The 139,877-nt window shown below is 39.5% G+C and overlaps 17 protein-coding genes, 1 long non-coding RNA gene and 7 other non-coding genes across 36 annotated transcripts; 10 read left to right on the forward strand and 15 right to left on the reverse strand.

Moving 5' to 3' along the window:
• Window positions 1-5,922: 5,922 nt before the first annotated feature.
• LOC115564743 (neutral amino acid uniporter 4) lies at window positions 5,923-22,484 on the forward strand. Of its 2 annotated transcripts, none has more exons than XM_089263181.1 (5): window positions 5,923-6,122; window positions 20,456-20,983; window positions 21,154-21,611; window positions 21,682-21,857; window positions 21,943-22,484. In XM_089263181.1, exons 1-5 carry the CDS (start codon window positions 6,111-6,113, stop codon window positions 22,182-22,184), a joined length of 1,416 nt encoding a protein of 471 aa, XP_089119307.1. In that variant the 5' UTR covers window positions 5,923-6,110; the 3' UTR covers window positions 22,185-22,484. The 2 variants fall into 2 exon arrangements, with proteins under 2 accessions (XP_089119307.1, XP_030245259.1); XM_030389399.2 differs by lacking the exon at window positions 5,923-6,122 and adding an exon at window positions 19,003-19,193.
• LOC115564744 (proton-coupled amino acid transporter 1) lies at window positions 5,948-15,993 on the forward strand. The gene is made up of 6 exons (XM_089263180.1): window positions 5,948-6,122; window positions 12,102-12,307; window positions 13,223-13,583; window positions 13,655-14,106; window positions 15,077-15,249; window positions 15,318-15,993. Exons 1-6 carry the CDS (start codon window positions 6,111-6,113, stop codon window positions 15,572-15,574), a joined length of 1,461 nt encoding a protein of 486 aa, XP_089119306.1. The 5' UTR covers window positions 5,948-6,110; the 3' UTR covers window positions 15,575-15,993.
• On the forward strand, window positions 7,054-9,844 carry LOC149090625 (uncharacterized). The gene is made up of 2 exons (XR_016197501.1): window positions 7,054-7,999; window positions 8,119-9,844. It is a non-coding gene; the product is annotated as an uncharacterized LOC149090625 (long non-coding RNA).
• Arpc3B (Actin-related protein 2/3 complex, subunit 3B) lies at window positions 21,949-23,742 on the reverse strand. The gene is made up of 3 exons (XM_030389398.2): window positions 23,589-23,742; window positions 23,293-23,466; window positions 21,949-23,207 (listed from the first exon to the last, which is right to left on the reverse strand). Exons 1-3 carry the CDS (start codon window positions 23,592-23,594, stop codon window positions 22,866-22,868), a joined length of 522 nt encoding a protein of 173 aa, XP_030245258.1. The 5' UTR covers window positions 23,595-23,742; the 3' UTR covers window positions 21,949-22,865.
• Window positions 23,743-23,825: 83 nt separating this feature from the next.
• LOC115564741 (uncharacterized) lies at window positions 23,826-24,905 on the forward strand. The gene is made up of 2 exons (XM_030389397.2): window positions 23,826-24,238; window positions 24,295-24,905. The coding sequence occupies exons 1-2, from the start codon at window positions 23,890-23,892 to the stop codon at window positions 24,666-24,668; spliced, it is 723 nt and encodes a 240-aa protein (XP_030245257.1). The 5' UTR covers window positions 23,826-23,889; the 3' UTR covers window positions 24,669-24,905.
• Window positions 24,906-25,258: 353 nt separating this feature from the next.
• LOC115564050 (pleckstrin homology-like domain family B member 1) lies at window positions 25,259-52,209 on the forward strand. Of its 4 annotated transcripts, XM_089264870.1 has the most exons (10): window positions 25,259-25,962; window positions 37,790-37,904; window positions 39,224-40,992; window positions 41,056-41,276; window positions 42,656-43,392; window positions 43,458-43,617; window positions 46,513-46,717; window positions 51,134-51,582; window positions 51,651-51,783; window positions 51,853-52,209. In XM_089264870.1, exons 2-10 carry the CDS (start codon window positions 37,790-37,792, stop codon window positions 52,027-52,029), a joined length of 3,966 nt encoding a protein of 1,321 aa, XP_089120996.1. In that variant the 5' UTR covers window positions 25,259-25,962; the 3' UTR covers window positions 52,030-52,209. The 4 variants fall into 4 exon arrangements, with proteins under 4 accessions (XP_089120996.1, XP_089120997.1, XP_030243769.1 ...); XM_089264871.1 differs by lacking the exon at window positions 37,790-37,904 and having other exon boundaries at window positions 25,260-25,962; XM_030387909.2 differs by lacking the exons at window positions 25,259-25,962; window positions 37,790-37,904; window positions 39,224-40,992; ... (1 more) ...; window positions 42,656-43,392; window positions 43,458-43,617 and adding an exon at window positions 46,212-46,432.
• A 765-nt stretch (window positions 52,210-52,974) lies between these two features.
• Window positions 52,975-56,891, reverse strand: mei-218 (meiotic 218). The gene is made up of 7 exons (XM_089264872.1): window positions 56,620-56,891; window positions 56,345-56,548; window positions 55,212-56,253; window positions 54,815-55,144; window positions 53,880-54,733; window positions 53,588-53,820; window positions 52,975-53,516 (listed from the first exon to the last, which is right to left on the reverse strand). The coding sequence occupies exons 2-7, from the start codon at window positions 56,455-56,457 to the stop codon at window positions 53,194-53,196; spliced, it is 2,895 nt and encodes a 964-aa protein (XP_089120998.1). The 5' UTR covers window positions 56,458-56,548; window positions 56,620-56,891; the 3' UTR covers window positions 52,975-53,193.
• A 1,249-nt stretch (window positions 56,892-58,140) lies between these two features.
• Window positions 58,141-62,069, reverse strand: RpS5a (ribosomal protein S5a). The gene is made up of 5 exons (XM_030387917.2): window positions 61,893-62,069; window positions 61,016-61,415; window positions 59,599-59,715; window positions 59,279-59,377; window positions 58,141-58,421 (listed from the first exon to the last, which is right to left on the reverse strand). Exons 2-5 carry the CDS (start codon window positions 61,412-61,414, stop codon window positions 58,353-58,355), a joined length of 684 nt encoding a protein of 227 aa, XP_030243777.1. The 5' UTR covers window position 61,415; window positions 61,893-62,069; the 3' UTR covers window positions 58,141-58,352.
• Window positions 58,499-58,643, reverse strand: LOC115564062 (small nucleolar RNA psi28S-1192). The gene has a single exon (XR_003980524.2). It is a non-coding gene; the product is annotated as a small nucleolar RNA psi28S-1192 (small nucleolar RNA).
• Window positions 58,686-58,831, reverse strand: LOC149090626 (small nucleolar RNA psi28S-1192). The gene has a single exon (XR_016197586.1). It is a non-coding gene; the product is annotated as a small nucleolar RNA psi28S-1192 (small nucleolar RNA).
• Window positions 58,874-59,019, reverse strand: LOC115564066 (small nucleolar RNA psi28S-1192). The gene has a single exon (XR_003980528.1). It is a non-coding gene; the product is annotated as a small nucleolar RNA psi28S-1192 (small nucleolar RNA).
• Window positions 59,435-59,576, reverse strand: LOC115564065 (small nucleolar RNA psi28S-2876). The gene has a single exon (XR_003980527.1). It is a non-coding gene; the product is annotated as a small nucleolar RNA psi28S-2876 (small nucleolar RNA).
• LOC115564061 (small nucleolar RNA psi18S-1854) lies at window positions 59,974-60,128 on the reverse strand. The gene has a single exon (XR_003980523.1). It is a non-coding gene; the product is annotated as a small nucleolar RNA psi18S-1854 (small nucleolar RNA).
• Window positions 60,554-60,708, reverse strand: LOC115564063 (small nucleolar RNA psi18S-1854). The gene has a single exon (XR_003980525.1). It is a non-coding gene; the product is annotated as a small nucleolar RNA psi18S-1854 (small nucleolar RNA).
• LOC115564064 (small nucleolar RNA psi18S-1854) lies at window positions 61,466-61,621 on the reverse strand. Its single transcript, XR_003980526.1, has one exon. It is a non-coding gene; the product is annotated as a small nucleolar RNA psi18S-1854 (small nucleolar RNA).
• A 269-nt stretch (window positions 62,070-62,338) lies between the features above and the next one.
• On the forward strand, window positions 62,339-65,141 carry Gga (ADP-ribosylation factor-binding protein Gga). The gene is made up of 5 exons (XM_030387907.2): window positions 62,339-62,524; window positions 62,607-62,767; window positions 62,914-63,508; window positions 63,584-64,602; window positions 64,667-65,141. Exons 1-5 carry the CDS (start codon window positions 62,488-62,490, stop codon window positions 64,877-64,879), a joined length of 2,025 nt encoding a protein of 674 aa, XP_030243767.1. The 5' UTR covers window positions 62,339-62,487; the 3' UTR covers window positions 64,880-65,141.
• Lst8 (MTOR associated protein, LST8) lies at window positions 65,047-66,622 on the reverse strand. The gene is made up of 2 exons (XM_030387915.2): window positions 66,382-66,622; window positions 65,047-66,307 (listed from the first exon to the last, which is right to left on the reverse strand). Exons 1-2 carry the CDS (start codon window positions 66,496-66,498, stop codon window positions 65,477-65,479), a joined length of 948 nt encoding a protein of 315 aa, XP_030243775.1. The 5' UTR covers window positions 66,499-66,622; the 3' UTR covers window positions 65,047-65,476.
• A 688-nt stretch (window positions 66,623-67,310) lies between these two features.
• Window positions 67,311-77,309, reverse strand: spdi (sperm antigen with calponin homology and coiled-coil domains split discs). 5 transcript variants are annotated; one of them, XM_089263905.1, is made up of 10 exons: window positions 77,138-77,309; window positions 72,284-73,317; window positions 72,077-72,217; window positions 70,299-70,475; window positions 68,950-70,225; window positions 68,741-68,898; window positions 68,550-68,669; window positions 68,124-68,484; window positions 67,633-67,907; window positions 67,311-67,566 (listed from the first exon to the last, which is right to left on the reverse strand). In XM_089263905.1, exons 2-10 carry the CDS (start codon window positions 73,133-73,135, stop codon window positions 67,477-67,479), a joined length of 3,450 nt encoding a protein of 1,149 aa, XP_089120031.1. In that variant the 5' UTR covers window positions 73,136-73,317; window positions 77,138-77,309; the 3' UTR covers window positions 67,311-67,476. The 5 variants fall into 5 exon arrangements, with proteins under 5 accessions (XP_089120031.1, XP_089120032.1, XP_030243764.2 ...); XM_089263906.1 differs by lacking the exon at window positions 77,138-77,309 and having other exon boundaries at window positions 68,550-68,666; window positions 72,284-73,854; XM_030387904.2 differs by lacking the exon at window positions 77,138-77,309 and having other exon boundaries at window positions 68,550-68,666; window positions 68,741-68,886; window positions 72,284-73,853.
• Window positions 72,948-83,066, reverse strand: LOC115564057 (uncharacterized). The gene is made up of 3 exons (XM_030387921.2): window positions 82,210-83,066; window positions 81,411-81,633; window positions 72,948-73,106 (listed from the first exon to the last, which is right to left on the reverse strand). Exon 1 carries the CDS (start codon window positions 82,924-82,926, stop codon window positions 82,582-82,584), a length of 345 nt encoding a protein of 114 aa, XP_030243781.1. The 5' UTR covers window positions 82,927-83,066; the 3' UTR covers window positions 72,948-73,106; window positions 81,411-81,633; window positions 82,210-82,581.
• A 339-nt stretch (window positions 83,067-83,405) lies between these two features.
• Vsp37A (Vacuolar protein sorting 37A) lies at window positions 83,406-84,828 on the forward strand. Of its 3 annotated transcripts, none has more exons than XM_030387920.2 (4): window positions 83,406-83,559; window positions 83,628-83,919; window positions 83,987-84,138; window positions 84,210-84,828. In XM_030387920.2, the coding sequence occupies exons 2-4, from the start codon at window positions 83,667-83,669 to the stop codon at window positions 84,402-84,404; spliced, it is 600 nt and encodes a 199-aa protein (XP_030243780.1). In that variant the 5' UTR covers window positions 83,406-83,559; window positions 83,628-83,666; the 3' UTR covers window positions 84,405-84,828. The 3 variants fall into 3 exon arrangements, with proteins under 3 accessions (XP_030243780.1, XP_089120043.1, XP_089120041.1); XM_089263917.1 differs by having other exon boundaries at window positions 83,437-83,559; window positions 83,645-83,919; XM_089263915.1 differs by having other exon boundaries at window positions 83,461-83,587; window positions 83,645-83,919.
• A 79-nt stretch (window positions 84,829-84,907) lies between these two features.
• On the forward strand, window positions 84,908-87,761 carry Phf7 (PHD finger protein 7). Its single transcript, XM_089264228.1, has 4 exons — window positions 84,908-85,260; window positions 85,326-85,427; window positions 85,744-86,138; window positions 86,200-87,761. The coding sequence occupies exons 1-4, from the start codon at window positions 85,162-85,164 to the stop codon at window positions 87,236-87,238; spliced, it is 1,635 nt and encodes a 544-aa protein (XP_089120354.1). The 5' UTR covers window positions 84,908-85,161; the 3' UTR covers window positions 87,239-87,761.
• Window positions 87,762-88,068: 307 nt separating this feature from the next.
• On the forward strand, window positions 88,069-92,513 carry Rab35 (RAS oncogene family member Rab35). Its single transcript, XM_030387918.2, has 3 exons — window positions 88,069-89,159; window positions 90,086-90,385; window positions 90,440-92,513. Exons 1-3 carry the CDS (start codon window positions 89,108-89,110, stop codon window positions 90,691-90,693), a joined length of 606 nt encoding a protein of 201 aa, XP_030243778.1. The 5' UTR covers window positions 88,069-89,107; the 3' UTR covers window positions 90,694-92,513.
• Window positions 92,397-103,262, reverse strand: aspr (asperous). Of its 2 annotated transcripts, none has more exons than XM_030387914.2 (6): window positions 103,101-103,262; window positions 98,686-98,794; window positions 97,903-98,138; window positions 97,711-97,792; window positions 92,901-93,514; window positions 92,397-92,808 (listed from the first exon to the last, which is right to left on the reverse strand). In XM_030387914.2, exons 1-6 carry the CDS (start codon window positions 103,101-103,103, stop codon window positions 92,599-92,601), a joined length of 1,254 nt encoding a protein of 417 aa, XP_030243774.1. In that variant the 5' UTR covers window positions 103,104-103,262; the 3' UTR covers window positions 92,397-92,598. The 2 variants fall into 2 exon arrangements, with proteins under 2 accessions (XP_030243774.1, XP_030243772.1); XM_030387912.2 differs by having other exon boundaries at window positions 98,614-98,794.
• Window positions 103,263-109,488: 6,226 nt separating this feature from the next.
• Window positions 109,489-111,550, forward strand: LOC115564058 (Odorant receptor 19a). The gene is made up of 3 exons (XM_089264748.1): window positions 109,489-110,228; window positions 110,301-110,661; window positions 111,435-111,550. Exons 1-3 carry the CDS (start codon window positions 109,498-109,500, stop codon window positions 111,492-111,494), a joined length of 1,152 nt encoding a protein of 383 aa, XP_089120874.1. The 5' UTR covers window positions 109,489-109,497; the 3' UTR covers window positions 111,495-111,550.
• A 2,766-nt stretch (window positions 111,551-114,316) lies between these two features.
• LOC115564048 (uncharacterized) lies at window positions 114,317-121,635 on the reverse strand. Its single transcript, XM_030387906.2, has 5 exons — window positions 121,322-121,635; window positions 118,691-118,859; window positions 117,948-118,090; window positions 116,963-117,884; window positions 114,317-115,580 (listed from the first exon to the last, which is right to left on the reverse strand). Exons 1-5 carry the CDS (start codon window positions 121,334-121,336, stop codon window positions 114,745-114,747), a joined length of 2,085 nt encoding a protein of 694 aa, XP_030243766.1. The 5' UTR covers window positions 121,337-121,635; the 3' UTR covers window positions 114,317-114,744.
• Between the last annotated feature and the right edge of the window lie 18,242 nt (window positions 121,636-139,877).

The following is a 139,877-nucleotide window of genomic DNA, read 5'->3' on the forward strand; positions in this document are numbered from 1 at the left end:
GACAGAGACTTGACATGTCATAGAATATATATAATCAGCCTAGCACTTGAGCCATTAGAGCTGTCAAATATCTTATAATATATCTAATCCATTGTCAATTTATTGCCTATTCATCTAATCGGAGTGTTTTCAACCTAGCTAGTCATGCATGAATTGGGGCGTTAACCCATTTGACTACAAAATTTGGGAGTCATCTTAGGTAATTCCTGTTATCAAATTGTTTTTGGTTTTCTCAACTCTAAATACAGCGCAGTAAAATCTCGGAGAATGTTTATACATCGATACGTATAATCAATTACGATGCCATAACATGAAGTGAATGCAAATACACTCAGTCAAAAGTGAATGAGTCGAGCGCAGCCAACTTAATGCTGTTACAGACGCAGCCAACTTCACTTGTCGCTATCAAGCAATGGAAGTGCGCAAAGCTGATTAATATACATATGTATATAGTATATATATGATATTGAAACTGAACAATGTGATGAAGCAAAAATATTTAACATGTGAATAAACTCAAGTACCTGAGACCTCAGACTTTTTCATTGAAATGGAAATTGAAATATGCGAACACGTAACACTGTGAGTCAAGAAACTAATCCCTAGGCCCACTGTTTAATCACTTCTTTTATGTACTAGCTGCGCCAGTGGCATGGCTTGCACTTTCCGCACGGTGCTTGATGCGAGCTCTACTTCTTTTTATTTATTTTGTTCTCTCGCATCACAAGATTTTATACGCATCCCAGAAACTTGACTCACGCAATGAACACTGTCAGGCATTCAGAATGACAGTTTGGGGCTTCAGGATGCCTGACCTCCCATGACCAGAGACAGGTTGGACTTGTCCGTGTCCAGTGTCGGTCGTCGCATCGGCCCCAATCTCTAGCATCTGGAATCTGTCTAACTGTTATTGTTTTTACTTGTTGCTGTTGTTGCTGCTGCTTGTTTTTGTGTTGGTTTTGTTTTTATTTGTGTTTTCTTCAAGAAGCTCTTTCACTTTCTACACAGTCATTCTACTGTTGAAATTGCCGCCCTCGGTGTTGGCGGCCTTTGACTTTCGCTCACAGACCCGGGGCAGAAGGTATGGCACAGGCGTGCCTCAATTTAGAAAATGCCGTTCAAGAAGTTGCTGTCACCACACTACAGCAACAGCAACTACAACAACAACAACAACAACAACAATAATAATAATAACTAAAAACAACAGTAAATAAATAAATAGTACAACAACTATAGCAATAAGCAGCAACAAGTTTTATGCACAGCAACAACTCGAGCGTCACTAAAAAAGCGTTTAAGACAACGGCAATATGTCGCTCAAACTCTTAGAGATGGGCGCGTGCGCACTCCATAAGGCTAGCAACGACTTCATAATACCACTACCTCAGATCAACTACAAAATGCTTTATATAAAAGGTTGTTGATTCTAGTTTAACAGTTCTTCAGCTAGAAATCGTAAGACTATACCTAATAGTATATAGATCGTAATATATAGATCGATATATATAAATCAGTATGAATAGATCGGTATGTATGGGTAGATGGTATATATATAGATCATTATGTATAGATCATTATGTATAGATCGCTATGTATAGATCAATATGTATAGACCAGTATGTATACATAGGTCAGTATGTATAGATCGTATGTATGGATATATAGATCAGGATGTATAAATCATAATGTATACGTAGATATGCATAGATCGATAAAGATAGACCTGTATGTATAGATCAGTATGTATAGATCGTTGTGGATAGATCAATACGTATAGAGCAAAATATATAGCGGTGTATATAGAGCGATATGTATAGATCGTTATGTATAAATCGATATGCATAGATGTGTATGTATATATATATAGATTAGGATGTATAGATCGTATAGTTAGATATATGTATATAAAACGATTTGTATAAATTGTTATGAATGGATCAATATCAATAGATCATAATGTATAGATCAGTGTGTATAAATGTGTACTTATCAATGTGTATAATTCGGTATGTATAAATCAGTATGTATAGATGGATATGTATAGATCAATTGATCGGAGTGCATAGATCTGTATGCCGAGTTGATGAAAATGTATTTAAAGCTAAATATACAGCTAGACATACAGACTCTAATGCTCTAAAGCGCGACATCGTCTCCAGTTCCAGCGCATCAGCGCCTCGTGAGTGACACGTGAGTCACGCTGACATCACCTGCAGAGAACGAAAGCCGCAGCAGTGTGAAATGGATAGTAAGTAGATAGATAGTAAGTATATAGTTAGCATAGCGTACATATATATTTACGGCTGAGCAACAGTTAATAACAATATTATACATAGCAAGCCATATAGAAATACCAATGGCAAAAAGCAAAACATTTTAATTGCAGGTTTTCTTTTCTCTTCTTTTCTTTTAGACCAGCATGCAGAAGGAGGCCAACTAAGCAACTGTTTCTTAATATATATAAGCATATACATATGTATATACTATATATATATACATATATGTGCATTGTAATAAGTAAGAGCAGTCATGATCAAGCTTATCAAACTCAGAACAATTGTGTAAACTCAATTTAAGCAAATTCATAATTATATATACTTAAATACATATATATATGTATATCATTCACATATATACATATGTAAATTGCAAGTGAAACTGGCACTAAATCAGTTCGTATACCCTATACCCAAAATACTCGCTCAAAAGGCACTCTCCAGTTGCCTAAAAGTTTGTCCCACTTACAACAGAATTAAATATACCACTTCATAAAACTTATTACTGTCGAAATTTACTCAAATATCCCCTAGATTTTACGGTATTTGACTGACTTCAAGATCTGAGCTCGAAGACTAAGGAAGGTATAATCCATATAAAATTTGCCAATTCTCCCAGATGATAAATGTTTTGATCTGTCTTTGCAAGAGCCTTTAATAGAATTTAACTTCCAGTTCTTGAACTCTGCTGCATAACTGGCCACGCCTACTTCTTTATACGTATAGCATGGGCATGTAAGTTATATATTATTTACCTCTTTTCCAGAGTTGTTCTTCAAAGAGTTGCACTTACGTCAATTTCACTTTTCACTATAAACACGGTGTCACATGAGCTTATCGTGCCACTTAATACCCTACACCTGTTTGGAGCCCAACTCAACGATTATTTATTTAAGACGAATGAATGGAGAATTAGCGCTAAACAAATTGTTTAATTAGGTGAAACTAAAGACAGAGCAGTGCAGTAGTATTCATTTCATACTTTTCCTTCTCATATTGATGCAAGTATTATAAATCATAATTAGAAATCGTTATAGAAACAAATGTTCTTTATTTGTTTTACGTTAATAGCTTATCATTTTCTCAAACTCGCTCTCCTTCTTCCTCTCTCTTTCTGTCTACCTCCCGTAATGCATATTCGCTTCCTCTACCAGCTCCCACTCAGCCAATCTACATCTCCTTGATTAATTATGTCTCTTTTGTCCTTTGTCTCTTCGTGTCTTTGTCGGCCTCTATATCTCAGTCTCGCTCTCTCTCGCTCTCTCTCTCTCTCTCGCTCTCTCTCTCTCTCTCTCTCTCTCTCTCTCTCTGAATGTCTGTAAGTCTCATTCACTCTGTCTGGCTCTGTTTCCCTCTCTCTCATTGATTGCCTTTCTCTTTTTCTCTCTCTGTCTGTTTCTGCTTCTCTCTCTTATTTATTCCCTTTCTCTTTTTCTCGCTCCCTCTTTCTTAGTTTCTCACTCTATCTCTCTATCTCTCTCTCACTCTCTCTCTCTCTCTCTGAATGTCTGTATGTCTCATTAATTCGCTTTCTCCTTTTCTCCCTCTCTCTTTCTTAGTTTCTCACTCTTTCTCTCTCTCGCTCTCTCTTTCTCTCCCTCTCTCTCTTTATCCGTCTCTCTTACGTACATCTTTAGTTGTGTCATTTCATGTCTCTCCTTCTTTCTCTCTCTCTCTCTCTCTCTTGCACACCTATAATTCTCTCAAGCTCTCTCGCTGTCATTCTCGCTCACATTCTCCCATCTCCCTCATTTTGGTGGTCTCACAGTCCTTGACCCTCGTCTCCATCTCTCTCCCATGGGATCTCACTTTGCCATTTCCTCTCCCTCTCACCTTTTCTCTTCCCCTCTCCTTTCTCTGACTTTTGGACTCAAAGAAACCCCGATATAATAATTGTCGCTAAGACAATCCAGAAATAGATCTCTATCACTTCTCCTTGTTAGCCTTGGCCTCTTCTATGGACAACTCAAGGTCAAGTACAGTGTTACCTCCGGCAATACGGATTGCGCTCAAAGAAGTGCGCCAATTTGTCTCTTTCTCTCCTCACTCTCAATTAAAATATGAACTGTGCTCATGAACGTCGACAGTCTTAAATGCCATTGTCACAAACAACAACAACAACACACGTATATAGTAATATTTATATAGATACATACGTATGTATGTGTGTGTTTGTGCATCGCCAAATAGCCGGGATCTTAATTCTTCAAAAGACAGACGGCCTTTCCATTAAAAATAAAATAAAATAAATTATAAACGAATTGCTTCATTAAAAAGGGTCCACACATCGATTGCCACAACGACTCACGAATACCCTACCACCCAGCCACCCACTGAATAATCGTTTCCCTGTCTCTCTCTCTCTCTCTCTCTGTCGCCTGTCAAACAGCCCAACAACAGCAATCGACAAACTTTTCAGATCATTTGCCGACAGCGTGAATACTTGAGCATGTGTGCTTGAGCTGCTGCCAATTGCTGTTTGCTTAGCACTTTGCGCTATCTGCCAGATACCCTGTAATTCGATTAAATTAATTAAAACGATTGCAAATTTAGGGCTAACAACAAGAGGCAAAACACTTGGAGACACTAAGAGTATTTCATATTCCATAGTTCCATATTCCATAAAAAAAGTCGTTCTTTACATTTAGAGATCAGAGAGAGAGAGAGAGAGAGAGAGAGAGAGAGAGAGAGAGAGAGAGAGAGAGAGGGAGAGGGAGAGGGAGAGAGATGTGTATGCATGTGTGTGTACCTTGCACGCTTTTGTAGGGCAATTGCGACAACATCAACGATCCAACCGCCCCGCCCCGCTCCCTCCTCCTCTCCCACTGCCCCTGTCTCGCCAGTTGCCCTGGCCATGTCGTCTGGCTGAGTGACAACCTGTTGGACAGGCGCTCAATTGGTCGCCCGACTGCGCAGCTGCCTGAGGCGGGGGTGCGCGATGAAATGAAATGAAAAGAAAAAGAAAAGAACGAGCCGAAGAAGAAGAATACTAATAAAAATGATATATATATGAATATAAATAAACCGGTTGGACATTAGAACCGATTCCAATTCCGATTCCGATTCCATTGAGGACGTCACAAAATACTTTCGTAATGAGCCACGGAAGCGCCAGATGCTGGACAAGAATGGAGGAGCGAAAGAGAGCAAGAGAGGGAGAGAGAGAGAGAGAGAGTGTGTGTGTGTGTGTGTGTGTGTGAATAGAGGGGAGCTTGGAAAGCGAGCGGAACGAAAGGGAGTGAAACAATTGAGGAGGAGGGGCAGCAGATCGGCAGAGGCGGCAGTCGCTCAACACAAAGTGTCCGAATGCCGAAAGGCAGCGACGCCAACGCCGACGCCGACGCCGACGAAGGCAGAAAGCGACGGCGGCAGCAACAGCGCGCCTATGTGAGGCGGGCCGGGCCGTCAGTCTTGATGATTTCGTGAAGCGATTAACACACGCCACGTTCTGAGCCATTAGTCAGGATCCGCAAAAGTGTAAAGGAGCAATAACAACAACAACAACAACAAGAGCACATGACACACATAAACACAAGGAAGCAGCAGCAGCAGCTAATAACAACAAGTGCAACTGCAGCAGCAGCAGCAGCAGTCGCCGCCGCCGCAGCACAATAAGTGGAAAGAAGAGGAAGAAGCAGCAGCAACAACAGCAACAGCAAACGGCAATAAAAATAAATCATTTAAAAAACGCCGCGCCAAAAGAATTTGCCAAATTACGCGTTCATTTCTTTGCCAGCGCTGCTCGTGCATTGACCGAATTTTAACAGCAGCCGCAGCAGCAGCAGCAGCAGCAACAGCCACAAACAACAGCAACAAACAACAGCAGTTGCCAAAATGGATGCAGAGGTGTGTAAAGTGTGTGTCTGTGTGCGTGCGTGTGCGTGAGAGTGTGTGCGTGTGCGTGTGTGTTAAAAGACTTTAAAAACGAGTGTCAAACATATATTTATACATACATAAATACATACACACACATATACATGCATACTATATAGAATCAGTAAAAATCTGTGTGCCCATTCATTATGATTTTTTTTTTTGTTTATTTATTTTTGCTTTTGTGCTTTGAGCAGCGGAAAAAAAAAACCAGTTCCATTTGCTTCTCACGCCTAACAAATGCATATTCAAGTGCAAAGTCAGCTAAAGCAACAACAATAACAGCTATAGCAGCAGCCGCAGCAGCAATAACAGCTGTAACAACAACAACAGTTAGCATTGCTCTCTAGGACAGCTGTTGCATAGCAGCAGCAGCAACAGCAGCAGCAGAGGCGTCCTTTTAGAGGGGCTGCCCGTAAAATAACTCCAAATGACAAATTTCATATTCAGCTATAAATAGCTAACAGCGCGACACTGAAAGAAAAAGTATATACAATATATGTACATATACTGCGTACAAACAGCATATATTATATAATGTATATTATATATACATATATGGCTATTATATAAAGTAAAACTAAAAAAAAAATATATATATATATATATAATAAAAATAAAAATAATAAAAAATAAAAAAAAAAATAAATAATAATAATAATAATAATAATAGTAATAATAATAATAATAATAATAACAATAATAATAATAACAATAATAATTATAATAATAATAATAATAATAATGATAATAATAATAATAATAAAAATAAAAATAATAATAATAATAATAATAATAATTATAATAATAATAATAATAATAATAATAATAATAATAATAATAATAATAATAATAAATAAAATAATAAAAAATAAAATAATAATAATAATAATAATAATAACAATAATAATAATAAAATAGCTTCACACTCCGATTTACTATTTGGCACTGTCTTCAGCATATAAAACGGAAATTCCAATATATAAGTTAAAAATACTTGAAACACTCAAAATGATGTGCGTAAGCAATAAATTGCTCAACAGCATATACATATTTTATTTTTAAAATATATTTCTATATATTTAGTCAAATTACTTCAACTTAGCATTAGCCCAAAATTAACTGCATGCTCTTGAGCTCTTAAATAGATAATAGAGAAGCTAAAATTATAGTCTAAAATTCGAAAAAATCAAAAATTATGTGTATCTATATGCTCCAATACTTGAAATAGTGCCAAAAATTACTGCTACTAATGAAGCGCATAAGAATTTGTATAAGATCAATCCAAATCACATTATATAGTCAATATGATTCCAGCTAATATGAGCATAGACAATGATTGAACGAAACTTCAATTTGAAGATACTGAATTCAACCAGACTTGGATGAATGTAAGATTATTGAAAAAAAAAGAATACAAAAAAAATGCAACTATGAATCTCTATTATTCCTATGGAAAATTCATCCATTTGTATCGAGAGTCTGTGATTAATTCATGACAATATAGACTACATAAGCTTCAATACTCCCCCAACATTTCATATCTCTTTCTCAAAGTAAACTCTATATAAAGATTTGCCTGTATATATTTTCTATATTAGACTCGTATTACTTTCATTCTATAAGCACTGACATATTATAATTAAAGCTCAAACATTCTTTTGGTTTTTTTTTTATATTTTAAAAAATCCTACCGAAATTTCTATTATTTTCAGGCGTTAACCGCGAAAATAATGCAACTTTACTTCATTTAACTATCTTATCAGTTGAAGAAAGCGAGTCAACTTATCAGTGAATGGCCACGAAATTGCACTGACTTCACATAAATTTAACATGCAGCTTGACAGCCTGTCAAAGTTCTTGTCAATTAAAGCAATTGGCTGATAAATATACACATATGTATATTATTTTCACTTTAGATAAGTGGAAGAAACTTTCTTTTTTTTTCTCCTTTCAAGTATTTGATAAGGCCTTCAATTAGTGAGCATCGTTCTTCGCCTCACTTCCGTGTCTTTAACAGTTGATTTATCAAATATAAAGCCCAAGTCCCAGCCCCTGTTTAACTCCATGTCCATGAGCATTGTAATTGCCAATGCAGAGGCAAACGCTGTGGAAAACTTGTCGTGCATGGAAAATTTCCACTGAAAGACCATTGAATTGACTTGAATCAGACTACCATTGCCTCTCAAATGAATAGCAACCAGAATAAATGGCAATAGTGGGCATGACTAACTCCGATGACTGTTTAAAAAGTATGAAATATACTGATATTACAAATATTATTAGAAAAATGTTAAACAATTGCAATTATTGATGCAAATATTTGGAAATTTTCAAAGACTTATAACGTAAAAACACCTAGTCAAAAAAAAAAAAATAAAATAAATAACAAATAAAATAAAATAAAAAAAAAAACTTAAGATCTTTTTGATCGAGGTTTTGACCAGAGAGCATTTTAAAAAAAATCCTGTTATTCAAAAGGTTCTTAAAATAGAAATGCAAAAATTGGTGAAAATTATTTAAAGACTTCAAAAAAATTAGGCAAATATTTCGGAGTTATTGAAAAGGCTTAACAAAAATATTTAAGTTTTACAGCAGATATCTGAAATTTGTTGAACAACTCATTCGAGATTTTCAAGATAATAAAATATATTAGTTAAACTTAGAAAAACATAAAGTCGCTCCCCCGCTTGAGAGCAGAGTCTAAGCATTTTAGATGCTAAACTGCTGAACATTTTCAAGAACTCTGCTTCAGAATATCTTAAAAATTTTGGACATAATGTATACTAAAAATTCTACAATTTTAAGCGAAATTTATATTAGAAATTTTGCACTTTTTGCCCATAAAAATATCTGCTAATTACTATCGATGCTATGGGATATAAAGATAGTATTGCAATAGAGTTATAAATGCTCTGCGTGTTAATATCTATATAACCTTGTAGAGTCACTTTTATAGAGAGTTACTACGTAGTTTCAGACGCTAAAACTTATCGTAGTGCATATATGTGCAATCATATACCCCATCAAATCAAGGGCAATCAATAGCTTTGCCCTGTAGAGAATGGCACATAATGTAAATTCTGCCTGAACCACTCGATATAACTCGCACAATTACAGGGTGTACAGAATGCGTGGGTGAGCTGAGCTCAAAGTGCAATATCTGGTTCCTTCACTTGATAAGTCTTGTTGTTCTTCCTGTTGGTGTGCCACGCAGCTCACGTTAACAATTGTGAAGTAACGTCTACAACGTCTACAACAACAACAACAACAACAACAATAACAAATAATACTAAAATTAACACTAATAAAATAATACAACAGCAATTTATGCCGTTTGTTTTGAAGTGTTTTGTTGCGTAGCTGCCGATAAGAGTCACGAAAAATTTTACCGTCTAGATTTCCATAGCGAAGTTGTCCCCCGCACGGGCCAGAGACCCAGTTTCGTCTGATTATCTGGCACATGTAGTATCTGTATCACCTGCATATCACACACACACACACATAATCAACTGAAGGCAATCGCTGAACCCACTCACGATTACGTATTATCACATATTATCGGCGCCCAGATTCAGTGCCTTCCACACGCTCAGCTTATCTCTTATAGAGAGCGACACTAATTTATAATAATTCACTTATAATTTTTTGCACCAATTATCAATAAATTAAGTTCCCAGGCAAAGGCAAAGAAACCATTGAAAATTTCCGTTGATAACATCTGATAGCATTTCCTACTGGAAACCTACGAAGAATATTTCTTTAATCTGGAAAGTAGAGAGTTTCTTAATAATATAATAAATATGCCACGCAATCAGTTGCACTTTGAGGTCCATTAAGATATATATTATTCCATTTAAACAATATCAAAATACCAACTAATTTATAGGTTTGCATGGGAGCCAAATGCAAAGAAAGCTCTCACATTTTGTTAGCAATAATAAAGTGTGCTTAGATTTGATTATTTTCTTTCAATTGAAATTGAACATACCCATTGAGCATTGCGCCCTGAGGGTATATAGTTTCACAAGTGGTTAGTCTATATCTCATATATCTGGCATAAATATTTATTGTTGCTCAAGTTCAAGTTCAAGTTCAAGTTCAGTGGATTCAACTGACTCTCCCTCCCCTCATATCTCGTAAACAAGTAAAGCGAAAGATATGATATTTGTAATATATATACATACATGTCGTAGGCAGTGAATATCGATTATGTTTTCTCGATAGCTCATCTAATTTCTTTTAGATCCATAAATATTCTCAATTTTTCTTGAATGTCTAAGTCTAGGACTTTATTTATAGATTCTTATGATACTCCATATCTCTAGAATCTCACGTTTCTCCACTTTAAAGTAATATCCACCATCTCTTTGATTCTATTGACTAATATTTGATATACTTTTTGTTCGGCTTTCCCACGCCCACTTATATATCCTCTTTTGATTAAAGTTCTAATTCCATTGAGATCATTTTAATCAGTGGAATTTAAGCGTGGATGAGGGTATTTTCTAGTCGCGCACAGCCACCTGCTCTATTAACTCATTAATTCTTAAATATTTCCTCAATAATCATGTCCCTCATTAGAATATATGAAAAGTGGTTTTTCAAACCGGTTGAGTTTGTATTGAAAGCGATTCTCAAGACTCTTTCTTGATAGCTAACGTACATAGGTAATACACGTGATGTGGCTGTTGTTGTTGTAGTAGTAGTAGTTGTTGTTGTATCTCATGTACAACATTATGTTATACGACTCCAATAATTTGCTTTGGTTTTTTTCCGAATCTCTGCTCTCGCAGCATGTTAATGGAAACTTTATGAGCCAATGCGAAAACCTCAATGAAATCGAACAAATTAATTTACGACACTTCGAATCATAAATTATAGCCAATTCCAATTGCGTTGAGCACATACGTACATGCATATCTCTTATCATTTACGATCCCATTCATGGGAATATAAATACTGGTCTGCATTGTTTGCATGACAAGGGAGAATGTTCGCCATTGGCATGCTTCACTGTAATGCTGTTTTATTCCATTGATATCGCTGCATCAGACAATCAGGTAATTCCCCCCCTTGGGCTGTACTGTGATTTACAATTCTTTTAATTGGCCACGTTCGCACGTACTCCAAACCAAAACAAACTGGAATTAATAATGATTCACGATCGTTATCCAAATGGATAACGGCTTTTTGTTGTTGCTCGACTAGGCCTAGTATAGTCAGGTATGGCCTAGACGTAATCTATTATATATATGTAAATGCTAAATTAGCATTAACAAATGCTTTTATTAATTTTAGACAGGTATACGTCAATATTTATCTATATACTATATATAGACAATTTGTGAATATCTATCCCTAAACGAGAATTTAGTAGATTGTACCTTAGCACTTATAATGATTTAAGATAGAAAGAGGAAGCACAGTAGTATTCTGTGTATACGTATGTATATGTGTGTATATGAATAGATATAAGCTAGAATATTTGCATTCACGCGGGAATTACATTGGATTCCCTAAATACATGGAATAGTCGGTACTAGCTGACTATATTAATTGTTTAACCAACTCGTATAACATTTTGAACATATAATTAATTATAATAATGATTTATAATAATAATAATAATAATGATAATAATAATAATAAATAAATAAAATAAAATAATAATTTAATAAATATTCATAGATTATCAAACTTTCAGCTCAACCTAGTCTAAGCTCTTTATACCTCCACACAATAACCTTTACCCTACCTTAGCTATTGAACTAAAGAAATCCTCAAGCTCCGCCCAAAATTCTACTAAGCAAAAATCCTCAAATTTGGTTGCTTCAAAGAAATAAATCCCAAAAATTGTTCCTGCTCCTACTTCACCAATTGAAGAATGCATTTTAAAGCACAGATTTTATCTTTTCAAACTTTGTGCCGTACATCGAACACAAAACAAAGGAACCAAGCGTCCCACAGAACACAGCAACGGCAACGGCAACGGGAACGGCAACAACAACAACAACAGCAATAACCTCCAACAATGGCAACCAAAGCACTATGAGCTCCAATAGCTCTAAGCTTACGGCGCCAGAGAATGAGGGTCAGACAGCAGCCGCTGCAAAGCCAGCGGCTGGCAGCCATGAGGATTACCACCCACCCACAAGGTATGGATAAGGAAGAAGAAGAAGAAGCATACTAACGAATTACCCAAGAAAACCCACACTAGTGGTATATGCCCTATCCTAACCTAAATGAGCTCAACAAATTGGACGCATGTGAACTAACACAGAAAACCAAAATTCAAAAACCAAAAAACGAAAACCCTTTCTATCAACCCAGAACACCATAATACCAATCTCAAATCCAGACTAACCTAACCTAAGAATAATTTTAAGGATCTGCTTATTTTATTTGAAGCCGAAAATTCTTTGTTTTATCTTTTATCGACTTTGAATCGATAATCTCGTCTGTTATCGTTTATCGCTTTTGCATGCTGAATGGCTTTTAGGTCTATACTCTCACCTTCTGCAATCATGAGCTTTACGTGTTAACTAGAAATACCAACTTGCCGCTTTCCCATCATAGCTGAAGCGATAATTGTGCTTGTGTTATCGCTTATCGATTTTCGATGTAAGAATCGTAGCTTTCACTAACCTCCTAGCTTTAACTAACCATAATTTTAAGTGTACATTTAGTGTTAATTCCAACTAATCCAATACCGATTTACTGTGCCGATAACAAATTGTGTGATAACAAGAAACGATAGCTTATCGATTTGGCGCTGATAACACCCCAGCTAACTGAAATTTTAAGTGTGAAGTTCAGTGACCGCCTTAACCCAAGTCCGGCTAATCCTATTCCCAGTGACTATACCAATAATTCCGTGTGTTATCGTTTATCGATATTGCAAGCTGAAACCCCGTAAGCTTACGTGTTCAGTGTAAATTCCGGATAAACCCAATCCTGGCTAATGCCGTACTAAATCCTAATAACCGATAATAGATAATCGATCTTCGATAATCGATAACCATCTGTGGTGATATCGTTGATCGATTTTGCATGACTTCATTCAAATGCAGCTACCTGGAGACAATTGTGCACCTGTTCAAGGGCAACATCGGACCCGGACTCTTTGCCATGGGCGATGCGTTCAAGAACGGCGGCCTGATCGTCGGCCCCCTGCTCACCGTTGTGATCGCCGTGATCTGCATCCACTGCCAGCACGTGCTGATCGCCTGCTCGAAGAAGATGCGCGATCTGCGCGGCGACCCCGTCTGCGCCGACTATGCGGCGACCGTGGAGCAGTGCTTCGAGAACGGGCCGATCAAGCTGCGCGGCTGGTCGCGCACCATGGGCCGCCTGGTCGATGTGTTCATCTGTGTGACCCAGCTGGGCTTCTGCTGCATCTACTTCGTGTTCATCAGCACCAATGTGAAGCAGGTGAGTGCCGCAGTCGCTGCCGCAGCCTCAGTTGGTGTTGCTGATGGTTTCCTGCCTTCTCGCCACACAAGATCCTGCAAGCGTACGGCATCGATCTGGACGTGCATCTGGTGATGCTGCTGGCCCTCGCACCGGTGCTGCTCAGCTCCCTGATAACGAACCTGAAGTGGCTGACACCGGTCTCGCTGTTCGCCAACGTCTGCATGATCCTGGGCCTGGCCATCACCCTCTACTATGCGCTCAAGGACGGCCTGCCGGAGGTGACGGAACGCGCCTACTGGACGAACGGCTCCCAGCTGGCGCTCTTCTTTGGCACCGCCATCTTTGCCTTCGAGGGCATTGCCCTGGTGATGCCCCTGAAGAATGCCATGCGCAAGCCGCGCCAGTTTGAGAGCACGCTGGGCGTCCTCAATGTGGGCATGTTTCTCGTCTCCGTCATGTTCATGTTCGCCGGATCTGTGGGCTATATGAAGTGGGGCGAGCAGGTCGGCGGCAGTCTGACCCTAAATCTCGGCGATACCATGTGAGCAAGCACCGTCCAAACCGATTGCAGATGGGCGCGTGACTCACGAGCGTTGCGGATACAATCGGCAACATAATTGAAGCTAGAGTGAAGCTTGAGCAAGAGTAAAAGAAAATATATTATTATACTCGATATATGCTTGATCTATTTGATCTGTAGGGGAAAAAGCATTCACACTTGATCTATTCGATCTGTAGGGAATTTATAAATTATCACGACAGCCATTCGATACTTCAAAATGTCAATTCAATGCAGAAAATCAGTGCATCTATTCAATATCTATTTGCCTTAGTATACTCTATGCATAATTTCTATACCTGCCTAGGTATCTATTAGATTGCCATCAATTTCAAAAGCTCTAATTCAGAAAATATAACTCAATTACTGTGCACACTCGATATATATTTGCGATATGATTCCAATTCAATATATTTTATTAAATATAAATGGAAAATCTTATTTCAGTTCTTTCCGATAGACTCCATATTATACACTCAATATCTAAATGAGAGGATATCGACTTATATCTCATATACTCATTAGATATCAAGTATATATAATCGATTTATATGGAAAAAATAAATCCAAAATATGATTATATTCCTACATTTTTTCAATATCAGGCCCATTCGATATATTTGATGTTCGAACCTATATCCGTATTCAATTCAAAATTTGTATGCAGAATAATCTTCAAGTATCATACATATATCTATATTCCACCCTCGATTATACAAGAGTATGTCATATATATTGTATACATACGATATTAAATATCTAAAACGATATTCAACTAGCACTCCAACAATTCGAACCTGCTCAAGCTTTACACGTTTGCCTCATGGGGCGCTTATCTAAAAATTCCACAAAAATTCCATTCGTGTCACGCGCCCATCTGCTGCTGCTTGGATTCCCTAGACAGCAGGCCTAAACATCGCCTACGATATTCTGTTCTTTCGCACGCCGATAGCCTGGCCCAGTCGGTCAAATTGATGGTTTCGATGGGCGTACTCCTCGGCTATCCGCTGCAGTTCTTTGTCGCCGTGCAGATCATGTGGCCGAGTGCCAAGCAGGTGTGCGGCATGGAGGGTCGTTCGCTGGCCGGGGAGCTAATCTTCCGGAGTCTGCTGGTGCTCGTGACGTGTAAGTAGAGGCAAGACAATAGAGAGCGGAGCGTGTGCTCATGCCCAGCTTCTCCCATCCATATGCAGTGGCCATAGCAGAACTGGTGCCGGCCTTGGGTCTATTCATCTCCCTGATTGGCGCCCTCTGCTCGACGGCCCTGGCGCTGGTCTTTCCGCCGGTCATCGAGCTGATCGCGTGCAGTGAACCGAACAAGGGGCCCGGCATTTGGATTTGCCTCAAGAATCTAATCATCCTGGTGCTGGCCCTGTTGGGCTTCTTCACCGGCTCCTACGAGAGCCTCAAGCAGATTGTCAAACACTTTGGCGAGGAGGATTTCCACTAGCGATGCCACGCCCACTCAACAAGTGCCACAAATGAACAGGCTCGAATAGCCTTAACATAAATTATTCTATAACTTATACACACACACATATATATATATATGTATCCTATATATGATAACCCCATATGCTATTGTAGGCAGAGTACTACGACTACTGTTTACCATATATCTGATATATGATATATGGTAAATGGTATATGAGACCATGTTGATATATGACAATTACTCATGAATCATGTGCCGCGAAATAGTTTTTAATTTCTGTTTGTCTCTCGAGCAACAATTTTTTTTGTTTTTTTTTTTTTTAATTTAGTTTTTTTTTTTTTCTATTTATATATAAACATATATGTTTGATATATAAATATAGAATTCATAAGTGTAAATAAATGATGGGTTTAGAGCCCATAAAAATCAACATATATTTTATTTTATTTGGGCGAAGAGCTTGGAAAAATTCGAGCTTAAGACTTGCTCAGAGATCTTTAAATCGATCTATAACGTATACCTGATCAGCTTTTCATTACTGTAGATCATCTTCCCCTTTGAGGTAGAGAGAAAGCGAGAGCTATGCTTTCTATTGTTGATGACATTCCTGGACTAAATAAATCCAGAACTGTATGGGTATTATGCAGCCAGTAGTGCCCCATTGCAAACGTTTTGCTATTATTTTCGACTATCTGAAAAGTGTTTATGGATTAAAATTGGCTAGACATAGACTAGTCTGATTGTACACGTACACCTAATAGAACTCTATTAGTAGTATGAGTACCTAACTTTAGGGGAGGATACTATCGAACCGCATCAAAATACATTTAAATATCAAATTGTAAACTTAGCCAACTCCAAGATATGGCTAGAGATGTAGATCTATAGTGGCATATTTTACAAATATATCATTATATAGTGAGCCATCTAGGCAATCGTAAAATCGTTGCAATAATCTTTCATTGTCGTTGATAAACAAACGTGTGACGAATTCAAAGAATTTCTTATTAATCTAATCCGAAACTAAATCAATCTAATCGAAACCGTTCCAACATTGCCCAGCGCACGCCCAGCGGCCTTCGAATTGGCCCAAAGCCATGTGAAGCCAGATGAATCGACAATAGAGCCAAGCGCATATCGTGTTGATATTTATTGCCCGGAACATGTGCACGAGAGATATCGTAAATCTATTGTATATACATATGTATATATGAATGGAAGAGTTTCATAGATTGGGTGATTGACGGATGTATGGATATGATTGACTACATAATTGAATAGTTGATGGATGGATTGAATGAAGAAGTGAGCCGCTTGACTGACTGCTTAATGGAGTAATAGCTGGATGGACTGACTATTCAATTGTGTACTTGATTGATTAGCTAATTTACTGATTGATTGAAGTTGATTGATTGACTGAACCTACGGATTGAATCACTGGTTAACTACTTTGATATATTGTCTTTTTTATAAGATTAATGGACTGATGGAATAGTTGATTGTTGGGCCAATTGATTGATTGAATTATTCATAAAGTATTTGATTGAACGATCAATTTCTGGACTGATCAAAAGCCTATACAAATTGAAGAGTTTGCTGGATTATTATATTGGCGGATATATAAGGAGACTGACTGTTTGACTAATTGATTGAATGTATGCCCATTGATTGATGGATTGACTGCTTGGATGTATTGATTGACCGATCGACTGATGGATGGCATGATTGGAAACCTGATAAAATAAGCGATTGGTAGAGCACTCCATAAAAACTCTAAATATATACCAAATAAATACTAAATATATACCAAATGCATTTCAATTCAGTTTCAACTTTGGTAAGTCGTGAAATTATAGTCGAATTTTTACTACCGATACTTTGTAAGATCTTTGCCCATCTCGAAATGGGTGACGACTACACATGCTTCCGTTGAGCAAGCATTTGGGCTCTCGGGGGGTTCACTGCCTGGCTTATATAATCCAATTGTGCAATTCCGTGAACATTGATAGATCGATCGTTCGATTGGTTCGTTTCCCATGTTGCATTGATTGTTCATATCAATATGCGCCATGCATATATGTACATATGTACACATATGTCTGTGCATGGACGACGAAATTGTTGTCAGAAAAGCCAACTCGTGAATTCCGTGCAATTCATTTAACTGTGGCGCTACACAAGAGCAGCAAACAACTACAACAGCAACAACAAAATCACAACTAACAACAATAACAACAACAAGTCAATCAATCAATTAAATGTTGTAAATTTCCATGCGTTGCAAGTGCGCGAGTCAGTTGGGCAGGTGCATCAATCGCCGATAGCTCAATCCCAAGCTCGATGCGCCTTTCCAGCTGGCATGCAGTCGCCACACGGCCAGGAATTCGGTCTATTGTCATGCACATACATGCCATATCATGTGAGCTTTTAGCGGCAGCGGCATTGCCCGAACGGCACGTGCATAAATTGCTCATACGCCGCATTGTGCGGCACATCCTTGAACCAGAGACGTGTAATTGGCATCAGTTCCACATTAATTGACATTTAACACAACTTGTATGGAATCACTTCCTTTGCGCACAGACAACGGCTTGGGATGCCTGCTCAAAGACGGGTATATTAGTTACCGTATATGCTCAATAGAGCTCAACTGCAGCTTACATAATTACATACATACAACTTCAATTGATGGGATTTCCGAGACAGCTTGCCACGCCCCCTAACGAATGAATCGAAGATATACACAACACAGTGAGTGCTCTAAATTTTCAGGTCTCTAGCTTCAAGACGGACATTGCCAAAAGCCAATATACTCATTTCAATTTTAAGAATGAATACCAAAAATACAAAATACGTGATTTGTGTTCATATTTAATTTGAATTTATTTTGAATTTCACTAAATGAAAAAAAAAAGGTTACTGAAGTTCAATTTTAAAACACGTTCCATCAAAGCCTTGAAATTCGTTGTTTCTAGAAATTATTTGTACATATAAATCACCAAAAATTATTTTAATAAATTGAAAAACTTGTGCATTATATTTTTACCCACATTATTTTATGTTAATGTAAGTGCGAAAAATTCATTTAATAGTTTTAGAAATCATTATGACGAGACTCGCGGTAGGAGCACGTGCAGATGATGTGGCAAGCAAACTATAAAACCTAATTAAAACTGAATTTCTGTTGTTTTAGTTTAATTAATGCTGAAAGCAAAGAGTCAGCGATAAAGGTTTACAAATCTCTGGCTAAAACCGATTTTAACAGCTTTCAATTCAAAAGAAAGAAAAGGCAAAAGGAAAAAAAAAAGTTCTTCAAGCCAAAACCAGAACAATCAAAACAATTCAAAATTTCAATTTGCGAATTGCATTCACATATCAAAAAAAAAAAAATAACAAAAGAAAAACAAAAGCAACAAAAATAAAGTATGTAAAAAAAAAAAAGTAAAAAGCACCGCACAGATGAGCAAGCAATAACAACAACAAAGATAACAGGGCTGCCGCTTGTGCTGAGAGAGCTTGCGCGCAGGAGAGCGCAAGCGAACAAGAGAGGCGAAGCAGAAGAGGAAGGCGCAGGCAGAGGCAGAGGCAGAGACAGAGACAGAGGCCGATGCAGGCGCTTGCCCTTAAGTGCAAGGTATGAAAGCAAAAATGCCGTTAACCATTAGAAGCACACTCATGCGCGCGCACATACACACTCATAGAAATACTGTTACATATGCAAAAGCAGCTGACGCAGTCGCAGTCGCAGTCACAATCACCGCCGCCGTCGTCGTCGTCGTCGTCGTCGCTTTGCCTGACTATTTCATACGCTGCTCTTAGCCAATTCGAATAATATTATGAATTGAGTCTGGTTTGAGTTCTTGGCGCGTCAACACGCTTCTAAAAAAAAAGCACGAACAAAACAAAAATCGAAAATTAGGAAAATCGGTTAACGCGCGCGCACTATTAAAAGTAAAATATAACAATAATATTAATTATTATTATACATTTTTTTCGTTCATTTGAAGCACTTATAGGATTTGTGATTTATTATTATGATTTCCAATCGATTGGCTGGTAGCTTATCATTGTTGCCAATATTTATTTAATAAAATCCAGAGATATTACGTATCGAATGCCCATAGAGCACTCTCATTGAATTATAGTGTTTGCGTTGCTTACAATAATTGCATAAATATGCTATACTATATATGATATACTGAAGTTCAGCAATAATTAACACCTCGATTAGAAGTTCTATGAAATGTTTAGCACTTAAGCACAATAGGTCAATGTTTTGTTATATATGTATGTGTATGTGTATTGATAAAACAAAGTATTTAGTCTGGTTTTTTTTTGTAATTTAGATTTGTATCTGCTGTAATTTGTAGCTCAAGTGCTTTTCCCCACAAACTATTAATTATATATAAATTTGTACTTGTGTTCAAAAATGAAAAAAAAAAAAAATAAAATAAAATAATAACGTGAATTTAAGACACGTGCGAACCACTAATTAAAAGTATCTGTTCGCCCTTGAGTGCCCATTTAAAATTGAAAGTTGTATCAAATCGGCCGGCTTTCTAGGGTTAACAGCAGTCGATGCACAATTAGAGCAGCGCCTGTCCCACTTACGCTCTCTAACTAACGTGCTCTCGCACCCGTTCTCTCTCTCCCAATGACACTTTTACTCTCTCGCATACACACTCGATCGCTTATCCTCCAATCCAAAGACACCGTTAACTTTGTTTTTGCTCTGCTGGAAGCTTTCGCATTTTTTCGCCTTCCTTTTTTTTTGCATTTGCCTTTGACTTTTAAATTGCGCCGCTGGTGCCGAAACGCAGCAACTGAAAATAATTGAATATTAATCGCAATTATTAAAAGTACATTTGTTAAATTAAATTTAATTAAATTTTGCAGAAGAAAGTGTATAACACCGAAAAGGTGATCGAAGCTGGCAATATGGGCAAAACATTAGAAATAACCAAGCCGGAACAACAACAGCAGCAGCAGCAGCATCAAAATTCCACTAAGGGTGGAGAAAAGGATCTGGAGAGCACAATTGTTAAGCGTCGCCATGCCACAAGCAATCTGGAGGCGGCCACACATCTCTTCAAGGGCAGCGTCGGCGCCGGCCTCTTCGCCATGGGCGACTGCTTTAAAAATGGCGGTCTCATTGGCTCCACTTTGATGCTGCCCATAATTGCGATCATGTGCGTCCACTGCGAACGACTGCTTATACGCGGCTCCCTCCTGGCCGTCGCCCAAACGCCGGGCGCCACCTTCTATGATTATCCAGAGACGGTGGAGAAGTGCTTCGAGTACGGACCGCGACCGTTGCGCCGCATGTCGCGCGCCATGAAGCTGATTGTCGAAATGTTTCTCTGTGTGACGCAATTCGGTTTCTGTGCCATCTACTTTGTGTTCATCACGGAGAATCTCTACCAGGTGAGGACGCACTGCTCCACATATCACTTGATTTATAAATTCATTATTTGTCAGTTTAATTTGTGCTCCCAATAGCTCATTTTTTTCGAGCAGTTTACCAATACTGCAACGCTAACAGAAGCACTTGATCGCTTTTCAGCACTAATTGTGATTTTTAAATTAATCTCCAGGTGATGCAACAGAATGGCATAGACATCAGCATGAGTTTGGTCATGCTAATCACTCTGCTGCCCGCAATGATTCCATCGCTGATGACAAATCTGAAATATATCTCACCAGTGTCGCTGCTGGCCAATTGCGCGCTGCTCTTTGGCTTGATTGCCACGCTATCGATCGCCTTCACCAGCGGCCCGATGCCCCCCGTAAGGGAGCGCAACTATTTCACTGGCGGCAGCCAGCTGGCTCTATTCTTTGGCACCGCCCTCTTCTCGTACGAGGGCATCGCCCTGATCCTGCCGTTGCGCAATTCGATGCGCGAACCGGAAAAGTTCGACAGTCGCTTCGGTGTGCTCAATGTGACGATGCTGCTGATCACATCGATCTTCATCTTCACGGGCTTCGTTAGCTATGTGCGCTGGGGCGAAGATGTTGCGGGCAGCATCACGCTCAATCTGGATGTGGAGGATGTGTACGTATATAGGGTGAACAATCGCTATAATTCCCATATCTAACAATTACGATTGTATTATATTTGACAGCATGTCACAGGTGGTCAAAATGGTGGCCGCCTTGGGCGTCTTCTTCGGCTATCCCATACAATTCTTCGTCATGATGAAGATCCTGTGGCCCCCTGTCAAGCGCAACAATAGCTGCGCCCAAAAGTATCCAATCACCATGCAGGTGGCGCTACGTTTCATCATGATCATGATGACCTGTAAGTGGAGGATGAAATCCAAATAGAATTCATTATTTCTTTATAATTTGTTTGCATAAACTTATTCTCTCTTTTCACTCTCCAGTCTGTGTCGCCCTGGTTGTACCCCAATTGAATCTATTTATATCTCTAATCGGTGCTTTATGCTCAACATCGTTGGCATTTGTCATACCCATCATCATAGACTTTGTCACCCGCACCCAGGTGCCAAAGGGACTGGGCACCTGGATCTACTTCAAGAATATCGCCATCCTGACCATTGCCATATTGGGCATTGTCACTGGCACCTATCAGAGCGTCGTTGAGATTATTAGAGAGTTTCAATAGGTCAACTCGATGGTTGGCTAATTGCTTGCCAAGTATTTTGTAAATATGCAGTAATCGTGTGTTAATATCTTATAATGTTTAAATGTCCTCGTTACTTTTAAGTTCAATATCTGTAATATTTTTTTCACCTTCATGTTTTTTTTTTTTTTTGTTATTAATTTTAAGTGATGCCGGCCGTACTTATTGCGTGTGTGCCAGTTTATTATTAATCGTCAACTGTTAATAAGCTTTCATCGAAACGAAACAACTAGATAAAAAACCAAAACAAATTATATTTTAATAAATGATTATACATTGTCAGTTATAAATTTGATTTTAAATTGCCGAACAAAATGCAACTGTTAGAGGCTTAACAGCGCTGTTGTAATATACGACAGGGCTGCAAAATCTTAACAGCTTCCAAGTTATTTTGTTTAAATTCGCACAATCTGTATCAACTATAAAATGCTGCAAGTATGCTTTATTGTATATGGTGAAATGAAACTTGTAAATAAAGAACAAATATATATATATATATATATTTATGTTTAAATAATTGATTATACACTGTCCTTTAAGTATTTGTTTAAAATTGGCGCCCACTTATGCGGGCATTTGTCAACACTGCCGCAGCATGCAGCTAGGCTGGAACAACATTCTAACAGTCTTCAAATTGATTTAACAGTCGATTTTCTAATCTTTCTATACAGGACCGGAAAGACTTTTTTCCATGAACTTCCTACGCGCAAAGCATATCCACCATTTATTTGGCTTGTCATCTGATGTGTCGAAGACCTTCTCTAACAAGCGATAGCCGGTCTCCTGGCGCAACTGCAGCAAATATTCACGCATTAGATCTGGATTATCTGGCTTGGTATAGACGGAGTTTAACGGGAAACCAGCATCGCCGGGCAACGCAAAGCTCGAAATAGCCAAGGCATAAAGATCTTGTTGTCCCTGATCCTTGCTAGTGCAGCGAACCAGCTTTTTCAGGCATTCCGTTATGTAGAGCGTTATATATATAAGTACGCGATCCACCTCCGACTGCAATCATGTATAAAATATATTTTATTCTTATTTATGTATATATGTATTTAGTTATATCGTTTTTATGTTGATTGCAGCCTACCTTGACTTCGTATGTGCGAAAGAAAACGTTTGCTTTAAAATAATAAAGTGACTCATCGATAATGTCGTTATCAGTATTCACACTGGGCGCTGGCCCCCGTACTTTGGTGCGTAGAGGCAAGATGGCCATGTTTCCCACCTTGCTGTGGAACTCCTCGATCTCAGAATGGTAGGCCTATTGCATTGTTAATAATGATAATTATTTAAATGAATACAGCATTAATGCAATAAAGAAAACATAATCACTGTTAATCATCGATTACCAACAACAGGAGTTATGGCAGTTTAACTACTTACTGGCATTTTACAACGATTGCGATCAGCTGAATACGAACACTAAACAACAACTAAATGCAATTGTTTTCTGTTTACCAAAAGCACTTCTGTTAATGCGGGAAACACTTGATCCCTGATTATATCGAAGTAGAACTATCGAAGTTTTAAAGTTTCACGTAGTACTGTTAACTTCCAATACGTCGTGGTATTATCATTCTGTTAATGTTATTAGCAGTATGGTCTACATTACATATTATTTTCACGTTATTTTCACGTTATGCAAACACGGTCACACAGTGCGCACGTTTTGTACTGAAAACAAATGAAGAAAGAATTAAAAACAACGTCCGAATCGCAGCCCATTGAATTGGAGAGCGATGAGGACATGGTAGTAGATATGACCGAGATGAACGTTACCAAAGCTAAAGATGTGAAGGAGCAAGTTGCCGTTGTACCCAACACAAAAGACGATGAGGAGGAAGACGACGACGAAATGGATTTGGCCAATTTCAATGCCGGTGCTAAACAAACCGCCAAAACCAAGAAACGCAAAAAGGGAATCATTTATATCTCGAATATACCAAAGCACATGAATGTGACACGTCTGCGTGAGATACTCGGTGAATTCGGCAAGATTGGACGCGTCTACTTGCAGCCGGAAAAGAAGCTAGGTGAGTGTGAGCTGGCATGAATTTCCGGCAGACAATTATATAAATTTTCTTTACAGGCGATAAGGCGAAAAAGAACAAACGTAAGAAATACAATATTCACTTCACCGAAGGCTGGGTGGAGTTCGAGTCAAAGCGTGTGGCCAAACAGATTGTTCCGCTGCTGAACAACAAGCAAATCTCGACCCGAAAGAAGTCACAGTTTTACGACTCGCTGTGGAGCATGAAGTATTTGCCTCGCTTCAAGTGGGTGCACCTGACCGAGCGGATGAACTATGAGCAAGCCGTCCATAAGCAGCGACTGCAGACGGAAGTCTCACAGGCCCGCAAGGAGACCACCTTCTTCCAGAACAATCTGGACAAGAGCGAGCATATCAAGAAGTTGGCTAAAAAAGCTAAAAAGTCACCCAACATTGCTAAGGCGAAAGCGTAGTAGCTGAATGTTTGTTATATATAGCTAATATATATATATATATATATATATATATATATATATATATATATATATATATATAAATATTTTTTTTATTAGAAATAAGCATATTTGGCACTAACTGCACTGTTTACATGTGAAAGTGCTCTTATCGCGCTTGATAAGCTCAATCCTGCGTCTGTCGCTCATTTTGCGCATGCGTTCTGTTATTTAAACGTCAAATGCGCCTTGAGTATTTAAAAAGCTTTCAAATTACTTTAAAAAGAAAAATATATAAAAAATTGCATATATAGAAAAATAATTCCTTATTACACCACACCGTTTACTTTAATTATCGATTTTTCTTTCCAATTAGAAATTAATATATTGGCGCTAATTATGAAATGTAACATTTCTAATTGCTCTTTGTGCGCTTGAGCAACTGATTTATGCGTTCGAGCTACTCATTTTGCGCATACGCTCTGTTAGTTTTGCGTTAACGTGTTTGTTTACAAAGCTCAGTGTCGTTTTTAATAAGTGGTATGTCAATGTCTACAAATTAAAATGAATGTATATATTTACAAATGTTTCCAAAATACATTAATTTAAGAGTCTTACTCTTCATTATTAACATTTTGCACTCTTTCACTTTTAAACTGTTAACCAACTGTTGCGTTCTCAGTTGTTATGTTAACATAACAGTCGTCTTTTTGGATTCAGTCGTACAAAACTCATTGAGCGGACTGGCAGCGGTGGCGTCTGCTTGCGTTAATAATAATTATTATTTTTTTTACAATTTGTTTTTGTTGTGCATCAAAGCCTTGTTTTGATTTGAAACGAGACGAAAAAGTTCTGAATGAAGTGTCCGTAAATGTGCTTTAGGTGCGATGCAATTGATCATTTCAATTCGGTATTATTGTTATTATTGCGGTTTTAGTACGCCAAAAGTAAAGTAAACTCGTTTACCAACACAGACGCTGTGTTTGTATTTGATTGCGTTTGCCTTTGCTTTTGCTTTTGCTTAGTTGCTTGGCCGATGTTGCGCGCGGTATTCAGATGCAAATTTCATGCACCATACAGAGCAAACTTAGTGGGGAAAATTGAATTAAAGAACTAAATGATATTCAATGCATTCCCTTTTGCCGCGCCACACAACAATAATAACAACAACAACAACAACGATAACTGCAACAACAGCAACCACCACAACAGCCAAACGACGACGCCAACGCTGGCAAACACAACAACCACTACAGTTAATAAACTGTAGCAACAGTTGAGGCGGCAGAAGAAGTATAAAATAACAACTTAAAAGGTAAGCGACATGCACGCAGATATGTTTGTATTTACATACACGCATACAAGTGCACCTCCACACAAATACATATTTACATGCGTCAGCTTCCAAGTTGCGCTTATTATGCCCGACCAATAAGACTTGCGCCCACTACAATAAGCATAACGGTATCGAAAGCTGCGTCGCTGCCTGGCTGCCCAACGCCCTTGACAGCTGTGTGCGACTGCGACGTCAGCAGCAACGCAATAGTGAAATGCATCATGAGAAAAAAAAAGAAAAGGCAAAGGCATCCCAATCAAATGGAATTTAGCCGGTTTCCACAAAAGCAGACAAACTGCCAGACGACAGCAACGTCAGCGGCGGCAGCGACAACAACAGCGCCATACAATTCTCGAGTGAGAGCGTCTCGCTGCAGGAGTTATTGCAGACGCCGGCAGAGACGTCGCGTCGCAAGTTTTTTTTGTCTTTTGTTGTTATTATTATTTGGGTTGGGTTTCTGCTTGCGCTGGGACTTTCGCAGCTCAAGAAAGTTACAGTTAGCGGTTGTCCTCTCTAACTGTTCAAATTTAATATGAACAGAATCCACATGCATTCCACAGGCCATAAAAAACTTGAATGAGAGTATCTCCCATTAAATTATGTAAATTAAAAAAAAAAAAAATTGGCGGGCTGTGCAAAAAAGAAAAAGAAGAGATTTAAAAGTGAATAAAAAGCAGCAGATACTAAAAAACAACAACCACAACAACGATAATGACACAAGATATACATACATACATACATATGTACATCCATATGTACACATACATATACAAATGTATGTATGAACATCTACATAAAAGATACATATTTTATTATTTGCTTGAGAACTTGTTCTTTTGTTCGACATTTTGTAGCTTTTTTCACCTTTTTTTTATTTTTATTATTGTATGTTTTTTTTCTGCTTTGTATCTTTCGAAATTCCGTGCAGTGTAAAAAGTGTCTCAAACGTGCTTTTTTAAAGCTCTCAGATACCAAAAGGGCAATGTTTGTTGATATGACTCTGGTCCGGCTGCATATGCCCTTTGTTACACATTTACAGTTATTTGGTTGCTTTCATAAGTACATATGTATGAAAAGTATGTACAGCCGCATACCCTATAATGTTGTAAGACATTTATGAGAGCCACAACTTGATTTATTAATGAGTCTTGTTGTTGTTTTTTTTTTTTTTTCATCTCGTTTTCGTTGCTTTGGCTTCGCTCTATGCTCGTTATTCGGACACGCCTTGTTTTTGCTGGGCTTGAATACGCTGCTGCTGCTGGGCAGCAGGGTATTGCGAGTGGCATACGGAATACGTAACACATATGCGTGAGCCAAAGATTAAATAACAGATAGCAGATCAATATGGCTGAAATACAGCGAGGTCAATAGTTAAAAGCTCAAACACTTTGAATGAGCCAAAGAAATCGTCTATTGTGAATTACAAATTGATACTCTACAAAGTGATATAGTATGATAGTAAATCACAGGATATGTAGCTAATTACAAGGTAATAATCATAATAATATACAATATCTTAAAACCCGAAGCGCATTGTATATAAGTTTAGCTGTATTTTAGCTATATTTCGCTAGCCTATCTTATTTCTATATTGTATATTCGAGTCATTCTCTTCGCTTCCTTTTCTACAGATGTTTATTTTGAATCATAGCTGAATGTATTTAATTAGCATTTTTGAGTTGTTATTATATGATTTCCGATTGCGTAAAGGTACGCTATGGCCTGGTAGCATAAACAACACACACAGTGGCTGTCATAATTATGCAGACGGCGACACTTGCGAACCAAATATTTATGAGTGCAACGAAATTTAGTGTAGCGCCACAATTAAATTGTCAACAGCATGAAGCACAGATACAGTTTACAAGTGCAACAACAACAACATTATATCATCATCTTCAGCATCATCATCATCATCATCATCGTCATGCTCGTCAACAGCATCGTCATCATTGTCATTGTCATCCGTTTGCCATTAGGCAGCTCGTATAAACATCAACGATGCAAGTCATAGACCACAAAATATTGGCAAAAACAACAAGAAGCACATGTGTTTGACAGCCAGCCAAATGCAGTGGGCCAAAATGGGCACCCAGCACAAGCACTGGCACACATACATACATATGTACATGCCTAGACGGGTATACATATGTATATAATGACACCAATTGTGCCGCCCTTGCCAATTATTTATGTTTGTCTCCTTAAAAGCGTCAAGCACTGAAAGTACCGTAAGGCTCATAGGTAAATTTTACAATATTGGCAACCCAACTGTTTACCTTTCTTATAAGCAAACCAGTTATACCCAGCTACCCTAGATACCATATCATACATATGTATATCTATGTACATAGACATAGATAGACTAAAGGTGGAATCGATTGAACTGTTTTGATCCCTATAGAGCATACAGGATAGGTATATATCTATAAATATTTGATATATCTGTTCCTATACCTATACGTGTGTGTACAGAATGTATATAATTTCTTCATTAACAGTTAAACAAAACCAAGGAACTACAATAATTTCATAAATAATAATAAAGTTAAATAAGGAAATACCTATAAAGAAAACAAATTGCAAATGTATTCATAAACATTCCTCTTTGTCTCTATTTGTATTGATTTTTATATAACTTACTCATCCTTCTAGTAAGAAGAAATGTGTTTATAATAGATCTTATCACTATAAATCTCATATAAATGGAATTAAAGCATATTGTTTATATACAAAGGACTGCCTTTTGTATCTGTATAAACCAGATTTTTGAATTTATGAAAATCACAAAGAAGGGCGCAAGGTAGAATGAAGCGATTCTGTTGAATTTTTCAAGGGAAACGCTTTTTGTTTTGCATCTTGTTCATCTCTTCTATGAGCTGCAGTTTAATTACACATACATATAAATGTACATATGTATATCCCTTTGGCTGGCATTCAGAATTGGGTGCATAGAGTGCTCATGTTGCATGCAGCGCGCTTAATGCGAACTGTGACTTCTGCAAACTTCAAAGGCAGCAGTTTTGCATTGTTAACTGATTCAGCGACTGCGACCGCGACTGCGAATATGAATCCAAATCTGAATCCTCCAGTGAAGATGCAAGAGATTGTGCCACATCAAATTACACTTAAGAGGTTCCGAGACTGAGCGATACTCTGTAAGCAACTCCAACTGCGTCTCTGCAACCACAACTCTAAGGCTTCATATGCTCTATGTATTTATTTTACATAGGGTATGTTTGACTCGACGCACAAGTTGAATGCTTTGTCATACATGCCCCTTGCACTTTGGTTATGGGGAGACTGAGACTGAGACTGACTTCTGGCGAAATTTGAAACTTCTTTAGAATCGTGACGTTCTCTTTTACTCACAAAAACTACGAATATACCCCACTCACTTTGACTACAGGGTATCAACACAATAACATGTCTGCTAAGAACTTTTGCATGCATGCATAAATACTGTACATACGTATGTATGAACATACATACATATATTCATATGCAGATATGAGCTGTGCTTTGTAACTGTCGCTGTCGCTTCAAGTGCAGTTAGAAAGCGAAGCTTTTTTGGCAAACGCAGCTACCGATTGGCAGCTTGCGCAGCGTTGCCAGCTGAATTTCAAAAATGAAATTCCTGTAACGTTCTCGTTTCACTTACATACATACATATGTGTGTGTGTGTGTGTGTGTGTGTGTGTGTGTGTGTGTGTGAGTGATGTGTGGGGCTGCAACTGTATCTGTCTATATGAGTTTTATTTCTCTTTTCTTTTTTTTTTTTGTATTTTTATGTGTTTTTCCATTTCACACTTCTTTTTATGCGCTGCACGTTTTGTGTTTTGTTGTTGTTGTTGTTGTTATTGTTGCAGCTGTGCGCATTTCTGCCTGCCGGCTGCATAGTTTTTCCATTGAGGGGAAAACTTTTCGACAGCAGCAACAACAACACATTGCCAATATATTGTGTTGAAGGCGGCCATAACGGTTTCAATGCGTTCATTGGCACCGTGCTACAACAACAACAACAATAACAACACTAAGAAACAGCAAAGCACCAGCACCAAAGGCCTTGGACATTTGCATCCGAGCAAACGCTCAAACCGGACGCACTTTGTCAACCGCCCGTCACACTGATCTTTAATGGTGCATCGCGACGTGTGAGAGTGCGTGATGCATGACATACAAACACCTACACAGACAAGCACACACACACACACACACACATGCATGCAAGCAAGCTGTATGCTGTATGTGAGTTGAACATTCTGGTTCAAGTTGCTGCATAAATTTAGTGTTTCATTAAATATGAATATGAGTTTGTCAACTGATTTAATTTTTTATTTATTACATACATATGTAAAATATAAAATATGTAAAAAATTAAAATTTTTTACACTTTTATATATTAAATATACATTATTTATTTATAAGCACACATTATTTTTTTATGACTTAGTTTGACCTTAACTAATTATAATTAAATGCTCTGATCAATTAACTCAGTCGTTCGTTCAAATGAACCAACCGATTGTAGCCCTTCCAAAATATGGCAATACTTTTCCAGGCTGCTCCCATTACAAATGACCTAAATCGAAAAAAAAAAAGAATTAAATAAATATGGCAGCTCGCCCCACCTTAAACGCATATGACAGCATAAAATTTAGGCATTCATATTTAAAATAATTATGAACATACATACATACATACATACAGCTAACAGCCAAATAGGGCGCATCCGTTTTCCGGTTGCTGTTGTCATCGTCATTTGCAAACTAACAACAAAGCAACAGCAACAACAGCAAGAACATAACAACGGCCCTTATTCATGTATGGAAAGGCCAAGAGCTGTTGTGGAACGGATGAGTTCAAGAACCTCACGCATCAACCGAGTATGGGGGGGGGGAGTTGTTCGAAATGTTAAAATGACAGGCGCAGCCTTCGTTTGTCTTGTGTTTTAATTAAAAACGCAGTCGCAGTCACAGTGGAAGCCAATTGAATCAATAAACTTCACTTAACATTCGCAATTGAATTGTCTTTCTCTGCGCACCTACGCCTGCAGAACGAAAAATACAACAACAGCAAAAAAGGCCAAACAGTGCTGCCAGCTTGTGCGAATTCAAGCAGACATACGCTATGCAAGACAAGTGCGCACAATGCGGCACATGTACATATGCGCGCGCGCGCGTATTGTTCTAGTTGTTGCTCTCTTTATTGGTCTCTTTGTTTTGTTTATTCTTTGCGCTGGCTGGCAGCGAGTGCGCACGCACACACTCACGCACGCCTGCGAGCGTTTTGTAGCTGCTATTATGATTACATGGGTATGCGTGCGCGCATACATACATACTTACACACAATTGTAAACATGTAAAAGTGTGTGTATGCATAAGCACATTTATTCAGTTATTTGCATATTTATGCGCGCTTGTTCTGCTGCCAGTTCATTAATGAAGTCATCCAGTTAAATCAAGTTTTTGCCGTTTTGTTCAATATCCAAGTGCCTTTATTGTTACTTGCAATTGTTATTGTCTTTGTTGTTGTTGTTGTTGTTGTTCCGCTGATGACATCAGCAAACAGCGCTTAACATTTGCATTTCACATTTTGCTCTGTTATTGCTTTTGTTGCATTTCCAGCGTATGAGTAAATCTATTAAAAGAGAGTCAGAGCGAAGGCGAGAGAGAGAGAGAGAAAGAGCGCTGATGCGTTGAAGTGGAGTAGAATATGCGTAAATGATGCCATATTGTTATTGCTCACAAATAATAAACTGTTATTCCAATTGAACTCAATTTGAGCGGCCAAACTGAGTCAAGCAGCGGCCCATGCGTAGCAGACGACGATTTCGTGAATCTCTAAGAATTTGTTAGTTTTTTTCGTGTTAATTAGATTTTCGTCATTTTGAGAGGGTCTCGAGTGGCAGGGCTCTGATTATTGTTGCTCAGCATGTTTTTGGATAATGCGGCGAGTTATACGCATAATTAACAAGCCACTTAACAGATACACACAAACACACACACACACACACAGACGGAGGGAGATATTTAGGCATCTTCATTTTTGACAGTTTCAAGTGGCGCCCCCACAGTTAACCGTTAGGTGGCAGTGTGTGGTTGGAGTTAATACGTTAATATCCACACATGTATGTATGTATGTACATATGTATGTGAATATACAAATTTGTGTGTGCTCAAGTCACATAAACCCTTTGACAGCAACGACAATAATAAATTCAGCAGCTCGTTAAATTTAACACGCTGCACTCATACTCACATACATGCATACGTACATACGTGCTTATGCATGTGTGTGTGTGTGTGATGCTTCTCAGCTTGCATGCATGTTTGTATGTGTGCGTGCAGTCGTGTGACTTTTTCTCTATTTTTTTCATTTATTGCACGCACGTACGATGGGGATATTTATCATATATATATGTATGTATGTATGCAATTATCTTTGTATGTAAATTAAACGCCCTCTATGCGCAGGCGTCGGCGCCACCGATGCGCTGCTGCCTGAGTGACCTTCACAAACTATAAACAAAATAAAAACGCACGCGAATAAAATCGCGCGCAATTTTATTTAGATTTGTCGTCGACCCCAGCGGCCTCAAATAAAAGCTAAAATAAATTAAATAAAAAAAAAAAAAAAAAAACATATTTGCTTTTATTTGAGATTTTTGGCTATGCTCTGCATGCTTTTTTATTTAAATTGCGCAGTCCGGTGTAGGTAAATGTTTATTTTTATTAACACACATGCAGACATTCATATGTATATGTATGTACATACATAATTATGTACATTGTACATGTCGTGTACTTTTCGTAATTGTGTCCGCCATGTGTCACATTTTATTTGTGTGCGGCTAATGTGTATAAAAACTAGTTTGCATGTCTAGCCCCAAATGCCATCCACATTTTGGCTGCCAGCCCAAGGTAAGTCTCAGATTGGCTTATAAGCCTCGCCCTCTCTTCCTTACTCCCCAATTCCCTCTCGCACACTCGTCCGATCCATTTGAGTGTGTGAGTGCGAAAGGAGTATGCAGGAGTGAGATAGCAGATGTACGCATATGGTCAAGCAGAGAAGCTGCTGCTGCAGCAGACAATACTTCCAGGCGAAACTTCCAATGGAAGACAATACAATCATCAGTCCGTGGAAGTGTGGGCGAATTCAAGTGAATGCGAAAGCAAATACAGTGGTAACAGACAAGCAGCTTCAAGCTGAAAAATAAGCTGAGAACTAGTGTGAGGTCCACTTTGAAGAGATAAAAGGAAAAACCCACGCGGGGCCAAACCACTCCAAATGTTTGACATACTTTTTGCAACCCATTCGAATCGCATTTATTGACAGCTCACAAAAAAAAAAAAAAACGTACAAAATATCTCTTCTTTGGAATAGATAGTTCCAGCCCACGGTAAAGTTATGGCAAATATTTTGTCTTAACAGGCAAATTCAATTAGCAAACGCTTAAAGCCCGCCCACAGCCCGTTGCCCTTGTCCAGAATCTCAGCTAAATAAGTATGAAATATATAAAAAGAAAGAAAACAAGAAAGAAAGCTCTAGTCGAGACTGCTCGACTACGAGATCCCCTGAACCCTACAAGCAACTTATATTTCAATAATAATTAGCAAACACACACGCACACACACACACACACGCATACATACAAACTCACGCGCACACACACACTCACATATATAGGCGATTGCGCTTGGGTTGCGCTGCAGTGTGGCAATATTTTGAGAACTTATTTGTTGAATAATTTAATTTCTAGACGTACGATCGTAATGAAACTTTCAGAACGTAATCATAATGTTTAAATGTATGTGTATACCGAAGCACAAGTCTCTAGTATTTGATATACGACTTTTACAAAGATGAGGGTGAGGGGGTGGATATAGGGGCGGGGGGTAAGTTTTAACAAAAACCGAAATTGTACTAAATACGTCTTAATATATATTTAAAATTTGGACACTCTAGCTATTATGATGTAGGAGATATAATTATTTAAGTGATCTTCGATAAGGTTTTTTATCGATAAAAAAATATCGGAATGAGTTATCGTTTTTTAGTGATAAACTCGATCTGCGCGTGATATATACGGACATTTTAAAAAAAAGTTGAAGTCTCTAGCTCTTATATCTTCTGAAATCGACGCGTTCATACATACGGACGGACGGACGGACGGACGGACGGACGGACGGACGGACGGACGGACGGACGGACGGACGGACAGACAGACGGACAGGGCCAAATCGACTCAGCTTGTCGCCCCGATCAAGAATATATATACTTTGTGGGGTCTGCCACGCCTCCTTCTGCCTGTTACATACTTTTAACAAAACCATTATACCCTGATTTCCCATTTTCAATGGGTTCAGGGTATAAAAAGTAAACAAGTAAAAGACCAAAGCCCAAAAACAGCGTTTGCCAATTGAAAATAAGAGTATTATTGACAGTTGGTGCGCTAATGCATTGACTCGTCCCATTTGTATTTGTATTTGTATGTCTGTGTGTGTGTGTGTGTGTGTGTGTCTGTGCTTGCGCTAGTGCCTTCCCGATTGTGCCTGCTCATTCCAGGCACTCGCTTGTCCCCCTTTTCTCTTACTCTCTCGCGCTCTCCCTCTCCCACTCTGTCGCCCGCACTATATTATTGAAACGGTGTTTTTACTTTCAAGTTGGATACACAGCTGTGTTTGCGCTCTATAAATAAAGGCAACTAAAAATGGCAATGTATGCGTTTTCATTTTTCCTGTAATGTTTACGACCTGCCGGCCGGTCAGACAGCCAGCACAGGAGCGACTGAGACAGCGCCAGCAGTGCTACACGAGCGAGCGAGAGCGAAAGGGAGAGGGAGAGGAAACTGCGGCTGCAGCAGCGAAAGCAAACAATTTATCAGCGCTGCGGGATGTGCTGGAAATGGGTGGCCAACGGTTTATTGGAACTCTAATATATAGACTGAGGGATATATGTATGTATGTGTATAAGTGTGTATGTGTGAGTGTAGAGGTTAGATATGCATAGGCTCTGGCAATGGCAAAAAAAAAAAATTAAACGTTAATTGCGTTGACGCTTTCTGTTGACTGTTTGTCCCATTGTTGTTTGTTTGGCTTCGCAAATTCCTATATCTCCCATCTGCCATGCGTTGTTGGAGTGCGGTTTTGGTGGCTTTGTTTTTGTTATTGTTTCTCTCTTTTTATCAAACAGTTGCCCGCAAATTTCGAGAGTTCATTATGCAGCCAGCTCGCGCCACATCTGTTTAGATTGTGACTAATTAGCCGGTGTTAGCGAGCAGCTAGTTAAACAGACGTTTTGTTACGCATTTAAATTTTTTGGTTTTTCGTGATGCATAAAAGCAAAAGTATTTTAGCTAAGCCAGTACAAAACTTAATTACCTGTATAATACATACATGTGTATGTATATAAACTTTATTTATGCCAATTCATTTCGAAACTAGTGTAAAATTGGCTAACTTACGGAAGTCGTTTTAGGTACATACATATAAATGTATCTGAAAAGTTGCCTTGGATTTTATCTTATCTCAAATTAACTAAATTTTGATGCCCCCATTAAAAAAAAAAAAAAAAAAAATGGTCCCCAATTCAGGCATTGACAACTCTTTGCAAATGTATTCAACAAATTAAACAATTTGCTAATTAAATGCACTGTATGTAACTAATATACCCCACTTAGCGGACTGAGCAAAGCGCATTGCAAATGAGAGTTTTAAACTACAAAGGCAGAGTCAAATACAGTTAGTTAGGTCTGTGGAATCTATCTGCACAAGTCGTGCTGTTGCTTTTCCTTTCTTTCTTTCTTCGGCTACTGCTGCTGCTGACTTTTCTTCGTCTTCTGCTTCTTCTTCTTGGTGTTGTAATTGCAGCAGTGCTCTGACTCATTTGGCAGCTCATTGTTGTTGTTGTTATCGTTGATTATTTATTACACATCTTGGCACTTCTTGATGCCAGTCCCATCGTCCCGTCTCGTCTGTCTCATGACGCAGACTATGCCAAAGATGACGTGTGCGGCATCAAAAGGCAAACGAAAACAAAACAAATCAAAACAAAAGAAAGACGCAAACTAAAAGCGTTGCCAACAACTGCAAAGTGAGCTATAAAAACCAAGAAATGCATTTCATAATGTTTACTGTAATGGGAAAATGGATATGGGAATGACAGAGGGAAATGTTCCACTAGCCGTAGTCAGTTCAGTTATCAAGCCCGACGGCACAATAGACGTCACTGGAAAGTGCATGTGTGTGTGGTAGCACGCGACTAGAATTGTGGATGGCAAGTTGCGTGCATATAATTCATAATTAATACAGCAGCAGGTTAGATGATTTCCACAATCCACATGCCATTAGAAATATCATGGGGATACACATGAGTTCCACAAGTGTATAATTACACAATTACAAATTGTGCAGAGCTTAACGAAATTACTGTCTTCGAATGCATGTGACTTCATACCTATGTATGTACATATGTATGTATATGTATGTGTGTGTGTGTGTGTGTGTGTGTGTGTGTGTGTGTGTGTGTGTGTGTGTGTGTGTGTGTGTGTGTGTGTGTGTGTGTGTGTTTCATAGATGCAGACTGACCGATGTCGCGCCGGTGTGTCACACACATTTACACAGATACGCACTTGTAACTGTAATTATAGCACACAACGTTACGTCTGCTGATAGTGATATTTGCGGCGGGGGTAAAAAATGATGGCAACAACAATGACAGCACATTGTAACAAATGAAAATGATGCGTGTCCAATGAAAACTTTATCAGCGTGCTCAGCGTGTTGCTCTCATTTCATAGTTATCCATACGTTTGTCCCACATGCCACACACACACACACACAAATATACACAGAGAGCTACACTAGGCACACATACTTTTAATGATGATAATGATGATGACGATGATGTAGCTTAATCGCTTTGCCTTTGCTGTTGCGTTGACTAAGCTTCATGCCTGCTCGCTCTGCTCCTTCTCTCTCGCTCTCTTTCTCTCTCGCTTTATCTTTTTCGAGTAGCCTCTCGGCCACTATTGGTGTTTATGACCCAATTTGGCGCTTGAAACGTTTCGTAAACGGCCCACCGCAGTCATTTCCGCGCCCAAAAATAAAAGTGAAAACTTAAATGAGTGTGTGTCGCTCGCTTACATTCCATGTCTCCCCCACACTCACGCATGCCAGGTCGTTTATGCGATATGTGCGTACGTACATACATATGTATGTATATGTGAGTGTGTGTTATCAAACGCCACATTCTTTATTTATTTGCCCAACGCCGTTGATTGATTAGCTTTCCAATTGATTTCCTATGGGCTTTGGCGATCTGGCAACACCGACGCCGCAGCAGCATCTAAGCGCACAGCTGGGCCAAGAGAGCGCGCGCACACACGCACGCACGCACGTGCCTGTGGAAGCGCGCGCGCCGGCCGTAAGTGTGTGTGTGTGTGTGTGAGGGACAGTGAGAGTGAGAGAATAAGCGAATGAGCGAACGTCCTGCTCATTACATAGAAAGGAAACAAAACAAAAGCAATTTAGAGCAGCTGCACCCGCTGCGCACGCGTGTAGGTGCATCTCGTCTATATGTGTATGAATGTATGTATGTGTGTGTGTGTGTTTATGTGTGCACATTAGCTGTGTCTGGCTTGAGCTCAACGCCGACTGCCGTCTCAGTTGACAATTTCACGCCTTGCCAAATACACGCATCGGCGTCATCTTGTTGACGCTCTCCCTTTTCGTATTCCTTTTCGCATTCAAATTCATTCTTTCTGATCGCCTGCATTTCGCACTTCTCTTTCGATCGCTTGCAGATGTCATTGACGAAAAAGGATCCGTCGTTGCGTGTTGCTGCCTCTGATCCACATTTGGTTAGCTTGGGTGGCGGACGCCTCAGCACCGCTGTCACCATACACTACATACATATTGGTGAGTAAATACATACATACATACATATATGCATGAGCACACACATATACACATGTACATACATACATACTTATGCCCGCCAAGGTCATTTGTAAGCCGATAAGCAAAACTGAAGAGACTCAAATTCAAGAAAGCAATTCAAAAGGCAAATGAAACGAACGCGAAAGCAACGCACAAAATAAAAATACGAAACAACAACAACAACAACACGCATTTTCGGTACTCTTATTGTGCGCTGCGATAAGATCCGCACAGTGTGCCCAAAGAGAGTCTCTAAGCTTTTAGGATCTTAGCAGCTAGTATATGACCAAATACCATCGTAAAGATAGCGGACTTAAAGATTATGCATGTGTAAGCCTTATATCGTACCGGTGGGAGTTTTCAAATATTGTAGAGCTGAAAAGTAAAACTAAATTATAACACTATACACATTTGTTTTGTTTTTTATTTTATTTTTTTAACTTTTCTAACTTTTAACTGTATTTAAATTTAATAGAGATGAAAAAAAAAAAAAAAAAAATTAAATATAGCCAATTGTAATGTATATATTATTATATATTTTTAGGCTAAATGACTTTACAAAAAATGTATTTATTTTATTTGCCAACATAAACAAAGCAAGAGGATTTTTATTTTAATTACACTTGAGTTGTAAAATTGTTTTTTAAGTTTGAAATTTTAATGCTTAATAATTAAATTGGAAAGTTGCGATTGTTTCTACTCACTGAGCAATTAGTAACGTTAAGTAATGAAACAAGCATTTCAAAATGAATTAATCAAACGCTAATAAAACTCAAGCTACAAATTATCGTTGGCTATAACAATATATAATTAGCTGTAATTCCAATTAAATTTAATGCAGTCAAATAAATAAAGCTTTGCCCACTGTGCATAATCTTTGACACGGCAAAACGGTAAAATTGTGCTTTGACGAGGACGCTCTGTTGTTGCTGTTGTTGTTGTAGTTGCTCTCTGCGCGAGCACCAGATAAGAGCACACTGACCGTTGTCAGCTCAGCCCGGGTTCGGCTCAGCCTGCTGCGGCGCTGCTCCACTCTGGGCGCCTCAATCGCGAGTCGAACGCACGTGCGTGCGAACGAGAGAGAGAAAGTAGCTGGTGTAACGGTAAAACGGACGACAGTAAAAGCAACAACAACGACTGCAACAACAGCAACGAGAGCGAGAGTGAGAACAAGAGTAGAAATAACGGTTAGAATTTACAGTTAGAATTGCTTACAACTCAGTGCTACAATTACAGTTATGTGATTTCGTTTTTGTTTTTGTTGTATTAAAACAACAATTTTGTATTTTAATTGACAGGCGACACAACAATCGGATCAGCTCCGAACTGCAGCATCTCACTTAACGGTAGCGGAGTACGGCCGCTGCACTGCACCATTTATAGAAGCGAGGAGAACGAGGTGACGCTGGTGCCGGAGCAGGAGGCGCGTGTGCTGATCGACGGCGCTCCTTTGGATGACGTGGAGGAGGCGAAACTGAGTCAGGGTGCTATGATAACCATTGGCAACTCGAACTATCTGCGTTTCAACAATCCGGACGAGGCGCAAATGATGCGCTCAGCGATGGGCTCCAACGAGCGCATCTCCATGCCGCATATTGACTTTACGCAATCGTCGCGATCCAACGACAGCCAAACACTGGAGATGGAGAGCTTCTACGAGAGCATAATCAATCCCATCAAGCATAGCGGGAATACTAACAGCAACAACAGTGGCAACAGCAACAATAGCAACAGCATGGATCTGCATGGCGTGCAGTGCCCCAAGGTGTTTAGCTCCGATCTGGTGACTGTGAATATGGCCGCACGCGATGTGCTTGGCCAGAAATACGCGAGCTTTGCCCGCAATCTGGCCGAGAATCATCGCGGCGAGAAGCAGCTGAACAATCAATATGCCAAAACCTTAAACAGCAGCGGCGCCAATGGGATTGGCCATAATGCCGGCTACTGCAATGTACCCAGCAATGCGGCGGTCTTCAAGCAGCAGCAACAGCAACAACAACAGCAACAACAACAACCGGGACAGCAACAACAACAGCTGGGACAGTCTGAGCTGCTGGGCAAGGTGAACAACGATCGATATGATCGATATCCCAAGCCGGGCACCTACACCGCCGGCGGCCTGCAAATATTCGCCATGAACGGCATCAATACGGAGCTGAACAGCGGCGCCGAGCTGGAGGATATGCTGAAGATCTGCACCGAGTACGCGGATCGGCAGCAGCAACAGCTGCAGCACAGCGCCAACAACAGCGGCAGCAGCCATGCGCTGCACAATGCCAGCGCTGGCAGCATCACCTCCTCGCCCATTGTCCAGAACAGGATCAAGACGAACGGATCGCTGCCGCGGGACAAGAAGCCAACGTTTCAGCATGCGGGCAGCAGCTCCAATTTGGCGTTGATTAGCAGCACGTCTGGCTATGAGAATGTCCGTATGCTGGGTCCCAATCGTGTCGAGATCAATGGACAGCTGCATGTGCCAGCAGGCGGAGGAGGAGGAGGAGGAGCAGGAGGAGCAGCAGCTGGCGGCGGAGCCGGAGCAGCTGGAACGGGCGGCGCTGCCTCAGCGTCGGAGAATCAATTGCCTGGCGGCACAACCAAATACGTGCCACAGAGTCCGCGCACCAAAATACGCACCAATTGCATGTCGCCCAAGAAGGATGCATCCTTTAGCAGCGCCTTTGCGCTGGCCAGCTCCACGCCGACGCCGGCGCCGGCGTTGGTGAAGCCGCCGTTGGCGCCCAAGCCGCCGGCGCCCAATCAGCAACGGGACTATGAGCAGCTCTTCAAGTCGTTCGAACGCAAGCAGCAGATCGAGCAGCAGCAGCAGCAGCAGATGCAACAGCAGCAGATGCAACAACAACAGCAGCAGCAACAACAACAACAACATCCTGCCAAGCGCTCCAACAAGAATATCAACAATCTAACGCTCAATCTGAACGAATCCGCCAGCCAATCGCCTAAGCCCAATCGCAAGCCAGCGCCAGCGCCGCGCAGCATCAACGTGGAGCAGCGAAAGCGGCGCGACTTGGATCAGCGGCAGATGCCAGATGCCAGCAGCATTCACGAGGTATCTACAGCGCATATATACCCTATAAACATCAACAACTAAAGTCTTAAATTTTGCTTGCAGTCGGCGTCAGGTGAACAACAGCAGCAGCCTCAGCCGCAGCAACCTCAGCCGCAGTCAACGTCCGCAGCGCAGCCGGCGTCGACGCCTCGCCAGCAGCTTTTGGCCCTGCAGAATCGAATTCATCGCCTGGAGGCGCAGCGCAATGCGACGCGCGTGATGGAGGAGAATCAGCAGGCAAAGCTGAAGCAGTCCATTGAAATGAAGCAGGATCAGTTGAATAAGTAAGAATCTGAGGATATTGGCATATTGGGATATACCCTGTACATGCCAATACAACTGAGTGGGTAGCCATGCGTAGGAGATACTCTGTAAAACTAAGTATAAGTATAGTTATGTTGAGAATATACCCTGTAAATCAAGGTATCTTAGTTGTATGTGTAGCTCAGTTGAGAAGATACCCTGTAAATTCAAAAGTGTCATCTGAATGTATAGATTTAATGCAATTAGCAAGATACCCTGTAAATTAAAAAACATCAGCTGAATACATATGTTAAATACGTAGGTCTGGTACAAAGATACCCTGTAAATCCAAATTTATTAGTGGAACTAATTACTCAGTTAATGAAATACTTAGTAAAGCAAAGTTTGTGCTCAGTAAACCCAGCTGACTTTTAAGATCAAAATTACATCAGACAAAAATTAACTTGCTAGGAAGATACCCTTTACATTGAAATATCTCAGCTGAATTCATTAATTCGATCCGCTTATAGAAATACCCTACTTTGATACGTAGCATGAATAAGTAGACTAGTTAATACCCTGTATTGGCAACGAACTTGAACTAGATCACTGCAGTAAATTCCCTCTAAATTATAGCTCAATGAAAAAATATTCCTAAATAACTCTTTTTTACGTTGGCAAATCAGGGAAATGTAAAATAGGTCACAATATATGCCAGTCAAAGCTCATACAGATCTTGATCTTGAACAGAATAACAAATATCCCATTAAGAAATATTCCATTTGCATACCAAATTTCCCTAATATAACTCCCATTGTCGAACTGAACTGAACTGATTCATAGGCTCTTAAACTTCGTGCTCGATCGTAAAAGTTTATAGTGCTCTCTAGGCTACAAATATGCAAATTAACAGACAGCTTTATAGGGTAGATATACATAAGAAAAAAACCAAAAATAATTGCTGACGTATGCTTCAGTATCATTGACGTGAAGATACCCATTATCAGCTGTTTGTGCTGACACAATTCTTCCGATGAATAAGAAATTCTTGGGAAAATGAAACCGTATCAAAACTTGAGGCTTTATCAGGAAAAAAGGTCAAGCATTATTGAGCCTTACAGATTAGAGGCATAGGAGAGATATTTGACCAGGAAGTAGTGCAATATGAACTTATCTAGTAGAGATAGGGTATTACAAACATTCAATTGTCTTTAAACTCAGTTCTCATTGAGAGACAGTTCTACTGATCGATGTGAGAATTACTTGTATTATTTCATAGAACTGCCTTCAGGCACATTTCAGTTGATTTTCTTAGTAGCAAACGGAAATTTCAGCTGTCAATCATTTCTGTTGAATAGAAATCTGTTTTCCGGAATTAATAGAGCTCAAGTATCTAATTGTTATCATTGCAATCTTTCAGACTGCGCGCCATGCTGAAACAGAAGCCGAACAATGCCTGCCTGAAGGAGGAGCTGGAGCATGTGTGCGAGTCGCTGGAGAGCGATCGCAAGGCATTCGAGGATCTAGAGTTTCAGTATTTCGAGGAGGAGTCGGAGCATCATGCCTGCCACGAGGAGCTGAAGCGGCAGGAGCAGCGTCTGGTCCTGGAAACGGAGCTGGCATCGTTGCGCATACAGCTGGGACGCGAACAGCCCGACGAGCAGGAGGAGGAGTCAGCACAGGCGCTGGTCACATCGTCCACAAGCGGACGCAGCACACCAGCTGCCACAAATGGCGGCAGCAATCTGGCCAACGGCGTCATGTCCCAGTCACTGTTCGGCTCCGCTGAGCTGTTGTGCCCCAAGCGGCACAATCAGGAGGATCTAATGTCGAAGAGCGTCAACGAGAACATGTTCCACAGCAACAACAAGATCGAACTGCCGCACGGTGGCCAGGTGACCAGCACACCGAAGCGAGCACCGTTACAGATCTACGATGCCGGCAGCTGTGAACAGATCAGCTTCAATTTATCGCTGCGCAGCGATCGATTCGAAGTGAATCCGCTGGAGCGTCGTGTGCCCTCGCAGGATGACATCGATCGCAGCTGCAAGGTGGCCAACGATGCGCCCATTTCGACCAGCCAAGGCGCCAGCACCAAGATCTTCGACAGCATCAAGGAAATCGAACGCAATCGCAAGCTGCTGCTGGCCCAGCAAGGCAAGAGATGATCTCAAATGCATTTCACATGCAATTTCTCAACTCTCTATATCACATTCATATAGGTCACCAGGTCATTGAGCATGAGCGCCAGAAGATGTACGATCTGAAGAAGAAGAGCCACGACGAGGCACGCACACAATATCTGCTCTCCATGCAGCAGACGACAGAGCCAACGATTGAACCACCGCGACCGCCAGCCAAGCACGCTCCACTGAACGCCAAGTGAGTGAATGTTTCATTACCACCACAAAGTTTGCCCCGCCCACGCCCCCGTCCCGTCCCGTCCCCACCACAGCGCCCTTGCCGTCCTTCCGCTTGCTTGCTCTAATTGAATCAACGCGGCTCAAATGCAACTGAACTCAGTTCAGTTGGGCTCGGTTCGGTTCGGTTCGGTTCGCGTTGCCTAGCCCCCAGAGTGGCGCCCTCTTCGTTCCACATGCTTGACCCCATCTTAATTAATTGTGCAGCTGACACAAGCTGCAATGCAGCCGCCCTTACACTGTGCGACAAGGCACCGCAAGAATTTTGCAATTCACATTCAATTCTCATACGCGTTGCATATTAAATATGAAATATAAAAATAAAAACATTTTTATATTATAAAATGCATAAAATAGAAAATATAAAACATAAAATATAGAGAATATAAAATAAAATAATATTTAAAGCATTATATAAACAAAAATATAATATAAATCATTAAATATAAAATTGAATAGAATATTTTCATAAATATATATAAAGCATAAATTATTAAATATGAAATATAATGTGTAAAACATAAAGAATATAAAAGATCAAGCTTTAAATTAAAATATTCAAACATAAAATTTACAATATTAAATAAATGAATACGAATATAAATAAAAAAAAAAAAAATAAATAAATAAAAAAAATAAATAAATAAATAATAATATTAAACCAAATAGCTTAAAATTACAAAAATATAAAAAGAATGTGAAAGATAAAATATAAAATATCAAGCTTTAAATTAAAATATTCAAACATAAAATTTACAATATTACAGTATTAAATCAATAAATAAGAATATAAATCAACAAAATTTAAAAAAAAATAATAATAATAATAGCATAAAACTAAATAGTATAAAATCAATAATAATATAAAAGAAAATGTAAAAAAATATACATATATAAAATCACGCTTTAAATTAAAATATTCAACCTTAAAATTAACAATATTAAATAAATGAATACGAATAGAAATAAAAAAAATTAAAAAATAAATAAGTAAAAAATAATAAAAATATAAAAATTTAAAAGTAAAAATATAAAATATCAAGCTTTAAATTAAAATATTTAAACCTAAAACATACAATATTACAGTATTAAATCAATAAAAAAGAATATAAATCAACAAAATTAAAAAAATAATAATAATAATAATAGCATAAAACTAAATAGCATAAAATCAATAATAATATAAAAGAAAATGTAAAAAATATATACATATATAAAATCAAGCTTTAAATTAAAATATTCAAACTTGAAATTTACAATATTACAATATTAAATAAATAAATAAGAACATAAATAAACAAGATACGAAAAAAGAAGAAAAAAAGAGAAAACAACAAATCAATAATAATATAAGAAAAATGTTGACTGAAAATTATGAATATTCAATTTTAAAAAATTAAAGAATTATTAAAAAGTATTAAAATAAAGCGTAAAATTTAAAATGTAGATTACAAAAAATTGCATATCAAATTTTAAAAGTAATTTTCAATATAAAATAAAAGAAATAAAAATATTATAAACATTGTATTATGTTAAAATATTATTTTTTAATATAATATTTTTATTAATATTTAATTTAATATTTATTATTAATATATTTATTAATTATTACGTAAAATTTAACAAATACTTGTTTCTGTATTTTACATAATATAGAAACAAATGTTTGTTAAATATATTTAACTGCTGAAAACTGCAAAATAATACATTGCAATATAATATTGTTCATAAATATTAATAATATTTATATATTTTTTTTAAAATGTCTTTCAAACTGTTAACAAAATAAATTCTAGTGAATTCTTGCTGTGTTGCGCAGTGTAAATGCCTTTTGGGTGGCGTGCACACACTCAACACTCGCTGACTCTATAATTAATCAAATTATTTGCTAATAGCAAAGCAATGCGACGGACGTCGACGGCGACGACGACGCTGACGCTGACTGCGACGTCAACTGCGTCTGATTGTGTCTAAGATCGAAAATAAAACCGGTTTTTAGTTTTCAAATTACGTGTCGATTTTCAAATTGTTGGAGAAACAAACAAAGAGAAGTTCGAGTTGGAGAGAGCGACAGAGACAGAGAGAGAGAGAGAGAGAGTGAGAGAGAGAGATGACAACTACATCATATTTTTGTTGTCCGTGTTGATTAGTGTGGCTTTTGGTTTACTCATTGACGGCGACACACGACACTCATTATCGAATTCGATGCCGACTGTCGCTCTCGAATTTATTCGAACATCGCTCAGTCGCTCAGTCGGTCTGCTCAGTTGGACAGTTAGTCAGAGTTTGTTAGAGTTTGTTAGCTAGTTAGTCAACCGATCGACAACACCTGAAAATTGAAGCGTGCTGCAATTATCAACGCTGCCAAGGAGTTCTCTCTCTCTGCCGACGTCGCTGCTGCTGGCGCTGCTGCTGCGGCTGCTGCTGATAAGCTTATCAACTGTTTGTTTGCGCCAGCTGCGTTCGCTCCCTCTCTCTCTCTCTCTCTCGCACTCTCTATCTATGCGTTGGCTCATACCAAGTCAAGTGTCTCTGTGTTCGGAGAGCGCGTTCATTTATTTGCCAGACGTCGCATTTGTGCATTGTGACCGCCGGCCTCATCCATACCGCACACTCGATTCCCATTACGATTCCGATTCCGATTCTGATTCCTATAGCAGATTCGACGCGCCTGTTGCTTAGTGAGTCAAACGCAGCGCGTCGCCGTCGTCGTCGTCGTCGTCGCAGGCTGCATTAGTCATCGAAATGGATAAGCTAAATGCGCTGATTCCATGCTGGTACGATGGGGCATGGAAATGAAAGTGGAATTCATTCAATTTGACTAACATTGTGACTCTTCTTCTTCCTACACTTGCAGCGGCGGCAAAGATGCCAAATTGTTTGATAAAGTCGAACTACAAAAGCTCAACGATGAAACTGCTCAACAACAACAACAACAACAAAAGACACAACACGATAAAGAGAATAATGCGTCAGGTGATGGCAGCGCGGCTAGTACAAAAACAACAACAACAGCAGCAATAACGGGGACAACAGCAACAACAACAACAGCAAATCAACAGGTGAGTTGCCAAGAAAGTTAACCTAGGCCAAAGCAAAGCAAATGAAAGCCAAACAAAAGTCTAAAGTACCCCCCCCCCCCCCCCCACATTCCCCCTGCCCTGCTGCTACCTGTCGAGGTCAGCTCATTTAGTCGCCCACACACACACACACACACACGCACGCACAGCTGTTTAATTTTTGTAAATCCAATTGCTCCAAGAGACCCCCCACCCCCTCCACTCCCTCCCCCCAAGAAACCCACGTACAATCAACTGATTTGTGTGGTCCTCTTTGATGGTCTCGCTGCCTAATCTCTGGCCAAGATAATTGCTATAGCTTGGCCAGCCGCTAGGGCCGGGCGAGTGGGAAGCCCTGGTCAGTTGGGGGCGAGACATACATATGTATGTATATGTATGTACTTATTGTCCAAATACGAAGCGTCGTAACTTAAGTGAACTGGTCGAGTGTGTAAACACGAATCGGCCATAAATAAAACAGTCAACAGCATTACCTGGGCCGATATGAGAGAGAGAGAGAGAAAATAAAAACTTGAATTGTGACTTGCATTGAATCGGGGGGTTATCGGGTATCGGTTATGAAACGGTCATTGCTGTAATACCCGTTATGCAGCCAAATGCCCTGTAGTTTGATTGATATGCCAATAATGGAGTAGAAACTGAATACCTAATGATATCATACATATGTAGATATATCATGATATATCATGGTATTTTCTAGTCCCGCAATGGAAACGGCGATAAGAATCCTAAAATACAAGCGCGTCAACAGCGAAAACTGTTAGGAATTCACGCTAAGATAAATGCAAAGCAAATAGAGCCCGGTTAGGTAATGCCCACATATATGATAGATATCATATAATAAAATATATTATATGCAAAATATATTTATATGATAAATACTATACAACACATACATATACATATTTATATATAAACATATTTATACAAAATTCGAGTAAATAAGTTGCAGAGATAAAGGTTATTTACCTCTTGTACACTTGCTGTAGTCTAAATCTAGAATTTGTTTCTTTCAAGATCCCTTTAGGAAATAATACAAATCGTATATTTGACATGCTTTTAATGTCAGTCTAACTTCATTTAATTATATTTTCTATAATCTACTTAGATTGAGTTTTCTTTCTTTCTCCCGGTCTCTTGATCCATTGACTTGATACTTTTCTATATTCTATCTTTTAACACAATACATTTTTACTCACTTTACGATTATGTTATATTGTGTATTTCTGTTCCTTACTCATTCATTTCTCTCGTTCTCGGTAAAAAACTCCTTGTTATATCCTCTCTCTCTCTCCCTCTCTCTCTCTCTTTTCTCTTTAGGAGTTGCTTTAATGTAAAATTTGTATTTATATGATTTCTCTCTTCTGTTACTCGCCCTCTATTTCCATTTATTCCTTTCTATTTCTCTCAAGAAAGGAGAAAGTAGGAACCTACCTAGCTATTTCTCAAACCCTTTATCTTACCTACTTTTATCCGCTCCCTTCTCTCTCTCTCTCCCTCTACCAACTCTCTCTCTCTCTCTGTTCTACTCCCTCTAGTCTACTCCCTCTATCGCTATACTAGTCTCTACTCGATCCATTTCTCTCTCTGATTTTGGATCGTAACGCCAGCACGCTGACAGCCTCTCAGCCCATCGATCGTCAGGTCGTTAGTCACGAGTTTTATTCAGTTATTCAGTGCCTCGACAATTTGTTTGCTATTTTAGATATATATAAATATATGTCTATATTTTTTGTTCTTCATTTCATTTTAGCAATGTTTATTTTAGAATTGTACCGCCCCCGCGTTCTGCTCATTTGCCCAAATGTTCTGTTCCATTCCGTTTCGTTCCGTTTCGTATCGCTCTGTTCCTTTCTATATGGACACACACACTTTATTAATAAGTTTATAATAATATTTGGGTCTATTCATACGCGCCGCCAACGAATTTCGTTTGCGGTCTTCAGTTTTAGTCCGTTGCTCGTTATGCGCACTACTTAGTGGTTGTTGTTGTTCTTGTTGTTGTTGTTGTTGTTGTTTACCTTGATCGCAAATGTTGTTTACATGTTTCGGTTCTAGTACCAACGATGATCATTGCCAGCATCTTCGTACAGCCCCAATAGCCCCCATAAATTGCGTTGGCCCATTACGCTAACCATTATAATCGACCGATTCGACAACTCTCTCATCCAGCGATCCAGCGATATAGCGCCTCGACTGGACAATGTTCGTGTGCGCCTCGTTTCATTTGGGGCCATAGATTCACGTTTGTTTTCATTTCTGGATCTCATGTGAATTGTTTCTGTTTTGTTTCTTGTGGTCGCGGTATTTCGCATTCGCAAACGGTTCGTTACGCACGGTTCGGTTCAGTCGATCGCAGCGCACGCTCAAGAAATTCCTCAAGAATACGAAAAAACCAATTAACGACATAATAATAGCCAGATCAAAGGATTGTCAAATATGTCCGTCTGGATGACCTATGTCCAGCATCGTCGCATGGATGCCAATGCCAGGCAGCGCAACGAACTCTACTATCTAGTGAGTGTGTGTGTGTAGGTGTGTTTGTGTGTGTGTGTGTGTGTCTTCACTATTTGACTTAACTATCTGATTCGATATGGGACTTATTATCATGGATTTGCATTTTTCCATTAAGAGAAATCTCTTCTATTGGATTGCTCTTCAATTAAACTCTTACAATATGATTATTATATTATAATTATTAATATGAAATCATTTACATAATTTTTGGGATATAGAAGGTCTGATTTTCCCTCCCAATTTTATTGTTACTAAAATATATAATAATATAAAATAAGAATCATAATAATAAAATAAAAAATAAAAATAGTAATACTAATAAAATAAGTAACAATAATAAAATTATTAATAATATAATAATAATAATATATATAATAATAATAAAATTAAATATACTATAATACCAATCTAAAAAAAAATCATTTTGAAAAATTCCTATTAAAATTTAAAAAAATAATAAAAAATAAAAAATAATATTATTCAAATTAAAAACTGTTTTCTGTTTATTTTTGTATTTTTTATTTACTATTATTATTTCGTATCAGTTTATTTAATATTATTAAAAGTTAAAATTAATTGAATACAAAAAATGAGTAAGGAAAATAATAATATAAAATATTTTGTACAATTGTACACAGTTTGCATAATTCCATAATCGAAATGTATATATATATATACATATATACCTTTTTTAACAATTTGTTGCGTGTGTCGCACATAAGGCAAGCCTTACTGTATTGCTTCAAGAGCTCAAAGACCTAAAGGGTTTCTTTGACAGAGAGAGAATCTTAACATAAAAGTTGAATCTGTCATAAAAAGCAATAATTAACAAATTGTTAACATTAATTTAAAAATAATTAAATATTTAAATTAATTAAAAAATAATTTTTAAGAAATAATTTAAATTAATTAAAAAATAAAAAATAATTTAAATTAAATTAGTAATTACGTAAATAACAAAACACCTATTCATTTTAATAATATATATATTTAAAAAAATAATTTTTGACATACTGCTGGCTATTTTCGGCTGCTTTTGGCTAATTTTCGGCTAGTTTTAACTAGTTTTTAGACCATCTCTTCTTACCTAAGCTCACATTCGATGGGCAACTATAAATTGTTATATATGATATTTATATACATACATACATATATTATTATATGTATATATTTGTCTAAACAAAAACTATCTAAGAGCTCGAATTGTTTTAGCCTCTGCATTAATTTTAACAATTAGTTGAAGCATTTGGGCTTACTAAATAAATGTAAATAAATTTTTAAATGTTTACATTTTTTTTTTCAAGTGCTAAAAATCTTTATATGCGTGTGTATGTGTGCTGACCGATATGTATGTGTATAAGTAAATACATATATATATGTATATATAACTAGTAGTCCTTGACTTAATTTGACCTGTCTCTCTCTTTCTCTCTCTCTCCCGTCTCTCTACCACTCGCTGTCTCTCTTTCTCTCCCTCCCTCCCTCTCTCTTTCTCGCTCTATAGTTATAGTTTGTTTATGATTCATATGTATATTCCAAGATATATTACCGTGCCATAAATCTTATGCTAGGGCAACTCTAACAACTCTCTTCTTCTTCCTTGCACTTGAGTCTAGAAACGAGCTAACGATTACATTTGCTCATAATTTCTAACACCTAGACCCATTTAGGGGTTAAGCGGATTGCTCCATTGGCCACTGGCCAGCGGAATGCGCAGCTTTGACATAGAAACCAAAAGAGAGTGAATGAGAGAGAGAGAGAGAGAGAGGTAGGGAGGGAGGTGCTTTGCTTTGGTTATGCGGCTATCTATTTATAGAGTTTAGCCCACTTACAACGCTCGCCGCACTGTGAATTAATTGCGTTCGCATTTTGTGTCCACAGCAACGTCATTCGCAGCCGGAACTGGAGCATCATGGAATCGTGGCCGTTGGCTCGGCTCACGGCACAGTGGCGCGCAGTCCGCGTCCGCTGTCGGAGGCGAACAACTGTGAGGCGGCCATTGAGACGCCCAAGTTTGGCGCCAACGGCGATGTGGGCGTGTCGGATAACAATAAACGCGCCAGCAGCAACAGCAACTCACAGGACACCGCGTCGGCGGGCAGCGGCAGCGGCAGCGGCAGCAGCAGCGGCGCCGGCACCGGCACCGGCAGCAGCAGCGCCAGCGCCAATGGCGGCGAACGTAAACGCATGCTGCCCAAGCATCAGCGTCCACTGACACGCTACCTGCCCATCTTCTCGCCAGATCTGAATCTGCGGCATCACATCGAGACGGCCGGCCATCAGATCGATCTCTGTCCGCATGTGTTTGTCGATGCGCACAGCTGTCGCGGGTAAGTGATTTATATATATATATATCCTATATATATACATATATAATATATATTTGTGCTCCTTTCAGTTACCTGCACAAATTGGGCGCCACGTTCCATGCCTGGTCCCGTCGCTGGTTTGTGCTGGATAGACAGCGCAGCGCGCTCATCTACTACTCGGACAAGTCCGAGCGTAAGCCACGAGGCGGTGCCTACTTTGCCGTAAGTCACGATCGTTCATAATTCGATAATGCGTAATTCTCAACTCTTGTCTCTGTCTCTAATCTGCAGACCATTGACGAGGTCTATTTGGATCATTTGAATGCGTCGAAGAGCGGCCGACCCCATTGTACATTCATTGTGAAGACGAAGAAGCGTAGCTATAATCTGCAGGCGGCTTCCGATGCAGCGGCGCGCATCTGGATCGATGCCATCATAACGGGCGCACAGGGAAATCTGGACTATTGATAGAGAAACAACACAACACAAACCACACACCCACCCACCCACACACACACACACACACACACATACATATACACAAAGTGGGGCAGCGTACACATACTGAAACGGTTTTAGCTCAACTAAATTGTAAACTTGTAGATACGTAAGGCAGTTAAATTTAGTCGTTAGGTTAGCTTACATAAATCCTGTATGTAAAAAGAGAAACTATAACTAAACAAAAAACAAAAACAAACAAAAACAAACACTTAAACTAAATATACCAAGAAACTATCAACTATTTTGGAAACTAACGAAATCCGAGATTTCAGTACTGGACCAAAGTGAAGAATGTATTTTGTATGCTTTTAATTTGTCATAATTTTAGTGAACTAAGCATTATATTTATATACATACATATACCATGCACATGCATATAATATATATATATAATTTATATATATATATATATTTATATAGACAGACAGCCCAACGCATATAACGCAACCATTTCATCAACTACTTTTATATACAACATATATATATTTTTTTTATATACTTTATTAACCAAATGAATCTATCTGACTATCTATGTAATTACTATTGAAGCTTCAATGTGAACATTATTTAACTTTATGCTACAATAAATATTTGTAATATTTTTATAAAACTGAAATTGAAAATGGATTGCAACATACGAGTATGATGGTCCCTCCTGAGAGAAATCCATTGCAAGAATATGTGCTCAGGCAAACTGATAAAACGATAATCAAAAACTATAAACGTAATCAAATGAAACTTACAAATATTTAAAATAATTATGCAAATTTAAGTCGCTACGGCAAAAATAGCAAATAAATAATTGTTTTTAAATGGATAACTGAATTAACCTTTTTATTTGATTGATATAATGTAATTAACACTAGATAACTTGGTAACAAATACATATGTATATAGTAATGGATGTCTAGCTGAAGAATCCAAAATGAAGTATTTGAATCGCTTTAAATACTGCACAGATATCATCGTTTGTTTATTCACTAATTGATATATACATATATATTTACATATACATATACATATATATATATATACATACATTACATATATACACATATATATATCTACATATATACATAAGAGCTTAGGTATAAATATAAGCTGCGCAGAATTTGTTGATTTTATATATTCCTAGGAGCTATCAAGACGTTGACGCTTCGGCTGTGCTTTATCGTCATCGCCGCCATCGTTCATATTGTCCTCGTAGCGATCCAAATATTGATATAGCCAGCGCGCAAACTCATTCATGTAGGGATCCACGCGTGAGATTACCTTCAAGTTGACAACGGCAGGCGGCGGAAAATCGCCGACGCCAAAGATGCTGCGCACAAAGTTCTCGCTATGGAAGATGGCAACGGCCACGTCGGCTTCAAGCACATCCAGTCGCATGGACAGCTTGGCAATCGACTCAGCGAATTGCTTTAGCACAATATATGTCTTGCTGCTGAAGGCAGCTGTAGGAGTAAAAGAGACGGAGCAAGAGCATGAGTGACATGAATTGAAATGAAATGGCAGATGCGCTCACTTGGCTGCTCGATGCGAGAGACAACGTAGTATTTTTGTAGCAATTGCTCGGCCTCCACTGTGAACGTAACCTGACGCTGATGGAGAAAGGTGAGCATTGTTCTTATATCATCTTTGGGTATATTAAATGCATCATGTATTTCCTCTGGCATATCGCTCTGGTGCTGATTCAGCACAAAGTCCCACAGGGTATTGCTCTCCTGATCCCCCATGTGCACGGGCAGGCCAAAGATGCTGCAAAGGAATGAGGAAATATATATCTGATTTATATGCAGATAGTTTCAGGTACTCACGGACAAAGCTTGGCAAACGCTGTCGCTTGGTTGGCTGCATTCTCCGGCTGCCAATACGTCCATATGGCCGCTTCGAGCGGCTGCTCGCTCTGCAGCTGCGGCACCGGCACGCTGCCGTTCTCTATGCACTTCTCCAGCTCCTCGCTTTGGGCGCGCGTCAAACAATTCCAGTCACCGGCATAGTAGACGCCCTGCTGGGCCAGCAGCAATGGGCTGGCCATCACCCATTTGTGGCGCAACGACAGGGCTGAATGCTGTACTGGCTCTTGGCACCCCTCGTGGGGCCCAATGAAACGGGGCGCCAGTTGCCCGACTTGGTGCAGCATCAGGTTGGCCATATAGCTGTCGCTGCAAATGACACACAGTGAAATGGGCGGACGCATCTCGTCCGGCTCCAGGCTGGCCAGGCTGCACAGCAGAGCCATTTTCAGATAGACATAGCATTCCATGGGCACAAACTCCTGGGACAGCTGCGCACTCAGCGCATAGACAAAGGCATAGTCCGAGTATTTGGCGCAGATTAGGCTATACAGCTTCTTGATGCTCGGCGGCATGAAATTCAAATCGATCTCGATATTGCGACGCTGTGGGCTGTCAGATTTCACAAATATTAGGTGACGTGGTCCGCGATTCCTCTCGTTTGTCGCTTTATCGGCAGCCAGCTTCGGGCTCAAGTCAATATTAGTTGGTTCAAGGAATAGAAACGCCTCCGTTTGCTGAGAAGCCGGATCCATGTCCAAGAGCGGACGGCTGTGCAGCATATTATCAGAAGCGTCGTTGGGGCCATCTACGGTTCTCACCGAAGCGCTGCTGAGGGTGTTGGTGCTTCCACTGCGGCTGCTGCGACTGCGATTGTGGCTGCTGTTGCCGGTCGTCCGGATGCCCGCGCTGGGGAGGCTGCTGTTGCCGGTCGTCCCGATGCCCGTGCTGGGGAGGCCGCTGATGCCGTCCGTCCCGATACCCGTGCTGGGGAGGCTGCTGAGCCGAAAAACCGACTGGTTGTCATAGTTGGAGTTGTGCTGCATTGGCGGCAGCGGCTGGACTCTTGAGCCTCTGGCAATCACTGGTGCGCTGCTCGCCTCTGAGTAGCTGGAGGACAGAGTATATGTGGCTCTCGGTGCTTGGCTGCTGCCGGTTAATTGTGATTGTAATTGCAATTGCGGTTCTGGCTGGAGCGGCGACAGGCCCTCGAATGGCAGCGAGACCAGCTCGAACAGGGCATCGGGCTTGAGTGTGCGATGGAAGCGCTGACGACGACGACGCTCCTGCCAGTTTGAAAAAATTAAGGGAATTATGGATATATCAAGAAGAAATCTATGACTCTTTGCTTACGCTAATCCTTGAGTTCTTGATGACCACTGGGTTTGGATTGGGACAAAATTCGTTGGCGTTCCAATTCAGTGTGCTGTGTGCTGCGATGCCTTCCAGCGGCAATTGGGATTCCGGTGGCATTGAGTTGTCGGCCAGCGCCTGCTCCAGCTCCTGCATAAAGGACACATCATCGTCAACTGGTGCGTTCTCTGTGCCGGGACTGGACGGCGACAGCAGCTCCTCAGGCAGTTGCGCCGGCAGGCCACGATGTTCGCGACTGGAGCTCTGAGCTGACGTTCCTTGCTCGCGTTGCATGCGCCGCTCCTTGCGACGCATTTGGCGACTGGTTGGCTGCGCACTTTGTGGCTCGTTGATCGGCACTGCAACTCTGGCGTCATCACCAGACATGGAGCGGATCTCTGGTGCGGTGGGCACAACGTTGCCCACTGGCAGCGAAACAGACACATTTGGGGGGCATGGTGCTGATTGTGTAACTGGTGATTTTTGTTCAGGCCGCGCAACGGTTGGACTGGGACTGGGCATGGCACTGGGAATGGGACTTGGACTGGGACTGGCCACAGGCGTTGGCGGCTTATTCACTTTCTGGACTGGTGACTGCTCCTGTGAGGCAGCTGCCGGGGCGCTCTTGCAACCCGATTGCGTGAAGCCAGAGGTGCGATATGGTGTTTGCAATTGCTGCGATTTCACGAAAGGCTGCTGCACAGACTTGAGCCATTTGTTAACCACCTGTTGCTTGTCGAACGATTTGCCTGAGGACGACTGCTGCACCTGAACGCCGCCGGAAATGCGCTGGCTATTGTCCTGGGCCGGAGCCACTGGCTGTAAGGCTGGGCGCGACTCTGCTGGCTCAATGAACGGAGCTTGAACTGGCTTAGGCTTTGGCTTTTGCTTTCTGCGCACGGCGCCCACAGCGGGGAAGTCCTCATCGGTTGCGATAAAGTTAACATTTTGATTGACGGTCGCCTTGCTCAACTTTTCTTGCTGTGGGTCAGCGGATGATGTGGCTTGTGAGCTTTTATAAAAGCTAACGATGGGACTGACACTTGAAGTAGAGAGAGAGAGAGAGAGTGAGAGAGAGAAACCACAAATGAACCATGATGCAATTCAACTAAATAACTAATGTGGCTACTAACACAGCAGATCTTAAGCTTGTTGGTTGCGAAGGGTTTGGCTGAGCGCTGTCGGCGCGCAAGAAGTCAATCAGCTGCACAGGCTGATAACGATTTAAGTTCTTTTTAGATGGCATGCCTCGAATTGATAAGTGCTAGCTGTGCCGCAGTAGTAGCCCGTGACCAGGTAATTGGCGCCCAACTTCAAATCACAATCGTACGTATGAGCTGGCAGGAGAGATTAGAGATGCATTATAGTGAAGGCATCTTCCATAGGTATGCCCCTGGCTATAGCTTACCACGCACACGCACAAGAATCGGCCGGAAAATGCGATTAACAGTTCGAGGAGTCTGCGCACAGGCGCTCGGTAGGATGGCCAGCAAACGGTAATTCTCTGTTACGCGCAGCTTTTGGTATTCACTCATAGGACGCGAGCAGTTTGGGCACAACGGCGCTGGATATACAAAATGGGAAAATAAATAAAATATATTTAAAATTTACAATCGTAGAATAAACTAGAGATTATCTTAAATAAATCGGAGACGTAGAGAGACTGAAGGCCTAAAAAAGTTTGACATTTGCTGACATATATATCGTGTCGTTTCACTCACAGCAAACGCCTACTTTGATTGACATCCGGACTACGACGGATTTTGTAGCTACCGAATTCGTTTACTCACCGTCGGTGGAGCTGGTTTGAATGGCATTCCTCATACAACCACTGGAGCAGTACCAAATCGACTGCAGTCTAGATTTTTTTTTACAACGAAATTCAAGAACAAACAACAAAAATATATGTATATCAATTAATATCTGACGAATTTCAATCCAATAGCCAAGTCATGATAATATATGGCTATAAATCTTTCACTTACACCAATATCTCCGGCAGTGTATATGCGGACAAGATGCCGTCCACCAGGGCCAAGCCCAGCGGGTACAACCACTGGGAAGGATCAAACAGTAGATTCTGCTGTAGTGGCAAATCCAGCAGACGCCACTGCGTGTGCAGCTGAGCAATATCGATTGCCTTGAGGGAACTTTCGTTGGAGTTTGCGTTGGATTTAAGCAAGTCGCGCACCTGTCCGTACACCGAGTACTTGACCGCCTCTGCAAACTGCAGAGGCTCTTCGACGGCCAGGTGCAGCAGCTGCGGTGCGCAATTCACTAGCTCAGCGTAGTGGAAATCTAGGCGCAGCACAAGCGGCGCTAATGCCTCCTCTGGCTTGCGCGTGCGCCTATAGTTGCACAGGAAGCTGTTCACAGTACCTTCAATCAATTTTCCGAGATGCGTAGCACGACAAAATTTTTGCACTAATGTTTGGTCGTGAAATCTATTTACATATGTGGTTGGTTGGATTAGCAATCCCAATTGTAACCATAAATCCAGCAATACTTACTGACTATGGCGTTCGCCCGAACTATTCTCGATTGCAGTATTATTAAGTGAACTTGTACCTGGTGCAGTTTGTTGAGTTTGAATTACAGTATTCACATTGAACATTTTACCAAACCAGCGCTTTGTCAAATGACAGATTCAAATTCGCAATATGACGACGCCATCTGGCAGCCCTGTCAAGCTGCCATTTTCCAGGGCTGTACAGACAGCTTTCAAGAGTGATCGATATCGTTATCGAACATCGCAAATTTGATGTGGCCAACTGCTTTAGCACCAAGCACAAATCGCTGAAACCGGCGAACGTAAAAAACGGCTCCCTTTCAGCTTGCGACATATTTGTGTTGATGTACGTACAAAATTAAATAAAATTTATTTATACTGATAAATTCTATAGCTATTAAAAAAAAGCATTGTGTCCTATTATTATTTTTACACAGATTTATTTAATGAAGAATTCATGTGTATCTTTAGCTCCTGGCCACCCCACCTGTTTATTCAATGCACGCTTAAAGTTGATCAAAACGCTTCTGTGTTTACATACAAATTTACATCAAACGTAAAGTATCAAGTTTTAATCGAACATTAAACAAACGGTATTTGTTATTTGTATATGTATGTGTTGTTGTTTCTCCTTAACGGTTAGACTTGGCAACACGCTCCAATTCATCTTTCTTCTTGATGGCGTACGAGTTGGATGAGCCCTGTAATCGAGAAACAAAATAGATTAGTTCAGATATCATAAATATTGCACCTAGAGCTCCTAAACATTAGCTTAATAAGTTGTTCTTCTACGTTTCTCGTGTGCATTGAGCTGGGTGCTGCCACAAGCACAAGGATAATAGAAGACATAACATTGATCTTGTCCAAAAGCGAGTCTCCAACAGTATCCAAATGACCTGATGCAGAATTAGACTGGACGTAGTGCATGTATATATACGGTTATTTATGTTTGCATTAGATTAATTAGTTGTTCTTCTACGTTTCTCGTGTGCATTGAGCTGGGTTGCTGCCACAAGCACAAGGATAATAGAAGACATAACATTGATCTTGTCCAAAAGCGAGTCTCCAACAGTATCCAAATGACCTGATGCAGAATTAGACTGGACGTAGTGCATGTATATATACGGTTATTTATGTTTGCATTAGATTAATTAGTTGTTCTTCTACGTTTCTCGTGTGCATTGAGCTGGGTTGCTGCCACAAGCACAAGGATAATAGAAGACATAACATTGATCTTGTCCAAAAGCGAGTCTCCAACAGTATCCAAATGACCTGATGCAGAATTAGACTGGACGTAGTGTATGCAAATATATATGTATATTGATCTGATGCAGAAGTAGATTGGAACTATGAAGGAATAAATATATATATTTATGCAGATAATTGATTGTTGGCTGCTCCTCAATGAGCAGCAACTGCCCGAGCAGTTCGAAGTCTTCTATAAGCAAGGCGACATTTGGCCATACAATGCGCGACATTACAGTAGACGCACTTACACATAGTTAGCTTATATCTATGGATATACATATGTATATTCAGGTATAGCTATATAGTTTACCTTAGCGGCATTGATGAGCTCATCGGCCAAGCACTCCGCAATGGTCTTGATGTTCCTGAAGGCAGCCTCACGAGCACCAGTGCACAGCAGCCAGATAGCCTATAATTGATAGAAATTATTATTATTACAACATTCGCAATTTAATAAAAACTAGAGTTAAATGTCTCTTCGGTTCATACGCCAAATGTTGGCTAATTACACATTGTGACGCTACGGATGGATAGATGTTTATTATAGCCAACGTTATAAGCACGCAGTCTCTGTGCTCGAACTGTGCGCCATCGTTGCTGGCCAAAAAGTTAGCCAAGAAATGCACCCACCTGGTTGACACGACGCAAGGGCGACACATCCACAGCCTGGCGACGGACGGTACCGGCACGGCCAATACGTGTGGAGTCCTCACGAGGTCCCGAGTTGATGATGGCGCTCACCAAGATCTGCAGGATATAAATGAATATATACATTAAAAACGGTAAAGGACATTAAGACTATAAATGAATTGTCTAAATTTCTATTGTAGTTTTAAGTTCCAAGAGAGCAAGAAGAGATTACAAATCTTCAGGCACTAGGATATTAAAACCTTCTATTTAATATTAGTCCATTCAAAAGATAATGCTCAGAGCAGCATGGATTATAAGCTGACTAGCATTGAGTTGGACTACGGCACGAGTATTTTATATGGATGTATATATGGTAAGTTTCTAATGTTGATTTTGACTTTATTAAGGAATGCATCTTTAAGCCAATGCCCTTAAGAGGAATAGTTAACCATGGGGTTCAATGTAGTCCAATTGAATACCACACCAGCGTGCGAATCACTAATGCGGTTTTAGTTGTGGACATAAGCCATTCTCTGATTGATAAAGTAATATTAACAAAAATGTGATTTTAAGTTCCAAGAGAGCGGGAAGAGAGTCGAATCTTCAAGCACTAGGATATTAAAACCTTTTATTTAATATCAGTCCAATCGAGTTTAGATGCGCAGTGCAGTGGAAAATAATACTTGCATGGCATTGAGGTGGACTAACTGTTAACTGGATTTGGGCTCCTTGAGTATAGATGTCGATTTAAGTTCCAAGAGAGCAAGAAGAGGTTTCAAATCTTCGGGCACTAGGATATTAAAACGTCAAAGTCTAATATCAGTCCAATTAAATTAGATGCTTAGCACAGCTTGGCATATAAACTAGCTAGCATAGAGTTGGACTAAACGACAAATACATAGGATACTACGTATGCTATCATCCCATCTTGTGCTAAGTAGAAATGTTTCATATAGAGTTTCTAATGTTGATTTTGACTTTATTAAGGTATGCATCTTTAAGCCAATGCCCTTAAGAGGAATAGTTAACCATGGGGTTCAATGTAGTCCAATTGAATACCACACCAGCGTGCGAATCACTAATGCGGTTTTAGTTGTGGACATAGCCAATCTCTGATAGAATGTAATGAATGTAACAACGCACAAGCAGATGGCGGTGCATTCTAGCGAACTAAATAATGCAGTTCTACATATATAGCCAAAATACTCGTTTGTTTTTATAGTTTTCATTTGTAGTTTCAAGTTCCAAGAGAGTAAGAAGAGTTGCGCTTCAGACACTAGGATATTGAAACATTTTGGTCTCCGTGCGCATTCTACCTGTAGCCCGCGTGGTTAGTTTTCGCATGGCTCAGTTTAGCATGGCACGGGTTGTGCCATGGTGCTTGGATTAAATCATTTGCCGTGAAATCTATGCTTACCTGCAGTGGGTTCTCGCCAGTGAGCAAGTGGATGATCTCGAAAGAGTGCTTGACAATGCGGCAGGCCATGAGCTTCTTGCCGTTGTTGCGGCCCTTCATCATCAGAGAGCAGGTCAGACGCTCAACAATGGGGCACTGTGCCTTGCGGAAACGCTTGGCGGCATAACGACCAGCCGAATGGGGCAGATAGCGTGCGAACTTCTCCTTCACTGAGATGTAATCCTGCAGCGAGATATCGTTGACGGTCACATCATCGCAAGACCAGCGACCGAACAGTTTGATTTCGGGCAGCTCCGTGGTGGCGACAACATTTGTGTCGAGCACAGCTTCGGCGACATCCGTTTCCAATGGCGCCGGCTCCTCGAAAGTCTCGACAACGTTTTCAGCTACTTCGGCCATGCTGCAAACCAAAATCCAAACAATATTATTCGCTTTCAGTATATTAAATTTACTTAAGTGTTGTTGATTTTCGACTTTATTAAGGTAAATATCTTCAAGGCGATAACCTCAAGAGGAATAGTATATTATGGCGTCTAATATTGTCCCGCTGAATACCGTAACAATCTTGGTTTCACTGCTACGGTTTTCGCTGTGGACGTATTATATTAAATTTTATATTTCCTGCATTTAAATGCAAACACGTGTGAAGACGGCACTGAGCGCTCGTTACACAGACACAGGCACGCACACAAACAAAAAAAAAAAAAAGCACCGTTTTTAACCTCATTGTGCGTGGCCAAACGAAACCAACAAGTTATTATCATTTGCACAATGCATTTCACACAGTTTTTGAGTGCAGCCGATTACCGCTTTGTTTAGAATCCATTTGCTTAAAATTTTATTTACATTTACATTTATTTTAACAAAAAAATCTTACATTTTTCACGGAAGAAATCGGTGTACGATGTATGCGCAAAGGCGTACGCCTGAAAAAGAACATGTTGCGGCAGTGTGCGTCAATGCCACAAAAAGTGATTTCCGGCTGGAGCCCAGGGTTGTGTTTTAGATGCAGGGCTGCAATGAACTTTCAAAACAATGAACAATCGAATATAAAAATCTAGTCGTTTTTGTTGATTTCGAAAAAAACTAAAACGGGCTTTCAGAAAACAGTACATTTAACGTCATTGCATTGTGCTTGTATAAATTGTACAATTTATTATGTTGATTTTGATTATTGTTATCATATTGTTAACATTGATTTCTTACTAAAATTCAAGTCAATTTTATAAATATTTATTTTAAGCTTACGAGTGTTATCTCTACTGTTATCCACTTAAAAGTCAATAGCTGCGCACTAAATCCGATATCCTATATATGAGCAGCTATCGATATTTTGGTCGACTCACGGCACAGCTCTAATGATAATAGAAGCAACTACAACAATATGATTGTTGTTCAAATCCGAAAAACATACGTTCCTTAAATATTATTCACGGCTATTTTAAACCCTAAAGACAGCATTTAATGTAAAGATGACAACTGACGAGAGTATTATGACAGAGATGTTGGGTGAGTTTCGTTTGCAAACTGCAGCTAATCTCGTTTTTATTGCTTTCAATAAAGTCCCTCATTTCCACAACCGCAAATGCAGATCGTGCAACGAATCCAACAAAAGATCGTGTCGATGAACTCGGCGTACAAATGTTTTGCATTGTTGTGCGCAGCAATAGTCAACTGGTGCACAAGGCTCAGTCCATGATTGTTGCTAAGGTGCATTCGAGCAATATAAAGGAGGCGACGCGAGCAATTGCGGTAAGTCTGACGCCTCACAACCCAAACACACTCATGCATGCACACCCACACACACACACACTCTTAAAAGAATTTTGCGGTTTTCGATTATGGCAAACATTTTTTAACTCTTTTTCTTTTCCATGGAAATAAAACTTGATATTTAGCTGTTGGAGGAATGCATGACACAGTGCGGCGATGTGTTCCAGGAGGAGGCGGCGAAATTTCGTTTTCTAAATGAGCTAATCCGGTTGGTGTCCAAGAAATACGATGGAGCTGAGACGCCGCTTGTGGTGAAGCAGCGGATCATGGAATGCTTGCTGCTGTGGACGACCGAGTTTCCGCAACGCCAAAAGATCCGTGATGCATACGAAATGCTGCGCAAGGAGGGCGAAATCGATCACGGCCAAACGGCCGCTGCGTTGGCCAAACGTGAGAGCGTGCTCAGCACCATTGATGAGGCCATGTTTGTCAAGCTGATCAAGAGCAAGGATCCGGAGAACTTGAAGCGTGCCAATCTCTTGGTGCAATATCGCATAGCGCAGGAGGCGCGTCGCAACGATCTGCTGGCACAACATCGGCTAGTTCTGGTCGAGGTGCAAGAGACGATGCAGCTGCTCAATCAAATGCTAGACAGCTACAATCCCGACGATTGTGATGTCAATGAGACCATACACGAGCTCTACCGAAACTGCAAGAAGCATAAGCCCATCTTTCAGCATTTGCCCGAGCTGTTGGGCGACACGGATACACAGCTAATAGGCAAGTCTAGGCAGTGTACATTGATAGTATGTGATGCATATATAAATTCATAATTTCCATTTTGGCCATTCGCAGAAGACACGCTGGTGACCAATGAGGCCTTGGTGGCGACTATGGCACGCTTCAAGCAGCTGGTGTCGTCTCCAGCCAAGAGTGCAGCTTCGGCTACGACTCTGGCCAATCAACCTGCAGCTACTACTGCCACAGCTAGTGCCTCTAAAGCAGCAGGAGCAGCAGCAACGACAGCACCTCACGCCAGCAATGCAACATTGATCAACGAACTTTTAGGTGACCTGCTGCTGGATGGTGCAGAGCCCGTCGTGGCCAGCGCACCCATTCCAACTACCACTCCAAAAAAGACTAATGTTCTGGAGGATCTCAGTGAAATCTTCAGCAGCGCCCTGGCCGAAAGCGCAACCAAAAAGGAGCAGCAGCAAGAACCATTTCAGCTGGCTGGCAACGGCGAGCTGCTCTCCCCGCAGGTGCTCAGCTCAACAAAAAGCGACAATAATGGTGCTACGGCCAATGGCAGTGGCGCTGCTGGGGATGCGGAGGCGGATGTCAAGCAGGTTGGGGCTCTGCGCAAAATGCCCGAAATCGATATGCTGAGCGAAAAGCTATTTGAGCAGATACTGCCATCACAGGAGCGCATGAGCACTTTTAAGCGTGAACCAGAGAAATTAACGCTCAACGATTTGGCGCGCGAGCGCATTCAAGTGAAGCCAGCAGAGAAGCCAACGCCAGAGGCTGTTGATGATGTGCCATTGCTGAGTGCTACACCGAGGCCGTCACAGCCACAGACACAGCCTATGGCCCAACCTCAAGTGGAACTACAGCCCGTAAAAGAGGTGATTGTGGAGGCGCCGCCAGCTGCTATAAAGCAAGTGAAGCACCTTAGCGAGATCAGCGTTGAGCTGGACAATATTCAGGGCATTGGGGAGGAGCGCGTTATGCTGGACGATGACGATTTGCAGCTGTGCCTCAATATTACGGACGAGCGGCCCAGTAGCAATGTGTCCGTAATTGTGATATCGGCCCAAAACAAGAGCCGCCAGCCCGTCAAAGACTTTCAATTCGAGGCGAGCGTTAAAAAGGTGGGTCGATTATCGATTACCAGAGCCAATGTCCATCTCATCCTCTGCCCTTGTCTACTTGCAGCCCTGTAAGGTGCGCTTGTTGCCGCCCACGGGCACCGTAATGCCCGGACACAAACCGTTCCGGCCTTCGCCCCCCATCAACCAAGTGATGCTGCTGCTGAATCCCACCGGCAAGCCGGTGGATGTTACCTGCATTGTGGGCTACAGGCTAGGCGACGATCCAGATCCCATCAAGGAGTCAATTGTCGCCCAAGGCATTCCCTATGTGGAGTAAACATGTCAATTGAATTGAATTGCGTATCGTTTCGTTTTGGCATCACGTTTGTTTGTTTTTTGTATTATCCTTTTGTTTGGGCTCCGACGATCCCCAGTCATAATGTATTCCTCTGTCGTATCCGATTGATAATTGCGTTCTAATCAACTTTTAAATTATTTACTGTATTTATATGTACTTATATTGATTGTATGCCTATAAGGATTTTTATTAAATTGCATTTCCTCATATATATAATATATACATATACATATATATATATTTGCAGATTATATATAAAAAAAATGTATGAAAATCGTCGCTACAAAAGCAAAAACGCATTTTAGAGGTAGAACTCGATTCAGTTCTGGGTTTTCTTCTTTTTTGTTTGTTGTCCTTTGTCCTTTCAAATGTCGCCTCGGACCCGGCTGCCTCCAAAAAGATTCACGCTCAAGCATCATCTTTCATATCGCATTCTGAAACCATTCAGAATCGGTTCTTTGCTGTTCCTATTCCATATTATCCAAGCATCCGTCCCAGCGCGGACAATGCGAGTGGCTGCTTTGTATACCTATTTGTCTATTTGTTTACAGCTAGAACTAACGCTATGCTTATAAGTTAGTCGGCCACAATTTCGTCCTTGAAGGACAGAGCCGTAATTGCCTTGGTGTGGCCCGTGTAGTCGCGCACGCAGTTCTTCGTTTGTAGCTTCCATAGCCGAGCAATGCCATCGGAGGAGGCTGTGAATAGCCATTTGGAATCGGCGCTGAATGCAGCATCCCAGATCCAAAAGTTTTTAATAGAGAGCTCGTGCAACTTGCTGAAATTATCTGTCTGCCAAATGCAGGCGGTGCCATCGCCCGATGTTGTGACCAGGAGACTTGAGTCGGGACTGAACTTGCAGCGAAGTATGGAACGGCTGTGTGCTTGGATTTTCTTTTTTGGACTCATTGTGCTCAAATTCTGGCCGGGACTGCTTCTCAGCTCCCAGATGTAGCAGTTGCCCTTGTTGTTGGCCGCGGCCATATAATGGCCATTTGGCGAAATGGCCACGTCCTGTATTGAGGCATCCACCTCGGGCACCAGCTGCTCATGCACCTCTGACTTCACATCCCACAGATAGACGCCGCCATTCTGTGAGCCCATTGCAATTTCCACTTGATTCGGATGCAGACAGGCGGCATTCACGGGCGCCTGGCAATCGAACACCCGGGAACAGTGAGGCGGCGCTGACATCATGTCCCAGATGCGTACACGATGATCCTCGCCAGCAGTGAACATCCAGTTGCCATCCTCCTGAAAACCCAGCCGTGTGACATTCTTTTGTACACCATCAAAATTTATGACCGGCGCCGTGCAATTGGATTCCAAGTCATATAAACGTATACACTGATAGCCACACGCGGCCAGGCGCGTCTTATCTGGCGTACGGTCTAGCGCATTAACTTGCTGTTGATGAGTATAGCAAAATATATTTGATATATGATCAAATGCGAGGCTCCGTTTTCAGCAGTCTCACTCACCGATGTCTCTACAAAGCGCATGGTTTTAATGCAGTTGCCGGTGTGCGCCTGCCACACTTTGATGGTATGGTCGTAGCCGCCTGTGGCCAGTATTAGCTGGTCTTCCGTCGCTTCCATTGCAGTACACTTCGGTTGTTATTGTTTGCTTAAATTTATCATTGCAATTGCCTAGCTTTAAAATTTATTAAAATATTTGGATATTCTTACTAGAACTGCAAACTTTCGATAACATCTATCGGAGCTAGCTATCATTGGATTAACAGAACTACTCCTCAATTAACAGAATGCCTCCACAGTCATTTAACAGTTTTAAATATGCCGTGTTTTGTTAACACTGAACGTTGCTTACGTTAAATACGCTACAGTGGAGCGCTACATTTTTAAATCTTTTCAATACGTCATAAAGTAATCATTCCAAATATATTTTAAATGGTGTCATTTATTTTGTCCAAGATAAAAGCAAGCAAGAAATGTGCCAATGTTCATTCTCGAGAATTCCTAAAAACGGGTTATTTTGATTTTGAAAACTGACAGTGACTCGCAAACTGTGATATATGGAGTTATCAATATTTTAATTGTAGATCACCCATATTAATAAAATATTGAAAAAAAGACAATTAATTTTGTTCTTTAAATTCTGTTTTTGTTTGTTTTTATAATAAATATGCTAAAGCTAATCGGCCATTCGATTTCTCTAGGTTTCCTATAATCGTATATATATGTGTATATATTTATAAATATATATATATGCATAATGTATGTGTGTTTGTGTATTTAAAATAAACTCTGAAATCAGCAATTTGACAATAAGTATTAAACTTTGCCACAACACTCCAGTGCAAATGCTTAAACCTGGCAATACATACTATATATACTATATTATGAGCAAACAAAAAATGGTTAATAATAGGAGAGAAGAGTCAGCTGAGTTTGGTTAAGTTAAGCTTTTAACTCATTTTTTATCGTTTATCATAGTCGCCAGGAATTTTAAAAATCTAAAAAGTAGCAAAGAGCAAGAGAAATTCATATACAAAAGATGTGTGCACATTCGCTCCCAGATTCAGTTCAGTTCACCGCGGACGGAGAGGAAGGGCCTTATGTCTCGAAGTGCTTGTAGATAGCGGTTACATAGGACATGACCAGAGTCCAGTCGGGTCGCTCGATCTGACACATATCATTGATGTTCTGCAATGGCGTGAGTTGTCGTATTAATGGACTGATTGTAATATTGAATGAATGCTGTTGACTCACCAGGGTGGTGGTAATGCCCACCGACTCGGCGGCGGCAAATGCGAGCGAAAAGTTGCGACGCTTGTTGGCCGGGGTGAGCGTGTCGTATGGTATGCGATCCGGCAGATAGGAATGTAGAATGGCGCAGAATGCCAGCCCATCGTTCCACGATGAGCTAAAGTTCGTGATGTCGATGTTGCGATAGCCGACGGTCTTGTTCTGGCACCACTTGAGCAAAGCATTGCGCTTCGAGCCACCGTTTTTGGCCAGCATATTGAGCGGATCCTTGCGTTCACCTGAAGTTTATACCAAATCGAATCAATATTTATATGGCATGAACAAAGAAGACTACCAGACTAGCTGATTAGAGTGAATGAGCTGTCCAAGTGACTTGACTTGAAGCAATTAGAGCACTTAGCTCTCATCAACTAAGTGTATAGCATATATATATATGAGTGTACTATATATATATATATATGCCACTCTCTTTGTTATAAGGCACCATCACTTACCGCTGATTAAGGATTTTGAGACATTGCCAAAGCTGAGGCTGCTCACGAGTGCGCTATTTGGCGTCTGAGCTGGCGTTGTCAGGCTGGGCGGCTGCTGCTGTAGGCTGCCGGGTGTGTTTGGTGTGGAGCACTGTGTTGACGATGATGTCACGCTTGTCATTGACTGTTGCGACAATTGATGCTGCAATTGCGGCGGCTGCTGTTGCTGCTGCTGCTGCTGTTGTTGTTGCTGTTGTGTTGCTTTGGTAGTGTTAGCTGCTGTTGCTGTTGCTGCTGGTGCTGGTATGGCTGCGGCCGAAGCAGTTGCTGCTGTGTTCACATTCACATGCAGATTGCTGCTCTGCAGCACAGGTAGTCGGAGCTGTGAAAAAGGGAAAAATAATTCAAATATCTCTTCAATGCGAGTCCTTGGCAGGCACAACTTACACTCTCGTGCCAGTCACTGGATCCGGGCAGTATAATGGGCGTATTACCCGTTTCGGGCGTGCCGCTGTTTAGACTCGACGTCGAACTATAATGTGATTCGGTCTCGTCCGTTTTGCCCTGCTGCAAAATGATATTAAAAGGGACATTAGCAAAGGAACCGTAGCAAATTGTGTGCCCAATGTGATATCTACCTGTTTGTTGTTTTCGATGCTCTCGATAAGTGTCTTGACGGACAGCCGAGAGTCCTGTCGACTAAAGCTGAGCTTGCTGCGTCGTGTTGCCATCTCCTGCTGCACGGAGGTCAGCACCGATTGCTGCGTCTCCGTCTGCTGTGTTTCTGTAAAGGTTTCTGAGGGTAAGTTATGAATCCAGCGATCAGAGATTCTCTTCATTTACTTACGCTGCTTGGTTAGTTTTTCCAGCTGCTGCTCGAGCAGCCGGATCTTTTCCTTCTGCGTCTTGTTGTCGAGCACCAGCTGCTCGCGTGCGCTGAGCGCCTCAGTCTTGAAATCGTTGGCAACACGCACAGTCATTAGGAGATCCGCCTGGAACTGTTGCCATTCGTCAGCGTCGCGTTTACGCAGCTGCATCTCCTTCTCCAGGCGGGATTCGCTCTCCGTCAGCTGCAGCTCCACATCGCCCAGGTGCCGTTGCGTTGCGGTCAGCAGCTGCTGCAGCTGTGCCTTGTCCTCCAGATGGCATTTGCACTGCACATGCAGCTCGTTGATGCGCTCCTCCATGGCCTGGTAATCCGCAGCCAGTTTGTCCTTCTCGCATTGCAGCTGCTCCAGCCGATACTCCAAATGGGAGACAGCGCACTTGGCATTGTTCTTGGCCACCTTGCACTCCTCGGTTAGGCCAGCGATTTGTTCGCGCAGGCGACGCAATTCCGCCTGGCTGCGCGACCACTGATCCTGGAGCTCGGCCAGCCGCTCCTCAAGCGCATCCTTCTCGCGGCGCGCCGCATCGAGCACATCACTCAGATCAGTCTTATCGCCACGTGAGAGATCAGCCTCCAGCTCTTCGATCTTGGAGCGTGCATTCTCCAACAACGTACTCAGCCTGCTAATCTCAATGGCGCGCTGTGAGATCTCCTCCTTGGCCAGCGAGAGTTGCGCTTCGGTCTGCTTACGCTCGGCATTGGCCGCATCCAGCTGCGAATCGAGCAGAGCGTTGCGCTCGCGCTGCCGCTGCTGCTCCAGTTGAATGGTGTCGCGCGATTGCCGCAGCTCGGCCAGCTCGGCGTTGAGCTCCTCCTGCTTCAGCATCAATGCCTCACGCTCCTCCTGTGTTGTCTGTATCAGATCCAGCAACTTCTTCTCCCGCTCCGTGGTGGTCGCCTCAGCCTGTTTGGTGTCGCGCAGCAATAGCTCCTGCAATGTGTTGATTTGGGTGCGCGACTCGTTCAGCATTTCCGTTTGGCGGCACAGCGACTGAAAGAGCACATCCTTCTCCTCGGCGAGGCGCTCGTTCTCCGTTTGTGTGTCGCTCAACTGCGTCTGCAGGTCGGCCAGCTCCTGTAGCGTTGCCTGCAGCTCTTCATTTGTCGAATAGTGCGTCTCCTCCATCTGTATGATCTTGTCCTGCAGGCATGCTACTGAAATCTCGCTCGAGGACGAATGCTTATCCCAGTCCGGCGTAAGACATGGCGTGCCATCGTGCGCCGCTTCGTTCAGCTATGGAATAAGAGCCATTCGTATATATGGAATACGTATATATGTATGTATATATATTTATTTCTATACTCACATTTGGCAAAGCTATGGAAGCAGGTGCTGAGCTATGCAAGCGTTGCGAGTCTTGAATGATCTGATGCTTCTCCGCGTCCGACAATGGCGAGTTGACAACGTCCCGCAAGCGATTGCGCAAAGATTCATTTTCATATTTCAAATTGCCGATCTCCATTTGTGATTTCTCTAGTTGACTCTATGAGCAAAAAGTGTGAGACAAATGCAAAATTTTTATTTATTATTTTGATAAAATTTTCTAAAAAATGCCTAACTCTCCTTCTCTCTCTCTCTAAGCAAATGAAATGAGCCCACTCGAATTCTCCCGTTCAGGTCGAGCCAAATCGTCGGGGCCTACTTGGATGGGTTTATTTTTTGAAATTCAATTGTAATAAGGTTTTCCTATTCTACTTTTTATTACTGTGTGTAATTATTGAGGCATATTGTGTGTGCATACTTATGGCACTCACTGGGGTCTGGGGTCGTTCGCTGTGCGACGATTTCTCAATTAAAGGAACATATTAAATATCAAGAAACTGGCTAAAGTAACGAAGCGCAACGACTAGAATCAAATGCAGCCAACAACAACAACAACCTGGGTTGATAGCAACGATTGTTAGACAAGAATTGACAGTTTTTTTTGTGTGGTTAGTTGACGAACCGACACGCTGTCTGGGCCCAGCTACAGTGAAAGCTCACATTTAGTTAATCATGCTGCTTAGCAGGTGATAGACAGAGCAGTGCACTAAGCTAGGTTAGTAGAAGGAAAAATTAAAGATTCATAGAGGGAGCTACAAAAGTCGAATGTGCTTTTTGGTAATGTCGTTCTATGTTATTCCTGTTGCAATATATTAGTTTTATCTTTATCTTTGGCATGCAAATGCAGAATGTGGGGCGAACAAGATGTAGTGTCAAACTAGATTTTTTAGAAGGGCTTCAGTCGACCGTAAAGTGTTCTAAAATTGACGAAATTAAACATACGGACAGACAGGTCTGGCTTTAGCGACTCCGCTCATCGCACTGATCAAGAATCTGCCACGCCTCCTTCTATCTGTTACATGACTTTCCATTTTCAATGGATGCAAGGTCTTAAATATCATGTCTTATAGTCTTATATCCTGTAGAAGTCTTATACATTTTTACAATGCCATTACAACCAATGCCAGATTACAACCATCTATACATTCCTTCCACATTGTTCTAATATATATTGTTATTATTATCTATAACATCTATATGCCAAACGTTGGCGAATCAACATGGATTGTAGGCTAGCTCTAGTATATTTCTAAATTCTCTTCCTAATTACTTGCAGAACATAAATTCTGAACCAAGGCATGGTATAAAAATAACTATTTACATAGCGCAACTTATAAAAATCGAGTACATATTTTGACAATGTCATTTGAAGATAGACAGTCTATATCAAATATTCTGCTCAAGTTATCCCATCATAATGTAGATTTTTACAATGAATTATTCTTATTTCTAGCAGCTCTTATAGCCATACAATTAAGAATTCCTATTGTAGAAGCTCAGCTTCAGGAAATTTCCCTTTCATCTGCAACTGTAGCTATAGCAGAGTGCATATTATAAACGAATGAAAAATTAATAAATGGCAGCTTAACAATTCAAATAGTGCAACTACAATCTATGCAAAACATTGCGCCAATCTCTGCCTACAATTAATTATGCCTATCTCTAGCCGTTCTTTTAGTCTATTTGAACTGCTTAACAAGGATCGTAGGACTAGGACTTTTTTATAGCTGATATCTAAATCCTTTTCCCTTTCATTTTTACCTGCATCTTGAGCAGTTCGTTCCGCAGTTTGTTCACCTCGCTTTGGTATGGCAGCAGCTCTGTGATGCGTGTCTCCAATTGCAGTTGCTCGCGTCCCATTCGCTCCAGCTGTATGTGCAGCTCCTGCATTTTGTTGTTAGCCTGAAATTGTTAAAGATATATATATATTTATAATTCGATTGGGCATTGTTGCTTCACGTAACGCACCTCTAACAGTTGCTGTTGTTGTTGTTCGTTGTTGATGAGTTGTTGTTGCTGCTGCTGCTGCTGATAGCTGCTAGCCGCAGCGGCTGCAACAGCAACCGCTGCTGCTGCGGCCGGAAAGGCTTTGCTGTTGTTGCTGCTACTGCTGCTGTTGTTGCCACTGACTGCGGCACTTGTTGCTGCCGATGTCGTTGTTGCTGCTGCTGCTAATTGCTGGTAAAAATCAGCAGCGGCAGCAGCAGCAACGCCGCCATCTTGCAATGCGGCCAATGCGCCGTTGCTGCTATTGTTATTATTATTGCTGTGACTGTTGCTGCTGTTTGTTGCTGGTGTTGGTGTTGGCACAGCCGCGATGGACGTCATCAGATTATGATGTTGCTGCTGCTCTAATTGCTGCTGCTGCTGCTGCTGCTGTGGCAATTGCTTTGGCTGCTTTTGTCCTTTAAATTTGGATTTCTTCTGCGGTAGAGTGTTGCTGAGCTGCTGTTGCTGCGCCTGGCGCCGCTGCTGTTGTTGTTGTTGTTGCTGTTGTGTTGTCAGCAGCAACGCAGCCTCGTCACCCACATCGACGCCGCGCTCGTAGGTCGCCTCGTGATTTGAATAAAATTTTGTTGTTGCTGCTGTCGCTGAATTGTTTAGCTGCTGTTGCTGCAACTGTTGCGCCTGCTGTTGCTGTTGCTGCTGCTGCTGCTGCTGTGGCGGTTGCTCATGCGCAGTGTTGAGGGATGTGCTGGATTGCGACTTCTGTCGATTGTTGTTGGAATTCTGCTGCTGTTGCTTGTGCGAGGAGTTGTTAGAGGAGGCAGAACTCGAGGTTCCTTGTCCTCTGCGGAATAACGACTTTAATTTAATCATTTTGTGGTATTATTAACTAGCCGCGATCGTTGGCGTATAATTTTACAAAACGTTAATCATTAACTTTTAACTTCGAATTTTGTAATTGTTGTTTCCTTGTTTGTTTGTTTATCGTTGCACTTAAATTTTGACAACGTCGTCGTTCGTTTATCGTTCTTAAAATTATTCGTTATCGTTCTATGCTGTTATCACACGTTAAGTCAGTTTTAACACTCTGCTCAGTGGGCTATGCGTTTGTGTATGGGTGTGTATTTTCATTTGTGTATGTGTGTGCCAGTGTCAGTGTCAGTTAGAGAAGCAAGAGAAGAAAGTCAACTATCTATCTGCTAACGATATTCGCAGCCAATGCAATGCAAGTGAAGGCGAAACCCAAACGATGAATGAAAGTTCAAAGCAGATGCTAATAAAACAGCGCGCAACTGTTGCATGCCAACTAAAAACAATAACTCGTTTCAGTTGTTGTTTTTGCTACTGCTGGCTCCTCTGACAATCGCATGCATTGTTGTTATTGTTACGCTGCGCTCGTGCTCTCAGTGTGTGCAAGAAATTTGTGAGTGGGGGAGAAGACAAGAATGTCAGATTGACTGAGCGAAAGCCATATGGATAAATACAGAGAAAGAGAGTAACAGTGCACTGTTATGTTAACAGCGGCCGAGTCAGCACTAAGATAAAAAACTAACTAAAATCACGGTCACCATCATTAATATGCGACCAATAATTATTTGCAATTGATATTCAAAACACAAATGGGACTCAAATTGCATACGTTGGACTGACGTACATTAATGCTAAATATTCGAATGTATCTATAAATATATATAAATTGCATATGTGTATATGTATGTATGAGTGTGAGTGTGTTTGTTCATGTGGTTCAGTTTTCATTGCCATCAATGTGGCCAGCGTGTTGATTACTCATGTAGCGAATTGAGAACTTGAAATGTGCAACAAGATGGGGAAGTACTACGTATAATCTACGCCCTTCATACACACGCACACTCACTCACTTGTATGTATGTGTGTGTACCATAAAAACTGCCTTTTGCCCGTTTATGGCCGGCCGGCCCAATGGTAGCCATTATTCAAGATTCTGTTAACTAAGGTTGCGCGAAGAGTTTGAAGAACATTTAGTGCTCCCATTGCGATATGACGTCACATTATCAAATCTGATCATTTTGTCATTAGTTATTCTCAAAATCAAAGCTCAACCAAACAAAATTGTGAACATTTTTATTGTTTATCTTATGAGGAAATTTATTTAAATGTTCTTATTAATTCTGAGTTTACAGCAGCTGTGACGTCGCATTCGCAATCTAACAACTTTTTGCCGTAACATACAGTGGCTCCATCGCCAAATCGGACAAGACTATTTATTTATTTCAATGTGTGTTTTCTTTAGCAGTAAGTTAATTTTTTACCGTTTTCATATTTTTTCTTAAATCTATTATGCATTAGCCTCCTAAAACAAAAAAAATTTTTTGTAATTTTAAACGGCAACATTTTTTTTATTTAAAAAAACGAACAACAGACCGATTTTGAGCTTCAACGCCAAATCGGACAAAAGAAAACTGAAATGAAAAATAACAGAAAAACTTAATATTTAATATTTTGTTGCAAAACCTTTGTTTGCAACAATAGCCTGCAAGCGATTAGGAACGGATTTGACCAATTTTTTGCAAATGTCTGGCTCTATGGAGTTCCAAGCTGCCAGTATTCCGTTTTTTAATTGTTCTAGATTGTTATACCGGTTTTGGTAAACTTTCCTCGCCAAAATTTCCCACAGATTTTCTATAACATTTATATCCGGGCTCTGGGCAGGTGTTTGGATAAGTTTGGGACAATTGTGGATTAGCCAGAGCCTAGCTAACATTGAAGTATGCTTGGGGTCGTTGTCTTGATAGAAAGCAAAGTCTTCAAGAATCCCCAATTTCTCCGCACTCTGCTTAACATTTTTTTTCAAAATGTCAAGGTAGCCAAATTTATCTAATATGCCATCAATAAAATGCAATTGGCCAACTCCCGCACTCGACATACAGCCCCAAACCATGACTGAACCTCCTCCATGCTTAACTGTGCCTATTGTGTTCTTGGGCTCAAACTCAGTATTTGGCTTACGCCACACATACACCTTACCATCGGACCCATGCAAATTAAATTTACTCTCATCAGTAAACAACACCTTTAAATAAGATAATTAATAAAACAAAAATTTTAATATAATATACAACCAACTAACATGATTCCAAAAGTCATCGGTTTTTAGCAAGTACTCTTTTGCGAATTTTATCCTAAACGCCTTATTCTTAGGGCTAATATAAGGCTTTTTTTGGGCAACTCGGCCATGCAAATCATATCGGTGCAAAGTATTGCGCACTGTGTTGTCACACACATCCTTTCCAAAGTTTGTTTTTAATGACATCCTCAGTTCTTTTGCGGTTTTAAAGGGATCAACCTTAATTTCCCTTATAATCAACCGCTCTTCTCTTGAGTTTAGTCGCTTTCTTTTTCCCTCCTGGCTTTTGTTAATTAACCTTCCATCTTCCCGAAACCTTTTTATGATATCATGGACGGTAGATTTGCTTCTTCCGACCAGATCTGCTATTTCCCTAACGGGTTTGCCATCAAAATGTAGTTTTAATATTATTTGGCGTGCCTCAACACCAGTTTGCTTCCCACGTGGAGCCATTTCGCAAAAATTATTTGTGTTACTGTCACTTATGAGCTCGAGAACATAACGAAAAGCAATAAGCAAAACGAAAACGAAAATCTCCGCCAAATAACGGATCTTTTTCTTGCAGTTTTCTTTTGTCCGATTTGGCGTTGAAGCTCAAAATCGGTCTGTTGTTCGTTTTTTAAAATAAAAAAAATGTTGCCGTTTAAAATTACAAAAATTTTTTTTTGTTTTAGGAGGCCAATACATAATAGATTTAAGAAAAAATATGAAAACTGTAAAAAATTAACTTACTGCTAAAGAAAACACACATTGAAATAAATAAATAGTCTTGTCCGATTTGGCGATGGAGCCACTGTATCTCGCAATCCGAAATCTGTTTCTGCCCACACGAATAAACGCAATGTTGTGTTTATTTTGTTTAAAGGCTTTCAAGTTTTGACGACACCGCGACAGTTAAATTGAAACACAAACATGAAAAAAAAAAAAACAAATATGACATCATGCACGCAAATCTGATCTATGTCGGGCTGTCGCATTTTCGTTAATTACTGGCGACACACAACATGCGACTTTAATCAGGTGCGTGGGTCAATTATACGTGTGTAGATATGCAATACTTATATGAACATGCTTGTCTTAATAGTACTACTGTGTGAGTGGCTTTGGTTTATCTATCTGTTTGCATTGCGATAAGTGCTATTGCCATTAGATAATTACAAATTACCACAAGGGGAAAAGAAGGCACAGAACTAAGCTCGTGAACTCATTTGGCGTTTGAATGCTAATTAACAATAATAATAATCAAATATGCAGAGCACGCGCGCCTACTTAACACACATTTTGCAACACTGCACATATAGCAGCAGGAGACAGAGAGTGTAGACTAAACAGGACTCGAACGTATGTGAGTGTGTGTAAAAAGAAATAATAATGCAAATACAAATGAAATTGTTGCTGCGGCAACAACTACAGACGAGAGCTGACAAGAGAGTAGATTAAAAAAGAAACCACAGCACTTCAAGAATGTCATGCGTGTAATTCACACAGAAGAATAACAACGCAGCAGAGCAGCAGCAGCGCAGCTTGAGCCGTAGCAACCGCTTAACAATGAATTGAACTCACACACACACACACGCTCTTTCTCTCACGCAAATACTACAGAGCCAAACATGGAGACACGTACACACGCTCTGGATTTCGATGTTTGCACACACACACACTAACATACATTTGTATAAGTGCGCCTTTAATTGTTTGCAACAAATAACTGTAAAAGAGCCGTAAACCCTTTTTTGCACATATCACTCACACAAACGCATAAAACATACCAAAGCAAAGTGCTAGTCATGTAAATAACTTAGAACATAAGTACAAGAAAAAAAAACAAACAAAAATAAAAGACAAGAGAATAAAAACAGCGCGCACGAAAACAGAGCTGAGAAACTGACAACAAACGCGAACGCGACGCGACGCGCGTTTTCTGAACGGGTCAACTGTCAGCAGTGTGACCGTAGCTGTAAAACGCCAAAGTTTGATTCGGCGCGCGCGTCTGTTAACAACAGCCCGATGTTATGCATGTAGATAACAGCGCATGCGTAGCGTGCTGTTCAATACTATTTACTAATGTGCTTCACAGCACTGCAACAACGCGCGAATTATTTAAAAGTCAAAATACAATTAAGCAGCCTTTCCATTAAATTTCAAACCTATTTTGTGGAGAAAAAAACTTTTATAATAACTTTGGAACAAAATCAAGACAGTTCGGTTGGTCAATATTTTTTTTTTTAATTTCCCTTGTCTAATTTTTAAAAATTCGTGCAACACGCCAACGTGGTCAAAATTATGGCGTTCTTTAAGAATGTGTTGAGTGGCAAAGTTAAACGAAGCACCGTAGTAGAAGAAAAAGTAAGAGATAATGAATCTGACACGCAAATAGCAGATATATTCGAGGATGGACAAAAATTGACGGCACTCGAAAACATTGGATCATCCCTGACCACATTGTGGAGCAGTTGCGGCCTTAATGTGGGTTCCAGCAGTAATTCTCAGATAAGACGTTAGTTTTTCCATGTCCTAAGAACTGAAAGCAGCCTAGAAAAAACAACGCCAAACACTTCAAACGAAATACCGAGCGCAACTAAAACTGGGGTCACCATATTGAGCGAGAGTTATCTACTAAAAATATCTACTAAAAATGTGCGAATTCAATCCACAGGCTATGCAATAATAATAATTCAGAATAATTCAGATAGATGTAACCTTTCCAATATAAATTGATAATATTTAGTATACATATATTCAAGTTTGAACATTAAAAATGCATTGATCAATAATACGCTGTCTTACACATTTAACATATTTACTTATACCTGATCTCCGAAGTATAAAATCTGATATATCTTTAGATTGCATAAGATTGATCACATTGGAATTTTCATTTAATCAATTAGAAAATAGTTATGTTTAGTAAAATGAGTGCTTATTATCCTAACCTAATAGCAAACAACGTCTTCTATAATATTGGACTTTAAACAACAAAAATCCCTCAAGAGGTGTATAGCTATAGTAATTGAATCTATATAATTCTAGTTCAGGTTATATATATTATTCTTACCTCAGTGGGCGTATTAAACAAAGTTTAGAATTTATTCTTATCTCTATACATACATATGTAGTATTGTTTTGATTGGTTTCCATAAAATTGCTTTGAAGTATACAGAAAGTAAATAAACCTATATGTGACAAATGAAGGTCGCACGAATAGAATTAATTAATCATATATTTCTTTTCGAGAGACCAGCAGCTATAACACCAAGTCAATATACTCTTCTCAACGCGTGAGCGAGCCTGAAAATAGGTACAGAGAGATGGAGGGAGAGCTAGGGGAAAGGGGACCATTTCTGTATCGATTACACAATGTCGGCTCACTCATGGGACGCTCGGAGAATTTCCCAGGCGCTGATGATCTGGGGCCCCCTCTGGGCCAATCAACCAAGTAGCCGGCCATTGATGACAGTTGAGTTTCGTTTTCTTTTATACATCATATCATGTCATATCATATCATATATGTACATACATATATAAGAACATATTCATTTCTTTTTCTTTTGTATTCTTTGGCATTTAGCTGCGAGACGGTCGCAATCAGCAATGTGCTCAGGTAGTAGATACGGTAGATTACTCGGGTTCCATTCTGATGTCTTACTTTTTTGTTTTCATCATCATCAGCGCTTTGGCTCCGGCCGTTGGCGGCGGCGTAGACCGAATTGTTTAGACCCGATTGCTTCTGCTGCGTGCGCTTATCGAGCTGAGCTGGACAGAGGCGAGGGGGGCACCGGAACCGCAAAAGCCACAAACCGCGTCGGCTCGGTATATATGTATGTATATAGATATACATTTTTTTTCGCTTCTTTTTCCTTCTATTTTGTTTTGTTTATTGTTTGGGCCTCGGTTTTTGGTCAGCAAAGCTAGCCAGTCCGACGACTCATTGAGGTCTATGACCATCCGCAAAACAAATGTCGCTTATCGCGCGTCGCTTAGAGCCGTCGCTGATACCGCCACTGGCGGTGGGTGCCCTGCTGGCCACCCAAGCCTAACCCCCGCTTGCTGTTGCACCTGTGATCCGCGTTAACGGATCGCATTACGTTTGGCTTTGGCAGCGGCACCTGAGAAACCCAATGGGCAGTTAACTAGTCAGACGGACAGACAGTTAGACAGACGGCCAGCCAGCCAGCCAGTGAGCATGACATAAGATTATTAAAGAAAGGCAGTTAAATATGTTGCATAGGGCATGCCCGACTGCTAGATATCTATTGGACTACAGAGTCTATAAATATGTAATGCTCACCAGCAAGTGCATTGATTATAAACTATATGTATTTCGACCGTAACAAGATGATAAAAATCTTAAGGTTTATACTTTTTTGCTTTTTGAGATATTTCATATTTACTAAGAAAGTAAAAACTATCAACATTTCTGGATAAATTGATAAATCGAAATGAGTTTCTTAAGCTGTATAACGGGTTTGCTTCTGCTCTTTGACAATAAACCCTAAACATTATAGCTGAAATACGGTTTGTTTCACTTGTTATTGGAGCACAAAGTCTCGTTGCGACTTGATTTATAGTTTCAGAAAACTATACCACAGACCGAGGGGAAAACGCATATGTTATAAAAACGTGAACTGAAGGCGTTTTCTGTGCTTTTCTTCTCACATTTATAGACCCATTTGTCCCGTTTAATGGGTATGAAAATAAAAACTAAGCGCTAGCCCAGAAGACGCTTTGAGCGCCGATCCAGTCTATGGGCATTCACTTGTGTTTGCTCTGCGTTTGTCTCTTCTCTTCTTGTTCGTGCTCGTTTGTTTGTCGCTTTGCCGTTTTGCCTCTAGAGTCTATGTGCTGCACGTTGCTCTACAAATTTGGGAGTGTACGCAATAGGGCCGTCGATTATGCATATATAATTAGCTGCCTAATTATACAATTACTAATTATGATCTAACATAATCTACAGTTGTGTTCAGTAGTAGTGCTGCACAATGTACACAAAAAGTATTATACAATGAAGAAACGGTACATTTTACCGTTGTAAAAGAGCAGTGAATAAATTTTGGGGAATCTAACGTCTAGAGAGAAGTAGCGAAATAAAAGTCAAGTCACATTACTATTTTCAAGAACATAGAACATAATCTCTTATTGGACATGTATAATCCAAATCAATTTATCACTCATGAATTTTGTATATGTAAAACGAAATAATTTCATATTCAATCAAGCTAATTTTCAATCAAATTCATTAAGCAATATCAATGGGGAGTGCCTTTAACGATATCAAATTATGATCAATAATCGATGCTGATTAAGCCGTTAGCTCGATTAACTAAATCGTTTTGCATTGTTAATGTCATATTTAACTAAACAGTAGCCAATTAATGTCAACATAGAGTGCTTAGTTAGTCGTTGCTCCTATTCATGCCTCGTCTTTTCTCCTCCCATTATACCCCTTACCATTCCAGTTTGCATGCTCGAAATATGCTATGTGTGTGTGTGTGTGTGTGTGTGTGTGTGTTTGTCGCACGCTTTGTTCGCATTTCTACCATATGCTAAACATTTCGCGGCGCTTGTATAACGCTCTTTTATTGTTCGCTTGTCAAGAAAAAAAAAAAAAAAAAAAACAACGTATTTTTAATCCGTTTTCATTTCGTTTCTCGATAAAATAAAGTTTATTTATTAGAAAAAAAAAAAAATCAAAATGGTTTCATTTTTACTCTAGCTATTTAGGTAAAAATAGAAACTATCGTTTTTTATTTTGTTTATTGTTGTTTGTCGTCGTGTTGCTGTTAGTTGTTATTGTTGGATTTCTAAACAAATTTTTGTTTAATATTTATATATCGCTAGTTAATGATTTACGTTTTGCTTTCTTAGTGTTTTTGGTTGTGTCTATGGCTTAGAATTGGAAAGTGAACTTTACAAACAAAAATTTCACTCAGACTATATAATTAATGGGTTTTTAATTATCTTCAAAGTTCGCCAGCCAGCCAGAGATGGCGGGCAGCGATAGATAAAGATGGCTATAAATTGTAATAATTGTTCAACACTTACCCGTAAGAGAAGCAATGCAAAAGGCAGCTGCAATCAACAGTAATAATCAATCAACGGTACATTTAACATACATGTACACACATACATGCATACATATGTGTTGTTTGTTATTTGTGTGCGCGCGTATGAGTTTTCTTTTGTAGTTTAGCTAATACACTAAAATGCCGTTAGACGAGCACGTTGTTTAACACACACACGCGTAGAAACACTCTCTCTTTCACTCCTGCAACTGTAATAAGAAATTAAAGAATTGCTTATGCATATACACAAGTAAAATAGAAAAAAAAAGTTTGAATCAAATTTAAAAAAAAAAATCATGTTTATGTTTAAAACACAGCTGCTGTTGCACCAACATCAACGACTGCGACTACGACGTCGGCAGCGAAGCACACGTTAATTGCATTAGAAATTCGTATGCGTGTCGGGAATGAAGCCTTGCAAGACCTCAAATAAAAAAAAAAAAATAAAAAATAAAAACCAACTAATTAGCAATTATTTGCGGCCGGAGCTTATTTTAAGCATTTCTTTGGCACAACAATTCCAATTAGACAAGAGCAGCGCAAATGCCATTTGTTATTGTTGTTTGTCTGCTAGTCCCGTTATTTCTCATACACACAAACAGCATTGGCGTAGAGCACAAAGAAATGAAGAGGAGGCTGAGCGGCAGACTTTGTGACCTCGACTTCATCTTGGACTGCACTGCACGCTTGATAGCCAATTAATATTCATTAAATAGATTCCGAAGATGATGTTGCTGTTGTTCTTGTTTTATTTATAGACGAAATGCAACGCGACATACAAATAATAGGTCGGTACTGACAGCAATTGCTGTTATGCTTATTGTATGTACTATCCAAAACACGAACACACGCGCTTATTATTATTTCTTTTAAATATTCTTGTTTCTATAATTTTTCTGTTTATTGCAGACGCTTTTGCTGCTCGTATGGCAGCAGCATTGTCTTTGGTTGTTTGTGTTTGCTGCAGCGGCGTCTGTTTCTGCTCACTGTCAGTGTGCCCGTTTTATGATTTACGTAAAAATACCAAGACATAACGTACTATTCCAATTTAGATTATTTTAGCTAGAGTTTATTTTGCAATAATAAAAAAAAAAAAAAACAACAAAAGAACAGTACATTAGGCAAAATATCAACTAAATTATTAGTAAAGTTCAGTCCTTCACACGTTTCACGTCTTTTGAGTCGAATGGTACTTCCTCTACTTTGGAAAATCCTGAAAAGCGCATAATTTTGCCGGTACCTTCCGCTCGAATATGTCTGGCAAATTGTTGTGCCGGAGACAGAGCCATTTCCTCCTCCGTTTTGTAGCCATAATACTTGGCCCAATCGTTGCGGCCAGTGTAGACCATATAGCATACAAAACCAAAAGCCTGCCAGGCTAAAATTGCGTAGCCAATGCTCAAGCGACGCTTCCACATTTCTGCACGTTGCTCCGGTATTGGATTTGTATGTCGCCGTACAAAGCGACGCAGCCATTTCATTTCAAATAATGCCATTTCTTAAGTTTTATGTTATGATTTGTTATATAAACTTTTTCTATCTTCAGTTTAGCAACACGATATCCAGAATTATAAAATAGAAGGAAAACAGCTATCAGCTGTTCGGCGATAGAGATGTGCGATATTCTGAATAATAGAGTTGCCAGTGCAAGCAACGAGTCAGTTTAGTTGCCTGGTTGCCTGCAATTAACTCCAGCCACCTATTTATTGTAGTTGTTTTACTGAATACATCTGTTTTGCCATCCACTGCCGTCATTTACCGCCAATCGTCCAGAGTAATCAGCTCTGTTTAGCCACTAAAACGAGCTCATTTATAAAAAAAAATAAACAAAACACAAAAACAATTAAATTAAATTTGATTACTTTTTTTAATTAATGTTTATATATGAAGCGTATTTATGGAGTAATTTATATATATAAACAGACTATAAATTCATATTAGTTGAACATCTGATTGGTATCCAATTTTAGAACAGGTGGCAACTCCTTCAAGCGAATGGCGATAGAATTTTGTTTTTGTTATAACATAACATACAAAAGATACAAAAACTCCATTTTCAATTTCAATTTATCAAGCGACATCTTGATGTACATACGTCTCATTTAATCGAACAACGAGGGAGTGAATATGTAATACAATTTTCTATATACAAATGGTGTAATGTAGGCCTTCACGATATTTTGATATTCCCAAACAGAAAGGAAACATTTTCAGCCATTTGCTGCCATTCTGCAAGATGCCTACTGCGCAGCAGACGTCTCAGCAGCAGCACCAACAGCAACTTAGCAACGATGAGAGCAATGGAGTTAGCCCAGAACTGAAACCTGAGGAAGATAGTATGCCAAATTTATCAACACTCTCGTTAGATGAGCTGAAGCAGCTTGATCGAGATCCCGAGTTTTTTGATGATTTCATTGAGGAAATGTCTGTGGTACAGCATTTAAATGAGGAACTTGACTCCATGATGAATCAAGTGGAAAATATATCACGTAATTAGCAGATGAAACCATACACCCTAACAGAACTCTTCCAATAAGAACGTAATCAATTTTACAGGTGAAAATGAGAGCAAGGGCACTCATTTGGTCGAATTGAAACGCCGGCTTAGTGATGATTATACGGCACTTAAGACGCTCGGTGAAAAATGCGATCTACTAAATAAGAAGTACTTAAAGAAGTCGGAAGAATATGCTCCGCAGCACATTCGAGTAAATCGTGCATAGATATTGAAATCTTAATATCTGATTTGTAATCGTTAACGTTTTTTTTTTTTATACAGGAGCTACTGCAAATAGCCGCATCGAATGCGGATGGTGATTGTGATCGACATGTCGAGCATTTTCTGAATGGTAAGATCGATGTTCAGACTTTTCTCAACACCTATCAGAGCTCCAAGAAAATTAGCGCTGAGCGCAAGGCCAAGGAGGAGCGACTGGGCAGCCAGCTAACTGCATTAGAACGTGCTGGTATATAAGGAGTAAACGAAGGAGGATAAAACTGCAATAACTTTCTCCCTCTACTTGAGCGATCACCTTACTCGTTATTGTTTTATACGATTTGGTTTATTACAAATCCGCAATATATACATACATACATACATATATGGAGATTAAGGAAATATCCGTGTATTGTAGAATTTGATCGCTTGAGATGTGTGTAAAATCTAGTTATATTTATATTTACAGAATTAGTCGTTAGTAGCAGTTAAGTCGATAGGGCAATCAAATTATGGTTAGTTGCATTTTACTATAAAATTTGTGTAATAATTATTGTATCGTACTTGTCGACTGTGTGCGACTGTCCATATAATTAATTATCCAAAAGAATGTATGTATATGCATGTACCAAGGAATTATAACGTGTATGACTTAAATATATTTACAAACATTAAAGTTTCACCTGAACTGTGTTCTGATTAAATATTAGTATGTATCTCAAGTAGAAGTAGAAATAAATAAATCAACACAAATACATTGTGCTTTATCAAAATTTACTCGTTTCTCGGCTAGCTTCTTATTTTCAATATTCTGCCGCCAAATGTCAGCTGACTTGTGTGGCAACGCTGCTTTTTATGGATCGGTAACACTGTTTCAAAAGTTAACAAACACTAAAATATTGATCAGTGTTCGTAAATAGCATAATTAATCATTTCCTTCCCGCCAATATCGCAGTTGCTGCTCAGTAGCAAGTTAACAAAAACTTGTCAAATCGGATAAAATAGATTTGTAAGTATGAAAAAATGTCTACTTTGCCGCTCAGATGCTGAAGATGAACTGCGTCTCGGCAAGCTATACATTCATGGAGACATTATCGTTCATCAAAACTGTCTAGTATGTATCGAGGAAACCCAACCAAACAAGAGTCAACATGTATTTACAAGTGCGTCCAATTACAGTATTTGAGCTCAAATCTCATTCAACGGGGCAATTCGCGCAATGGCATTCTAAACTTTACATATAAGGATATTATGGCTGAGTGGGAACGTACCAAATGTGTCGTAAGTAATTTGCAAATGTTATGCTTCAGCCGCAGTTTCGGCGAAAAGACCTTGAAAATTGTTTATGCATGCCTGTACATAGTTCTAGCGAATTGCATAGAAGAAGAAAAAGCCGCATAGTGTGCGTGTTGTCGCTGTGTGTTCGAACAAAAAATTAACATATACATACATATAACATAGCAAGCACGTATACAAATTCAAACGAGTCTTTGCGTAGTAAAGTTTTTGCTTTCACATTAGTAGCATCGTGCTGTAATAAATAATATTTTATTTAATATAAAAAAAAATTTACACGTAAATAATCTTACCATTGCAGATTTGTTGCTTTTGTCACACCGGTGGAGCAAATATTGGCTGCTGCAAAGCGGGCTGCCGCAGAAGTTTCCACACTTATTGTGGAGTAGAGAATCGTGTTCAAAATCAATTTATTGGAACATTCAAATCGTTCTGCAACATGCATGTTAACACATATAATGAAACCCCCAAAACCGATGAGCAATGTGCGATTTGCTTTGAAGACTTGTTGAAGAGGAGGGAACGATTCTGTCGCACCCAGCATATTTTTGGCAAGTGCTGCAAGAATGGCTGGTACCACAAGGACTGCTTGCAGCGCTACGCCAATTCGGCTGGTTATTTTTTCAAGTGCCCACTATGTAACGACATTACCGAATTTAAAACGGTTACCTTCTGGGGCATCTCAGTGCCGAATCGGTAAGTTTAATATGAACAATTCTCTCTCGTCAGTTTTCCATATGATTGCTCCCTGCTGCAGCGATGCATTGTGGGAGGACAATGATGCATATGCCGATCAGATGGAGATACCCACTGACTGTGTTGCCCAAAATTGCGTCAACCCGTCTGGACGCAAGGGTAACTTGCGAACTTTATTATACTGTCTATTGTGTGGCTCCAATCCGTCACACACAATGTGCACAATGATGAAGTCCGAAGACTATTGCTGTGAGGCCTGCTCCGGCGTCTTACATAAGCCAGATGAGGCCAAGCCTAACAAAGAGCATAATGATGCGGATCCATTAGAAGATTTTGTTTTCAGGGCAAACACAATAAGACTCAACCCAACCAATCAGCCTCAGACAGAGACACAGGCACCGCAGCCACAGACACTGACACTGCTCTGTGCCCAAGACACATCCGATTCCGAGGACTCCTCGGGATCTGATTCAGACTCGGAATCCGATTTCGATTGCTTTCTATCACAATTATCAAAGCAGACAAATGAGAAGGAGAACGTTGACATGGCAGGTGCAGTGCCAACCATACCACCAATACCAGCACCAGTACCAGTACTGGTATCAGCACCAGCACCAGTGCTGGTACCAGCACCACCAGTATCAGGCCCATCGCCTGGGAGCGATGGGTCACCACCACCACAACTTCGACAAATTTCAATACCAGCTACACCACAACCACAAGCACAACCCCTTAACATTAATATGATTCCGTCCATTGATGAACCGTTGCGCATGCGCAACCGTCGTCGAACAGCTCCGACCGCTCGCCGTGCTCAGGACACTGCTACTGAACCGAGGCGTTTGCGTTCACGCTCAAATAACAATCGTGGACGTCCGTCGCTATCACCCGAGGCCGTGGATCGGCGCAACAACAACGAGGAGCGCGGCTCCGCCCGTAACCGTCGTCGTACTCAAAACGATGCTGAAAATACTAATACAGGGACTTCGCGCGGACGCTCGCGCATACGCACATTTGGATCGCAGGTGCGCAGCCGTGGCCCTTCGCCACTTGATATCTCGTGTGTGGCGAATCGCACTCGCGCTCGTTCGCGCAAGTAAATTTCTGGATCAGAAGCTGGTACATTATATACCAATGAATTGATATAAAATTTTTCCTTCAAGAATGTTAAGTATTGCATAAGGCGTTGATAGTTCTGTATTCCACATATCATATGCAGGCTTTTTTTTTATAGTTAATATTATTTTGTTTTGCATGTTTTGAATATTTTTATGTTTGTATACATTAGACAGAGAAGGAGAGAGAACTGCATCTTGCTCATGTTCATAGCAGAGGTTGAGACTTGAATTACTTTAACCACTATGGAGTATAAAAATACAAATTTAAATATATATATAAGGCAGTCACCCGTCTCATAAAATTTTTTTATATTATTATTATTATTTTTTTTTTGTTTATTTATTTTTTATTTTTTGTCGTCTTCATAGTCAAAACTGAGATAAAAACTAGATATTAAGAAACATTGTGATGACGTGAATCATGTTTATCAATATGAAATACCAAAATGGAAAACTGAGATACCAAAATGGAAATATGAATATATATATATTTTTTTGACTTAAATATATTTGTTTTATTTTTTATATGGATGGTAGCTCGTTTTTAAATGTACGAGATGATAGAGTATTAAAAAGAAACTGGAATTATTTTTATAATTGAATGTATCAATTTCATTACAGCTAATCAACGGTTCATTTTCTGAAGCCATTAATTAATATTTTAATAGATATTTTAATCTTTAATGTTGATAATATCATTTTTGATAGTATTTGTATACAACGATTATGCTTCTCATAATCGATATATTTTGTGTCGAAAAGCACCACAGTTATTTGTATATCGCTCGTACCATCGATATATCTATCGATGTATTTTTTTTCTATCCGTACTCCATTCCATATATATACGTGCGTTAGTAATAGTTTACTCATAAAATGCATATAATTTAGGGATATAAATTTAATTAATTTATTAAAGGCAGTCAGCATAGCAGGTGCAAAACAAACCAAATATAATTTAAACACTAAAGTGCATATATGTGTGTGGGATTTCAAAAATCGACGTCTAATAATAATATAAAAAGAGGAGAAGCATAATTTGCTGGCATTGTGTGTGCGAAAGAGACAGGTCAACTTGCTAATTTATTGTGCGTATGCGTTGTGTTCGATGTCAGTGTGACATTAATAGTATTTGTATTATTTCTAAATATGCACAGTAGCCAGAGCCCAAAATATTCAACGTAATCAGCATTAGCAAAAGTTCTACAGCGCTTCCACCGATACACCAGCAACAGCCGAAGAAGAGAAACAGCCAACAACAATAACAACAAGTCGGCCTCTGTCTGACATTTTAATGCCGCCTCCCCAATCGAATTGCTGATAAATACATGCAAAAAGCAACACCAACATCAGTAGGAACAGCAGTCGCGTTAAGTGCTTTAACGCGAATTTAACGTAAATTAAATAACAAGTAACAAACTAAAAATCTTCGTACAACAACATTTACAACAATAGCGAGCTTATCACACGCACACGCCCGCAGCAGCAGCAGCAGCAGCAGCAGACGCAGAAGCAGCAGCAGTCGCAAGCAAGAACAACAGTTTATCATATTTAAGCGACCGGCGGCGGCAGCAGTGGCAGCAGCAGCCATCGTCAGCGCTGCGAGTGCGAGCGAGAGGCAGACGCGTACGACAACGTATATGTGTGCGGGTGTGTCTGTCTGTATGTGTGTGTGTGGGAGCAAGGCGCAGGCAAGGCAAAGAGAAACACCAACAACAAACAGCAGAAAGCAGTAACAACCGCAGCAGCAGCAGAACACAATTTTTTCCACAAAATTTTTGCATTGTTCAACTTGAACGCCAGCGTCAACCTTAACGCCGACTAACTGTAAATTACAACAGCAGCTCCAAAATGGCACGCCACTTTGATCATATGTTCAAGTTGCTTATAATTGGCGACAGCGGTAAGTGCAAATGCAAATACATACATACATACTTCCATACACATGCAAGCTGCTTCAATACAATCACACACACACACAACATACATATATTTTGCACATACAACAAGCTCGCATGCTTGTTTTTCACCTGCCCAATAGTGCAACAACAACGGTATAAATAGAAACAAACCATTAAAAAGCAAAAATAAAAAATAGAAAACATGCATATGCCTGCATGGCTTGTGCTCAATTCCATTTATGTATTTTCGGCATGTGTATTATTTTTTTTCGGTTGATTTCCTTGTTTGTGTTTTCTGTTTGGGTTAATCTGCGCCCAATCAGCTGTTCGTTTGTTCTATCTCCTTCTCTGTCTGTTGTTCCCTCAATGTGTAAGGTAAAACAACTTAGAAATCTGCTTAGCTGCTTCTAAATACATTAATTACTCATCTGTCTCATCCCGCCTTCCTCTCTTTCCCGCTCGCTCTCACTGCCACACTTTCGCCTTAGACTCCAAAACATTTTTATCGATGTAAATAAGGTTAAATCGATAAGAAAAGACATCAATAAATATTTGTTACGCAGTTGACTTACCTTTAATTAATAAATTTTTAAATAACATTTGTTTAATTTATTATTAATTGTATTCTTGAGTTGCATTTGCACCAATGTCGCCGTTTAATGCGAACTTTTATAAACACATCGCAAAGCAAGCCCTAAGGGCGTTTGGCGAATCGGCAATTGTAATTAGAGAGCTGCCAAACGATTTGTTGTTGTATAAACAGAATACCTTAACTATTGTTGCACACACTTGCACATGTAAACAAATGCATGTACATATGTATATATATATATATATGTATGTAATATATATTTACATAGATGCACATGTATGTGCACTCTAGCTCTTTCAATCGATCAATTTTACAATAGTCTGTTGTTTATTTCAGGTGTGGGCAAATCATCGCTCCTCATACGGTTCTCAGATGACACATTCTCGGGCAGTTATATAACGACAATTGGCGTCGACTTCAAAATACGTACCGTCGAGATCAATGGCCTGCGCGTCAAGCTCCAGATCTGGGATACCGCTGGCCAGGAGCGCTTCCGTACCATTACCAGCACCTATTATCGTGGCACGCACGGCGTCATCATTGTTTATGATGTCACGAATGGTGACTCCTTTGCGAATGTACGTCGCTGGCTGGAGGAGATTCAGAACAATTGCGACGTGGTCAACAAAGTATTAGGTGAGTAGCTAGTGGAAGTACGATCGAAGCAAGTTTTAATAATAATGATTTCAGTGGGCAATAAGAATGATGATCCGGATCGTAAGGTGGTCATAACGGAGGATGCGCAACGTTTTGCGCGGCAAATGGATATTGAGCTGTTCGAGACATCCGCCAAAGACAACCTCAATGTGGAGGATATGTTTCTGTCCATAACGCGACAGGTGTTGGATCATAAGCTGCGTACCGCCTCCGATGAACAGCAAAAGGATCGAATCATAATAAAACAGAACAAGAACAAGGGGAAATCTAACAAATGTTGCAGTTGAAAGCGATGGAGCAGCAGCGGCAGCAGCAGCAGCAGCACTAGTAGCGATAGCATGTTGACGAGGATACGTCGTGGGGGCGCGTAGTACAGGTTCATATGGCACACACACACATACACAACTTAAACATTGTTAGACAAACATATGTAGTTTACACACAAACACACACGAGACAATTTTTTTTGTTTTTTTTTTTGTTTTAATTTTTATAGATGCCTCAGAGCCATTAAAAGTGTAAAGCGCAATTAATTGTATTTAGCAATTTATATACATATTATACAGATACATGCATATATATATGTATACTTATATATATATATAGTATATATGTGTATATGTATTTATAAATATATACATATATGTATAAATTTAAAGTAAACAAGAAAACAAAAAATCAAATTGCATATTTATACAAGAAAATATATATATAAATATATATATAAGCAAAAAGTAAAAAAAAAAAACCAAGTAAAATTGTATTTACAATAATAACGAGAAATCAAACAATAAGTGGGAATGTGCAGCTGACACATTGAGAACAAATTTAATATATGGTTTTAAATATGGTTTATCCATCGCTGGCATTCGTCATGGAAACTTGAAATACTACAATTTTAGTATATATCAAAAGAAATATTGTTAAATTTGAAAGCAGATTGTATTTTTGCACACTTGCAACTATTTTTCTACAGTTCAGTTAGGCTGATCCTAACCTGCCTATGATCATATTGAGATCGTATATACATACATACATAGCTGATAACTTCCACATTTTTGCTAATCGACTTCCAAATAACTCAGTTCACTATTCATTTAGTTAATTAATTACAATGAGCGATTCATTTAATATTCGTGACTGTACATTAATTTGCAAATTATTTACGAATTGCCAATTAGATATGAAACTGATATATAATTTTTTGTATATGAACGTATTTTATATATACATATATATATATTTATATAGACTCAACAAAAATCGAAAATCTTATACATATTTGTTGTGTTACAACACCAAATATAATTATTTAATGGGCAAACTTTTAGAAAGTGCATAGTTAATTACTTCAAATATATATATGTGTATGTGTATATTTACCAATGTATATATGTATATGTAGTACTTGACTAGGGTTAGTTATATACATATATATATATATATATATATATATATATATATATATATATATATATATATATATATACATATATATATATATATATATAAATATATATATATATATGGATATATTCATATGTATTCATGCATGCATGCCGTATTAAGAGGACACAAGAGAAAAATGATATGAGCATTATTAAATAATAAAATTTATTTTAATTAAAAAAAAAAATATTCCAGTGTCGTTATGTATTTGTATATTTTTTTATTAGTTATATATTTTGATGCACTGTTTTTAAAGTGAAATTTACAACATGTGGCAACGTCAATATTAATGCGATATATTTGTAGTCTATCGATAACATAAGCCAGCCCTACTTGCGTATCGAATGTGTGTTGACATTGGGCGCCACATTTGAATTTTCTTTGCCACAGAGCTTTTGTAAGTTCTCATTAAAGCACAGGCAAAGACTTTCTGTATCTTTAACTAGAATGATTGGTTCTGTATTTTGAGTCTTGTAAGCGAATGTTTGATATGCCTGTAATCATCATATTTAAACTTTACTATTCGAAGCATAATGTACACTTTTTGTTTGTTTATTATTAAAATACATAAATATGTAGCTCATTTTATTGCAGTGTAAGTCGAAAGTTGTCAGTGAATTAAGTGCATTAAATAAAGATTTCGTTTATTGGAGGCCGACTTCTGAAAACAGTGTGTAAAGCGTGTGTTGGCAGGCAGTGCGGTCGGCGTTCTCCAACCACTCAGATGGTTGGGTGGGGTCACATTAGTGGTATTTGGCCACTGGGAAGGTGCGCGTCTGGCGGCAGGAGACGAGCGCATCCCCTGTCTGTCCTTGTGGACAGCGGCAGACCGCAAGATGTGCCTTCGCCTGGCAGCTGGCGCCGGTGGCGCACTTGCCAATGCACGGATCGACGCACTGGTAGTTGATGCAGGCCCTGTGGTCCGGGCACTCGTTGTTGCTGAGGCACTCGCCCTGTGCGGAACACAAAATAAAACATACATATATACATATAAATATACATATATAATAGTTATTGGGCCAGTGATTGGCGGCTATTGACTTACACGTGAGCAATGGGAGAGCGGATTGCCGGTGTGGCCAGGCAGGCAGTTGCAGACGGGTCGCTCGCGTCCGGTGTTGTCGTGGCCGGGCACACAGATGGCATTGGTGCCGCACGGATTCGGCTCGCAGAGATCCTCCTTGGTGAAGGGGCGACAGCGCACAAAGGGATCGCCGGTCATGTCGCGCGGACAGCTGCAGACGGGCGTCAAGCCGCGCAGATTGCAATCGGCACCAATGCCGCAGGCGCCGTCGCAGGTGTTCTTGCAGATGCCATAGAAACAGGCCGGCCGGCCAGCCGGACAGTCCGAATCGCCATAGCATTCCGGCCGGCATTCCGTATACGGGCTACCAATATAGCCCTTGGGGCATTCGCACACTGCCCGGTGATTCGATACCGACTTGCAATTGGCGCCGATGCCGCATTGGCCGCACGAGGGCACGCACTTGAAATTGCTGCACATATCGCGTCCGCCACAATCGCTATCTCGCTCGCACTCGTGGCGACAGCCGCTCAACGGATTGCCCAGGTAGCCATGCAGACAGGAACAGGTGGGCACGCCATTAATAATCTCGCATTTGGTGTTAATACCACACGGGCTCGGATGACACTGCTCCTCTGCAAAGAAGTGCAAGATTTGTGAATTTTCGGTTGGAGGGATATGTATAGGGTAATATATGCGGATAGTTTGTTGAAGCTGTGCCATTTCAAGGATATGAACTAAAATTCTATGAGAAATTCTAACTAAATTCTTTTAATTAACTTGAAAGTTATTTAAAATTCAATCGTCTGGTATTCATCCGATAGTTATATTTGAGCAGCTGTTTAAGTTATCGATAGCCTCTAGCATTTTGAATATCCAATAGGATTTGCTAATTGGATCGGCCATCGATCCAATCCAATAAGATTTCCCTTCCTTTTCCATTGCCATTTCTTCTGTTTATATAGCCAATAAGATTTAATACTTGAATTGGTCTTTTATTGGATTTTCTCTAGCTAATGCTAATATATAAAGTGAAAATTGACTTTAAAAATAAATTTAAAAACAAATTCAATGTCTGTTAACTTTAAAAGTAAAGTTTTTGCAAATCATTGAAATTGAATAATTGATTTATTTTTATGAATATATGTATGTATTTAAATGTATGTTTGTTTGTCAGCATCGACAGCATTTAAATAAATTTCCAATTAGCATGAAAATGTATTTGAAATCTGATTTATTAGCATGTACAATTAGCATTTGGCTTGAGCCCATAAATCGAGGGTGTGGAAATATATGAACATATAAATGAATAATATAACACATATACATACATACATGTATGTACATATTAAATATTATGTAAATCATATTTACATATATATAGATTGGCCATTTGGTGAACTCTGAATAGTTTAGTTAGCGGCTGTTGGGGTCATTTCGGCTAGATGAAGCTGAAATGTGGGGAGCTGGAGCCACAAAGGAGCAGTTGGTAGTTGGAGCACTAAGGGGGGAGGGGGGGGTTGGCTGGGGATACGCGTTGCGTATCAAATTGAGGAATTCTATAAATAAATATAAGCATTTGGCTCTTAGTTGACTTTTTCTTAGCCATTGCAGCGATTATGGCACAACTTTTGTCATGGCTACAAATACCAATTTAGAAACTTGCCTCCATTATAATCATAATCATCATCATCAATGAATGGCATCGCATACAAAGAGAGAGAGAGAGAGAGAGAGAGAGAGAGAGAGTGAGCGAGTGAGTGATAGAGAGGGGCAGGGATAGAGAACAAAAACGAACTGAGCGCTTAAGAAACTAAGAAACAGAAAATTTCAACTGGCTACGCATTCGGCAAGGAACGGAACGGAACGGAACGCAACGGCAAGGAACGGAAAGGAAAGGAAAAAGCAAATTATAAGTAAAAATTATGCGCATAAATGAGCTTTGACTACTTATGTAGTATTTGAACAGGGTCAGAAATGTGCGGCAATGGCCCCAATGCCGATTTATTCAGTGCCATTTCAAGTGGGACGCAGCCTAACTAAAACTCCTGCTCGTACACTCACTCTCACTCTCTCTCTCCCTCCCCCTACCTCACCCTCTTCCACTCCTTCAGCAACAATTATTTGCGCTTTGTTGCTGTCCTTAAGTGCGTGTGAGGATAAGTGCGAGGTGTGTGCCGGGCGCGTGGAGCGGCTATCCTTAAGGGGTCAATGCCGGGGACCCACAGACCTGTACATGAATAACATGACCCTGCATAAATCACACAATAACCAAACAATAGCAGCACCATCATGCCATCACCAAAACAGACTAAAACAATAACATTACATTTTCGATAGACGACCAATATTATACTCTATGAGAGGAGAGCGAGCGGGGAAAGGTATAAGCTCATTAGACATGAGTCCTCAGGCAGTATGCACATAGGTCAGCTATAACCTCTAGGCCCATAAAGCTTTCTCTATTTGCAGGCTGCATCGCTGCCAAGTGGTTATCGATAAGCACAATTATCGTTAAGTGAGTTCGTTGTCCTAAAGTATAGGCTTTAATGTTAATAATCATATATGTACATACATATATCTATATATAGCTTAGTTTCATAGTGCTAGTCCTCGATAAGTGTAGCTATCGATTGGCATTAACCATACTTATCGCTTAGCTATAAGCTATCCTGGAAATGCAAATCAAGTATTTTTAGGATGAGCTCAAATTCAGTTCAGAAATATTTCAAATAGCGTTATAAGCTATCGATATCGCATATCGATAATTATCGGTATGTGTATCGAGCACTGCTATCGATTTTGAATAGCATACAATTTGTAGTATTTACTGTCTGCTTACTGCAACGAATTGTATTCAATAATAGTTATCGATCTATAAATATATATGTATGTGTGTTATCGATTATGAGTAGGTCTGCAATTTGTCATGCTTGATTTCAACAGACGTGAATTATGAAAATGGCTAATTTTCTATCTAACCGATAGACGTTTAAGGTAAAACTTTGAATGAATCTGGAATGCAATCGATTGCTGCAAATCGATTATCGAATCGAAGTCAATCCGGTTCACTGAAGTACCTTGTACTTGCTCAAACAGATTTCACATGGAATTTTAATGGTAAATAGCCTCAAGTCAGTGACTAACTTGTGACTGACGGGTAGATACTCTGTAATTTCAATATACATATGTATATATATTTTACGTATCTCTGCTGTCACCTGTGCTCAAAGTGCTTCGCCATTCGGCTATGCCCCAATGGCTGACTGTTAGGCTAGCTGCCGCTTTAAACGAGTATCGACTTGGACTCGCTTCTGGTTTGCTACGGTGTTTCGCCTTCGCCTACTTGGCCTGTCCTTGATCTTGACAATTACGTAACAAAATACCCAGCTAATTACCATAATGTTACAAAGAGCAAGTGCGTCTCGTATTGGGCGTACATTGTTGTTGTTGTTGTTGTTATTGTTGTTGTTGTCATTGTTTTCGTATTGTATTCAGCGCAAATATTATGCATGGCAGTAAATCAACCTACATACGAATGTTTATATACATATATATTGCGACCTAGCCCCAAAGAAGGTAATTTTTGGTCAAAACCAGTTGATTGACTTTTCAACAATTAACAACAATGTCAATAATAATAATAACTATATATTGTTGTTGATATGGATATATGTATGTATGTGTGGAAGGTATCGATTCAACTATTTCTGGGCTTGGCTGGGATTTGAACACGGATTTGCTTATGACATATATATGTAAATATTTTTGGTATAGTTATTTAGTTAGTTTAAGAGGTAGGCATGGCATATTGCTATAGCCTGACTGGATTATCCAGTTAATATTGTATATATAGAGTGTGAACAGTTTGTCCCTGGACAAGTTTTGCCATGCCAGGCTTAGAGCTATAGAAGTTATTCCAAGGCAGCTTGGACAATTGTATTGCCATAGACATTTTCCCGAATCAGCTAAGATAAGCTATATTCAGCTATTTGGTGCTGATGCAGTGCTATAAAAATCTATCCTCAAGATATGCTGGATCTTGGGGTAAAATAAATGTATTAATGAGCTAAATATCTGGATAAACAATTATCTCATTATGAGTATATATTCTAGATATAGCTCTAACTGAATTTACTTTACTCGTAAATCTATATATATATATGTATATCTCACTTAGACATTCACCTAGATATAAGTCTTACTACGATATATACCCTTTGTAGGCACGGTCTGTAGCTCTATGTAGATGTATTTTAAATTAACTTCTGCTCAGATTAAATCTATCCTCAAGATCTGCTGGATCTTGGGGTAAAATAAATGTATTTATGAGCACAAAAGTTAAAATTCTGGATATACATATATCTCATTATAGATATACATATATTCTAGATATAGTTCTAACTGAATTTACTTTGCTCGAAAATCTAGATATCTGTATCTCACTTGGACATTCACCTAGATATAAGTCCTACTATGATCTATACCCTTTGTTGGCAAGCTCTGTAGCTCTAAATAGATGTATTTTAAATTAACTTCTGATCAGATTAAGTTGCCTAGAAAGCAGTAAAAATGATCATCTATACAAATTTATTCCCAATAACAGCTCTAACTTGTATAGCTCCATAAAATATATATTAATCAGATAAATGTATATAGACTATTATAAGACTTTTATCTGTGACAAATTCCAAGTCTGCAACTCTCTCTAAAACCAATATGCTCGCTTCACTTAATGAGCGAGTATTGTGGAAGTGGCATCGGCTTGCCTTAGTGCAAATGTCTGTGAAACAGTTGAGATCTGCTGGGATGCGAATTCGAGTGCTCTTACCTGGATCGTTCAGGTGGCAGGCGGTGTAGGGATCGCCATTGTAGCCAGCTGGGCAGCTGCAGACGGCAACGTGATTTCTGGCCTAAGGGATGACGGTGGACGGAAGAATGCGGCAGAGTTGAAAAACAATTTGTGGCTGAGCTAAATGGCTAAATGGCAATGGATGCATTGGCCATGGGTGGCCGCACTCACCTCACAGTTGGAGCCAATGCCGCAGGCGCCGACACAGGGGTTAACGCAACGATTATCCTTGCACTGGAGGTCGCCGCGGCAGTCGACGTTGTCCAGGCATTCGCCGCGATTGCAGTGCGTAAGCGGATTACCGCTATAGCCGGGCGGGCAGGAGCAGACCGGACGGCCGCCGGCAGCCTCCTGGCAAATGGCATTCACGCCGCACGGACTGCCACTGCAGCCATAGGTCTGGGCAGCTAAAGTAGGGGGCGGATGGGCGGACCGAGTGAGGGGGAGAAGGTGGGGTTGGAGTAAAAAAAGGTGTGGAGCATTGCATAAAGGTGTCTCTTGGTGCATTGTGATATGCTAATTTACACTAAGCGATTAACTATGGATGGATGTACATAGTATGCAAGTGAGGTCAGTGTGTGTGTGTGTGTGTGTGTGTGTGCGTGCGTGAGAGAGTGAGAGGGCTATAGAGGAAGTGAGTGTGCGAGTGTTGTTAATCAATGTTACTCATTGGGTAAAACTCTCTTCTATATTAGATATATCTTATATCTCTATATAACTCTAGTTCATCTACAGTTGTTACACACACATATATACATATACATACATATATACATATGCATATATATAGCTTATAGTTGGGTCAGTAGTTGGTGCTGTTCGGTTAGCATGGACACAAGACTTGTGCTCTATAGAATTTAGAATTTGTTGCTTTTTAAATACCACGAGTGTAGACCGGATCTTGATAGATAACGCGCTGCAGGGAACGGCCATCGCCGTAGGTGTAATACGTACGATATGAGCAGTTGACACAGCGCTTCTCTAGCTTTTTGCCAACTGTACTCGGGCAGAGCAGGGCCAGTAGTAGCAATGCCACGCCCAGTAGCTGAGATGGCTGTGGGAGCTGTGGAAGAGATGGAGAGAGAGAGAGAGAGAGGGGGGGGCGAGGAAGAGAGGGGAGAGATATGTATAATAAAAATTCAAATTAATTTTAAATATTTGACTATATTCTACATTTATTTACTCGAATCGCTTGTATAGTCGACTAGCACATACTCTATAAATATAGTATCTTGTATTATTTTATATATATATTATATCATATATGTATATATTAAGTTATAGCAGTGTCTCTCTCTAGTCAAAACCAAAGTTAAAGTTGAATCATGCTTTATGCGCACTCATCTAACGCGATTCGAAACGCTTTACAAATGCCAAACGTGCGAGGCGGTGCGTCATGGGATTCACTAGAACTAACTAAATTCACTTAAAAACATAAAAAAAAAAAAAACATAGAAGATCGATGCTGAAATACCCTCGACTCCAAAGAACTGGCATAAAATAGATTTATTGTCAAGAGATTATTAGAAATTTAAACTGCTCTCTTCACAGAAGTATGAATAGATATGTAAGCGCTATCTATTTATTGCTTACGATTGCATATAGCTTTTATGGCATATGTGTCTAGGGAGCAAAAGTTAAGAAATAGTTAAGCTACACAAATTCAATTTATGGGTCATTTCTATTCTTCTTGTAAAGGCTGACCAGAAAATGAATTGCTATAATAGAAGCATGATGCGAGATATTACCTGAATTGCTATAATACTGAGATAAGATTGATAATATTGAGATATTACGTTCACTTTATAATATTTGTAAGTTGTATTCATGCCGTTAAAAATGATATAGTTAACTTTAAATTAGATTCAATAGCGTAAAGCAATATATATACATATATAAGATTATAAATTGATTTCTACGAATTTTATTTTATTTGAATTGTCAGAATATTGATTTGTGATAGTGAGAATTTTGATGGCAATATTTATTGAATATTACAAAAATGTAATTTATTCGATAGTTTCATAATTGTTGCTTAAATATAGCTATCGAATTTAGTATGAATCGTGCTGGATCAAGCTAAAGTCCTATAAAGATTAAAAACTCCAACAGAATTTATAGTTATATAAGACAAATTGATTTGTATAGCATATGTTATATATGTATGTATGATAAATGTATATACACATATATACATATATATATGTACATACACTCATGATGAAAATAATAGATACACCAAATTTTTTTTTAGAAATTCTGTCATAACTAATTAATTTTTGATATTTTTGAAAAAAATTTGATGGTAACTTTAAGGAAACCATCTGGCAATATGATTCATGCAAAAAAATTTTTTGTATTTTCCCGTAAATTTTTTTTAGTCACAATTCATTGAAAAGAGCTTGCTGAAAATAATAGGTACACTCGATCTCTTCAGTCTGGAAAAAAATTTTAACCAAAGAAAAACGTCTTCTATTGTTATATAATATTAAGTAGTCTTCATAGAGATGTTATAAGTAAAAAAAAAAATCAATATCATATGTAGATGGGTCGGAATATTCATTGTTCTAGTGAGGAACGCAGAATTGCTAAAAACCTTATAAGGAGTGGCAAATCTTTGAGGGAAATCGCCAAACTGATGAACAGATCTCTTAATTTTGCTATAAGGGTGCAAAATAAAAAAGAAACACGTGGATGTTCATCAAAAACCACAGCAGAACTGGACAGATGCATTACAAGAATTGCAGAATCTGACCCTTTCAAATCTTCAAGGGTCAATGCATCCGAAATAGATAATATTATTGATGCTTATTGATAGTCTCGACTATCTATCATTTAAACTTAGTGCTTTATCAAATATCAAGAAATTTATCATTGATGACCAAACGTGTGCTTCAGTCCGAGTACCCAATAGAAGAGAGTATATACTCTACATACATATATAAAGTGAAGGCGTCATCGTGTGCTCAAACACGATTAAACGTTTCGTCTTCGTTTGTTGTTTTTTTTTTCGCTGGGCCACTGGAAATCGATTGAAACTTTTGCGCTTGGCCAGCAGCTGTGCTGCCAATTTTGGTAGCTGGCAAACGGGGATGGATGGCTGACTATTGTGCTGTGGCCTATATTGAAATGTCATCGAGATACTAGTTCTATTTGTAGCAGCTGATCATTGCTTGGCGCATGACACATTTCGTGAAACGCGTTCGATTTCAGCTTAAATATGAATCAAATCACTTTAGGCCAGATTATGCAAATTGGCAGCTGGTTGACGGAATCGCTTTTGGCCCGTTTGGGCATGTACATACATATATACGGCAGCTGCCACAAGGTCGCATTGCCAAAGAGTGGGGGCGTTCGCTAATAATACAAATTGAAGGAGATATCTCAAATGTTTGTATCATATATCATATATAGATATGTACATATATACATATATATATTTATCTATGTATGTATCTTTATTTCTATGGAACTTTAGCTGATCTCAGCTGGCTGACAAATGTCATTTGAGCTAATTAGCTCATAAGCCGATGTGACATGATAGATTAGCCTAGTTTAGTGCCTAGTCTATATAGAGCCTAAGCGATCTTGGGTAATTCGTTAACTGAAACAAGAGTTTCAGAGCTAATTCCTAAAAGCTGGCATAAATTAGAGTTTCTATAGCAGTTCCCTGAGTGAAATAGATACGTAAGTGCGATTGCTAACAAATCTTTGCAGTTTACCTAACCAGAGTGTAAATAGGAATTATAAATTTATTCTCGCACTTCGCGTTCAGCTTCGGTTATTGTTCAGGCTTTACAGCTTCTTGTGTATACTTGGAACTGCTCATTATGAATAATATCCATTTGTGAGTTGAGAGTGTTACAAACTTCCATATAAGTCTACAAATGGTAGTAAAGAGCTGCCGTAGTAGGCAATTGAGCAATCATCGCGTCATACTCAAACTCAATGCCCCTATTTGCTTATTAGGAGCCCTAAGCCCATTGAAAGTATCAAGCTTTTGATCAAGTGTATGTAACTGGCAGTGAAGAGATTGAGCTCTGTAAGCTATGGAATGAATATGATATGTGGTTCTATCTCGATCGTTATCTCTATCAGCATCGTCTGTCTACAAAGACTCGAATATGTGTATCTATGTACATAGTTTATGACGAAATATTACTGATATATAAGTGAAATGTAATATCGATATTAATCGATTTCAAGGAATGAAAGTCAAGTTATCAGATGCCATAATTCATCCATTTTCTCGAAATCGATAAGAATCGATATGAAATTTGATTATATTTCAATAATATTTCGTATTATAAGTATAACCACCGATCGGAAGTATGGGAGTTGGTGGATAAAGACGAGTAACTAATAGACTAGCGAATAAAAAGAAATGAAATTCATTTGTGGAGAAACGGATGAAGAATAAGAGCATAAACATTTTAGTTGATTCTCTTAGTCTAGGTCTATAAGAAAGAAATAGAAGGAAGGCCCCATCATACTTGGAATATACATATATACTGCATGAATAACTCTCGTATACCTAACATAAAAATCCCATAAAAGTCTTATAAAACAACTGGAATGGCATGGGCTACTGAGTATTTACTAGTGGACACTCCCAGCTAGAGCATACACACCTATTATACGATGACATGATATGAAATGAAAAATTGAAAAATAAATTGTTGAAGAATTGTTAAATATTCTCATTAGCCCACTAAAACATTTCTACCTAGGCCTAAAGGGAGAGAGAGAGATCTAGAGTCATATTACTTTATATAAATAAACAAAAATAAAAAAAAAGGAAAATTAAGCTCAAGACTAGAAAACTCTAAAGAGCACATCTGGCACCATCATACGACTTTTACAGTAAATATTATAGTAAATTGAAAATTCTAAGCAATTCTCTAGCCGATTTCACATAGAACACAGCAAACCAATTGAAATATGATAATTTCCTAGACTCATCCGATTCATGTCGAACTAATTACTTTGCTTAGTCAATATGCCTCGACTGAGAGTCGGACTTATTGGCATTTTGCCTATTGTGCCGGAAGTAAACACTTCAAATAGAACTCGAGCCGAGGGATTTTCCAGTGACGCCGACTTTGAATATATATATTTTTTTTTTTTGTTTTCGTTTTATTTATTTATTATTTTCTGTTGTTGTTATTGTCGTTGAATATATATTGCTCACGTAGCGTACTTAATGCATTTTTTATGTCTTGTCTTTGTGTTTTATTTAAAACAAAAAAAAATTGAGAAAAAATACGAAAAAAATAAACAAAATAGAACAAAAATGAAAACAACTTCATTATTTTGAAGCGTTTTGTTTACATTGAATCGCTGTCTCCACTTGGCCCTTGGGCACTCACCATTTTCTAGCTAAAGTTCTTAAGAACAACGAAAGAATTGATATCAATTATATATATACGTATATGTATATTTGATTAGTTTTTAAGTATTATTTAATAAAGAATATTATGTGAAATATTTATGCCACTCGAAGCGTTAAATTTGAACTGAAGCGTCTGCTAGACGGACCTGGGCTATTTATAAGTCTGTCCAGGCCAGGCAAACGCCTCCGTCTCCAGCTCAGCTTCAGTACGAGTCTCTCTCTCTCTCTCTCTCTCTCTGTCTCTCTCATTCTCCAAAAAGGCCGCTGAGAACAGCTGAGAATTGAGACAATGTTGGCGTCATCCAGACGTCAGCCAGCGACTCAGTTGACTTGACAAACTTGGGCCTCTGTTTGCCGCAGTCGGAACTGCTTTTTATTGTCGTTCTGTTTGGCTATTGATGCGCATTCATGCTGCGACAGGGGTATATTGGTTGGAGCATACCCCCAAAGTGCCACTCCATAATACCTTTAGAGAGTTGTCTGATTTGAGATTGGCTACAAAATTCAACAAGTTCTTTGAAGGTATGGCTATGGGCTAGAAAGCTAGCTCTGTAGTCTTTTGGAGGTGTGGCATATTAGCTAAAGAGCTGTAAGTCCTTTGTGTCAAGAATTCTCTGTTCAATAAATTTAGAGTTAAGATCATCTCTATAAATATACCCATAAATTATAGGGATCTGCTATACGGTTTTCTTTGTATTTATTGCCTAAAATTCCTGCAAGTTCCTTGAAAGCGTAGAACTCTGACTAACGAAACTCTATTTGCCACAGTTGAGAACCTCTCCACAAATAAGCCCATGGATTATTATCTTCCATAACATTAGCAAAATTTAGCTATTTTTGGCGGGTATTTTGCAGTCAGTCACATCCCATTGAGACGCTTTATTGTTGCTCTGAGCTTTAAAAATCACATTCGCTGTTTCTTTGCGAATATACAGTCAGTCAGTTAGTCAGTCCGTCCGTCCGTCCGTCCGTCCGTCTGTCCGTCATTCACTCACATTTACTTGTTCATTCATTAAAGCAGGTGAAGCGCCCAGCTTAGCCATTGGGTTATTTATAAGCGCGTACTTGACAACTTTTGACTGGTTAGGCTAGGAGGTTCTCATCGCATGCGTGGGCGTCTTTACCTCACATTGTTTGTATTATAAACTCAAAACTGGCTTTGTGCCATCTAACACCTAATAAGACTAATTGTTATATCAACCTATGTACATTTATATACTATACACTTATATACACAATATATAAATGGAACTTTTTTTTTTTTAACTTTGATGCTATTCGAATTCTACCTGAGCTTAACAAATTATCAAATTAGAGAGTTACAAATGAAGGCAGATATTGTTAGCGTTAATGAATTGCTAAAAGCCATATTGTTTTTGCAAATGATATGACATTTGATACCACGTTTTGGAGATTATGATGAAGAGCGATACTGAGCGCAAGAGAAAGAGATTGGGAGAAGGAGAAAAGAGAGAGTGATGGATATATAGAAAGATAAATACAGATAAATATATATATGTATGAGAGAGAGAGAGAGAGAGAGAGAGAGGGAGAAAGAGAGAGGGATAGAGAGAAGGTGAAAACGACTTACAGAGAGAGAGAGAGAGAGATGGAGAGAGATGAAACGAGACGGAGAGAGAGAGAGCGAGCGAGCGAGACGGAGATAGAGAGGCATTTAGACAGAGATACATATATACATATATAGACAGCCAAGGAAACGGAAAAGAAGGAACGGAATAGAGATAACTATATAGAAGAAACAGTTTGTTTTTAAATATTATAAAATTGTATCTAAAATTATCTGCATATATTACAGTTCCATTAACAAGCTTCAACTATTACAGGGTATCCAGCAGTCTTGCATACCAACAGAAATTGCCAAAATTTCGTCTCGTTTTATTAATTTATTGGTGAGTCGTAATTTAATTTGATTTCGTTAACCGTATAGTTAAGACATTTCTTTGATTGCTTGGCTATATAAACATACATACATATATTTCGATGCGCATTATTAATTACAGAGCAGCCGATTATGGTCAGGTGTATACTAGATTATCAGCATATGCTAATGCCTACATGCCAGCGATTTGTCGATGAACGAAGGCGTTTGTTTTTATTTTCCACATTTCCAAAAACGGGGCTTGTAAATACGATTCGTATCGCTGTGTGGAGATATGTGTAACATGCTAATTACAATTCAATTAATTTATATAAAGTTCCATTGATGCCGCGCTCAATATGGATAAAATAATTTATAGAAAACATAAGTTAAAATATAAAAAACTAAAAGATATAAATTAATAATAAAAAAAAAATGTAAACACAGGTGTTAATGAATTTTCAAATTGAAATGTAGGAGGTTTCATGCGATATTAACAATCATAAATATACTTCATCGGAATCAGATGAATTCATGCTTGGTGCGGCTTTTCCATGCGTCAATAAAATTCGATAGCTTGAGTTTTATAATTTATACATATCTCAGTTTTTAGTAATCAGTTATTACATATCGATAACTGCTGAAAATATATAAGCTGTTTATCTCTGTAATAAAATTTGATAGCTTCCTCTCAACCGATCATTTTCATGTAATCGATAAAAATAGTTATTAGTTATCAAATTTAAATAGATTCAGCTGAAAACGCTGAAAAACTTCCCATTAAAATGCATACATTGCTCTGATAGTTTTCATGAAATCGATAAAAATCGATAACAAACTACAATTATATAAATTATATATTGCAGCTATCGAGCTTTTAAGACGATACTTAGTCCAATTATCGCGCACTACATAGACTTCAGGGTATTGCTCAGTCGGTCAGTCGCGACTTCTGGTTTCTGGCCATTCAGCTCCGTTTTTAATTTAAGTACGAGCGGAAGTCTGTAGGATACGAAAAATATGTAGGCTTGTAAATAGATTTGTTCATTTTCATTATATTTAATTTCCGTCGGCCCAAAAGACAAAGTTTGCTTTTTGTTATTCTTTATTTTTTCTATACAAATATCTGTTCAAAAGAAAAAAAATTAATGCCTAAATAAATACACTAAATGTGGATATAGAATTTGCTAAATTTGTCGCTTTTTTTCCCAGCAAACTTTTTCTGGCTAAAATTTCAGTCTGAAATGTCAGCGCACAAAAGCAAACAAAAGCTGAAAAAGTTCTTTATAAAATTAATATGTGGAAAAAACGCGCTTAAATGATTTGAAATGCTTTAAAAACGAAAGAGAGCTTAACTTAATGCCCGTTTTTGCGTAAGCCGCTTAAGCAAATTAGTTCATTATCTGACACAACTTAAAGTTGCCCATCTACTCATTATTTATCGTTGGTAATTATTAAATTTGGCTTAAATCCCATTCATATTGGTAAAATATATTTATGTATGCTTGGATGATACGATGTTAACTATGCATAGCTATGTAGAATTGCTATCGATAACAATTTTTAAAAGCTGTACCATGTAATCGATAAGTTTTTAATTTGGCTTTTGATAAATGTTCTTGTACAGAATTTCGTATATTTGATTGTAATAATGGGTGTGCTTAATCTGCAAGAAATATTATCGATAGCATGTAAATTGACAATGGGTGAGATCAGAAAAATTGTTAGTAAGATGGTTACTATATTATATATTACGAACTTCTAGGAAATCATTTGATGTGAATGTGGTATCAATAAGGAATTGATAAATGCTTATCGATAGATTCGATAAATGCTGATCCATAGATTCTTCAAATATCGATATATGTTTAAAGATTCTTTAACGCACATTCATAATATACTTATTTGAATGATTTATAAATTTTGCATGTACCTACGATAACTAATCTTGAAATATCGATATATGTTCATTTATATATTTTGTAAGATTCCTTATAGAATTCGCATTTATAATATATTATATATATTTAAATAAATCAGATTAGACGGATTCAGTCGAGTAAACTCGAGTCGAGACTCTCATTAGATCGAAACCATAGTCGAGGCAATATACCTGGGATAGTAATTTCAGTTAAATCGGGGTAAACATGCCCAGTGGCCCGTTGGCACTGCGGCAACTGCTTGAAATGCGAACAATTTGAATGTGGCTCACGTCCGGGCCAATTGGCAATCCGATTGAAATTGTCAAATTGCGATTGGCCAAGTTTTTTCGCAAGTATTTTGTCGATTTCCAATAATTGACCTGCAATTGACATTACTCATTTGGGTGGATTGAGACGCAATGCGATGCCACTGAAACGGTGGCCGACACAGCTGGCCCAGGTCCTTTGTGGGGCCCAGCCAATGTCAATTTGCCGCCTGGCAGTCATTTAATTGTGCGTCTTGTGCAAATCTTACGGCTTACGCAGCTCATTTGTCAAATGCCCAAGGTCGCGCTGAAGGCCCGGGGGCGGCTGAATGGAGCCGCATCAAGAATACCTGCGAGGGCCTGGCCTGGCCTGGCCTGTTCATAATTTATGCCGCCTAAATCAATCATATTCAATCATGGCGCGGTGCGGTGCAGCTGACGGATGGGCTAAGCCCGTGCTAGACTCGGCCGAAAACCAGATTTCCTTCCATTGACAAATGTTATGCAATCAATTTGGCATTATTAATTTGAATACACGCCGCGCACAGGTGTCAAGCAAGCACCTGTGCAGCCCCAATGGGCCCATCCAGGCCACGCCCACAATTCAATTGGCCTCACACGAGACAGATCGCCAAATAAAGCGTTTCGAGTTGGGCCAACAATCTGCTTGAGCGCTCTCAATTGTATACAAATTTATTCTCTATATATGTATGTATGTATGTATATATTTTAGCAATTAATTTGTTCTTTTGTTTTAGTCGGCTCTACTAGAAACTGGATGTTGCCTTAACAGTCTTGCCTTTCTTTCTGCGATGTTTTGAAAGGTTAAAAGTAAAAAGATTAATCCCAACCGGAAAGCAAACGATAGAAATGAACTCACAAATGTGAAGGGCATGGATCGTAAAAAAAAATACAAATTAATAAATATTAGCGCATTTTATTTAGTACAAATTTAAATATCTGCTCAATCAACTTTCGAATTGCATAAAAAATGTAATTGTCTAAATAAAATAAGTTGTTAAATACACAAAAAATAAATTGAAAGTTTTTTGTTACTTACGATGGATAATACAAGTGAAATAACATTTTTTTTTTTTTTTTTTTTTTTTTTTTTTTTTTTTTAACATAGATAAAGATAAAACAAAAAATATAAATAAAAAGAGAAAATGACTTCGTTTAATAATTAAAACATGCTAAAATAAATAAATACAAAAAAATTAAATAAATAAATAAATTAAAGATCAATTAAATCGAGTTGATTTACAAAAAATATAACAAATACATGGAGAAAAACTTTAAAATAAAAACATAAAAAAAGAAATAAAATAATTTAAATTAAAAAATATTTAAATTTAAAAAAAATAAAAATTACATAAAGAATAAATTATAAGTTATACAAAACTTACCAAATACGTATGAATGTATTCATCATATGTATAAGTCTGTCTGTAAGTAAATCTCAAGGTCTAAACGTGTTCAAGTGAGGCTGAACAAAATCAATTTTTCGATTATTCTCGATAAAAAAGTTATCGAAAAAATAAGACGAACTTGTACTGCGTTCTCTCAGTTCTCTAGCTTTTGTATCTTCTGAGATCGACGCACTCATACGAACAGACAAACGGACAGGGCTATAAAGACTCAGCTCGTCGTCCTGATCAAGAATATATACTTTATGGGGTCTCCCACGCCTCCTTCTGCCTGTGAGTTCAATGAGTTCAGGGTATAAAAATAGATCATTTTTTGACAAGAATTTTTTTTTAACTCTCGGAAATACCTATATGATATTATCCGTCATTAAGAGAGCTGCGATAGTTACTTGAGCAATTCGACGACAATTATATCTGTACCCTTGGAAAAAGAAAGAATTTATGAAATTAAAGGCGTTTTAAAGATATACATATCATACATATATACATATATGTATAATACATATATACATATATACATATATAGCTTAAGTTCAGACACTTAGAACAATTGAATTCGGCATTGTCAAAGGCCAGAACATTTGGATTATAATAGCTAAATGGAATAAATAATTTAGTAAAGTCCCACGAATGCATGTATGGATAAATTGTGAGTCAAAGAAAATGAAAAGAACTTATATAGATACCGTTAATGGATTGTATTAACTAGCTGACAGAGGACTCTAGAAGGAGGAGGGAGGGATGAGGACTGGCCATTAAAATTGTCAGGCAATTTGCATAAATCAACAGCAATGCGAATTCGTATTCGGACTCGAATTTGGATCAGCTATAAAGAGGACATGCTGGGACCTGTTCGGAGCACAGTGCAATAGCAGACAAGATGTTGACTGAGGTAGACTCGACTCGGGCGTTTCGGTATCAATGGTACCTCTGGCGATTCATTGGCCTCCATTCGCCACCATTGGATACGTTTTGGGGACGCCACTACCTGGCCTGGACCATTTTGGTCAATGTGGTGCCCATGTTCTATTTGCCGGTGTCGTTCTATATGGAATGCCTGGTCAGTCGCTCGCTGATCGAATTCTGTGAGACTTTCTACCTGGCCGTCGTCACCCTTGTGCATCAGATGAAGGTGATCAATGTGAGTCGGGTGCAACGCCATTTGCTGGAGCTGCAGGGCATCATGCGGCAGCTGGACGGACGCCTGCAGTCGGAGCCGGAATGTCAAGTCATACGCGACACGATCGACAAGTCGGAAAAGATCTGTCTGTATACATTGCGGCTGTTCGTCATGGTCCTGGCCACGGGCATTAGCTTTGCGGCCTGGTCAGACGAGCGCGAGCTGCCGTTTCCCGCCTGGATGCCGTGGGATTTTCAGAAGACCCTGGGCATTTACGCCCTCACATTCACAGTCCAGTGTGTGGGCATACTTATCCTCTCGTTCATTTCCGCCAGCAACGATACGTATCCGCTGGTCTATCTCGTCATGGTCGCTGCGCACTGCAAGGCGCTGGCCATACGCATCGCCAAGCTGGGCCACAATGCCCTCAGCCCGGAGCAGACGCATCAGCAGCTGCATACATGCATCCAGGATCATCAGACCATACTGCAGTACTAAGAATTATATTTATAAATATATATATATATATTTTGTTTCCAATTCATCCATTTATTCGCTTGCAGATTGATGAGAATCTTGACCACCTCCTTGTCGAGCGCCTGCATCATTCAGTTCCTCTGCACGGCCCTCTCTGTGTGCACCCTCTCGTTCATCGTCATCTACATTGAGATGAGCTTCTTGCGGGCATGTCATTTGATGTTCCTGTTAACGAGCATCATTATTGAGACCCTAATCGTTTGCTATGCCTCCGAGCAGGTCACCCACGAGGGCGAAGAGATGGCCAATGCGATCTATGAAACCAACTGGATGGATCAGCCGGTCCGTTTCCGGCGTACCCTGGTGTTCATGATGATGCGCTCGCAGCGCCCCATTGGCATTGTGGCTGCCAGAATTTTGCCTGTGCGCATGACAACACTGCTTTCGGTGGGTAGAGACGACGAACGAATAGACGGACGGAAGGCACGAGGGGAAGTATGCACACGTAGACGGGTGGATAGACATACATACGGAATGGAAGAAGAAAGAGCAGAGGGACGCAGAGACAGATAGACAGACGAAAGAGCAGACGGAAGGATAGACGGACAGACGGACAGGTAAGCGAGCAGATAGATGAATAGACGGACGAATAGATGGACGAACAGACGCACGGAGGGATAGACGGACGGATAGACAAACAAATAGACAGACGTATAGACAGACGTATAGACCAATGGACAGACAAACGAACAGACGCACGAATAGATGGACGGACATATGATCGGAGAAGTCAGATTGATAGATGGTCAGACGAGACTCCGGGCGGATCGACATATGGGCGGACCGATAGATGGGCAAACATTTACACGAACAGATGTATAGACAGACGGAGAAAAAGACAGACGGATGGAGAGACATACGAACGAATGGAGTAACAACTGGGTGAACGGACAGACGACAGACCCCTTAACGGAAGGACGGCGGTGTAATACATGTGAGGATGGGCTGTCAAACGAACCAAGAGACTGACCAGCATTCGGAAGGACCGACAGATGGGCAGACTGAAGGATGGACGGGCTGACAGATGGATGTAAATATAAAGGGACAAACTAGAATGTAGAGTCAGATATATATCCTTCGGCCCGCTAAGCCCAATCATATATGATATAGTTAAACTAGATATATCGTTTACTTGGTTTTTGTATTCCTATTTTTTTCAGGTTATCAAGGGAGCCTACACTATGTTCACGGTGTTGAAAGAAGCCAAAGCGAGGAACTAAATATGTAGTATATATAAGCAGTATACATGGGCAGTAAAGCCTTATGAATATCGTAGGACACACACACACATACATGCACATACAGAGAGCCGTACGGCTAGGCTTTATATTATTGAAAATTATTGGCACGCACTGTTAAGTAAGTAGGAGTCCTACCGACTGGAGGATACCCTCTACTGTAGTAGCGCAATCGGCACTCGAGTTGCTATTGATCTGAGCTGTACGATAAATATCGGCTTTCTAAAGAAGTTCACACTGTGAAGTTCACAATGTGAAGTTCACTCTTGCCACATGTAATGGCCGTTGTTGCCCATATTCCCCATCGAGTCAGTCGCTGGGCATGCGAAGCCATTGAAGCGAATGCTCACCCAATATGGCCATCGTCGGCTGGCGGCGTTCCGTATCGCTGGCCATGCCGGACTCAGCTGGATGCGTGCGTGTGTGCGTGCCGCCATTTTCATATTCAGCTGCCACCGGAAATGCGCATTTTATGCAAGTGTCACCCAATGGCGTCCAGCGGAAGTTGTTTATCTTATGCCGTTGCCAATGCCGCCAGCAACGCGGCGTATACGCGCTGGCCATTGATAATATAATTATGAAAGTGTCATGCGAATGGGAAAAGGACATATAGGTATATGTATGTACATATATATGTACATATATATATATATATACTAGGCACGAATCGGCTTGGCACAAACTGCTGGCCTGACGGTCTACACTTTTCTGCTTTAATTTAATTTCATCACCTGTTTAAAGCTCATTATGAATAAACACAATTTCTTATAAATCTATTTGCAAACAAAAGATATCCACATAAGCTACTTAGCGCACGATATAATATCATAGGCATGATGGCATTGATATTATATGACATGCTAGGCTCATCAGTGCTAATAAAGGGCATATAATAAGAATAACTTTTCGATACTTCGCTCTATCAATGTCTCCCCTGAGTGTTGGCAATTGTTAAAGGGAATGCAATTTCCCGATATTCTCCATATAGTGATATACTATATCAAGCTAGACTCATTTACCATTCATTGGCCTATTAAAGTTTAGTTGAACATGCGAGCAGAAGAGTATTCAACAGTCGGCCAAGTCTGCGGCAATTATCAGCGAATTTCATTTAACTGATTTTCATAAAATTCATGCAGATAATAGCCGTGTGTCTGGTTCGGTGGCCAAGCGGAGATAACTATCCTTTTTAGCCTTTTTATCTTGGCTCATTTTTTGCCGTTTGTTGTTGTCGTTGTTGTTGTTGTGTGCATGTCAACGGATTTGCGGGTCTGTGACTTTTATGAGCCTCTGACACTGAAACGTCGCGTCGCCATGGATAGCCCCCTCGGCCATGGACTTTTGAAGCGCTTATTACATAATCCTGCTGCTCATTATTAAATGCATTTACAGGATATTAACAAAAAAATTAAAAAAAAGAAGAAGCGAATAGCACCGCATGCTGCCATCCGCTTTAGTTCTCTCTCAATCGCCGCTCATTAAATGCAACAATTTTAATTGATGCCGCGCGCTGCTGCTGCTGCTGCTGCTGCGGTTGACATCCCGCTTATGAGCAAATCAGAGCTTACGCATTCAGCTTAATCATATTTGCAGAAATGTTTTCAATTAAACGACAATGAGACGCGCCGACCAAAGCCCGCATAAGTCGGTTAATGGATATGCGATTTACGATTTGTCATTGCGCCCGTAAATAATCACTGTTATTAAAATGGCCAACGGGCCACTCTATATCCGTATCATATACATATGTATGTACATATGTACGTATATTAAATCATTTCCACCATAAGCTGATACATTAATTACATGTATGTATATGTGTGTGTATGTGTATATATATATGTATCTCTGTATAAATATTTGGTATTGGCATTGCTCTAGATAGCTCTGGATAGGGTTGAGGCAATCGTGCCTAAAAATCCATCTCAATTTTTAATCTTTATTAGTTGCAAATCTGGATGAAATTGAGCTTAAGTTACACACACACACACAAGTGCATACATACATACATATCATAAATCAGCAGAGTTGTGCATAAATCCCAAGCTTAGCTTGCAAATAAGAATTGAGTGCTTCATTGCTTACGCTCAAGTAACACTCTCACTCGCTCTCTCTCCTTTTCCCTATTGAGCGCATTGCATTAAACTATTCGTATGACGACGCTCTCTTAACGAACATCGCTTGTGATGAGAGAGCAATTGCTTGCAAATAATTCCAAGAGGCAATGCAAACGTTCTTCACGCTCTTTCACTCACACTTCCATTTACATTCACATGTCCATGCTCAATTCCAATAAGCAACAGATATGCTTAGCGAATACAACAACCACTTACTTACATACCACTACATGCGCAAAGTACTTTTTGCTTGCTTTCACTCAACCAAACGGTTAGGGAGCAATCAGAGCGTAAAATAGCAACAACAAAAACTATTGCTAGCCGATCGCGAATGAGCTCGTGAAAGAAGCGAAGCAAATGACGCGCTCTGAGTCTTTGCGCACTGTGTGAGTGAGAAACGAAGAAACGGTAAACAATTATTAGCGACTCTGCTCCCATGCGTTGGAGTAGTCTCTCCTACAAGCACAGTTTTAGTTCTTATTCATCTCGTTTGTATTTCACTCAAACTGTAACTTATGGGAATTCACTCACACTACCATAAGTGAAACGAAAGCGCTTCGAAAGCAGAAAGCACTCAATGAAGAGACAAGGATTATTAATATAATTGCTAAATATACATATGTATGTATATGTGTGAATATATAATGTTATTATATGAATATCTACAAAAATGAAACACACATTGCATATATTATGTATAAACACAGCGAGTATATATTTGAAATTTAAAATATTTACACAGAAAACCACAGCGATAGTTGGCAGAACTTAGAGAGAATCAGGAATGTAAAAAATACATTTTTTAGGTAATTAATCTTTATGAATTATATGCAGCACAGCACCAATAAAACATTAAAAAAAAAAAAAAAAAAAAAAAAAACATTATAACAACATTAAGTAAAAATAATTAGCAAACAGCAGCAACAATTGCAGAGAAAAGGCTCTTGAAACGGCTTCGAAAGAAATGTGAAAATGAAACACACACCTAGATAAACATACACACACACACACACACATACACACATGCACATAGACTGTCATAAATGAGTAGCTGCAGCAATGATTGCTGCTGTTGCTGTTGTTGCTGCTGCCTTTGATGTCGTCTGGCTCAGCGCTTAGGGATATTTCACAATGTTCGCAGCGGCTGACGTCTGTTTGATGGCAGCAGCACCTGCGCCATTGTCACCTGCCAGCCTTCCACTTGTTGCGGTTGGCGCTGCTGCTGCCAGTCGCTGTTGCTGTTGCTGTTGTTGCTGCTGTTGCTGCTGTTGCTTTGTGCTGACTGCTGCTGCCGGATGATACAAATGCGTGCCATAATGCACAGCGCCCGGATGGCTAAAATATGGAATTACGGCAGGACTCGCCGAGTGCTGGTGCTGCTGCTGCAGCGGCTGTTGCTCCTCGGCAAAGCCGGCCAAGGACCCAGCATGGTTCTGATAGAATTGTTGGTGCTGCTGCTGCTGCTGCTGGTGTTGCAGCATTGGCTGATAGTGTTGGTATTGGTGCAGCGGCTGCGGTTGCTGGTGTCCTAATGCGTTCGCCGCTGTCAATCGGACAACATGAATCGGTGGCGTTGACTCATGTCCCAGATTGTATGTCGCCTTCGGGTTATTATTGCTAAAGCGTGGCAATATTGCAAATTGATGTTGCTGCTGCAGCTTATGTTGCTGCTCGGCTGGCGCCTGCACATAAATGGGATTGTAGTGGACGATGGGCAACGACTGAGGCTGTTGGCCGTGCAGTGCTGCTGGTGTGGGCAGCACCAATGTTGCTGTTGTTGTTGTTGTTGCTGTTGGTGCTGTTGTCGCTGGCGCTGTGGCGGATGGACTCGCTGCTGATGGCACCGACGCATATTTATGCTGCTGCTCCGCCTGTTTAAGCCCCAGCCGCAATAGTCGCGCCTGCTGCTGCTGCTGCTGCTGATGTTGGTGTTGCTGGTGCAGTGGATATGCTAAAAAAAAAAAGAAAAACATTTGTAGAAAATGTTAGCCAGCCATCAGTTGCATGTTGCACTTGTCATTGGCTCATCATCACAGCAATCGCTGCCAAAAGCAATTCACTCTCAGCTCAATTCACGCCAATTGCTCGTTGCCGCTGCTGATGCTGCCGATGCTGCTGCCCACCAGCAACATGTGTGCAATTCGCTGTTTAGTTTTCGACTTTGTCTCATTTCGACGCTGTAGGACACCACAAACACAAACACAAACACAAACGCTGTGGCTTGGCTCTGGCTGGGATTTATGTACTGTTAGCCAGCTCCATGCTCCGCCAACCCCCCTCCGCCCAACCAATAGCTGACTCTGGCACAATTGTAATGCGATAAGCGGATTTCATGAGACGAACTACTGTCTCGCCCAGTTAGGGTGCTAATGCTTCCGAAAAGGAATATGAAATCAGTTCAAAGTGCATCAGGAAAATACAGTCTTTGCTTCATCCTGCTGAGGCGGGGTTTACTCTCACATAGGGCTATATATCGTATAGCTCTTACATTCTTCAAGCTGTGCGTAAAACGTCATTGGAATACGTCAAAATAACTTTACCAACTTAATTTTAGACCTCTTGAATAGGCTACACCTAGAGTGCTAAGCCTGTACCCTGAGCTCCTGGCGCTGCCTTAGCCGAACTTTGGATTATTTTTACATCAATAGAAAGTCTCTTCCAAGCTGAATTCATAACATTTTGAATAGGCTACACTTAGGGTGCTTAACTCGTACTATATATTCTGAGCTACTCAGGATAAAAACTTCTCAAAGAGAATTGTTTTTGATTTTTTGACTATTTTCATACTTTTAAAATGATTAGAGAATCGACTATTCTAAGAAATCTGTGAAGAGGAATTCGAAATAGTCTTCACTTTCAGTCTAACTTCTGAAACATTTCAACCTTCTATGAAATTTGATCACGCCTACTAAAACAAATTAGAATATCGATTATTATTAGGAATATGGATTTACACTGCATACGTAATACAAGAATCTAATCAAAAATATTTAGGGTCTATGATCTTCAAGCTGTGCTTATAAAACTAAACCATCGATTAATATCGATGCTAGGAATATAGTCTAAGCCAGCAAGAATCTATAGTCAAACAATTAAATCGAAGTCAGAAATATTCATCATTGAAACGTCTTTAGCTTCTATGAACTTTTGCTCGTGCTCAAGAGACATGTCGATATATCGATTATTATCGTTACTATTAATAAAAGCTATGTCAGCGATAAATATGTAGACTTGCATTCATGGCTGGCAATATTCCCAGCTTATTCATACGGACGGACGGATGGACGGAGGGGTGATCGAATCAAGCACCGTTCTCGAGATTGGTTTACCTACCATACAACGTGTTTTGCTGACCCGCTGGCTGCTCGACATAGGTCGCTGGAGTCTGCTGGTAGATGCGCTGCAGGTGCAGCTGGGGCTGGGGCTGCGGCTGGGGCTGGTGCAGTGGCCCCAGCTTCGGCTGCTGATAAATGAGGGGCTGATAGAGAGCAGCAGCAGATGTGGGCGCCACCTTTGGATAAACAGCATGTAATGGGTGTTGCTGCTGCTGCTGCTGCTGCTGGTGCTGTTGTTGCTGTTGCTGCTGGAGTTGCTGGGCGGCAGCTAGCAATACGTTCGCTGGTATTTGTAAATAATGCTGCCCGTAGGCAGCAATCGGGGTGGGCACAGCCGAGGGCGCAGTAACTAGGTCCGATTGATAGTACGGTCGGTAGATGCCTTGATGGTCGCGTGCCAATGGGCCGAGCAGCTGCATAATGGGCTGGCTGGCAGCCGAGGCAACTGTTGCTGTTGGTGCTGCTGTGCTGGTGCTGGTGGTGGTAGTGCTGCTGCTGCTGCTCGCGGCAGTACTGGGCGCCGTTGGCAGGAGGCCGGCGCTCAATTGCTGCTGCAGCTGGCGCATATATGAGAGCGGTATGGCGATAATGTACTGTACGCGATGCCCCTGCAATGGCACAGGTTGCTGCGGTGCCGCGGTCGCTCCGTATTGATATTGCTGCGGGCCAGCGCGCTCATAAATGCTCGGCTCGGCCTCCACATAGCTGTAGCTGGGACTCTGCGGCGATTTGGCAGTCACTGCTCGCTGATACAGCTCCACTTGTGGCGGCACAGCGAATCTAAATCGATGCGGAATTTGCTGCTGCTGCTGCTGCTGCTGTTGTTGCTGCGGTGCAAATTGCAGTGGACCTGGCAGGCCAGGCTTCTGCTCCACTGCTGTGGGCGGCACATACCGTATGTCCGGCTTATCGTAGTAGCTCTGCAAGAAGTGAGTTAATTAAATGCAGTTGCTGCTGCTGTTGCTGCTGCTGCTATTGCATACCTGTGGCGCTGCATCCGCTGCAGTGTAGCGCACCGTCGTCGGCCCAAAGATGGGTCCGCTCTCGGCGGCCTCGTAGTAGGCGCCCGATGAGTAGATGGGTCGGAAGGCCGTCTCTTTGGCTGCTTTGCCTGCGTAAACAGAAGCTGCAAATGAAGGAAAAGTCAAGAAAATTAATTAAGAGAAAACTTCATTTGACTCTGAAGACGTGAGAACGATGCAGTCGGCACTGCTCGACTAGCAAATACCCTGAACGATGTCAGGTGTCCACTCGCTTGCGCGATCTGCTCGCTGCGCAGCGACTGCTCTAGGGCTTCTCTATGGTAAACTAATTGCTGCATAACTTTTGATTGAGTTGGAATTTCCGCATCAAATTTTCAGAGCGTTGTATGTATGCCAATGTAGAGCTCTCAGCTATTTCGAATTTGCTGTATGTAAGATCCGATGCATTCAAAATATGTCATCTTTACTATTTTATATCTTTTTACTTATCTGAAGATAACTATATACTCTATGATATCAGCCACGCCTACTTCAATATATTAGCTACATATTGTACCTTTAAAATACACCCTCAAAGGCTTCAGAATGAGCAACAGACGAAGAACTCAGCCAGAATATGGATGGTTCCTAGCAACTCATCGCTTACGTACTTTTCCTCACAACCCATATACCCTGAATATCGTCCCTCATTAGCTGCAGTGTATACGCTCAGTGGGCAGCTGGTTTTTAGAAGCTTCACTCACCTGTCTGATCCGATGAGTCGCGCTTCTCCGTCTTGCTCTTGGGCTCCTCGACGCTGGGCGTTAGCTTTGTGGTGGCAGCGGCTTCAGCCTGGGCCGGGTCAGCCGCTGGCTTTGTCTCCAGCTCGGCGGCCTGGCCAAGCAGGAAGCAGCACAGGCCGAATACGGCAAACTGACAGAGGGGGAGAGAGAGAGGGAGATCAATTTTAATTCATATTTAATTTGAAATTTAATAATAATTTCCAAATGGCAGTTTTAATCGGATTTTAATGCTCATTTCGCTTTAGAGCGAGAGAAACATTTGTTTCAATGTTGCTCACGTTTGTTCATTTGATGTTGCATTGTAATTACAATTTCATACAATAATTTTATTAAATCTTGAATTATTATTTCAATTGCGACAGCGCACACGATTAAACAAATTGCAGTTGCTACAGTTGCTGTTGCTGTTGCTGTTGCTGCAATTACAATCATAATTGCACTGTGCAACATAATTAAAAACTATTAATTATGTTGCCACACACACACACACACACAAACATACACACACACACACAGATAGCTTAATGTCTGGCACGTGCCAGCGAACCTGATCGTAGTTCAAAATGTTTAGCAGCTATAACTGTAATTAGTTTTCAACATTGTTTGAGTCAAGTTGAGGCAAGTCGACCTGTCCAACAGCTGAACTTTATGGCCAACTGGCAGCTGTGAGCGTAAATCACCTTCAGACAGAGCTTTGAACCAGAGCGATGCGGATAATTCATTAAGCAAAACAATTCATCAGTCAATTGACATCACAATGATTGAGGCCAAGTTAAGTGGACAGCGGGCAAATGCTGCGACAGCTCAATCTAAAGTATTCGACATTTATTTAGAGTAGTATATATGAGACTCCATAAATATATAGTAAGTGCCCGAATCGTAGGCAAAGCACATAGACAATGCCTGCTGGGCAAATATTTTGCCTGAATCAACGGGAAGTAATTTGAGCTGGCTTTATATGCAAGCTCATTTAGCGGTTAACGCTTACAAATTAATGCCTACATCATCCTGCAGGAGAGAGAGAGAGAGAGAGAGAGAGAGAGAGAGAGAGAGAGAGAGAGAGAGAGAGAGAGAGAGAGAGAGAGAGAGAGAGAGAGAGAGAGAGAGAGAGGGAGAGAGAGAGAGGTCTAGAAATCGAAGAGTTTTTCCTTAAGGCAACAAATTTATAAAAAAATGGATGCTTCGCATTACACGCTTATGCAGTAGTATCCGGCTATAACGAAGCTCAACGGATCATCATTGTACTCGGAAGACACAATAGGCGTACATGTTTGCTCATACGAGTTTGTCTAGGGACCAGAACTTTCGCTGCAATAACCCTACGGACACTATGAACGGAGTCATTATAACCGAATTTTACTGTATATAAATTCCATTAAATGTTGCGAAAATGATGTAAAAATTTCTGTTGCAGCTTACATTATATAAGCATAATTATAATTGTAAATAAATTATTTGGTCAAATGTGTTATAATGAAAAAAATAATCATAATTAAGAATTCAATAAACTATAATAAAATAAATAAAAATATGTCATCGAATTTTCTATTCAATTATCTATTTTATGATTATTTAAATCTGTGTAACTCTAAAAAAAAAGTCTAAAGAAAAAAATCATAAATAAATAGATATATGCCATCGAATTTTCTATTCAATTATTTTTTTGTTATAATCGCTTACATATATCTAACATAAAAAAATGCCAATAGTTAATGGTTCATATATTAGACTTAACAATCTAAGATCTCCAGTAAGTCAACTAGTTTTGATCGAACTACCAGGTATTTCCCTTAGAGCTCTCAACAAGGCATAAGTTATTATGTAGGAATTTATCAATCTATTAATCTAATCGTTATATATTTATCTATCCAACTAACTAGATGATTATTTATCGATCTATAATGAATGTCTATGTTAAATTGTTTCGTCAGATGACCTCAATCATGATATACCTATCAATATATATATATATACTGAATAAATTGCTTCTATGGGGAGCATATTATAATCTTTTGTGCTTCTTCTTCCATGAAACTATGTTTTAGGTTCTAGTTGGTGGCTCAGTGAGTCATGAAATGCTCGATTCATTTAAATTTCAATTAATTAACTGTGGATTACAAATTAATGAAGACCAAACATAAATATTTGTAACTTTATAAACATGATTTTATTCGATTTTCATATAATTATGATTGTATTTATTAAATAATTTCTTTTATGATTTATGATTGCGCAATAAATAATAGAATTAAAAAGCATTTAAGCATTCAGGCACAAAGGCTAAAATCAAATTTAAGCACAGTGAATAAATAAATGAAAATATATATGTGTAATATATATAAATATATACATTTATGTGTAGATGAGAGATATGTGTTTATATGTATATATATATACATTTTTTTTGTATATATATTTATATCTTTTATTTATCAACTAAATCACAAGTTAATCAGCGCAAAAAAAAAAAAAAAATTGCAACAAATTATGAGAGCAAACAATGTTGCGGTTTATTATAATATTTACTGTTATTTTTGCTCGCTCTCTTCTTCATCTAGTTTTTTTTTTAGATATATTTTTGTTTTTATTCACCTTTAAAAGCGACATTGTTTGCCAGCGCTTTGTTTATTTAATATATTTCAAATATACTTCCAAAAAAAAAAAAAAGCAAAAACCAAAACAAAACAAACACAAAAAATTTAAATTCACATATATAGAGATTCACATAAATAGAGATTTAGATATAGATATAGCTATGTATGTATTTGCACTGTATTAAACACGGATTTGTGTTTAGCTATTCGATATGTTTGGCGGGCGACGCGTGTAATTGAATTGATTACGTATACGCGGCGTATGCGCGACTCGCTGCTCGCTGCTCGCTGCTCGTGGCTGTTGGCTCGTGGTTAGCTAACAAAGTGAGAGTGAAATTGGCAAAGCGGCTGCAGCGCATTTTATAGGCTGGCTGGCAGGCCTACCGGGCCGCATGCAACATGCAACTTGCAGCTTGCCGCATGGGTGCAAGCACCTGAACAACAAGAGCGTTTATTCAGCTGTTTGTTTTCATTTCATTTTCGCTTGAGCTTTTCGCATTCGTTTCGGGGGATTTGTTTTCATTTGCTGCATAATCGCGACCATAATCGAGTGCTTATAATTAGTTGGCCTTGGCCATTGTGAAGGCGTCTGTGAGCCATGAGCTGCTGTTGTTGTTGTTGCTGTTGTTGTTGTTGCTGCTGCCTTGCTTGGAGCATCAAGTGCAACAGCAATTGCTACCAATTAGCTGTCGCTGGCGGCGGGGCTTTCAGAGTTTTCTCGTTTTTCACTTTGCTGCCGCAAAATGCAAATTCTACTTAACAGCGGCAACAACAAATATTATGAAGACCTGCCTTGGTCAGCGGACAAGGGACGGCGGACGGCGGGCAGCGGGCAGCGCTGTAGCTGCCTCCAGCTGCATCTAGTTTGCTTTGTCCACAGCCATGTCCGTGCGGCGCTGCTCACCCACCCGTTTCACTGTCTCTCTGTCCGTCTGTCCGTCTATCTGTCTGTTGCAGGCCATGTTGCTGTCATTCTTTGTGCAGCAGCAGCAGCAGCATCCGTGTCGTGGCACTGTTCCTGCCACCAGCTGCTGCCGCTGCCGTTCCATTTTCTTTACTCATTTTTTGTTTAGCCCCTGGCTCTCCCTCTCCCTTTCTCTCCCTCACTCGTTCGGCCATCTCTTTGCCATTAACGTCTGCTTCTAGTTTATGAGCCTGTGCTTCATATTTGCATTGGAATTTATTGCGTGCTCAGTTTATATTTATTAATGCCCATACGCAAAGCGCGCCACGATCCAGGCGCGGCTTTTCCGCTTTAATTGGCCAGTTTAGCCTATTTAGGTGGATGTCTTAGGCTTTTATGTTTATTAGGAATTTTAATCAATAGCTTAATATATACAAGCTATGCTAAGCAGTTGAATAAGGTAGACATGTGGAGATATTTCATAGAGTAGAAGCGGGAGACCGGCGGAGGAGAGTTGGCAATGTTGTGTCAATTGAATGTCCTGGCTCTAAGTTCAGAAGCTGGGAGAACAGAAGGATCGTGAGAGAATCTTGTACTTTGAAATATCATAGATAGATATTCATTCCAGATATCCATTCAAGTTATTCGTCCGCGATATTCACTCAGGATTTTCAATCAAGATATTCACATCAGATCTTCATTCAATACCCTAACTCCAGATCTGCATTAGAGATCTTCAAATCAAATATTCGCTCAAGAAATTAAAGCAATATTGTGGATATTCAAACTAGATATTCAATATAGAATTTCATTCATGATATCCAACCAAGATATGTACTCAAAATACTCATTCAAAATATTCACTTAAGATATTCATTCACGATATTCCCTCCAGATATTCTTTCGAGAGAGATTCAAAAAAAGATATTCACTTCAGATTGTAACAAAACACATATATTTAATGTCGATTCTTCGTTCAAGATATTTAAACAAGATATTTACTCCAAGTATGAAAAAAATAGTCTAGATATTCAAGCATGAAGTCCAATTAAGATATTCACTCAAGTTATTCATTCAAGCTATTGACTTAAACTACTCCCTTTAAATCTTCATTCAATATCCGAATCCCAGTTATGCATTCGAAATATTCAAACACGATATTCATTCAAAATATTTTATATTTTCAATCTAGAAATTATTCATGAGCTTCATTCACAAGATTCATTCAAGATATTCACTCAAGAGATTCAAACAAATTATTTACATAAGTTGTTCGTGTATATCCTTTTCCTGATCTACCCATTAGTGGCGTGAAAATTCGGAAAATGTATTTGCTCATATATCAGAAAACAGGGTTCCAGAGGGTTGACATATGGAATGTAAGCTTTGTAAGCTGAATATGGCGGATATAACTACGCCAATTGTGGATGTCTCTACTCGGGAAATGGATCTAGCTTTATAACCGCAGTCAGTAGAGCACGACAGCAAAGCTCTTGTTTTTTAATATTTTAGAGTTTAGAAGAATCTCGCTTGACTAAAGTAAACACGAAGCACAGGTTCGAATACACTGCAAACAAAGCAAGGCAACTGACTTGACTTCACTGAGATTGAATTAAGTAAAGTGAACTTGAAGGACATCAGAGTGGCAGCAGCGCCATCTTTTTTTTGTGAGCCTACGAGCTTCGGGCCAGCCCGATTGTTATGCGAAGTCAGTTGTAAACGCACTCCAAGTAAGCCAAGCCAGCAGCAACGGCATCGAGTGCATTTGCCTCAAGTGACCGGGGAGCATAGGTGAACTTAGCTTTTAATCTATTTCTCTCCAACTAATTGACCATGGACCATGAGCTACAGACTTTTTGAGCTGCTCGAGTGACGCTCGAGCACAGCAAAGGCATTTCGAGCAGACGTCTTTTCGCAGTTTTCCATATTTTAATCAATTAAATTAGTTGTTTTTTGCTTTGTTGACTCTTTTCACATACCCTGTAAATGGAAATGAGTGAGAGAAGTGAGGTATATTTGCGTTGAAGCAAATACAAGGGATGTATAAGGGGAAAAGGGGGAGCTTTCTCTTAATATTGAATGCCTTGTATGTCATTTAGATGTAATCCTACAATTTGTTGCTTTTGGATTATCTCTTAGTCTACCTGAAATAACAGAATAACAGAAAATAATGAAATATATCATATGAAATCATCTACAGTTTTGCTGTATATACATATATATATATATATATTTATCTCTCTATACATCTCTCTCCTTTTCTTCTTTTTCTATCTCTCTATACGTCTCTTCCACTGTACACATATTACTATATCTGCCTCTCTGTCTCCATATCTATCTCTCTCTCACTCTCTCTCTCACTCCTGATCTCTCAATCTCTATCTTTCTCACTCTCTCTCTTTCTCACTCTCTATCTCATTCGCTCACTCTCTCTCGTTCTCACTATCTCTCTCACTCTTTCTCTCACACTCTCTCTCTCACTCTATCTCACTCTCTCACTCTCGCTCTCTCACTCTCTTTCTGTCTATTGGTCTTTTTTGTATCACTCACTTCAACTCTCTTCCACTTGTCTCATTGTCTCGTAACCTCCTGTTTACAGGGTATTTCCTGGTCGCTCTGCAGCTCCGCTGTTGCCTTTCACTTTCGGCACATCGCATTGCTGTTACACAAGCGCTTGGCAAATTTGACATCCATTAGGAGTTTGGCACTATAAAAACAGCTGAGCACATTCCTCACCATCCTCACCAGCCTAGCAACCCACAGCAGAGGCAGAGGCAAAGGCAAAAGCCAGCTAGCTGTCGTTGGCCAACAGCAGCAGCAACAGTTCCAGCCAGAGGAGGAGGAAGAGGAAGACGAAGAGCAGCAATGACTTTATGAGTGTTCCTAATAAATTCAAGTGGCTTTCAGTAAAACTTAACAGTGACTCCCAATGCTGGTAGCAACAGCAACAGCAACAGCAACAGCAACAGCAACAACAACAACAACGGCAACAACAGCAACAACAGCAACAACAGCAACAACAGCAACAACAGCAACAACAGCAACAACAGCAACAACGGCAACAACAACAGCAACAATGAATGTCCATAATGCCTACGTTACATCAAATGAAAGCCCCAATTTACAATCACACACACACACACACACACGCACACATAGATTATGTGCGGCATGCTTAAAGCTGCACCAAGAATGAGATGGTTGTGCCTCTGAGCCTCTGGCCTCGATCGACCTTAATTGTTATTGTTGTTCTTGTTAGTGGCCAAGCACCGGTGTAAAACAGTTATAATTAGCCGTGCAAACGTTGACTAAAGTGCAAAAAAAAAGCCACACACACACACACACACTCATAGAGAAAGGGAACAAAAATCCTTTAACGACAGCAGCTGCGGCTCGTTCTGCTGAGAGCAGCGTTCAGCAGCGGCTGTTTATGACTCAAGCGACACAGTTTAATTTGCTGTTCCACATATAAAGAGAAAGAGAGAGAGAGAGAGAGAGAGGGAGAAAAAGCAAACAGGGTTTAGAAAGAGCTGCAATAGCACTTCTCTCATGCTGCCCACCTTACAGACCCCTCTCTTGCTCTCTCTCTCTCCCCTCACTTGTTATTTGCCTGTCATGCTCTGCACGCCTTGAAACTGAGTTGGAGTCGCTTGGCTTCAGGGTAGAGTACTTAGAGTATTTATGGTCTATTTGTGTGCTGATGTCTATATCGATATTTATCGATTTGGTATATTAGGAATATATAGTATGATTGATCGACTATTAACAGCGTTAATTATCAAAGCGATCCAAGGAGCATGCTTTAGGCAGTATGAGTCGAGTCCCGATAATTCGAAATGGCAAGGGCTTACACAGAAATTCAAGCTATAGGGAATTATCAAGAGGTTAGAATTTTATTTCGATTTAATGCGATGCTCGATTTAGTGGGGTACGCATTATCGAGGCTCGCCTGTATCTGTGTGTTGATTTCCATATCATATTAAATCGATATTTATCGATTTCGAATTTAAAGTAATTTCAGAAAATCTCGAATATTATCGGAACTCTATTATCGGGCTAAGGAAGAAGCATTAATAAGTTATCATTACAATGATCTCTTTGTGTATGATTCTCTATAGAATTACCAAACGATAACTATCGATTTCGTGTCTTAAGTATATTTAGTGTGTTTATTTCAGTATGATCCTAACTAGTGTTTCGCTGTGTAAGAGGTCAAAGAAGAATACATAAAGACGTTGAGATATATAAGTATTTAGATTTTCATATCATGCTAAATCGATATTTATCGACTTGGACTGTGAGCCATTCACCTTGTAGAGTTCACTTTTACTCAGTCGTGTCTCTGTGCTGTCTACACAGTGTCTGCTAGTCGCGCATGCCCCATTCGCGACTAGAGCGCACCTTTTGCTTGTTTGCGCCTGCAATTGTCAACGCGCTGCATTTGTTGGCCCAGTTAAGCATCTCAGCAGAAACGAGTAAATTGAGTATGAGCCGCGCTCTGAATGCATGCGAAGCACTCGTTAGCTGGCAACAGTTGCCTTGCAGGAGGAGTCAAGGAGCGCTACGCAAGATGCTAAGATGAAGGACAACTCCTGCTACTAGTTGCATTACAGTTAGTAAGTAGGAGCAGCGCTTAAAGAGCTGCACGGCTCTCGTCTCAGTTATATCAATCAGGCGCTTTGACCTTTCCAACTGATGCCAGAAATCGCCCCATTTGTATGCATAATACATTTGACGGTATCATATGATATCGAGAAGCTGCTTGTTGCCGAATTTGGTATTATGAGTCAGTAGCACAAATTGAGATAAAGAAATGTCAAACAAATTTAAATTATATAAATTATGCACTAATTATGATGTCACAAATCGATTATTCTCAAGTGTGATTTTAATATGTGTATATTCTGTCATATATGTACATATGTATGTATAAGTTATTGTTAAGAATTCTTCCATGAACTCGTCCCATTATAGAGAAATTATGTACTGAAATTATGCTCTAATATTATAATTTTGTATAATTTTATACATATATATTCGCATACTTTTTCATTTTATTGTATAAGGTGTTAGTTATAGGACTTTTATACATAATATTCTTATATATTACAATTTTATACTTTGTGTTTATATATAATAATATATATGTATTTGTTTTTGGTTAATTAGCTTACAGTTTTATTGGTGTTTAATTTATTTTTAATATTTTCTTAATAACTAGTTCTAAATCGTTGAATTTCCACCATTGTGCGTAAAAAATTAATATTCTTATTCCTTTCTGCTGTACGAAGACATTATTGACTCACAGTGCTTGTATAAATATTCTGCGACTGGGTTTGCGTCTTAGCTAAGCGCAACTGATTTGCGTTTCATATCCTCCAATTGTCATGCAGTGAGAGAGCGAGACAACGCTAGCTGTTGAACTGAATGTACTCCAGAGCCTGGACTGTGACTGAGTGTGAGCGAGATGGTCAGACAGAGGCCAATCAGGCAGGATCGTTATGAACGCACAGAAGCGACTAGAAAAGAGTGGAAGCAGTGGGAATAATGGAAAATTGAGCGCAATTGTAAAAAGTATCAAGTTATGATGAAAAGTGACACATAGACACATATATTTGAATACGTTTGACGAATTACCGAGAATTACGAATCGAACTGTGTTGTGAAAACTTGCATGAGCTCGTCGCATAATTATAATGAGGGGCGCCTGCAATCGCGCTAATGTTTGGCTTGTCATTATATTTAATGTCATTTCATAATCACCAAATGGAATTTCATGATGAATAGTTTGGCTTTTTTTAATCGTTGGCTATAAGACTACATACATACACACATATGTACATATGTATATACGAGTTGTCCAAAAAAGGCGGCCATTTGGCTGACTGCCTGTCTCCTGTCTGTCTGCCTGTCTGTCTGTGTCTCTCTCTTTCTCTGTCTCTGTCTATCTGCCTGGCAACTAATTAGCTCACCGAATCGCCGCCATACAGTGCGCACTAACTGCATGCACACATGTCAGGAAGTGCGATGCGTGAGTCCGCATGGAAAGCGCATTATGCAATTGCCATGCCAGTGGGTAGACAAAACTAAATCAGCGCAGCACCAAGAGCAGCAGCTAGTCCAGATCCAGATCCAGATACAGCTGAAGCTGAAGTTGATGCAAGCTGGAAACAAGTTTGTGATAGCCAAAAAGGAAGCTGGCGCATTTATTGCCACGGAAACGCAGCTGCTGTTGCATCAATGGGTGTAACAGCATCAACAAAGAGAGCTCTGGCTGCCTGGCTGCCTGGCCGCCTGGCTAACCGGCTTCAGGCTGCAGGCTAAAGTGTTTCTGCAGTTGAACTGGTTTAAATGGCTTTGACTATGCGGTCAAGTCGTCGCCAGCTCAAGTTGGCCTTCTTCTTTATGTTGTTTCGGCCATGGACACAATGCAGAATGCGCTACTCTAAGTAAACCAATTTATCAGAGCTTAACAAACATGATTCCCGTGAAAGCTTTCAAAGCACATTAAGCTTTGGTAAAGCACAATAGAGAGTTCTTTTCCGTGAAGCATTAAAACGGCTTAAGTGTAGCGTATTTAATAGTGCTTTAGGCGAAGCAGTGGGAGTACACAAAGTACATACATATGTACATATATATTTATTACGAGTGAGCTTTAGAATGTCGCTGCAATAACAACTGCAAAGCATCGAAAGCCCATTAAAGCTTTATTTACCTAATGCGCAGTAAATGTCCATATTGAGTTTCTTGTAAACAAATAATGGAGCTTACATATCATTAAAAAAAAAAGGAACTGTTCTTTCTTTACATTACAGCTTTAAATGAGCTTTATCATATTATTTATTAAGTTAGTCAAGTTTTGGATCTTTATTTATTTATTTATTTTTTGTATTAATTGTTACCAAAAATTAATTATAAATAACAATTTTGGTTAAGCCAGAGCAACAAAGGCCTCCAGGCCTAGCTTTGGTTATTATTAATCCAATCTAACGTATTTTCAAAGGTTTTTGGCTTAAATTAAATAAATATTTTAATTTATATTGCTTGCTAGACTCTTCAAGTTTTTCGTTTTACAAATACTGGAGTGTATACACTTATATTTAGAATAATATTTAATTAATATGGAATCCATGTTAAAATGACAATGGCATACAATTTGTAAACAAAGAGCTTTGAAAGCTTATTGATTTTAAAGACCTTTAGTGTACACTTAATATTTTTTATATAAAGCTTATAAAGCTACAAAAATACTTATCGTATATTTCTTAATTGTTCTTCAATTAGTCAAAAAATATATTTAAGCTCCAGTGATGCTTTCGGAAGCATCAGCTAGTCCCTTAATCAAGCTAAGATAATTATATTATTATTATTATTATTATTATTATTATTATTATTATTATTATTATTATTATTATTATTATATTATTATTATTATTATTATTATTATTATTATTATTATTATTATTATTATTATTATTATTATTATTATTATTATTATTATTATTATTATTATTATTATTATTATTATTATTATTATTATTATTATTATTATTATTATTATTATTATTATTATTTTTATTATTATTATTATTATTAATATTATTATATATTTAAATTATTTCATATAAATTATTTCATTTTATTCAGTGTTTACAAAATGCTTATCATATTTTTAACTATAAAATAATTTTAACATATATCTTCACAATTGTAAGCCTTTTTTTATCACTCGCACTACTAGTCTGTCATAGCTTATGGGGATGTTTATGTCGCATATACGTAACGCATTCACTTAAATTTTTTTCTTCACTTCACTTTTTTTTGTTTTTTTTTATAGCTTTCGCGCTGCGGATTTTAGTCTTAAGACTATTTATTTTGTTGGTGTTTGTGTTTTATGACTTTTTTTTAGTTTCTTTATTATTATTATTATTTTTTTTTTTCAAATGAAAAACAAGATTTTCACTTTGGAAGCTATTTATATTTTCGATTTACGATGACAAAATGTTGTCGGTGGTGGAATAGAAATTTGGCTTTGGATTAAATAATATAATTGGTATATACATACATATATGTATACATATTTATATATACGATTTCGTAACATATATTTTTAATGATCAACTTGAATATATGAGATTAGCCCAAACTGTGACTTTAGTGTAATCGATAGAGACAAGAAAACTTATAATAGATATGCCTTCGGAGAGTGCCCTACTATGCGATTCTCATCGGTTTATCTAAGATATCTTAGGTCCCAGCGCTCAGTCAACTTTCAAATGAAAGATAAAAGGGCTAAAATTTCGATTTTTTCCATTATTCGAATAGTTTAAGCAATTTCAATCGAACTTTATTTATAGCTTTATTGATCTGAGGATTTTCAAATTGTTCGAAAGTTGGCACAATTCAAATCTGATTTAAAGACAATTGTTTTGAATTATTTCATCACGTACGCTCTATCGCCCTTTCACTCTCATGTATCTGCCTGCCCCAGCGCACCCCCTGTGCATTTGTCAGCGACTGCCCACGCCTCTGCCTGCCCGCCCCCCTGGCTCCATGCCTTGGCCACTGAGTCAAGTTGTCAACGCAGCAAAGTTGAACCAAACCAAGCCAAAAACTGAACCCAGCAGCCAACGATCCGAGCCAGATACAAATACGTACATACATATACATACATACATACATACATACATACACGTATATTTATATAGGTATATGGATTCAGATTTGGTGCCGCTATCCGCACAGTTGAAAACAAAATTATTCATTACGACTTCCGCGCTACCGAGAAGAAGAAGAGAAAAAAACACAAACAACAACAGCAGAAAAAGAAAAGTGAAATAAAATGCGAGCAAGCGAACGTGAATAAAGAAAAAGTTTTCCATGAAAATGTTTCAAATGCTCATTTGTATCTGTTGTTGTTGTTGTTGTTGTCGCTGAATGTGAGTGCGCAATTGAAGCGTTTTGGTGTTGGGGCGTGGCAGAGCGCCTTCGCTCGCTTCTGGCTGCTGCTGCTGCTGCCACGCCGCGTGCCAACAATTGACTTTGAATAAGTTTCACATTGAAATTATGCCAATTTGTTGCTGCTGCTGCTGCCGCTGCTGCTGCTGCCGCTGCCGCTGCTGCTGCTGCTTAAGCTGCGACACTGGCGCAGATAATTTGCGGCGATGTTGTAATTTTTCTGGTTAAAGTTTTGCCAGTAAACAACTCGAGGCGTTGTTGCAATTGAAACAGACGCATCGCCCGCAGGCATCAGGGGGGAGGAGGAGGAGGCGTTGAGGCAGGACACTTGGCCGTTCGGCAGCCACTTCATTTCATTGTTATTGTAATTTATTTTGTACGCCGCGCCTTATGCACTTGTGTACCCACATCACACTCCATTTCCATTTACATACCCCTGCCTCAGCCACCCCCCTCCCCCTCCCCCTCTCCTCCACTCGAGCACTCCTTCACTAAGCACACAAATTGATCGCCTGCCAGCGTCACAGCGCCACTTGTTGCCCCGCCGGAACTTGCGCCCGGATTGTCCACTTCCCGCAGAAACAGCCAAATAAAAACAATAACGAAAACCAAAAAAACAACAAAAAACGAGCACCAAAACTTTTTTTTAATTTTAATCAAAAAAGTTTGTTGTTATTTTTGCGGGCAGCAAAACGCATTTAATTGGACAAGGGAATAAACAAAATGCTGCAAAATGCTGTGAAAGCGAAAAAATCAAAACTTTTGCGAAATACATTGCTTAAAATTGCTCGGCTTAGAGATACTCAGCATTTGAATGGGGTAGAGGGATAGAAAGAGAGACAGAACGAGATGGAGAATGAAAAAGGATGTAAGACTAAAGGAAAAGAAATATAGATATGGACAATGATATACACAGAGTGTAGGAGAGATGGAAGGAGAGAGTGAGAGCGAGATGGAGAGAGAGACATGGAAAGAGTGAGAGAGAGAGAGAGAGAGAGAAGAAAGAAAAAAGAAGAAGTTTATATACAGAGATAGAGAGAATAGAATAGAAAGAATAGAAAAAGAAATTGTCTCTCACTACAATGAAAGAGAGCGATGAAGGAATAGAGGGAGATATATAGAAAAAGATAATGAGTGTAAGAGTTAGAGAGTGAGAAAAAGAGAGCGAGACATAGAAGGAGAGAAAGATAGAGTTAAGTAGAGAGAATTAAAAAGAAAAATAGATTCTTTAAATGATAGAGGAAAAAAAAGTGGGGTAGAGAGGTATATATACATATATATATATATATATATAGAGAGAGAGAGAGAGAATCTGAGAGAAAGTTCAAGAGAAACACAGAGATATTGAGCAAGTGAGAGGAACCTAAGAATAGAGGAACCTAGAAATAGAGAAAGGTAGAAAAAAGCGAAAGTGAATCTGACAGAGAGAGAGAGAGGGAGAGAGAGAGAGAGAAACAGAGATAGAGTTAGAGGGAGAAAGGCTTAACTAGAGAGACAGAGATAGGCAAAGGTCGATAAAGAGCAGTAATATAAGATCTTTATAAAATGAAGAGCTTCAGCCAAAGACTTTTAGTCAGTACGATTAGAGATGAAATAAATATCTGCCTAACCATGAAATCCCCATCCCCATCAAAAATTTCCTGCTGAACCTTTGCTTCAAGTCCAGGCTACCCTACAGCTGTATAAATACCCTGAATAAGTTCACTCTACTAAGCGAAAACTTTTTGCCCGCTCTTTTACTCTTTCGCTCTAGTTCATTAAGTCTTCTATGCGATTTTCATCGAACTCGAGTAGTATTTATCCATCCAAATGTGTGAAAATTAACTGTGAGGGAGCAATTTATGGAAACTGGATACATCAGCCTCGATTCCACTTATGTTTCTTTAAGTTATACAACACTGATTTTACTTTGGCATTGGCTGAGCTCACACCCCATCTATATAGAAGTCCTTGAACCAAGCGAGAGACTAATGGAGGAAAAAGGAACATTTAAGAGCCAAGCACTAATTGAAAATGATCTGCAAATTAGCCATTGATGGGGCAATACTGATATCTGATACCAAAGGAACCAAAAAACAAGAAGGAAAAACGAGGAGCACACGTAATGAACACGCTCCAAATGGACCCGGGTCCGGATCGGGGCACGGGCACGGCCAGAAGAGCAGCACGAATTGCCCAGTCAAATGAAAAACTATTTAAATGCAATTGCTGACCAAGCGTCGATTTGCTCACTGAATATTCGAGTGCGCAATATAAATATTTGTTGAGGAGTCACGAGTACGAGATGCTCACATCCACGCCCCCAACCACGCCCCCGTCCATGCACCCACCACACACACACAGCCACAGCCAGCACGCCCGAGAGAACGCGAACGAACCACAACGAAATTTCCGCCCAGAATTTACCAAGCCCTCTCTGCCTCTGCCCAGGGCCAGATAGTACTAGTAGCTGGACCGGAGAGTGCGTAGGGAAGGGGCGTGGCGGGCGAGTGGTGGCAGGACTACCACAATTGTGCAGCGCCCCGTTATAGGAAGTTAGCTTAGGTCATTATTGTGCATTGCCCGACTGAAATGGATGCAACAATGAGGCGGGCGCTTAACTGAAAATTGTGCCACAACTCGCAGCTATCAAATTTGAATAAATAAAGGCCCCGAACGGTGCCCCAAACTGCCCCAGTCCAGCACCAGTGCGGCAACGAGTCATCGATAGGGTCTGCAGATGCGAATTGTGCACAATTCGCCAAATGAAAATCGAGTGCAATTTTGTATTTAAGTTTTACATTGACTAACTGTGAGAAACATAGAGAGAAAGTATTAGATGAAGTACAATTAAGATGGAGGGAGTTGTAGTATAAAAAGGAGTATAAGTAGGAGTAGAAGTGAGATGAAGTAGGAGAAGGAAAAGTAGAAGTAGGAGCAGGATAAGAAGTGGGAGCAGAAAAAGGAGTAGAAATAGGAGTAAAAGTAATAAGCAGGCGGAGTAGGAGTCAGAGTAGTAATTCGGAGTAGATGAAGGAGTAGAAGTAGGAAAAAGAAAGAGAAGGAGGACTTGCAGTGAGAGTAGAAATAAGAGTAAAAGTAATAAGGAGTAAGAATGAGGGTATAGAAGTGGTATAATCAAAGGGAGGAGTAGAAAGTAGTAGAAAGGCTTGGAGTAGAAAAAGGAGTAGATGTCGATGTAGAAGTATGAAGTAGGAGAAAGAGAAGTGGGAGTAGAAAGAGGAATACAAATAAAGGAGCAGACGTGGGAGTAGAAAAAGGAGTAGAAATAGGAGTAGACGTAAGCAGAAATGAGAGAAGAAGGAGTAGAAGTAGAAGTAGAGGTGGGAGTATAAAAAGGAGTAAATGTAGGAGTAGAAGTAAAAAGAAGAAGGAGAATTAGAGGAGGGGTAGAAAGTAGTAGACAGTTTTGGAGTAGAAAGAGGAGTAGAAGTAAGCAGAAGTGGAAAGTATAAAAAGTAGAGTAGAAGTGGGAGTAGAAGTGGGAGTATAAAAATAACTAGATGTAGAAGTCGTAGCAGTAGTAGAAGTAAAAAGAAGAAGAAGAATAAGGAGAGAGAAATCTGTAAGGAGGGACCTATTGAAAAACAGTTGAGGAACAAAACAATGAGAGAGCCATAGATGTGAGTATCCTCGTATATATGTACATACAATATTTTGTGAGGGGGAGCCAGATGAGCACGCAACCCTCTCAAGCCTAATAATTTGGCATATCTGTTCAGCTCCTCAGGCAGTAAATTGGCCTAGTCGCTGTGCGCGCATATTAATATTGATGCATACATAAATATATTAATAGGTCGGGTATGCTAATTCGCAGAAACGCCAAGTTATGCTGCGTAAAATATGAATAAATGCGAGCGCACATGCAGACGCAATGATAATACACACACTAACACACACACAGGCACACACAGGCAGCTAGAGAGACAGGAGCTGACCCACACCCGGCGAAGGTGGATCTTGAATTTGGCTGTGGCCAACGCAGAGCTCATTTGTGAAATGAATTTTTATCTGTGCCTCGCGCCTCCCGTTCCATCATCCGCCAACGTGTGAGCCGACATACAGCCGCAATGCCATCGGCCACGCCCACCGACTGTTTTGGTTCCGTTCCCACACGCGCCTCCCCCTCGGCCCCACGTCCTGTGCGCAGTCAAGTGTGCAACACTTTGGGCGCTTCGCCAACTTGAATACTTTGAATACTTTATTTATTTTATTTTGCGCGCTCTCTCTAATGCCCTGTAAATTCGACTAGTAGACAGAAGGTGTATGCGGTTGAGCTGATTAGAGAGTAGATTTTAATATATATATTTGCTTTTTATTTTACTTACAAATATATAAAATATTCTACAATTTTTCTTACTTGAGTTTTATTTTTATATAATAAGAATTCTACGTTGGAAAAAAATATTTATGCTAATTAAAATATTTAAAAAAAATAAATAAATTTAATAATAAATAAGAATACTAAATTAATAAATGATATTAATAAATAAATAATATAAATAATAAATATAAATAAACTAATAAAAAACAATAAATTTATAAGTTTTTTAAAATTTACAGAAATTTTTTAAAATAAATAATTTTTGATATATATAATATATAAACAAAAATCTATATAAATAATGACAATATTTTTCTTATTTTAATTAAAAATAAAACAAACATTTTTTTTGTATAATTTTATTTTTATTTTTTTTTTTAGATCTAAAACTTTTATTACTATTAATTTTTTTTTATTAAATGAAAAAAAAATAGTGTAAATAATAATAATATATTATGGAATATTGTTTTTAATATTAAAAATATTTCATCTTGCAAATTAATTAATTTATTTCAACACGTCTTATTTATATTTTTGTCTATGAAATTTAAATAATATAATATAATAGAATATAATATGATATAATATATATCTTCAGTAAATAGCACTTTTTATTTTAAAGGAAAAACAAAACATTTGTAAACAACATCCATATAGGGTATCTGCTCCTTGGTCTAACAACTTTTGCCATAATCTCATTCGCTCTAGCTCCAGTCCCCATTGCCAGTTAAGCGGAGTAGTCGCTGTTGCAGTTGGCGTTGGCGTTTGAGTCGAGCTGAGTGAAGTGGAGTCGAGTTGAGTTGAGTTGAGTTGAGTTGAGCCGAGTCGAGTCACTCTTTCAGTCAGTTAACGTTTCCGGCCCCAGCAATTATATCACTTCCCATCGCCGGCAACTGGGAACTGAGCCGTGCGGGCGACTGCGTTTCAGTGGTGCGTGCAAAATTTAAGCTAATTTGCAGATCTTTATATATATGTTTGTATATGTAACTAAATTTATATGTATAATTTTTATACATTCATTTGTATTTTATTATATTTTTTGTTTTTGTATATTTTCTGCTTGAAGCGAGCGCCCAATTTTGTTAAATGCATGTTCATGTTAGCTGTTTATTCGCTTTCTTGGCTTTGTATTAATTTTCATTTGAAATATAATTGGTAAGGCTTTGGGAATGCCACTGACATAATGTAATTAAATTGCCTAAAATACCAACAAATGCGGCAGCGGAAGGAACCGACAACAAAAACAAAAACAAAAACAAATTTTTCAAATGCTTTCGCACAACTTTTCCGTTGCCAAAGCATTTCAGCCTCGATTTTATTTGATATTGTAAATGAAGTCTAGTAATAAATTTATTTGTTTTATATTTTATTTTTTGATAATTTTCTCTTGGGCGGAGTACCTCTAATGTTGAAATATTCCTTGATTTTTGTTATGTTATTCTGCTGACTTTTAATTTGCGCCAAAGCATTTAATTAGTTACATTTGAAGTAAATTTAGGTAAACATTTGAGGCCTTGGCATTTCTTTTGCTGGCTGGCTCGTCTCTGTTTTTTGGGGGCACGCCCCAACCCTTCTGCCGGCACCCACGTCAGGTAAACAGCGAAAATAAACAGTCTGTTATTATTTAGGTGCACGGTTGTGTATTCAGCTGAAGCACATCACTCATACCACGTGTTGGCCCAGATGCTGCTCCTTGTGCTGTCAAACTTATGAGCACGCACAGCACACACGCGCACAGCAGACACCTACACACACACACACACACACACACACACACACACACACACACACACACACACACACACACACATTTTAATAATGAGCATTGCCAAATATCATTTACAGCAAATTAGTTGAAATAATTTAATGCTAACTGCTTCCTACTCGCATTTTTACACCCAGATACAGATGGATAGAGCGAGCGAGCTAGGGCGAGAGAGAGAGAGAGGGAGGGAGAGAGTGAGAGCTAAAATAATTACGACTGGAATATGTTGCTTCAATTAAAGACACGATATGCGGAACTCTTTAGCGCTTCTTCCACCTTTTTCTTACTAATAGAAGGACATATAAATTGCTCTCTGCCCATTGAAGACAGAATTTTGAGGCAAAGATAGAGTTAGAGATAGAGATAGAGATAGAGATAGAGATAGAGATACAGATATAGATACAGATACAGATACAGATACAGATACAGATACAGATACAGATACTGATACAGATACAGATACAGATACAGATACAGATACAGATACAGATACAGATACAGATACAGATACAGATACAGATACAGATACAGATACAGATACAGATACAGATACAGATACAGATACAGATACAGATACAGATACAGATACAGATACAGATACAGATACAGATACAGATACAGATACAGATACAGATACAGATACAGATACAGATACAGATACAGATACAGATACAGATACAGATACAGATACAGATACAGATACAGATACAGATACAGATACAGATACAGATACAGATACAGATACAGATACAGATACAGATACAGATGTATATCTAGTCTCCTTCTACTTCTACTTTCCCTCTAATAGAGGCAATCATAAATAGAATAGTCGAATAGCTGCTGCTCACTTTGGTTCGGGGATAACGATTTATGTAAAGTTGCCAACTTAATTTCCTGTGCTCACGAAAAATGCAACACGCATTGTTAGCACCTGGCAAGAGTGTACAAATGGATGTAGATTCTCACTCTCACTCGCTCTCCCCTCTCCTTCCGTCTCTCTTTCGCAAGCCTAAATGATGATGGCACTAAAAAGTGTAACTAGCCAGAGACTGCCCGAACACTAGTTGGGTTGATTGAAGGGGTGAGAGTGAGTGAGAGAGTGAGAGAGGGATAGAGAGAGAGAGAGAGAAAGAGAGAGCACTCGAAATGAACTAACGCAAATGAAATTTCAGTTGAAAATTTACGAACGCATTAAATTTGCAAACCAAATAGCAGGCGCAAAGTGCAAACCTTTTGGGCACAGGAAGTCGAAAGTTCGAACAACAACAACAACGACAATGGCAGGACAATGTCTTTCAGCTAACAAAGAGATAGAGTGGGAGAGAGTGAACGAGAGAGAGAGAGAGAGAGTAGACAAGGTGTGCACGGCAAAAGCAAAGTTAATGGCAGCACGTAGCCAACACCGACACGGACTTGGACACGGACACGGACACGGACATGGACATGGACATGGACATGGACATGGATACGGACACGGCGGATACGGACAACGACTCCTAAATGTACGACAACATTGGATAGTCTAGAGTTTGTGCTGCTGCTGCTGCCGGTGTGGCTCTCGCTCCTGCGCCAACTCTGGAGCAGGACGAGGACCAGGACCAGGGCCAGTACCAGGAGCAGTTCTTTGGCTGCTATTAATACACTTTTCTATTTGATGCCGCTTTTTACATTTTTAATGAAATTATTTTCAACCATTTATAATTGCCACGAGTAGTCAGCCCAGCGATGCTCTGGCTGCTCTGACTGCTCAGGCTCTCCTCGGCCGGCCCAGCGCTGCGTTTAGTTAAATGCACCCCGGGGAGAGTTCTGGTGCTCAGCAAATTTATATGAATTATACGATATGTATTCCGTGTATACGTGTATCTGGCAAAAGCGTTTAGACTCCCCCACTCGTCCGCCCAGCCCTGTCCACTCTGGCTCAACTTTAACAAATTTGTTCAAGACTTTTTAGGCAGCCCATTCTGTTGCCTAGGCAGCTTTAAGGCAGATCTAGGAAGCTCTACTTAATGTGGGATGCCATGACATTACATTGACTGTATGGCGATACATCTATAGGGAGTTGGAGAGCTTAAGATGAACTACACTTTGTCGTATCTAATGTCAAGATTCAGGTGAAGACTGCTAGGAAGTGAAGATATAAGAAAGTTCGAGTCGGGAATAGGACTCACTCAGCTCAGCATCCTGCTCAGAAATATACAATATATTCTGTAGGTTTTTCACGCCTCCATTTGGTTTTTATCTGTTTTCCATATACAATAGGTTCAAGGTATACAACAAAATATATATAAACAATGGAATTCCCATGAGTTTCTTAGTCTTTAAGCTAAATTCAGTTCATTGTACAGCTCAAACAAACAGCAATACTTTTAGCTTCTCTTATGTAAACTCCCCAAGAATATTTTCATTATTATAACCAAGAGCAGCCTATTTATATATTCCTATATACTGTATAATATAAAGTGCCTCAGCTATTGGCGCTTGTAGATTTGTCAAAATCTTTATCAGTTGTTAACGCTTTATGTCTGGCTGTTTGGCATTTGCGGCGCAGCGTTGCCACCCCGTCAAAATCGTGTGGCAGTGTTTACATTGCGGTGAAGATAACG

Source organism: Drosophila navojoa, chromosome X (assembly GCF_054131105.1).
Source record: "Drosophila navojoa isolate 15081-1374.11 chromosome X, UAZ_NAV_1.0, whole genome shotgun sequence".
Lineage (NCBI taxonomy): Eukaryota > Metazoa > Arthropoda > Insecta > Diptera > Drosophilidae > Drosophila > Drosophila navojoa.

Coding starts and splice junctions, on each gene's coding strand:
- LOC115564741 (XM_030389397.2), top strand. CDS start 23,890: ATGAAGAAAGAATTAAAAACAACGTCCGAATCGCAGCCCATTGAATTG. Junction 24,239..24,294: donor GCAGCCGGAAAAGAAGCTAG/GTGAGTGTGAGC, acceptor TTTTCTTTACAG/GCGATAAGGCGAAAAAGAAC.
- Rab35 (XM_030387918.2), top strand. CDS start 89,108: ATGGCACGCCACTTTGATCATATGTTCAAGTTGCTTATAATTGGCGAC. Junction 89,160..90,085: donor GCTTATAATTGGCGACAGCG/GTAAGTGCAAAT, acceptor TGTTTATTTCAG/GTGTGGGCAAATCATCGCTC. Junction 90,386..90,439: donor CGTGGTCAACAAAGTATTAG/GTGAGTAGCTAG, acceptor TAATGATTTCAG/TGGGCAATAAGAATGATGAT.
- LOC115564048 (XM_030387906.2), bottom strand. Junction 117,885..117,947: donor CAGCGGATGCAGCGCCACAG/GTATGCAATAGC, acceptor CACTTCTTGCAG/AGCTACTACGATAAGCCGGA. Junction 115,581..116,962: donor TCAGCAAAACACGTTGTATG/GTAGGTAAACCA, acceptor TTTTTTTTTTAG/CATATCCACTGCACCAGCAA.
- aspr (XM_030387912.2), bottom strand. Junction 93,515..97,710: donor CTGCCACCTGAACGATCCAG/GTAAGAGCACTC, acceptor ACTTCTTTGCAG/AGGAGCAGTGTCATCCGAGC. Junction 92,809..92,900: donor CGCTCTCCCATTGCTCACGT/GTAAGTCAATAG, acceptor TGTTCCGCACAG/GGCGAGTGCCTCAGCAACAA.
- Phf7 (XM_089264228.1), top strand. CDS start 85,162: ATGAAAAAATGTCTACTTTGCCGCTCAGATGCTGAAGATGAACTGCGT. Junction 85,428..85,743: donor GGGAACGTACCAAATGTGTC/GTAAGTAATTTG, acceptor TTACCATTGCAG/ATTTGTTGCTTTTGTCACAC. Junction 86,139..86,199: donor GGCATCTCAGTGCCGAATCG/GTAAGTTTAATA, acceptor TCCCTGCTGCAG/CGATGCATTGTGGGAGGACA.
- LOC115564057 (XM_030387921.2), bottom strand. CDS start 82,926: ATGGCATTATTTGAAATGAAATGGCTGCGTCGCTTTGTACGGCGACAT.
- LOC115564743 (XM_030389399.2), top strand. CDS start 19,167: ATGCAGGCGCTTGCCCTTAAGTGCAAG. Junction 19,194..20,455: donor CGCTTGCCCTTAAGTGCAAG/GTATGAAAGCAA, acceptor TAAATTTTGCAG/AAGAAAGTGTATAACACCGA. Junction 21,612..21,681: donor AATCTGGATGTGGAGGATGT/GTACGTATATAG, acceptor TATATTTGACAG/CATGTCACAGGTGGTCAAAA.
- Gga (XM_030387907.2), top strand. CDS start 62,488: ATGACAACTGACGAGAGTATTATGACAGAGATGTTGG. Junction 62,525..62,606: donor TATTATGACAGAGATGTTGG/GTGAGTTTCGTT, acceptor CCGCAAATGCAG/ATCGTGCAACGAATCCAACA. Junction 63,509..63,583: donor CACGGATACACAGCTAATAG/GCAAGTCTAGGC, acceptor GGCCATTCGCAG/AAGACACGCTGGTGACCAAT.
- spdi (XM_089263905.1), bottom strand. CDS start 73,135: ATGATTAAATTAAAGTCGTTATTCCGCAGAGGACAAGGAACCTCGAGT. Junction 68,485..68,549: donor CCAGTGACTGGCACGAGAGT/GTAAGTTGTGCC, acceptor CCTTTTTCACAG/CTCCGACTACCTGTGCTGCA. Junction 67,908..68,123: donor CTCAAAATCCTTAATCAGCG/GTAAGTGATGGT, acceptor TATAAACTTCAG/GTGAACGCAAGGATCCGCTC.
- LOC115564050 (XM_089264870.1), top strand. CDS start 37,790: ATGTCATTGACGAAAAAGGATCCGTCGTTGCGTGTTGCTGCCTCTGAT. Junction 41,277..42,655: donor AAGCAGGATCAGTTGAATAA/GTAAGAATCTGA, acceptor GCAATCTTTCAG/ACTGCGCGCCATGCTGAAAC. Junction 46,718..51,133: donor CAACAACAGCAAATCAACAG/GTGAGTTGCCAA, acceptor TTGTGTCCACAG/CAACGTCATTCGCAGCCGGA.
- LOC115564058 (XM_089264748.1), top strand. CDS start 109,498: ATGTTGACTGAGGTAGACTCGACTCGGGCGTTTCGGTATCAATGGTAC. Junction 110,229..110,300: donor GATCATCAGACCATACTGCA/GTACTAAGAATT, acceptor ATTCGCTTGCAG/ATTGATGAGAATCTTGACCA. Junction 110,662..111,434: donor GCATGACAACACTGCTTTCG/GTGGGTAGAGAC, acceptor TATTTTTTTCAG/GTTATCAAGGGAGCCTACAC.
- Vsp37A (XM_089263915.1), top strand. Junction 83,920..83,986: donor TCAAGTGGAAAATATATCAC/GTAATTAGCAGA, acceptor TCAATTTTACAG/GTGAAAATGAGAGCAAGGGC. Junction 84,139..84,209: donor ATGCTCCGCAGCACATTCGA/GTAAATCGTGCA, acceptor TTTTTTATACAG/GAGCTACTGCAAATAGCCGC.
- Lst8 (XM_030387915.2), bottom strand. CDS start 66,498: ATGGAAGCGACGGAAGACCAGCTAATACTGGCCACAGGCGGCTACGAC. Junction 66,308..66,381: donor TGCGCTTTGTAGAGACATCG/GTGAGTGAGACT, acceptor ACTCATCAACAG/CAAGTTAATGCGCTAGACCG.
- LOC115564744 (XM_089263180.1), top strand. Junction 12,308..13,222: donor GATTACCACCCACCCACAAG/GTATGGATAAGG, acceptor ATTCAAATGCAG/CTACCTGGAGACAATTGTGC. Junction 15,250..15,317: donor TCTGCTGGTGCTCGTGACGT/GTAAGTAGAGGC, acceptor ATCCATATGCAG/TGGCCATAGCAGAACTGGTG.
- Arpc3B (XM_030389398.2), bottom strand. Junction 23,208..23,292: donor TTCGCACATACGAAGTCAAG/GTAGGCTGCAAT, acceptor ACATGATTGCAG/TCGGAGGTGGATCGCGTACT.
- mei-218 (XM_089264872.1), bottom strand. CDS start 56,457: ATGCCATCTAAAAAGAACTTAAATCGTTATCAGCCTGTGCAGCTGATT. Junction 56,254..56,344: donor ACAAGCTTAAGATCTGCTGT/GTTAGTAGCCAC, acceptor CTCTACTTCAAG/TGTCAGTCCCATCGTTAGCT. Junction 53,517..53,587: donor CTCTCGCATCGAGCAGCCAA/GTGAGCGCATCT, acceptor TTACTCCTACAG/CTGCCTTCAGCAGCAAGACA.
- RpS5a (XM_030387917.2), bottom strand. CDS start 61,414: ATGGCCGAAGTAGCTGAAAACGTTGTCGAGACTTTCGAGGAGCCGGCG. Junction 59,716..61,015: donor CTGGCGAGAACCCACTGCAG/GTAAGCATAGAT, acceptor TATATCCTGCAG/ATCTTGGTGAGCGCCATCAT. Junction 58,422..59,278: donor AGCTCATCAATGCCGCTAAG/GTAAACTATATA, acceptor TCTCGATTACAG/GGCTCATCCAACTCGTACGC.